Source organism: Odontesthes bonariensis, chromosome 5 (assembly GCF_027942865.1).
Source record: "Odontesthes bonariensis isolate fOdoBon6 chromosome 5, fOdoBon6.hap1, whole genome shotgun sequence".
Taxonomy (NCBI): Eukaryota; Metazoa; Chordata; class Actinopteri; order Atheriniformes; family Atherinopsidae; genus Odontesthes; species Odontesthes bonariensis.
The window spans coordinates 26,537,226-26,676,348 of NC_134510.1; the positions used below are offsets into that span (position 1 = coordinate 26,537,226).

At 41.6% G+C, this 139,123-nt stretch overlaps 12 protein-coding genes and 1 non-coding gene across 25 annotated transcripts; 9 read left to right on the forward strand and 4 right to left on the reverse strand.

The window, feature by feature from the left end:
- Positions 1–496: 496 nt before the first annotated feature.
- wnt4b (wingless-type MMTV integration site family, member 4b) lies at positions 497–2,863 on the forward strand. Its single transcript, XM_075466703.1, has 8 exons — positions 497–585; positions 939–1,092; positions 1,208–1,292; positions 1,414–1,545; positions 1,860–2,002; positions 2,095–2,235; positions 2,332–2,494; positions 2,589–2,863. Exons 1-8 carry the CDS (start codon positions 497–499, stop codon positions 2,756–2,758), a joined length of 1,077 nt encoding a protein of 358 aa, XP_075322818.1. The 3' UTR covers positions 2,759–2,863.
- A 3,606-nt stretch (positions 2,864–6,469) lies between these two features.
- On the reverse strand, positions 6,470–11,614 carry cdc42l (cell division cycle 42, like). The gene is made up of 6 exons (XM_075465806.1): positions 11,470–11,614; positions 9,293–9,397; positions 9,079–9,151; positions 8,871–8,980; positions 7,248–7,445; positions 6,470–7,130 (listed from the first exon to the last, which is right to left on the reverse strand). The coding sequence occupies exons 2-6, from the start codon at positions 9,395–9,397 to the stop codon at positions 7,041–7,043; spliced, it is 576 nt and encodes a 191-aa protein (XP_075321921.1). The 5' UTR covers positions 11,470–11,614; the 3' UTR covers positions 6,470–7,040.
- A 1,002-nt stretch (positions 11,615–12,616) lies between these two features.
- On the forward strand, positions 12,617–17,868 carry mlf2 (myeloid leukemia factor 2). Its single transcript, XM_075465807.1, has 9 exons — positions 12,617–12,918; positions 14,101–14,115; positions 14,206–14,317; positions 14,427–14,462; positions 15,613–15,666; positions 15,808–15,936; positions 16,211–16,370; positions 16,518–16,730; positions 17,374–17,868. The coding sequence occupies exons 1-8, from the start codon at positions 12,875–12,877 to the stop codon at positions 16,724–16,726; spliced, it is 759 nt and encodes a 252-aa protein (XP_075321922.1). The 5' UTR covers positions 12,617–12,874; the 3' UTR covers positions 16,727–16,730; positions 17,374–17,868.
- Positions 17,869–18,796: 928 nt separating this feature from the next.
- LOC142380191 (gamma-enolase-like) lies at positions 18,797–24,426 on the forward strand. Of its 3 annotated transcripts, none has more exons than XM_075465808.1 (13): positions 18,797–18,903; positions 19,496–19,581; positions 19,729–19,824; positions 19,936–19,994; positions 20,077–20,146; positions 20,226–20,359; positions 20,457–20,679; positions 20,772–20,969; positions 21,511–21,587; positions 22,735–22,859; positions 22,986–23,094; positions 23,752–23,810; positions 23,974–24,426. In XM_075465808.1, exons 2-13 carry the CDS (start codon positions 19,497–19,499, stop codon positions 24,041–24,043), a joined length of 1,305 nt encoding a protein of 434 aa, XP_075321923.1. In that variant the 5' UTR covers positions 18,797–18,903; position 19,496; the 3' UTR covers positions 24,044–24,426. The 3 variants fall into 3 exon arrangements, with proteins under 3 accessions (XP_075321923.1, XP_075321924.1, XP_075321926.1); XM_075465809.1 differs by lacking the exon at positions 18,797–18,903 and adding an exon at positions 18,989–19,097; XM_075465811.1 differs by lacking the exon at positions 18,797–18,903 and adding an exon at positions 18,989–19,093.
- Positions 24,427–27,020: 2,594 nt separating this feature from the next.
- Positions 27,021–39,328, forward strand: atn1 (atrophin 1). 3 transcript variants are annotated; one of them, XM_075465812.1, is made up of 10 exons: positions 27,021–27,261; positions 29,034–29,167; positions 29,578–29,679; positions 30,052–30,171; positions 30,344–33,159; positions 33,267–33,483; positions 33,621–35,145; positions 36,270–36,437; positions 36,595–36,775; positions 38,609–39,328. In XM_075465812.1, the coding sequence occupies exons 2-10, from the start codon at positions 29,141–29,143 to the stop codon at positions 38,640–38,642; spliced, it is 5,190 nt and encodes a 1,729-aa protein (XP_075321927.1). In that variant the 5' UTR covers positions 27,021–27,261; positions 29,034–29,140; the 3' UTR covers positions 38,643–39,328. The 3 variants fall into 3 exon arrangements, with proteins under 3 accessions (XP_075321927.1, XP_075321929.1, XP_075321928.1); XM_075465814.1 differs by lacking the exon at positions 27,021–27,261 and adding an exon at positions 27,278–27,396; XM_075465813.1 differs by lacking the exon at positions 27,021–27,261 and adding an exon at positions 27,440–27,732.
- An 11,954-nt stretch (positions 39,329–51,282) lies between these two features.
- LOC142380797 (uncharacterized) lies at positions 51,283–52,489 on the reverse strand. Its single transcript, XM_075466704.1, has 2 exons — positions 52,248–52,489; positions 51,283–52,142 (listed from the first exon to the last, which is right to left on the reverse strand). The coding sequence occupies exons 1-2, from the start codon at positions 52,417–52,419 to the stop codon at positions 51,454–51,456; spliced, it is 861 nt and encodes a 286-aa protein (XP_075322819.1). The 5' UTR covers positions 52,420–52,489; the 3' UTR covers positions 51,283–51,453.
- A 1,798-nt stretch (positions 52,490–54,287) lies between these two features.
- On the reverse strand, positions 54,288–58,148 carry tpi1b (triosephosphate isomerase 1b). Its single transcript, XM_075465815.1, has 7 exons — positions 57,943–58,148; positions 55,866–55,989; positions 55,706–55,790; positions 55,469–55,601; positions 55,268–55,353; positions 55,091–55,178; positions 54,288–54,996 (listed from the first exon to the last, which is right to left on the reverse strand). The coding sequence occupies exons 1-7, from the start codon at positions 58,049–58,051 to the stop codon at positions 54,878–54,880; spliced, it is 744 nt and encodes a 247-aa protein (XP_075321930.1). The 5' UTR covers positions 58,052–58,148; the 3' UTR covers positions 54,288–54,877.
- Positions 58,149–66,816: 8,668 nt separating this feature from the next.
- On the forward strand, positions 66,817–66,873 carry LOC142380939 (U7 small nuclear RNA). Its single transcript, XR_012769885.1, has one exon. It is a non-coding gene; the product is annotated as a U7 small nuclear RNA (small nuclear RNA).
- A 948-nt stretch (positions 66,874–67,821) lies between these two features.
- lpcat3 (lysophosphatidylcholine acyltransferase 3) lies at positions 67,822–86,185 on the forward strand. Of its 2 annotated transcripts, none has more exons than XM_075465816.1 (13): positions 67,822–68,149; positions 72,652–72,759; positions 76,215–76,324; positions 77,099–77,192; positions 77,394–77,431; positions 78,667–78,845; positions 78,950–79,058; positions 79,151–79,237; positions 80,141–80,304; positions 82,631–82,778; positions 83,070–83,225; positions 84,381–84,524; positions 84,610–86,185. In XM_075465816.1, the coding sequence occupies exons 1-12, from the start codon at positions 68,065–68,067 to the stop codon at positions 84,498–84,500; spliced, it is 1,398 nt and encodes a 465-aa protein (XP_075321931.1). In that variant the 5' UTR covers positions 67,822–68,064; the 3' UTR covers positions 84,501–84,524; positions 84,610–86,185. The 2 variants fall into 2 exon arrangements, with proteins under 2 accessions (XP_075321931.1, XP_075321932.1); XM_075465817.1 differs by having other exon boundaries at positions 76,218–76,324.
- A 248-nt stretch (positions 86,186–86,433) lies between these two features.
- Positions 86,434–108,853, forward strand: clstn3 (calsyntenin 3). 3 transcript variants are annotated; one of them, XM_075465818.1, is made up of 19 exons: positions 86,434–86,822; positions 87,711–87,777; positions 90,202–90,324; positions 92,796–93,006; positions 93,173–93,381; positions 94,492–94,641; positions 95,570–95,755; positions 95,848–96,135; positions 96,594–96,706; positions 98,292–98,451; positions 99,030–99,113; positions 99,229–99,377; positions 100,194–100,342; positions 102,588–102,814; positions 102,971–103,132; positions 103,445–103,590; positions 103,804–103,939; positions 106,640–106,824; positions 106,898–108,853. In XM_075465818.1, the coding sequence occupies exons 2-19, from the start codon at positions 87,711–87,713 to the stop codon at positions 107,045–107,047; spliced, it is 2,895 nt and encodes a 964-aa protein (XP_075321933.1). In that variant the 5' UTR covers positions 86,434–86,822; the 3' UTR covers positions 107,048–108,853. The 3 variants fall into 3 exon arrangements, with proteins under 3 accessions (XP_075321933.1, XP_075321935.1, XP_075321936.1); XM_075465820.1 differs by having other exon boundaries at positions 99,030–99,089; XM_075465821.1 differs by having other exon boundaries at positions 99,030–99,077.
- A 3,047-nt stretch (positions 108,854–111,900) lies between these two features.
- On the forward strand, positions 111,901–124,853 carry pex5 (peroxisomal biogenesis factor 5). 3 transcript variants are annotated; one of them, XM_075465822.1, is made up of 17 exons: positions 111,901–112,144; positions 114,203–114,360; positions 114,480–114,518; positions 114,648–114,765; positions 114,885–115,031; positions 115,243–115,327; positions 115,790–115,880; positions 116,148–116,270; positions 118,689–118,802; positions 119,195–119,278; positions 119,611–119,730; positions 119,946–120,089; positions 120,238–120,308; positions 120,591–120,812; positions 120,925–121,090; positions 121,193–121,350; positions 123,621–124,853. In XM_075465822.1, exons 2-17 carry the CDS (start codon positions 114,247–114,249, stop codon positions 123,865–123,867), a joined length of 2,043 nt encoding a protein of 680 aa, XP_075321937.1. In that variant the 5' UTR covers positions 111,901–112,144; positions 114,203–114,246; the 3' UTR covers positions 123,868–124,853. The 3 variants fall into 3 exon arrangements, with proteins under 3 accessions (XP_075321937.1, XP_075321938.1, XP_075321939.1); XM_075465823.1 differs by lacking the exon at positions 118,689–118,802; XM_075465824.1 differs by lacking the exons at positions 116,148–116,270; positions 118,689–118,802.
- Positions 124,854–125,881: 1,028 nt separating this feature from the next.
- Positions 125,882–128,967, forward strand: cdca3 (cell division cycle associated 3). Its single transcript, XM_075466706.1, has 6 exons — positions 125,882–125,949; positions 126,570–126,724; positions 126,803–126,923; positions 127,005–127,892; positions 128,004–128,071; positions 128,581–128,967. Exons 2-6 carry the CDS (start codon positions 126,593–126,595, stop codon positions 128,671–128,673), a joined length of 1,302 nt encoding a protein of 433 aa, XP_075322821.1. The 5' UTR covers positions 125,882–125,949; positions 126,570–126,592; the 3' UTR covers positions 128,674–128,967.
- A 680-nt stretch (positions 128,968–129,647) lies between these two features.
- On the reverse strand, positions 129,648–135,389 carry gnb3a (guanine nucleotide binding protein (G protein), beta polypeptide 3a). 4 transcript variants are annotated; one of them, XM_075466710.1, is made up of 9 exons: positions 135,323–135,389; positions 134,400–134,519; positions 134,037–134,185; positions 133,711–133,774; positions 131,683–131,845; positions 131,537–131,603; positions 131,238–131,439; positions 130,924–131,140; positions 129,648–130,806 (listed from the first exon to the last, which is right to left on the reverse strand). In XM_075466710.1, the coding sequence occupies exons 2-9, from the start codon at positions 134,454–134,456 to the stop codon at positions 130,700–130,702; spliced, it is 1,026 nt and encodes a 341-aa protein (XP_075322825.1). In that variant the 5' UTR covers positions 134,457–134,519; positions 135,323–135,389; the 3' UTR covers positions 129,648–130,699. The 4 variants fall into 4 exon arrangements, with proteins under 4 accessions (XP_075322825.1, XP_075322823.1, XP_075322824.1 ...); XM_075466708.1 differs by lacking the exon at positions 135,323–135,389 and adding an exon at positions 134,667–134,742; XM_075466709.1 differs by lacking the exon at positions 135,323–135,389 and adding an exon at positions 134,657–134,731.
- Positions 135,390–139,123: the final 3,734 nt, after the last annotated feature.

Below are 139,123 nucleotides of genomic sequence, written 5' to 3' on the forward strand. Positions count from 1 at the left end.
GCACTGAAGAAGAGATTGTGGAACAACTTTACTAATTAACATTTTGAGGCATTTTGGCATTTGATCCAAACCAAAACTCATATAATAGCTGGCTATCACAGACGTATGAACCGGTAGGAATCGATGTTACTGAGAAAATATTTATTCCTAGGATGCATTTAATTTCTTGTTTATCTGCGATCAAATCTGAAGGACAGTCTTGCTAAATGTTTTGCAATGTCTTTCTTTTCAGCAAAAACTGATATAAGCTTTGGTACCAAAATGTAATTGTTCCTTATTTAAAAATGTAGAATTGTAGAAAAGGCTGAATTAATTTGGAAATGTGTCATTATTTAACAGATATGTGGGGATCATCCCCTGACTTTGGACCAGAAACGTAAGGCTGCACAAAAACACACAGACAGAAGGAAAGGTCGCTTCAGCTGTGGAGACGGGCAGCGTGCTGTCCCACGACCCAACCTGACGCACAGAGACGGACAGACAGACAGACAGTCTGATGCCAACTGTCTCCCCTGTCAATCTCACGGCACCACTCCTCCTCCTGTTGCTATGGGCAACCCACTCCACCATGGCAACCAACTGGCTGTAAGTCTAGTGTGCAAGGGAGGAAGAGAAAGACAGAGTTTGTTTGTCATGCTATAACTTTTAAAAGATGGTGACATGTCTCTAAATCTCTTTCAGTTGCTCCGCTCTCTTTCTTTGTCTCACTCCTGGTGACCTTTTCTCTTTTCTTTCTCTCTGCCTTCACTGTGCCTTCTCTGTCGTCTCTGCCTGGTTGTTTCCTTGTTTCCGTCCTCTCTAAAATTCTACCCAGTAGTTACCTCCTCATCCGCTTTGTACTCTCTGTGTTCTTCTTTTTACTTAATTATGTATTTTCCCCTTTTTGCCCCACAATCCTGCTGTGAATCACCCTGAAACCCATCATTTTTGTGTGCCAGTTCCCTGGCGAGGGTGCCTCGCTCCAGGCCCGTGTCTGGTGCTGCTCCATGTGCACGGCTGAGGGGGCTGACCCCAGGGCAGGTGGGGGTGTGCAGAGCACGGGGGGAGGTCATGGAGTCGGTACGCAAGGCAGCAGAGATGGTTATAGAAGAGGTAAGGCATGAGAGGATACAGTTTAAGAGTCATACATCACTCTAAGTGTGTGGTAGAGCTAAATTTTACAGAAAAGCCGCCTTGTCTCTTTTATGTACGACACTGTCTAACTCAGTGCCAGCACCAGTTCAGAAATCGCCGCTGGAATTGTTCCACCACCCCACGTGGGATCAACGTATTTGGCAGAGTAATGAACCAAGGTACATCCTTTATTGGCATGAAGTCATAGGTTAACATTTGATGAAAAATCCATGCACAGAGCAACATCCAAAATCCTTTCAAAATAACCATTTGTGTGTCATGTCTCTTTTGTGGTTTCAGGCACTCGTGAGGCAGCCTTTGTGCATGCTCTGTCCTCAGCAGCTGTGGCAATGGCTGTGACCCGAGCCTGCACCCGTGGGGAGCTGGAGAGGTGTGGCTGTGACAGGAAGGTCAGGGGTGTCAGTCCCGAAGGTGAGCATGATCTCTGTTCCAAGAAAATGTAACAAAGGAATCCACTCTGAATCACACTGAACTGAAAATGGTTTCTCCAATGCTGACTGTTGGTAAAACTTTAAAGCTTGTGCTGTACCATTAGTGTCAGCAAGTGTTTTCCTATCAGCTGTCACAAGGAGCACACCTGGCTTTGTAGACTGTAGCACCGCTTCTTCCTCACAAAACCAAGAGTGGGTTTTTAATTCACATTCCATCATTTTGAATACTTTAAATGAGCATTTGACTGATGTAATATTACAGAAAATCTTAATCCATGCTATTTCCCATCCCAGGTTTCCAGTGGTCAGGGTGCAGTGACAACCTGTCCTATGGTGTGGCTTTCTCCCAAACATTTGTAGATGAACCAGAACGAGCCAAGGGGCTGTCAGCAGGGCGCCCGCTCATGAACCTCCATAACAACGAGGCTGGTCGAAAGGTTAGTAGCATCAACATCTGTTTTGACCTTCACATCTGCAACATGTGTGCTTCTGTTATATTTTCTTTTCTTCACAATCCTCCCATCCTCAGGCCATCCTTCACAACATGCAGGTGGAGTGCAAGTGTCACGGTGTCTCTGGCTCCTGTGAGTTGAGAACCTGCTGGAAGGTTATGCCTCCATTCAGACGTGTTGGTGCCGTGCTCAAGGAACGTTTTGACGGAGCCACAGAGGTAGCAGGGATCCCCTCTACTTGATTTATCTAGCTAAAGTTGCTCTGGAACCTTGAAACACCTTAAAACAATTTTTTCACAATACCGTCCTCCTAGGTTCGCTTGACTCGTATTGGATCGAGGACAGCTCTGCTCCCCCGTGACCCCCACGTCAAACCCCCTGCTGCCAGAGACCTTCTGTATCTTGCACCCTCCCCAGATTTCTGTCATCTCGACCCTGATAATGGCATCCCAGGGACTGCTGGTCGGAGATGTAATGGTAAGACCAGTTAAAGCGTGTCACAACAAAATAACAGTTTGGTTGTGGATAGCCATTTAGAAACTGATGTCGCCATCTTTTGAAACACTCCCAGGAACGTCTCGGCTGGCACCAGATGGATGTGAGCTGGTGTGTTGTGGGCCAGGATACAGAGCGGGCCGGGCTGAGGTGGTGCAGCGCTGCTCCTGCAAGTTTTCCTGGTGTTGCTCGGTCCGTTGCCAGCAATGCAAAAATACTGTCACCATTCACACCTGCCGAGTGTAAAAGGGCCCAAACAAGACCAGACTGAACGATCAGAACGACCGGAACAAACCACCAGACAGACGCTGCAGACCACAGAGGGGAATAAGTACAACATAAACAGGAGGAGGTTTTTAGTCACATGCCACCAAATTATATCAATTACTGTCCAAAAGTGGTATTTTTCGAAGTAATGGTCACCCTTTAGTTAAACCGTTTTTATTGTAAAAGCTGAGAAAACAGACCAAAAGTCAAAACAGAGAACAGCATCAACAATTGGTAGGGTACAAACAAACATCTTTTTTTAAACTGCTGCCCCCGCTAACAATCTTTAAAAAGGCACAGATGTGCATGTACACACATGTATGAAAACATGCAACAATAAATCAAGAATTGACCTGACAAAGCTTTTAAAGCTGAACTTAACCAAAACTAACAGAAACATTGCTTTCAGTCTTTTTAATTTCATGAAAACCATTTTCAGTTTGTCTTAGATTTGCAGGTCTTTGAACATTTAATATATTTATGTCTTCTTTTCGGTTTTGGTTTATTTATTTGTATAACAAATTTATTTGCTTTACTTCAGCCTGCAGCAGCAGAAATTACATCTACTTACGTCAGTGTCTGTCTTGTTTTTTTGCCCCCCACCCTCATGTGAAACTCTTCCGTATGCTCCTGCAGAAGTGTGCTTTTAGGTCTGTTCAACAAGTCTAATAAATATAGTAGTTTATCTAAGACACCACATGCTTTTGAGTGACTTTTTCTTCATATCCATACACTCACACCCATAGGTTAGAAGTAGTTAAAGGTACCCTGCAAGATAATTTGATTGTTATCAATTCAACAATAATTATTGTTGTTAGTCAGAGAAAAACGAACTCTTAATATGCTTTAAATATGTTAGTCCGGCTGAAATTGCTTGAAATCAAAGCTCTCAAAACCATCAGCTGAAGAATGCGGTTGGGGATCAAATCACTCCTGCATGTAAATGCTTAACTAGACTCATACAGGCCTAGGCGCTCCGCACATGTTCCAAAGTTCCATCTTTTTGCAAATTTTTGTAAAATAAATACAGCTTAAGTGTGTATTAATACAGCCGAAATCCAAATAAAGCTGCTCTCATTCACATATTTTTCTGTCTCTTTTGTCAGACGGCTTAAAGGTGGGGTATGAGATCTTGGAAAAACGGTTCCTACAAGCTATATTTTTGAAAATACACAACCTTGCCTCTCCCTTCAGCCCACCCCTCGAAACCACGCCTTCAAAACACATGAACGAGTCACGAGTCTGTGAACGTGCAGGCGTGAGGGGTGAGGGGGGCTGACGGTTGATTGGCGTGTCAGAATCCAATTGAAGTAACTCTCATCATTACTTCTATTGGTCAGACATTTCCTCTTGTTACACCCTCTACAATGGACTAAAATATATATATATTTTTCCAAACATTCTATTTTAGTGGGTGCAATGGGGTCGTGAGGAGGTTTTCAGACAATATGATAAAAAATGCTCCAGAAAACATTTCATACCCCACCTTTAAAGCGTCAGAAATTGTGACTGAAAATCAGCCCATTAACACAATGTGTTAGCTTTCGGTTGCTTAAAACATTTCCAAACTGTTCTAAAAATCAGGATTTTGTCACCGCTGCGTCATCTCACAAAAATCACCATTCCAGTAACTTAAAGACGACATCTGTGCAGTGAAATTAGCCATACTTACATTTACGATGATCTTCCACAGAGAAACTTGGAAGCAGCAGAGTGTCTCGAGCGTTTTCTTACACTTTGGACAGTTACATTTTTAGGACATATTTTTGTCTTTAAATAGATTAACCACCCATGCATGTACAATGCCAGCTGAACTCTGACTATCGCTCGACTCAACTCTTCATATGAGTGTGTGATCAGGCCTCAGTTTTAGAAGAGCAATGGACTAAACATGAAGGCAGTAACATCTTTTTTTATCCCTTGATAGTAACAACTCCCTATGCAACTCTGCTGCTCACAGTTAGAGACCCTGACACCCAAAAGTGGCTGGTGGTATGCCACTTGCCTTGTTTCTGCTGTGGCCAGCTGCTGCACTTTATGGCATTTATTGGCATGCGGTTAGTGGCTGTCATAAGATGACTTACTGCTTGTATTTAAAATGTCACAGACAACTTTCTAACGTCAGGAGCCACTTGATTGGTTGACTACCTGGTTTATCATATGGGTTATGGTCAAATTAGCACTGCTTAATGCCTAACGGCTAATTTGACCAAACCAAAACTAACAATCGGATGCAATAAAAAAATGCATAAACTGAATTAATATTACACTAAACTTTGTGTTCCTAGGGAACATGATAGCGAAGCTCCATGTTTTTCTCTGTGCAATAGGTGCTAACAGTTAGCCTTGTCACGAGCCACCTAAACATACATCAGCCATTCCACATACATTTATATACTTAGAAGGACAAAGTACTGATGTTGTTTTAGTATTATGAGTAACCCTGTTACAGAATTCAACATAAAAAGTGCAAACAGGATGTGGCAGTCTGCATCAGTGCAGAGTGTAGTCAAATTTCTGGGAAGGTGCGTGTCGGCCTATCAGATCCAGAATTTAAGGGCTTTTGTGATTACTTGCTTCTATTCAACAAATCCACACAGATTTAAAATTCCAGAGCAGCTACAGACTCAGAGTCAAAGAGCAGGTGACCACTTGGTCCATCTCTCAACTCCCGATAAAATGTTAAAACATTACCTTCAAAATATAATTTTTAATGAACTCCAAGAATCTAAACTTAGACTTTTGTTAAACTCCAGAAGTTTGCTTTGCGTGTTTTAGCTCATCGCTGCAGTACTTTTGTTTTAGGTATCAATATTAAACATACAATAGTTTGAATATTCATATGGTAACAACTATGTCTCACATAAAGATACGGTGGGGTAATGAAGTAGTGGAGTAAGAACTTACTTTCTCTCTGAAGCTTTTTCGCTCTATGATGGTCTGCCGGCTCCAATATGCACACGAGTACCTGAGTGGTATAACTTTCAGATTTTCCGACAACAAATAAAAAACAAGCTCTGGTTTTACTTTATCAAGATAAGAGAACCGTGAGATGTGTGAAGGACATCAGGATAGACATCGGTTATGGTTCTGTGTACCTTCCTGAGGTTTGAGGCCCGACTCAAAACAAGCTGATGTTGCCCTGAAATGTCGCTTCTTTGTTCAAAAATGGTGGAGTGTGATGCAGCTGCTCATTATTGCTATGAGACGTGCCAAACTTACCAATAGGTCGTGAGTATGCAAAATATGTTTGATGGTGGAGAGAATTTGGTCCTTTTCTGTGTCAACTCCACAAGTAAAACCGTTGCTAAGATACGACTCACTTTCATTTTCGGTAAAACATTTTTATTAAAAATATCCTGCGATTAAAAACACCCAGAAATTTACTAGAAAAAAAAAAAATATCATCTCAATCTCCATCAAGATTAAGATTTATCAAAAATATCACAACTTAATTTGTCACTTTATCAATCAGTGTTGGTCATCTTTCAATTAAAGAATGAAGAATCTGGATGAAATTAAAATTCAAGTTTCAAAATAATAAAATTTAAAAAAAAGATCAAATTTCCCAAAACAGCATCACATTGTTCAAACAATACACATAAAAATAAAAAAAAATCATAATTCACCTGAAGAAGTGAAACTGGTGTTTATGCACTTGGCCTCGCAAACAGTCACCGGGAGTCGGAGGAAAGTAACCATGACAGACCTCTTTATTTGTTTGGAGTGACAATAAATCTCTTGGGCTTTCGTCTTTTTCTTTCCGGGGGGGGGGGGGCAGAAAGAAGCAAATAGAGTTCCACTTAATATTTACTTGCTGGTTTAAGTGTACTACAGTTAAATGTCTCCCGGTCCGGTTTTAAAAACGAAGGATGAGGCAAAGATCACTTAATATATGAATATATTCTTTTAAAAAAAATGGAGAGCAGAATAGTGACAGGCAGGGGGGGCCCGCCCCACCAGAATATCGATACAGAAAACACTCTAATTTCTAAAAGCTTTCAGAAATAGGAGGTATGTGGCACTTACTGCATGCTGGAAGTTTTTGCACCTTCGGCCTCTTTGAAATCTTTTTCAAAAAAGCCACAATCAATAGACACAGACTAGATCTCAATGGCGTGAAGACACTTCCCGTCCCCCTTTGGTTTGTCCTTTTTGTTTTTTTGTTTTTTTTCTTTCTCTTCAAAATAGGTTTTGATCTTTTCAATAAACCATCCCTCCCATCTCCTACATCATCACGTCTCTCCCTGTTGACATTCATCTATAGAAGAACACACTTCCTTTTAGTTTTGGTCTCGGGGGGTTCCAGCGCTGCCAGTATGGCCTCGTCAAACACGTTCTTAAGTCCTCGCTGTTGCAGGTGGAAGAAATAGAATGAAGGAGAGAAGAATAAGGTATGAGAGAAGACAACGCAATGGTCCATTTTACAGAATACATTGTCGAAGTGTGGTGGAAATTTGGCCCGTACCTGCGTGAGTGCAGAGCACTCCACATATTTAACAGCCCTGAGCTCACGGGCCAGCTTCTCGCCGCTCTCAGGGAAGAGGGGGCGCTGCTTGTTCTTCGCCAGCTTCTCGATCGTATTGCTGTCTTCCCGCAGGTCTACTTGTGTGCCCACCAACAGGAACGGTGTGCTTGGGCAGTGGTGGGAAATCTCAGGGACCCACTAGAAATAACAAAAGAAAGGCATAAAGATTTGCTTTTGTGCTGCAACTAACCTAATCATCCGATTTAAGTACAATAGCCAAACTTTTACTGTTTCTCACTTTTCAAACACGAGGTGTTCTTTTAATTTTTCTTCAAAGTGAAAGTTAACTGAATGGGGTTTGGACTGTGGCCTTCTCAGCGAAAACAGAAGATAATAATTAATAATAACCAATAATTAGCTATATCCAGAGCAGATCTTAAGAATTGGTAACAGGGCAGGTCGACGTACGGGCACGTGTGCTCTCTTAAATCTGTTTCAAAGTATGTATGAGGCAACTGAAGCCTCATTCTGTAACACCACCGGATAACTGTGTTAACTGTGTATCTGTGTACTGAGACCATCACAACAAGTCAGTCATTACAGATATCAACTTAACTGAGTTCATCCAGCAGCATCTAACTAACAAATGAATAAATAAATAGATATATAAGTATATAAACATATATCTATTCAAATAAATAAAAGTGTTGTAAAATCAATTCATCAGTAAAGTGCTGTTTCATTCTATTTTAGCCTTCAAGTTTAAGCTGCTGCTTAAATACAAGTTTCTGACTGGTGATGCCCAACATTAAAGGACTCTGAATCTGATTACGAAACAATAACAATTTTGTAGACCACATTGCAACGGCACTCCCCTACAGTAGCAGCTTCCATCTGTGTCTGAGGAGTTCATCCGGCCTCCAAACTCCCCAGACACCAAAGTAATGGGATGTCGCGGCATCTGTGGGAAGGAAGCCCAAACCATAAAGACCATAACGTTCTATAGCTAAAAGGCCCGATACCAGACGCTGAGGGGAGGACTTCTTACCATTTTGACCAAATAACTCATTCATGAATGGTTCAACAAGATAAGAATGAAGTTTCTCAATGTAAAATATCCAAGAATTCGGGGATTTAATCATCTACAGCACATATTAACAATAAAGGACTCAGAGAATGTGAGGAAATCTCCGTACACAATGGAAAAGGCTACGAAGAAACATGGTCTTCAGGCCGCCGAGATGAAAAGATTGCCACATTCTCACGAATTACAACAACATTTAAAGAGTCTGGCCTGCCTCTACATGAAAACATGTGGGGCGTCGAGAAAATGCCAAAGTCTACATGAATGGAAAACAATTTACTTTTAAATCTACAGCTCCCAAACACCCACACAGCGAAAAACAAGAGGAGACTAAAAACTAGTCTCAAATTAGCAGACGTCTTTCCAAAACACAATAACATGTCTCAGTTTCAACAGTCGATACCTTATTTTTATATAATTCTAAATCCAATATAGGTTGAAATTGTTTTATAATAATTTGGACACTCGGTACACATCTGACACAGGAAGCTACGATCAATGTTCACCGGTCTGTGCAAAACAACATTTGAAAAACTGACCTTCTCTTTGACGTTTTCAAACGATGAGGGGGAGACGACAGAGAAACATACAAGGAACACGTCTGTCTGCGGGTAGCTGAGAGGACGCAGCCTGTCGTAATCCTCCTGACCTGAGAGCAGCAGCCAAAAAGACAAACAAGGAAGTCCTCTATCAGCTTTAGAGGAACCGAATTATGGCAGAAGAAGAGAGACTTTCAAAGATATTTACCTGCTGTGTCAAAGAGGCCGAGTGTGTAGGGCTCTCCTCCTATCATCACTGTCACGGCATAATTGTCAAAAACCTTTGAGCACATAAAAATGAAGGTAAGTTGAGAAAGCAGAGTCTGAGTGCTCTGTATTTTAGCCATGAAGAAATGTCAGAAGGAAAAAGTGGTTCTCAATGTGTTGACAACATGACTCAGTGTTTATTAAAATCTTCTTACAGTAGGAACATATTCTGAGGGGAACTTGTTGGTTGTGTAGGAGATCAGTAAGCAGGTCTTTCCTACTGCACCGTCTCCTACTACTACACATTTTATAGTCTGCATCTATAAAGAAAAAACAGAAAATAGGAAAAGGTGAGAACCCAAACAATGCACAAGACAGACAGCCAGACACTGAGAGAGGAAGTGGCACAGAAGCAATCTAAGGACAGCGTCTCTCTGAGCTTACGGGTGTCACGCATGGCTTCAGACACGGCCCATAAAACAAGCTGACAAATGGGCCCAAGTGATGGAGAAATATGATAACGATCGTGTCCATTTCTAAATAATCTGCAGATTATTTTGGTGACTAATCGACTTTTTTTGTCGTTTGATATTGAATACGAAACCTTCTGGGTTTGTCTCTCCTTCAGTTATAAACTTCAAAAGTGTCACAGACAGTAAAGAAAAGCAGTCATTTTTCCCTTTTAAGAAGCTTAAAACCAGCTAACGTTTGACATTTATTCTGTAAAAGTAACTAAAAACCATCCAAACATTGGAATAATTGTTCCTTTGATCGGCTTATAAATCAATACTAATCATTGCTCTAATATTATCGTTACAGGGTAACGTAGCAGAAAAATTCACTCAATCACTAACATTTTCTACCATTTTGTTCTGCATATGTCTGCTTTATCCAGAAGGGAAATGCTGTAGTTTTTAAACTACTTTATCAATTCACTACAAAGAGCTGAAACTCTATGTCGACCATACATGAAAATAGCATTTTGATTATGATAAATTAATGATATAACCTATGGATTTAACCATAGCTCGATGCATCTGATAACAGTTTAAACAGCCACGCAGTACATAAGCAATTAAAATCTAAGTACAACTCACACTTATTACACATATATGCATATGTTTTAATATAGGAGGGCACGAGCTAATACCTCAAACATCAGGAAAGTTACGCTTACAGTTTATTTAACTTGGGAGTGCTTTTAGAGTGCAAAACAATAAATAAAATAATTTAAATCTGCATTGTTAAGACCTGTAACAACACTGAATGGCTCCCGTTAAGCTATTTTTGTTAAGATGAAAACAGCACCAGGAACACCCACTTTAGGTCTTCGGGGGTGAATCCGAAAGTCTCAGCAAAGCAGAGGTATTTAAATCTATGTGTGTGACCCCACAACTTAAAGTTTGTCATAATGTAATCCTAAAGACAACCATTAACCGTTTATTAATTACTTTGTGGATTTATTAAAGAAAAATAATCAGATTCATGTGTAAGGAAAGTGAGTTATAGTCGGTTTAAAATGAGCAGATCAGCTGCAAAGGTTAAAGTCTCCATTATATTAATGGTCAAATGATACTAATACTAATAATACTAATCTAATATTGAACACTAACAGTCATAGCGGTCTTATGCCTGCATTGTGTAACTTTTAGTCTACCACTTCAACTACATGCTTTTAGATGATTTTTATATCTTTAAAACGGTTTCAGGATGAAAACCTCTCAAGAGAAAGATGTAAGAAAAAGAAAACTCCCATTGGTCTCTCTAGGCTTGTTATTACATGTGTGAACAAATTATTTCTAATGACAGTTACTTCCGCATAAGTTACATACCAAAAGATCTTTCCTTTTTTTTCTTTAAAAAGACACAATGTCATTTTGAAGCGGATACTGTGCAGCACTTCCGCTAAACGAGCAGTTCTTCGGATAAACCGTGAACTAAAAGTTAAAGCTGCCGAAAGTTAAAGCCAAAAATAACTGAAATGTAAAAGTTATAAACAACACAAAACAGAGAGTTACGACTGGGGGTGAGTCCAGCTTTGCGGAGACTTCACTTAATGATGGAGAGGGGAGACTTTAGCAGTTTTTCTCAAACACTAAATAAACGCTTTGGTTAACTTTTAAACTAATCTGAAGCTCAGATCACAGCGACTAACAGGAAAATGTGAGCACTTCCAACGATGATAACTGTCAATCATGAAGACTACATGTGAACCAACACTAAATTAAGCCTAATCGATTGAAAACTTGTGGATTATTAAACCAACAAACAAGCCAACATCTCTGTAAACACCTGATATTGTTAGTAGACTTTAATACATACGTCCCATTGAGTAATTCATTACAAATAGTTTGAAAAAGGATTTTTTTTTTTTTTTTCAAGCTCTACTTACCGTTTTTCTTCCGACAGGTTAGGCGTTGGTTACATCCGGGTTTAAGAATCGGATTACTTTGTGCGCAGCCGCACATCCATCCAGCCTCGGAACGAGAAGATCAGAAACACTGCTCCCTGCTGGACAGAAGATGTCTATCTATCTATCTATCTATCTATCTATCTATCTATCTATCTATCTATCTATCTATCTATCTATCTATCTATCTATCTATCTACTTTCATACTTTCATATATACTTTCATTATACTTTCATACTCTTCTCTTAGAATGGTTGAAATTTATGTTCCTGTATGACAGACGAGAACTGACAAGCTATAATAATAATAATAATAATAATGATGATTTAGGTCATATATTCACATTTAATTCGGATTTGGGTGAGTTAAAGAATGTTTCTGTTCTCTTTAAATGTTCAATAACAGTGTAACAGTGTGAGCCAGCATGTATGGCCATGACACTGAAGCAGAGAAATTTAAATAATTCATTATCAATTTCAGTATTTACAACAATGACTGACAAACAGAGCACCTTCTTTAATAGACTGTCAGATTTTTTTAATCAAAAAAGTAGTACTACATTCATCAGATGCAGCTGTACTGAAAACCACAGGGTTTTACATGCAATAATGTCAAATGTAAAAATACGAATGTCTAGCAAAAGGTCCAAAGCTTTATTAAAGATCATGTATCAGAGAAATGTGCAGAAGGTTTATGAGTATGTTATACTGTCATATGGAAATGAATGCAAACCTTGAAATTACTCTTTCAAGAGCAGATGACATCTATCCATTCAAAACGGAAAGCTTTGTTTTCCAGTTAACTAGGTTTGTTTACATATATATCTATATAGATATGTATGGAAACAAACCTAGTTATATGCAAAATTGCCTTTGGGGAACAATGCGAGCAGAATAGCATCAATGAGTGTTAAACAGATAATATTATAGTTCATCATGTATGTGTAATGTCTTTAGTGACACCTGTGACGAATCACTGTGAGATGACATATCAAACATTATTTATGTTGTGTTAGGAGGCAAATGGAATTGTTTATAGATTAGTATTTTATGATTAATGTGAAGGCCTCTCGGGAAATACTATTATTTTGACGAATTAAACGGAAGTAGCAGCTGTTAGCTTTGATGCTAGCTCGATAGCGATGTTGCTTCCCTTTGTCAGTGGATTGACTTCCGTTTTTATGTTAGGTCCAGAGGTTTCTGGAATTTACTGACAGTTCATATTCGTCCCTATAATTAGCACTGATAAACAATAGAAGTAGAGTCGTGTTTTCCGCGAAAGATCCTGCGTTTCAGCCTGAACTGAGTGTGGGTCCGTTACTTTGTCTCATCGACTGTTTACCTTGTTAGCTGGCTAGCATCAGCCAGCTGAGTTAAATCTCCCAGCATGTTTCGCTACTTGAATGACGGCGATGACGACCCCTACATGATGTGAGTACTGGCATTTAGCACGCTTTGTCTCACTCTCTTATCCCTTTGCCTTGTGAGGGGTTGAAAACTGCATTTTAGCGTACGCAATTTAGATATATTCTGTGTGCCTTGAAGCAAGTACCTTTCGTTATTCTAGCCAGCTGTGGTGGGGGCCTTCAGAGGTCCACCATATTGGATAGACACAAAAAGCTTAGTGTCCAACAAGATTAGATTAATGCACCTGTAGCAGCAGTAGCCGGGCACCGTTACTCGTATAACTTACTGTTGTTTCGTAAATAATTACCAAAGCTATGCGAGATTTGAATGTTTGCACATTTTTAGCCTTTCCTTGTTCAGCCTGTTCACATGATCGCATGTTTGAAGATAGAAACTGCTCTACGTCCTCCTTACATGTGCTAAATATCTGAGAGACTGAATTACAAGCCAGAAGTAGATCTGCTTTATGAGGTCTCGTCCATTTCTTAAACAGAAATTAATTGTTATCAATAATATTTCGAGTCTTTTCTGGGACCGGGTACTGGGTTTACAATGGAACATGATTTGGGGTATTTATTTAATCATTTGTTTTCCTGTACATAATTTGATTTGTGTGTACTGAAGAGGTGATGGAAGTTTTAAAACTTTTAATGTATGTGTGCATTCTTTTGAAATAGTTATTTTTTTTACTCCTGATAATCTCAAAACGAGCTAAGTAGGAGATGATTAGGAAAATAAGTCAATAATTGCAGCAGATTGACGTATTTTAGCAGCCTTAAACCTGAGGATGTTTTACATTAACAAGTAATATGAATAAACATTGAGTTCACATTTGACTCATTGACTAACTAGCACCAAACGAGCAAGTATAAAGAAAATGTTTTGGTGAAGAAGTTGATCAGAGAAGAGTTTCTTGGTGCAGTGTAGCCCCCCCACACACTCCTCTCCTGCGAGTGCCTTCTCAGTTAGAAATTTTAGCATTGTTGTCAAATAATTTTAAAAGGCTTGTGATGTCATTTTGATTATTGTATAATAGAGTTAGACAAAGTGCTTCTGTCACCTGTCAGTGTTGAATAACCAGGCTGTCGAGACCTCGAGGCTCTGAAACTGGGTTTGTAGTGTCAAGTTCAGCTTCAGAAATGAATCCTCTACTCACATCCTCTACTTGATGAATATGATAAGGTTTCTTCTCTTTGTTACTTTCAGCTTACCTTCACCTATGTGAGTATACTTTGCACAGCAGCACTCGGCACGTTCATGTGAGGGGAGAGATGAGCAAAGAAATCACACCATGTTTCTGGTTCCTTTCAGGGACCCATTTGCAGCTCACAGGCAACAGATGAGGAGTATGTTTGGACCATTCGGCATGGATCCGTTTTCTCTCGCGCCCCAGATTCAGCAACACCATACACCACGCAGACAGGTAACATGCTACTGAATTGATGGTTTATAGGTTTGATGTCCACGTTAGTTTATTTATGATATCGTTTTGTTTCTCTCTGAATTCACGGTGTTCGTGTTTTGTCCCCTAGGCTGGCGCACTCGCTCCTTTTGGCATGATGGGAATGGTGAGTTGTGTATCCTGTTACGTCTTTCATTAACTGCCCAAAAAGAATTGGTGTCTAAAAGTTTATCAGTTTAATATATTGCCAGCTAATAGATTACGGAGTGTCAGATTGCTAACTGTGTTATATGTAAAGAATTCTACAGGTGTTCTGTTTGATTATTTGATGTACCACAATTATTATAATCAGACTCCATTCTCATTATTTTGGTTGGGACTGCCTGAGTTCATATGTATGTAGACAGTAGAGCAGATGAGTTCATAGTGGACACTTGATTTATTAGAGGAATAACCATCAGCCTCTGTGGGCTAATCAACAACAGTTGTTTCCATATAAATACATGCTTTTATATTATTTACACGATTTACCTTTAAAAGTGTGTCTTTTATGAATCTTTTAGCCCTGGAAAACTGTTGAATTTATAAGCTTTAACCATGATTATGTTAGAAGTAATGAAATGTCCTAATTATTCTCTTTCTTCATTATCTCTGTCACTTATTGATCATGCTGCAGTCAAGTCAGTGGCCACACACTAGAATTGAATCAAATTAGCCGGCCCTAAATTTGGTGGAGCCGGTTAAATATTGGTTTAAAGGGCCTTATTCTGTGCCTGTAGTATCGACCATAGAACATAGCTAAGGTATGTTCAAAAAGGACTACATCGAGCAACAAAAGTTTGAAGTTTCCATCGGGGAGTCCGTGTGCACGCACAGTTAATGAGCCTATGTTTAAATGCAGTTACAGCTGGACTTGACCAGTTAATTGGACCACTCTCCTTCGTCCCAGTACACATTGACAGGAGGGAAATCAATTTCTGAAGTCTGTGCGATGCCGTTACACTAAGGACTGTGTAAGAAAATATACACGACATTCTGCAGTTTCTAACTTTCTCCGTGGGAGATCATCACGCATGTAAACACAGTTACTGAAATGGCGATGTTTGTAGAAGACGCTGCGGCTCTAAAATGGATTTTATTAGAGCAGAGCAACAGTCTGGAAATGCTTTAAGCTAGTTGACACTGAGTCTTAATGGGCTGGTTTTCAGGCACAATTTCTGACACATTTAGCTGCGGGCAAACACAGGATATATATCTCTGTTTTCATGCAATGTTTCAGCGAATGTGAATTTCAAAGATCTTCTTAATGTTAACAGGGTGGAGGGTTCATGGATATGTTTGGCATGATGGGAGAAATGATGGAAAACATGGTGAGCTGTTCTGTCAACCATTTACAAAACATACAGAAAGTACTTACCACCGTGAATGAAAAGCTTTGCATCGGAAGAACTCCATCACACCGTCTATTTACTTTCATTTATTTTGTATTATTTTGGTTTTCCCTCTTGTAGGAAAGAATGTCCGGCTCGCCAAACTGTCAGACATTTTCCTCCTCAACGGTGATCTCTTATTCTTCTTCAGACGTTGGGGTTCCAAAGGTTTACCAGCAAACCAGTGCAACAAGACATGGCCCCGGAGGGGTAGGAATAAATTAAAGTTGTTAAAAAGTTAAGAGTGCAGATAGTGCAATATAAGGGGGCCTGACTGAACACTGGGCATTAATGGTTTGTTAATCTTGGCATGACCGTGACCTTCTGGCCCCATTAACACATGAAATCACCAGTACCTATAACAACCAAATTGAAAGCATGTACAGTATAAATGTCTTAGTTGTCTACATACAAACATTTTAGTCTGAGTGCAGAGCATCCTGCTTCGTTAGTAAACTGCGTTGCCGGTCACTTTTCTCTCCAGATCCGTGAAACCCGGCAGTCGCTGAGAGACAGTGAGAGCGGCTTAGAGCGTCTTGCCATTGGCCATCACATTGGGGATCGTGCACACATATTTGAGCGTTCACGAAACCGCCGCACCGGAGACCGCGAGGATCGGCAAGACTACATTAACCTTGAGGAGAGTGAGTCGTGCCGATAGTTTCATGACGTTAGCTGATCTTTGGATGTTAAAGAAAATATCTTCGAAGACCAACTTTTAAAGGAAAAGGAGAAAAACTGTTTTAATCGAACTTATTGTTATCTAAGCACCTGACCTTTGTGTCTGCTAGGTGAAGGTCCAGCGTTTGATGAGGAGTGGAGGAGGGAGGCTGTAAGATATGTTCCCCCAAATGCCCGTGCGATTGACTATGGCCAAGATCGACGCGCAGGAGCTCAGCAGCTGGCTCTCACTGCTCCTCCCAGCTCAACACCCCCACCTCATCGACACGAGTCGCCCAGACACCGTCAGCCCCACACTCGTCCACGTTATGACTGGTGAGAAGGTAAGGCAAGCTTATTACACTTCTTATTTATATTAAGTTGTTTTTTAACTCCATTCAAGAACACCAGCTGGGTTTTTTTTTGTTTGTTTTTTTTTGCAGTACGCCTAAAATGAAGGTTTGCTTCCTGTCTATGAATATCAAAATAAAAGTGTTGCCGAAACAGTGTTTGATTTTTAGGTTTTAATGTGAAAAAGACTTGAGAGTTAATTCTGGATGGTTGGTGTTTTATTTGCTTCTTCTTTTTTTTTTTTTCCTTACTTGTGAGTCAGCGCTTCGAAACATAACCGCATCAGGAGAGACATGATGAGTTATCCTGACTGTATGATGAGGAACAATCTTTGCATATTATAAAGTGTAAGATGGGGTTTCCTGAACAGTATATATTTTGAGGCATGTCAGGTTAGATTGTGTGAAAAAAGATTGAATGGTACTACTATCATAGAAACACTATCAGCGGTTGTTGTTGGAGCTGTTGGTGTGATCTAAGGCCACCATTTTAAATTGACTCCCATGACTGATGTTGGGTTAAACGGACTCCGGACTTGTTCAATAAAATCTCCTCTGAACCCATCATCGGTATAAACGGTATCTCTGTCTTTTGTAATTTGATGTAATGAACCTCCTTGACTCTTGGGTCCTCCAGGTGTCTGTCCTACCTGGCGAGCAGATGGAAGGAGTTGAAGGAGCACCTCCCCGATGCTGTGAAACACGCTGAAGACGGAATGTTGATGATTGCCACAGCTGCCCGTCATTAATGTTTGATATGACTGGACTGTCTAAAGCATAAGCAACATACTACACACACACACACATACACATGCACAACAAAACATCACACACTTGATAGTTGCATCTACAGTTCAACCTCTTTACTGTTACACAGAGATATACAGACACCCTTGTGTAAACACGGGTGTAACTACACTCACTTTATATATATATATATGTATACTCATTCTTAAAACTTGACATGTGTTTTTGCCCGCTGCACTTAAGTGCTGCAGTATACAGTACTTCTACTGTACAGTCCATTTTATGTTTGTGAGGACACTAGTGTGTCGGTGAATTGAATTGTATACTGTTAACTAATTAATCTAACTGAATAAAAGTTCATTAAACATTGTTAGATAATTGAAAATGTGTCTGTGGTGTTTGAATGCATGTCTTGAATTATGATATGGTGCTTGGTTTGAATTGCAAATGGCGTCATTGTGGAGGTTCATGAATATTTCCACCTATATATGGATTTTCTTTTTAAATAAATCAATTGTATTGACAGTTGTTTGCAAGTTGATGGTGTATAAATCTGCTTCTGAGTTAGTGTTGTTGAACAGATGTCATACATTATTCCTACTTTATTCTCACGTACTGATGCTGCTCCCTGCCTGGCTGCCTTGTCTGCAGGTCATGTGATGTGCAAGTGCAGCAGCCAATGAAAATCTTGCTCTTTTCTGACAAATCACTACCATAATGGGGTCTCAAGCTGCCTCTGGCTGTGTGCTCTGTATCTTTAATTAACATCCATGACTATTTTTAAATGCCCCCCCCCCACCCCCGGCAGCCGATGCTCCTGGCACCTGTCTTCATGTCTTCATGTCTTCTTTCATCCCCATCATTTCATCTCCAACGTTTGCTGAGAAGGCGACTCATTTTGTGTTGTCTTTGCAGTGATCTATCCTCCAGTGGTTTCTTTATGGTGTTTTGCTGTCATCTACATCCTAAAGTATAGAGATATCTGTTTCCTTTTTTTAACCAAAAGAGCAACATGGAAAACAGAACTGTCTGGACTAGACAGCAATCCCAAAATACCTTTTTATGTGAGCATTTTGCGAGGATAGTATTTTCACATGTCACTGGGCTACGGTTGTGAGTTGGATCAATAACAGAATGAAGAAGATGATGGTAACTTACAGGGCAGTTCAGAATAGGTTATTTTCCTGCATCCTCACTGATGCAAAAATCCACACAGCTCCAGCTACTCCATCCCATCCTTCTTTTCTCTCCCTGTTTCGTTCCCTCCCCTGCTCCCTCCATCTTCCAATGACTCACATGCTCCCCCTCCCCCCTCGTGTCATACGTTTTCATCACTTCTCCCACCTCCTCTTCCCCTCTATCTCTCCCTCTTATTCGCCCACATACACTCACTCTCTCCACCAGGCTTCAGACACGGCAGGTAATGTTAAAAAAGATGGATCTACTCTTCATTCCCTCCATCCCTCTAAGCCTCCTCCTCCTCACCCTTCTCATCATCTCACTGTCTTCTGTCTCATCTCTTCATTGCTCCACATTCTCAGTCACTGACTGAGACAGCACAGAAATTGAACTGGCTTGTGGTCTGGAACAGGTTGACAGTAGATTTTTAAGTAGGTATGCAATGTCAGCTTTTGATTAATGCTTCCATCTTTTACTCTGTGTGTGTGTGTGTGTTAGAGAGCCTCTTTTCCACAGCTTTCCATCCATAAGGCTGCGTCACTACAATCACAGCGTGTGTTTAAGCGAGGAAGAGAGTGCGAAGTGATTAAAGCGAATTTGACTATATGACTGTCAACTGCAGCAAAACCCATTTTGATTACTGCTTTTAGTAGTTTTTTAGGGATCGTTTTCACATGCAGCTGCATCTTTCTGCACCACCTCTTCATTCACATCCTTCTGTAATCAGATTTGAATAAGTGCCAGAATTTATGTATGAGCCCTGAGCCACAATCTGCAGTGAAAATTGTGAAATGAGGCTAATGTTCCCTTGTTTTTTTTGTTTTTTTTAACAGGATGTCTATAGAGAATATTGTTGCCCGGGAAATCCTGGACTCCAGGGGAAATCCCACCGTGGAAGTAGATCTGCATACAGGCAAAGGTAAAAAATAAACAAATACATTCAAACATAAAGCCCCCCCCCCTTCTATTCGTCATCTCATCTGACCTTCTCTCTTCCTCGTCTACTTTTCACCCTTTACACGCACCTCCTCCTCCCTCACTGACCCATCCTCCATGTCTAATCCAGGTCTGTTCAGGGCAGCTGTGCCCAGTGGTGCGTCAACTGGCATCTATGAGGCTCTGGAGCTCCGAGATGGAGACAAGACTCGCTACAAGGGCAAAGGTGACTACCTACACAATGTATTCACTCACTCACACAAGTATGCTTCTTGCTCCACTTTTCCTGTATTTGTTCAATAAAATGCCCTTCATACTTCCTGTCCTGCTGTCTAAGGTGTGACCAAGGCTGTTGCTCATATTAATGACACCCTCGGACCTGCACTCATCCAATCTGTGAGTACGACATGGCAAAGAACAGGTGGAGGAGCATGACAAATCAGTTTACTGTATGGGTGACATTTTGCTTTCCTTCCAGGGAATTAGTGTGCTAGAGCAGGAGAAACTGGACAACGTGATGATTGAAATGGACGGCACTGAAAACAAATGTAAGCCAACATTTCATACACTTGCATACTGACGTGCTTCTATATGTTTAGTCACTGCTTCTGTGATTAATCCTCCCAGCCAAGTTTGGGGCCAATTCTATTCTTGGAGTGTCACTGGCCATATGCAAAGCTGGCGCAGCAGAGAAAGGTGTCCCCTTGTACCGTCACATTGCTGATCTGGCAGGAAACGGAGAGCTGGTCCTCCCAGTTCCTGTGAGTTTTTGTTTCTAAATGTATGAAAATGCAACTTCCAAACAGAAGCACTCAAAAATAAATGTATCTCTTATCTGCCCCCCTTTTTTTTAAATAGGCTTTTAATGTGATCAACGGGGGCTCTCATGCTGGTAACAGACTGGCTATGCAGGAATTCATGGTTCTTCCTGTGGGTGCCGAGTCTTTCCGCGATGCCCTGCGTATGGGTGCGGAGCTGTACCAGACCCTGAGAAGCGTCATCAAGGAGAAGTATGGTCAGGATGCTACAAATGTGGGGGATGAAGGAGGGTTTGCTCCTAATATACAGGAGAACAGTGAGGGTAAGTGCCACAATCCTTTGAAAATTCCCCCTTTCTCCTTCTTTCTGATAACCTACCATCTTAGCCTACATCCTCCTGTTGTTTCCTGTCAGCTCTGGAGCTGATCAAGACGGCCATAGAGAAAGCGGGCTTCACAGATAAAGTGGTGATAGGGATGGATGTTGCCGCCTCAGAGTTTTTCAGTGAGGGAAAATATGACCTGGACTTCAAGTCTCCACCCAATGCTGCCCGCAATATTAGTGCTGACGAGCTGGCCAGCATCTACCAGGGCTTCATAAACAACTATCCAGGTGTGTATTGTGATGCATGTGAGGATATGTTCGTGCATGGAATTGCTTCCTGATCACATGTCAGAAATATGTTTTTATGAAGCGTTTAAAGTGGGAGATCTTATTGATTTCTCCAGAAGCATTAAGCCACCATCCCTGGAAACAAACCGTCAGTGTTACTGCGTCACTGTTCTCAGAGAACAGATGAACCAGTCTAATTTTATTTCTACCACTGGCACATTTTGTTCTCAGCTTACAGATATAGAGAGCTGATGGAGAGGAAAACAGAGCTGGGGAGAGCTTGGTCTTTCCACCTGACAGTTAGGTTTCTAAAAAAACTGTTTTGCTGATGTGCGACTGCATAATTTACAAGCAGGGAGGCTTGTTGCTCTGTCAGTTGTGTGTTTACTCCTTTTGGGACAAGTGTTCATGTATTTATAATGTGAGTGGAGACTTTGGGATCTTTTCTAGTATTGTTAGTGTGTCATGTTTCTCTAAGCAAGGTATAATATTTGATTTTTGCTGCAAAATGACCTTCCCTCCTCTTATTCCTTTCCTTCAGTGGTGTCTATCGAAGATCCTTTCGATCAGGACGACTGGCCCGCTTGGTCACAGTTCACAGCCTCAGTGGGCATCCAGGTTAGAGATGACTGTATATCGTTTTCTGGAATTGAATTTTCTCAGTTAGCAATTGGATACTAATCCAGGATTGCTCTTCAATCCACAGAGAATGGTAAATAATACCCTGGCCTTATGCAGCTCTAAAAAGCTGGTTTCAGAAATCTCCAAAATGTAGCTTAGTGGTGACTTTAACCAAAATCCAGCAATCAAATTTAACTTAAGGTTGATCTTCCTTTCATAACCCCGTTTATATCTGTGTTATGGAGCATACACAGTAGTACAGCTGGCGGAAAAATGTATCAAAGCCCACTGCATGATACGTTTATTACCAGAATATTGCAGAGAGAAACGTTAAGTGGGGTTTTGTCCCTCGACAGAGCAGTATCTAAAACTTCCATGATTTTTCCACATACTGGGAATGATTTTCCTTGTGCAGCTTGGTCTGTAGTGGTCTACATCTAGGAATTCTGGCTTGTTACCCTTCAGTGCACCTTACTGCGCCAGCCTAAACCTCAGAGCCTGCAGCCACCAGGTCATTCTGTGAGTCTTTTGCAGTCATTCACAGGTTTTTATCTACCTGTGTTCATCTGACTCCCCTGCCACACCCAGGTAGTGTAGCAGCTGTACCTTTAACCATGAACATACAAACTGTGCTTCCAGCTGTATACCTAGTAGAAGAAGTGCATTTGGTATCTTTTTGTATCATTGTCCTTGTTTGTGCAAGGCATTGATCTCTTGACTTTGTGGATCTTTCTCTTGTCTTAGCCACATTGTTGTTTATGCAGCATTTTATGCAGCACTATGCAAATGACCAGACCTAACCGGACTGAGCCTGCTCAAATAGATATGGGTGAACTTGAGAAAGTGCAGCATCACAGAGAACTAGAAGCAAGTAAAAATAGATGAGTGATTTGACTTTAACTCAAAATAGCTGTTGATGTGGCAAAATAAATTATACAACAGAAGACTGTTCTAGAGACTGGGGGCAGTCGACTTAAGCGACCTAGTAGTAGAGAGGGTTTGACATAATGTACTGTACCGTGGAGCTAAACCATAGTATGTCTATTGTTAGAAACAATGAACACAGCAGAAACACAGTATTGCTGCCCATGACTAACAAGATGCCCCTTGGGTTTTCTGTGACATTTCTGTATGTGTTGCTTAGGTGGTTGGAGATGATCTGACTGTCACAAACCCACGCAGGATACAACGAGCTGTGGAGGACAAGGCCTGCAACTGTCTGCTCCTCAAAGTCAACCAGATTGGATCTGTCACAGAGGCCATCAAAGCGTATGTTGATTTTTTTTTTTTTTTTCAAATTTCAAAAAAGAAACTTGGACAGATATGCACAAATGGGCCTGCAGTTTGAGAAAGAACATGGTGTTTCTGCTTTTTCGCTCCGTTTGTGCCTCTCAGGTGTAAACTGGCCCAGGAGAATGGCTGGGGTGTGATGGTGAGCCACCGCTCAGGGGAAACAGAGGACACTTTTATAGCTGACCTGGTGGTTGGTCTTTGCACTGGACAGGTAACACACACACACAACCGCACCACAAGTGTTGTTCATTCTCTTTTTCAATATATTTCATTATATAATTAGTTGCACTATATTACTCGTTTAGCACGGCAAGTTACACACCGTAGGTTGTCGCACATAGTGCATAAATGGGACAACGTTAGATTCATAAATGCGCCAACATCTCAGTGCAGTAGTCCAGTCTGGGAGCATAAGAATGGAAAACACTAATACTTTGTGAAGAGATGCAGTTGTTGAACATGTGTATGGTAATATGATAACTTACATAATGTAGATTTGAAGCCTTAAAATAATAAGTCAGTATATCTGTCCATAACAACAAAAACTAAGTAACAAAAGTTATCTTATAAAGATAAACAAACCTGATACTTACAAATAACACCCTCATACTCATGGTTGTTGATGATTATATACAAAACATGAAGCTTGCCTGACTGTGTAATTTGAATCATTTTGGTGTGGTAGCTTTTAATTAAAATAAAAATAAAACTCACAGGAAGGTGTCATTTTCAACATTTTTCAAACAATTTACAAAAAGGGAAAACATAACAAATAAAATATATGTTGTTGTTTTAACGCTGTGCGTCAGCAATAAAACTGACAACAGCTGACATAAAAAATCCTTTTAATCTGTTTGTATCCCATCAGATCAAGACTGGAGCTCCCTGCCGATCTGAACGTCTGGCTAAATACAACCAGCTCATGAGGTGGGTTTTTATTGCATATACAGCATATTTGTATCTATTTATCATTATTCCCATTATATTTATTCCTTTTTTTGTAATTCCCTTCTTTTCTACTCCTTCCATTTTTCATCTTTCTACACTGCATTGCTTTTCTATTTTCATCCTCCCCTCCTCGTCCTCTCAGGATTGAGGAAGAATTAGGTGACCAGGCCCGCTTTGCTGGGCATAACTTCCGCAATCCCAGCGCCCTTTGAGTGCCCACACCATTGGCAGTGGTGCACAAGAAAGCACCCATAAATATGATGTATAAGATTTCCCTGAACAGATAGATGGTTTTATTGTTCATACCTTTCCCGGTGAAGCTCAAAACACACAGATATACACTTAGATAAGTCTGAAAATAAATAATACGCACAAAGTATTCATTGTAGCTGTAATCAGTCTAACACTTCAGCAAGCGAAGGCATGCATCTCCTGATTGGTTTGTATGACTCTCACTTTCCTGTCTCCTATTCACTTAGTGTGAAAAAGCTTTTATCTTTTGTGCCCTGTCGTTTTGTCTCCCTCGTGTTGCTACAAAAGTGTGTCTGTTATTTTGTTGAAGGTTAAGCTAAATAAAGAGATGAATACATGTTAACTCTCTGTTCTCGTTGTACTTTTTAAAAGAAGTATAGGGCACTGCAGGTATGAAACATTTAGGAATTCAGGAATTATTCTAATTCTATTCTATTCATTCTAAACTGCTGGAGCTTAAAGGATAAGACCGGTTTTTTGACATTGGGCCCTTGATTTCACATTATAACATGATGTTCTACTCACCCCTGCTTGTTGTTGGTCATTTGGAGCCGTTCCGAAGACATTCGCGAGGCGTCTGGCTGCTCTCTTGAGATATTCGGCCATGAAACGGTTTCCTATGGGCAAGCTTATACAGGCACAAACTATGCTGTTTATAATTTATTAATTACTGTACACTAGCACTGATAACGTGGAGGTGCGTCGCTTACTTAAAAAAATCCGGGTTACTAATTTTGAATTTTAGCCGAATGAATAAATAGGCAGCAGGTCTGTGGGCTGTCTGTGGCAGTAGCACCACGAGGACGTCAGTAACACCCACTTTACGACAAAAAAAATCAAAATTACAGTAACCCGGTTTTTTTTAAGTAAGCGACGCACCTCCACGTTATCAGTGCTAGTGTACAGTAATTAATAAATTATAAACAGCATAGTTTGTGCCTGTATAAGCTTGCCCATAGGAAACCGTTTCATGGCCGAATATCTCAAGAGAGCAGCCAGACGCCTCTCGAATATCTTCGGAACAGCTCCAAATGTTCAACAACAAGCAGGGGTGAGTAGAACATCATGTTATAATGTGAAATCAAGGGCCCAATGTCAAAAAACCGGCCTTATCCTTTAAGGGGATTTTTTTCTTCTTTTTGGGGGGTCAAAAACAGTATTTTTGTACCAATGAGGTTATTTCCAAAGAGCTATTAGCTGAAAACTTTCTCAAATTTCAGCATGGTGTGCAGTGCGTCCTTAAAACATTTGAGGAAACTAGACAAGTGGACGACAAAATAAGAAGTGTCAGGCCTAAAGAACTATCTACAGCAGATGAACAGGATCTGAAAGTGATGTACTTAAGAAACAGGAAAAAAATCCAGACACAGGTCCTGAGAGATGCATCTGGGCCTTCAGTTGATCCGTCCACTGTTCACTGAAGCCTCATTAGAAATAGTCTCCATGGAAGGGTGGCTGTCAAGAAGCCATTCTTCAGGAAGGGAAACAGGAAGAAAAGGCTGAGCTGTGCCAAATGACACAAGAAGTGGACTGAAAATCAGTGGCAACAGGTCTGATGGAGGTATGAATCCTCCCCAGAGCCCGGACCTCAACATTATTGAAGCATTGTGGGGTCATCTTGAGAGAGAACAGAACAAAAGGCAGCTAACATCCAGAGAAGAGCTTTTTAAATGTACTGCAAGAGGCCTGGAGAACTATTCCTGAAGACGACTTAAAGAGATTACAAGAAATCTTGTCTAAGACTGTCCAAGCTGTGTTGACGAATAAAGGTGGTGCTCCTACCAAATATTGACTTTCAAGCTCAATAAATCGCTGCACAAATTTCTCGTCCTCGAACAAAAAAAACATAAAGAAAAGAGGGGCGACGGAGACTTCCCCGGTGTGTTGTATATTTCTATAAGTAGCGTGTAAACACTCCATTTGTGAAATTTCTCGGTCTCATCGCACATTTCCTTGGGCTCACACCTGCCCCTGGCAACAGCACGTCAGCAGCGGCTGTAGCGATGCACGAGCTGTCCTCACGCGGAACCGAGCAGCAGAGGGCGCGCGAGCAGTGCTCGGTTCCTGTCGTGCCAGGGCTGCTGGTGACGGTGATGAAGGAAGGCTGGGGCCACGCAGGCGCACCGCGCACAGTCTCCGGTCAGGTTGCCATGGTTACCACACAATAGGAGACGGGACAGGGGGGCTGCGCGAAGGGGAGAGGAGTGAACGACAGGAGCAGGGAGGAGGAGGAGATCTGCAGAGCCGCTTGACTGGACACACCGCTGCAAGCTTTTCTCAGACATAGGCTACAGACAGAGAGCTGCCGGACAGACACAAAACAAGATTATTTAATTGTTTTTATTGTTTAATTATTCCTAACGAGTTGGGGCCTTCTTTGTTAAGTCCCTGACAATGACGCTCATTAAAATTCTCTTTAAAAATCGTGTTTTCTCTTGAATCCACCTCTCACGCTGTTCGACAAATTCAGCCGGGCCCTTAAGAACAGAGATTTACTGGTTATTTCGTCCTCTTCAGGGCTCACAGCGAGGCAAGCGGGTTGTTATTCAGTCCGAGCAGAGCCTCTTCATACAGTAAAGGTGACTCTAAAGGGACTAGGCAAGAGAGAGACCCTCCCTCTTGGTCCCCTCCCTCTTCAGAGTTTTGGCCCTCACTCTGCGCCTCTTCCTCTTTCTCCCTGCCATACTACTCCCTCCTTCTCAAACCTCCCCCTCTCTCCTTATGCAAATCACGCCCTCACCACTCTCCCTTTCCCTCACCCAACGTGCATCCCTCTCTCTGGCTCACCCCTCCGCTAAATATTGTGACTGTAAGACCGGAGAGGGGTATAAAAAAAAGTGCAACTCGTCTTGGAGGAAAAAGGGGGAGTAGGTAGAGTGGGAGAGGGGGGGCAAAATAGAAGAAGGGGGCGAAAGGGGGTGGGGAAGAGGCGAGGGTACGCATCAATTTGTACAGTCTTCAGTTGGCACCCCTGTTTTCCCCTGCAACGAATAGCAAGAGATTTCTTCTGCGTTATTGTTATTATCGGAGCCCGTTGCAATATGAGCCAGCGCGAGCCTCTGTTGACAGACGGCTTGGCTCTGAGGTGTGCGTGTCTGCGTGCAACATAAAACGACAAAACAGGGAGAGAAAGGAAAGGCAGAGTGAGAGTGGGAGAACGCATCGCTGGATATTATAGGTAAGGAGAAGGAAAATGGATGCTTACACTCTTGTGTTTGGAGCTATTCCTGATGGCCACGTTTGTGCTCTCCCTCCCATTTTTTTTCCTTTGTGCGCTAATCATCATCCTGCATTACGGCTAAATTATGTCCCGGTGAGTTAATGTTAATAGAGTGCACGACGCGCACCCACATTCCAGCGAGGAGAGGGGCAGAGGGAGCCGGTGCGAAATGCCACGATTCGCCATTCGGATACCTCTTTCTTTTTTTTAAACATGTGCAGCGTTTGGAAACAGCCCTGCACAGGCATCCATTCTGATTGTGAACATGTATGTGCTGCTGAACACGTCGTCGCGGATGGACTATGCTCTGTCGCCGCAGTCTGTGGCAGGGCTTCAGAGCAGCTTTGGCCGGTCTCCTCTGCGTGTGTATCAATATCATTCGCAGGAAGAAAGAAGAAAGAGTCGTTGCGGTGCCCGCTCGCTGGTGATGTAAGCAGAGCAACTGCATGCTGCTGCTTTGCATCACATGCAGGGGCCAGTTTGTTGATGATGATGCATGCGCCGTGTGCTTGCATGGGTGTGCAGAGGAACTAGTGGCGTTAATGTTGCTGGGGTTTGTGTCCTAGTTGTCTACTGACCAAAGCCAAGGATCTGCAGGTGGACTACAGACAGGCCAATAGCAGCCACCTGTAACTGAGATGCATTGTGTAGCTCATACAGAGACCTTCTAGCAGGCGCAGAATGCTTATATTCCTGTCATGAACAAAGTCATGTGCAGGTAAATTAGGGGCCTGTATACTCACAGTACACATGCTCTTTATCACTGAGTGTGTACAGTGATTGTGACTTTAAAGACTATTCTTGAAGCCTTAATCTCTCACTGCAGCATGCACTAATTAATGCATAGCCATGTGTGGTGGAGCTGCAGCAGAATTTAGCTTAGTTTCTTTGAATATACACATATTTACTGGTAGATTGTTCATGCACATAACCAATAAGGCTTCCTCCATTTTTCATCCAATGTTGTGCACTATTTTTAACCTCATTCAATATACATGAGCCATTTTTTTTTCTTCATAGTGGCACATGTGTGAATGGATTAAACGAGCACTAGCAAAGTGCTACTGTACATTGTCAACCACAACCAGATGGGTAAAGAATCTAGACATTGTACATTACTCTAATGGCTGTCTGAATAAATAAGAATGTGATTCTACTGGCCATAGCCAGGTCATGTGGGTTAACCACAAGTGGCTGTGGGTTGTTGTAGAGAAGGTGGAAGCAGGGGAGTGTATGTGTGTGTGTGTGTGTGTGTGTGTGGGGTGGCTCTATATTCCCTAGATGTTTGCTTGAGTTCTGTCTTCTGCAGACTGCGATCCAAGATGCACTTCTACTATTTATATTCCCTGCTCCGCATCTATTATCTGCATTTCAGTGTTGTAGCTCATCTCAAAATTGGTGCATTCTGTCAGAGAGTGCAGGTTAACCTCTTGTGCCTGTGGGTTTGGGCTGTTGTGGTGAAAGCAGAGGGCAGAGAGGAGACAGGTTTGAGCACAGTGAAGAGCAGTTGTGCCGATACAGTGTGAAGCATGCAGGGAATTTAAATGCTGTCACTGTGCTCTCGCTGTTGCACACTCAGATGGTTTCAAAATGTTCCTTAACTCCTCTCACAGCGAGGACAGCGAATGACATCGATTATCACCGCATCCTTTTGTGATGTTTTTTTTAAACTCATAGTAGGGTTTCCATACAGACTGAATCATGTCTACTTTACTTGTGCTTCTTCACAGATTTTGGTAGCTTTCATGGTGTAACACAGCCCGTCAGTAAACAACTGAAACCACTTCGGTTCCTGCGCTGGCTCGTCTTGTAAAATGGATGTTATAAAGAAGAAATAATGAAAACAAGGACACACAAAGAATCGGTATGCACAAGCCTACGTCTGCTTTTTATTGCAGTGTCAGAGATTGTGTACCTGTCTCATTTTTCTACATTTACAAGTGTGACTACACAATAATCTGTAACATCTATGAACATAGCTACATTGTCTTAACAGTATTGTCTGAAAGAAAGAAAAATTCCTTTTTCTTGTTTTATTTTTGTATCTTTCCCTCTGATTTCTGACTTGACTCTGTTATGTCCCACTCTTCACCCCCCCCCTTCCTATTCTTCACTTATTGTTGCCCATGCTACATTCCACTGTGAATTGAATGACTCTCGTTTGGCTTGAGTTAACTCTTCTTTCGCTGAAACCAACACATTTGCTTGTTTATTTCCTGTATTCCCACATTTTGCACCACCTGCCATCTTTTCCTCCTTCGCCGGACTTTGCAGATGCCCATGCGGAGTGGGCGAAGGAGGGGGGCAAGTGAAGAGAGAAGGGGTCGACGCCCGCACCCCAGCCCCACTCGACCTGAACGCAACGACAGACAGACGGTTAGAGCGTCTCTTTTGGCTTGTTTGTACCTCTCGCTGTTTTTTTGGTCTTAATTTTATAGGTGTGCATGCAAATACAAAAGTCAAGAAGAATAAAAAGCTGTGTTTTGAATTTTGTGATTTGGGGAGCGTGTGCTGTCACTGTATGACTCATCAGTATGATTGCCACAGACATATCTTTGCAGTGTAAGGGTTGTTCGGCTCTGTGTTGTGCACCTTGGCACTTTGAAATCTTTGATGTTTTGTGTTTCATTGATGTTGTGTGTGAGTGTGTGAATGTGTGCATGCAAGTGTGACTGTTTTAAAAACAGATATAAGCTTATAAGGATTCAGAAGCATCACAACAGAATTAAAAGTCTTGTGTTGTTTTAGCAAAGAGGTGCTGGTGAGGAATTGGCTGGGAATCGCTTCAGTCGCAGATCACAAGGGCATGATTCATCAGAGAGTGAGGGGGAGGAACTTGTGTCTCCTCCAAAGAGGCAGAAAGTTCAGGTTTGTGTTACATTTCATCAGCTTGGTATTTAAAGAGCAATTATAAAGCTGTGATACAAATAAATCATCCAAAGGTTGCTGTCTCAGCTGGAATTATATTTTTTTCCTTCTACAAATATAACCACAGTGTTATCAGTTTTCACCTCATCCACAAACGATCTTTTCTTGTCAGGATTCGGCCTCTACCCCAAACCCTCCAACATCAACACACTCCACTGACAGCTCAACTCCTTCCATTGTCCCACCCCCAACCTCAGTTGCCAGCCAATCCCGTGAGAGTGACAATGAAGATGGCCAATCCCAGGGCAGTAGGAGTTCAGTTGTAGGGAGCCTGGCTAATAGCAGTAGTAGTCTAAGCAGTGGGCGGGATATAGACCAGGACAATCGGTCCTCATCTCCAAGTCTTTCCGCCTCCCCTCTAGGGAGCCTAGACTCTGATTCTGATGGCCCAGATTCCCCAAAGCAAGGAGAACGGGAGAAAGGTAAAGAGGGAGGGACAGGGAAGGTCACAGGTGAGGATAGGAGAGGACCAAGAGAGGGAAGAGGGGATGAATCCTGTGGAGATGGAGAAAAGCAAGAAGTGGAGGCAGTTGAGGACTGCCCATCTCTGAAGGCCCCCTCCACTCCCTGCTCCTCTTCTAGTCTGACTCCTTCTCTCCGTGGAGCAGGAGATTCATCAAATGACAGCAATAGTGGGAGAAAGTCATATTTCTCCTTGGACTCCAAACTGATGTGTAAAGTTGAGTATGGTGCACCAACAGGTGTTGACGGTCCCCTAAGTGGCAACAGAATTACTTCCAAAGCTAGCACACAGTGTGTGACCAAGACAACGCTGTCTGCAGGAGATTTTTCCCACAACAGCCCCAACATTTCCCATGGCTTACCCCCTCCGCTTCCTCCTCCACCTGCCCTGAAGCCCTTGGAGCTCGGGGGACAGAACTTGCCTGTTGAGGTTAAGACAGAAAGAGACAAAATAGAAAAGGCTGACAAACTCCTGGACAAGACTCAGTCTACGCCTCCGTCTCTGCTGCCACAGACTGGCCCCCAGCCACAGTCCCAGTCCCAGGCTCAGACCCAGCCCTCCAACCACCCTCACCACTACAGCTCCACCAGCTGGCAGGGTGGCACAGCAACTGGTTGCCAAGGGAGCTGGGGCTACACCCGTTACCCTGGCAACCACCACCCACACCAACCACAGCACCAGCCCCCAGTACAGCAACAGCAACTTCCCTCCGTTTACAACCCTCCATCCTCTCGCCACTCCTCCTCCCACCCCTCTTACCTCCCCCATCCTCACCCCCACCCCCACAGGGAGTACCTTCCCAGGTACACCGGAGGGGGAGGGGACAGAGAGAGGGGCGGTGCAGGAGAGAGGGAGCGGGGAGTGAGGGGGGAGTGTGGGGGGAGGGAGATGAACCGGGAGTTCTCTGCTCCCATTGGCAACAGCAGCAACAATAGCAGTGGAGGAAATAGTAACAGTGCTTGTGGTGCAATGGGTGGACCCAACAGCATCCAAGGTAGAGAGTTTGGGGGTCTGGCAGTAGGGCAGAACCGGGAGTACCAAGGTTCTGGGAGAGATGGACCTAACATGGGTCCGGAAAGAAGAGACTTTGGTCCAGCTTTCAGAGACCGGGAGCGTGAAAGGGAACGTGAAGGAGTAAGAGAGTTTAATCTGCCAAACCAAAACCAGGGAAGAGACTTTGGCCCCAGTGGAGCCACAGGGGGGCATCCCAGAGACAAAGATGGGAGCAGATGGGGTGAGTTTGGGGGCCAGACAAGAGAGGTTGGGAGCAACAGTAACCCGAACAACTCCATCCCACAGGGAAACACCCCGAATTCAAATAGTGGGCTACCAGTCACCCCTATGCTGAACCGTGACCCACCTGCATCACCTCAAAACAACCCCAGTCACCCTTCCCATTCGTCCCTGTCCCAACACCCCCACTCACATCCCCCAAGCTCATCGAACCGGGACTTCCCTCCTCCCATGGACCAGACACAAACGCCGTCCTCTGGAGCAGACCACTTTCACAGAGAATATCCTCCTACCGGAGGAAAAGACTTTCCTCCAGGAGCACCTCATTCTGCTGGCACAAATCGGGAGTATTTAAGCTCCCCCGGGGTAACTCCAAGCCTGGGACGAGAGTATACCGGGCCTGGAGGGACCCAGCACCCCCACCCACCTCATCCCCACTATCAGTCTGGACCCAAAGACAGAGAGAGGGACACCAACATCAGAGAGTCTGCTCTGTACCAAAGCCGTGGAGGCCCAAATCAGCCTCCTGCACTCTCTCCCTCCTCCTCTTCCAGCCATCATGGACCATACCCCCATCCAGCATCTCAGCCTCCTCTGCCCCCTCCTCAAGGCTCTCATACCCAACCACCCCCCTCAAGTATGGCACCAAGTGTACGTCCCCCACACTATCAGTCCTCTGCTCAGACTCCTCCAACACCCCTTTCTCCCTTACCCAGCCCATCTACCAATCAGATGGGAGCCTTCTCATCTTTTCCCCCGGGCTCCTCCTCTGCACCCAACATACAGCTTCCTGCACCAGGTGTGTCAACCAGCTGCTCACCTGGATGCCGCCCTTCCCCTTTCCATGGCACTTTGAACAACCACCCTCAATTCAGTGGAACGTATCACTCCAATGGGAACAATGGCAGTAATCTGGTGAACAGCAGTAGCAACAGTAGCGCACCCAGTAGCAACAGTAACAACTCACAGTCACTCTCGCCTCAAAACGTCTCAAAGGGACCTCCACCTCTTAACAACTTGACCAACAACAACAGCATCTCCACACCTGCCTCAAGCTCTTCACTCCCCAGTGTAGATGGACATTCAGATTCAGGCCCGCCTCCCACGCCTGTCATCAAGGAAGAACCAATAGAGGACAGGGAGGAGAGTGAAAGTCCACCACCTGTGTTAAGAAGTCCATCACCTGAACCAAAACCAGTGGACATTCCCATCCACGCCAGCCAATCAGCTCGGTAAAGTCAAATTAGCCTCATTATTCTAAGATTGTCAGTGTGTCACTGCCTTCTGTTCCCTCTAAACAGTAAGGTAATAGTTGTAAAATGCTTTCTCGTGATTCCAGGTTTCACAAGGTTCTTGATCGTGGCAGCGGGAACTCCTGCGCTCGCAGTGATGTCCTCTTTGTCCCATTAGATGGCTCAAAACTATGGAAAAAGAGGAATGAGATCATTGAACGGGCCCGTAGGGAGGTCGAGCAGAGGGCCAGAGACCTGAGAGAGAAAGAAAGGGAACGAGAGAGGGAGCGTGAGCGTGAGAGGGAACTGGATCGACATCTACAGGTGAGCAGGTTTCAGGGTGATAAAGTACGCTGTCAGATTTGATGGATTTGATGTAGATTAAATTGATCAGTTTAATGGGAAGAGAGCAAAATAGGTCAGAGCACATGTGATTTACTGTCCTCTTGTTTTCTCTTCAGCAGCAGAAGGATGTCAACGCTGCTGGAGGGGGTCGCCAGGGCTCCTCACTCTTCTTCCCCCCCTCATCCTCTATCATTCTCGACCCTTCGTCTTCTTGCGCTTCTTCCTCCAGCAACCCTGTGCACCATCATGCCTCTCACCCCCAGCATCACCATTCACATCCACACGCTCACCTTCCTCCAGCACACCATCTCCACCACAGTCTTTCCCACTCTATCCCTCATTCCCTTCTCTTACCTTCTATGGGTGGGGCTTCAGCAGTTGTTGGAGGCCATCAGGGGGCTTTGGGAATAGGTATAGGAGGGCCATATTTGGGCCCTGATACACCAGCGCTGAGAACTCTTAGCGAATATGCGCGCCCCCATGCTATGTCTCCACTTGGAGCAGCAAGTCGTGCCCAGGCACACCACCCTCAGATTCACCATGGTCACCCCCATGTCCACCCCTCATTCTTCCTTCCTCAGTTTCAGAATCATGCTTTAGGCCACCCACACCACCTGCCCACCGATGCAGCCACAGCAGCAGCCATCCTGGGCTTTTTGTATGGTGGCAGCCTTGAAGGTGGCCCAGGCGTTGGTGGACACCCTGGGGTGGCAGGAGGCCCAGTACCAGGAGGGATTGGGGGTGCAGGATTAGGAGGTGTTGGCTTCCCTCACACGGTTGCAGCTCATCGAGATCGGATGAAGCCTGGATTTGAATTTAAGAGTGACGAGCGGGTTTACCCGCCAGGATCCTTACCTGATCCTGCAGCTATTGCTCTTGCTCACTCACATTCACACGCCCAAATCAATGCCCATGCTCATGCTCACTCCCTGCTCCTTGGAGGAGGTGTAGCAGGAGCTAATGAGGTATCACTTTATGGCACCCCCCCTCCTCCAGCTCCACCTGGACCTCAGCACCTCCAGAACCCAACCTTGGCACCGGTAACTCGACCTCCTAACCCTCCCGCCCCACAGTCCCTGTCAAATCCACCCCCTTCATCTCTCCTCCCACCTTCTCTCCCTTCTCACCCTTCATCTGCTCCACCGGCTGCCCCCTCAGCCCCAGCAGCCCCTGCTGCTCCTCCGCCGGCTCCTCCTCAGCCTGCTCCACCAACCTCCAATGCCGCCTCCCTTCATCACCCAGTCCCCCATTCTTCTTTTCCCAGCTCCCTGTCCTCTCATTTGCCACCAGCCCCTGCTTCAGCTGCTCCTCCCGAGACCTACCCCACACCCACCCGTTCCCCTGCCTCCTATGAGCGTGACAGGAGTGGAGAAAGGGAGCGGGACAGGGAGCGGGACAGAGCGGCTTTGCCGGCCTTTGGGGACAGAGAGCGAGAAAGGGGAGGAAGTGGTGGAGGAGGAGGAGGAGGAGCAGGAGGAGGAGGAGGAGCGGGAGGAGGAGGAGGAGGAGGGAGTGGAGGTGGAACAGGTGGAGGAGGTGGAGGAGAGAATCTGGGGCGTCTTCAGATGTTGAACGTGACGCCTCATCATCACCAGCATTCACACATCCACTCACATCTTCACCTGCACCAGCAAGACACAGGTACCCACTGCTACTAACAATGCTGTCATTGACACTGTTAACGCACACAGATGTGGCGCTATAAACAGATGTAGTCCAACAGCTATTTTTAAAGATTTGTAAACAAAAATAGGCACATCCTAAAGGATAAGGCTGGTGATGTTATGCAGATAGGATACAGCTTTAAATGGTAATGTAAGAGTCAGATTGTTACCTCTGTGTCAATAAAGAAAAATTTTTGGTTCTGGTAGCTTTCCTACTCGAGACCAAAAGAAGCAGAAAACATCTGCTCAAATATGAATCCAAAACCATCAGCTCTTTCCTCACAATAATTTAACTTTTTATTAGCTGTTTTAAAATCTTATCTGCATACAAGTAATAATCATAGTGCACAGCAAGAAGCCATGTATATGGATAACACATTGACTGAAAGACGTAGTTATGAGACTTCTGTATTTTATTTCGCACACACACCATGCTGCTGGATACGTTGGGCCGACTTGCCCAAAAATGTCCATCCATGTCTAAAAAACACTGATCAATTTATAAAGGTCTTTATTAGTTAATAAATTACAGTACTCATATGGGCTTTGAATGGACTCAAACAGGGCGTAACAATTAAATAAAACACCAGTGTCAACGAAAGCAAAAATAAAAAGGTGCCAGCTTTATCCTTTCACTTTAGCATGATAAATCTTTGTATTAGTGTTGTATTGAACACTGCTTTTCCGTCACTGCATGTGATGTGGCTCATAGTTTCACCAGAAAGACCTTACCAATGATGTTTAAAAACATTTGTTTTACCCAGAAATCTCAATGAGATGATAGTTCACTCAGACTTCTGTTTGAGAGCAACAATAAATAGATAATGACAAGCAAGACAGATCCCTGATAAAGTTTCATGTGCTCATTAATATTGCATTTTTGTAACTTTTTTATCGATAGACGTCTCATAGTGAGATAACTGAACATATAAGCAAGAGTATTCATGTATCTGTATCCACCATACCAATCTCTGTGACATAATCTGAAATTTCTCAGTGTCTGAATGTTACCAAAAAAAATGTATTTTCAGTGTCTTGTGCGTCATGCTTTGACCCCTATTAAATATCTCCTTTTTTTCCAATTACATCACTGGCATCCAGCGGCGGGCGGGGTTCACCCCCTGATGGACCCGTTGGCGTCGGGGTCTCCTTTGGCACGCCTCCCTTACCCAGGAGCCACACTGGGCACCCCCATCCTGGCTCACCCCCTCACTGACAGCGAGGTGCTCCGCCAACAGCTGTTCGGTGAGGAGAAGGCTCCTCGTCCATGTACTCGTTCAGTTTTCTTCTCTAAAAACACAGTGCTAAAAGTTTATGAAGACTCATTTTGACTCGTGACAGTGATAACTGATCCTGTTCCTCCTCCTGTCTTTCTGTTATCTATTCTTTTATCCTCCCCTGCTCCTCCTCTCTGCTTTGGTGGCAGGTGCTCCTTTCCGTGACTTGCCCCAACCGTCCTCCCTCACTGGTCCCATGTCAGCAGCCCATCAACTCCAGGCCATGCAGCAGGCCCAGAGCGCAGAGCTGCAGATTCAGAGACTGGCCCTGGAGCAACAGTGGATCCACCACCATCACCACCACTCCCTCACCCAGGACGAGTATTACAGGTACGGATTCTGTGTGCTTCCTTAGTCCATGCGGTAGAGACTGAATGTGAATGGCTTCAACTAGTCTGACTCAAATGGTGTAGACAGTTTGTGTAAGCCTGCCTTTCGCCAAGCACAGAGGCTGGCCCCGAAACATAAAAATAAAGATCGTTAATTTTTCCACCAAGCTCTTGTTCTGATGATGGGGGATTTGGAAGGCTGTGTAAAGTCTTCTCCAGCACATCCCAAAGATCCTCATGCTCCCTGAACCACTCTTTCATAATCTGAGCCCGATAAATCCTGGCACTGTCATATTGGAACATGTCCGTGCCATTAGGGAAGAAAAAACATCTATTAATGGAAAAAACAGGTCATTCAATATACTCAGGTAGTCAGCTGACTGCCTTTTTTGGGGATAAAAGGTTGTTGAACCTCAACCTGACGAACTGAAGCAGCCGCCATGTGATTCGCTTAGATAAATCCAGTAAATCCACGTGGTGACTTTGTTTTATCTTTAATTTATTTTTATTTTTAACAGGCATTCTCTTTTCCTTTCACTAAGTGCGTGTTTTACCATCGTCAAAATATATTTAGTCATCACAACCTCTGAGATGTAAGCCACACTTTGACAATGGCAGCTTGCCATGAAAATCTGGACAATGTAAAAGTTTTTTTTTTCTTTTGGAGGAGGGTTGTAAAGGTTCACATGAAACGTGTTTTCATCAGTTGCTGTCTCATTGCTGCTCACCTTCAAAGCCTTAAATGGCCTCGCCCCAAAACACATCTCAGACTTATTGACCTGGTTTGTTCCCTCCCGACCATTGAGAGTTTATGACAATGGGACATCAGGCATTTTCCGTTAGAGCTCCATCTTATGGAAGTCTTTGCCCACTGAAATCAGGCACACCAAGTCTGTAGCTACCTTCAGATCCCTTGTTCAAACTTTCCTCATTGAGAGAGCCTTTGGCAGCATCCCATACACGTATTGCACATTTTATTATTGTGTTTTTGTGAACATCCATCTGACTCGCACCTTTTTGGGTTTGTACCTTTTTATAAAGCACTTTCTAACATTGTTAAGAAACGTGCTACACAAACAATACTTTATTGTAGTTATCATGGTTATTCATAGGGTTTATGTACTCGCAAGTTTTAGTTTGACATTATTTTGTAGTGGCATCCTGGGCATAGCGCCACCCTTGACAGTAAAGATTTACTTACAGAAATACAAACAATCTAGAGCACACCGCCTAATCGGTCATCTATTTGCCTTTCATGGCCCGTAGTCTTTTCTTTATATAGCTTTTTATGTTTTCTCTTGACATGATTATTTTAGAATGATTAGTTTTCTATTGTTAAGTTAATGATTCAGCTCCTGTTGTAGATTCTGTTAGTTGAGTTTATGTGTGTTTTTATGATCCATGTGGTCTTGATGACATATCTGAACCAACCTGCCATATCTCAAACTCAAGCCTGACCTAGGACCCCAAATGCTAGATTTTCAATTTAGCTACATGTGGTCTCTAATTGTCTCTCCAGCTTAATCCTATTCACTGTCTATATTTTTGAATGTGCTCCATCATGCATAGAGGCAGAAGTTAGAGAAAAACCCAGCAAACAACAGAATAGGCGGAACTTGACTCATGACATGATTCTTTGCATGGATTTGTCAGCTTGCAGAAATCTGCTTGAATTACATTTTGATCTGCTGTTAAACTTTAATTGTTGGCTTACTTTCCTGATGAACTAAGAGTGAAAACATCAACGCAGACTCGTGACGCTAACCTGCATTTAACTGAGATGAAATCAAACTTTTGTTTACGCTGCAATCTGATTTCTCTGTTGACCTTTCAGTCACCTGAAGAAAGAGAGTGACAAGACCCTGTGAGGGAGGGGCACGACAGAGAGCAGCACGGAGAACACCGAGGGAGAATCTGTGCAAGAACAGAAAGAATAAAGCAAAAGTAAGGCACCGAAAACAATGAGGGGAAACAAAGACTTATGAACAAAAGCTGGACTAATGGACAGAGATTTCACTGAGGGAAACAAGAAGATTTTGAAGGATTAACAAAAGAGGGAGGAGGGTGTGAAAATGTTGCACACACTCCCTGCTAACTGCACCAGACTCTGGCGCTTTCCTGCATTATGTTCTCCGATCCTGTTTTGTATTGTGCTCTGTACAGTATATTAGATGGGAGGCGACAATAGTGAAGTACAGTATGTGTAAAATACTTGATGCCAGAAGGAATGTGTACATGAGTCTTTTATGTCGTTGCATGTAGCTAGGCGCTTATTCTGAACTGGTGGAACTTTTGGTTCTTTTTTTAGTAATCACCCCCTTTTGTATTTGAGGGGCGTTCTATATGCATGAGACCAGCAATTTAGTGTTCTGTTTATGATTAATAGTATTGTTATTATGATTATTGTTGTCTGTTTGTTGATAATGATATTATTATATATACAGCACATATTATTTGTATTATTTTTTTACATTTTCATGGTATGGCAGTCAGTTTTTATTTTTTATTTTCAATTTACCTTGTGAAACAAGATGCAAATGAAGGCAAAACAAATCTGGAAATAAATTATAATCTCTTTTTTGCAAGTTTCTTGAGTAGTGTGCACTATGTCCCCCACCACTCTCACGTGCATTCAGACTATTTGCCCCGTCTTTGTTTTATACAAGTCACTCATGCACAAAGCATATCAAATTCCTCTCTCTCCTCCCCCTCCCCCTCTCTCGTCTTTCTCTCCCTCCTTCTCCATGGTGAGTGTAGCTAATAGGAGACACATGGGATGAGTGTGAGACATGGGAGTTGAGTCGCTCCAGTGAACACCAGCCACCCTGTAGTGCGAGCATTCCTTACTGCTCTGTAAAAATGAGGAGAAAAGAGAAAAATGTAGAGAGAAATGAGAAGGAGAAAGAAGGGAGGAGCTGTGAGAGTGTGATTTACGGACGCTGCTGAAGGCTCAGGGCTGTGTGTGTGTTCTCACCATGTCCGGCCAGAGGAGTCTCCTTCAAACAGACGTGGATCAGCGACCATGGCCTTCATGTAGCAAGACAGACTGGCTGCTGGCTCGCAGATTTGGCTGAACAAACTTCCCATTATTGAAGCTTCCAACATGTATTGAAATCTCCAACAAGCCTAAAATCTGCACCCCTTCTCTCCTTTACGCAAAAATGAGTCTTCATACTGTCACATAAGGCAGGCTTTATGAGTTGCAGGTTTTGTGTCATTAAAAGTCACCTTGAATAAGTGTGTCATCACAATGTAAAGAATCCTTTTGCAGTACCGATCTAATTTTTTCCCCTCTGGTGACATCATATCTGGGGTTTATTCTTAGCACATCATCAGTCGTTTTTTCCAGGGTGGATGAGGAGGTAGAGAGAGGTGTGGATGAAAGACGCAAATTTGTTTGAACACAGGCTGAACAAGTCTCATTATATTCACATATTTGGTACGTGGTAATGTAAAATAAAGAAAATTTATAGCAGTTGTTGTCATACCCAGAGCTTAGTCCTTCAGATTAATTTACTTTTAGACCCAAACCTGAATGTTTTACTTTGTCATGTTATGACAATGTCCACAAACATTGAACAGTTTTGAAGTATGGCCCCCTCTCCAGAGTATAGTACAAATAAAAATAGATTACAAAGATTTCCTTTATTCTCCATTTTCAATTGAAACTAGTAGACGGAAAACATCAAATGCAGACGCAGAGAAGTTTTGTTGTTTTCTACAAATATATGCTCACCCCTTTGTTGCATCACCTCCACTTTTCAGTCAAATTCAGTTTATTTATGTTGCACCAATCCACAAGGCGATTTAAAGAAACAGTTCAGTTGAATCCAATCATAAAAAGTTGCCTTGCTAAAACTAAGAGTCGCAGATAATCCTCACTTTGAGTCAATCCTCAGTCCTTAGAAGCAGCTTTTAACACAATCTCAAGCTTTTGGACTTGGACTTGAGAATCTCTTGGACTTTACATGACCAGTAGTCGTACTGTAGTTTCAAAGCTGAAATGTTTTCCCATTCTTACTTAATGCGGGATTTCAGCATTTCAGCAGTTCAAGGCCTCCTTTGTCATATTTTGTGTTTCATCCTGCTCCAAATTTTTTCATCAGGTTATAGGTCTGAACTGCAAGCAGACCAGTTAATCACCTGGAGACGTTCATTACAGAAACATTTTGACATTTTGATATTGCTTTGCTGAAATAAGCAAGATCTTCTCACAGCATATTTCGATCACAAACATGTTCAACATCAATTATATCTTCACAGCTGTGCAAGTTATCCATAGCATTTGCACTAATCACAGATGCTGCCTTTGAGGTGTTCCCTGTCTACAGGTCTGTCTCCTCTTTAGCCTGGGCGCAACATCTATGACTTACAAAACAAATGTCAACTGTCATCAAACCGTAAACCTACACCGTCACCTACATCCACCTTAAAGTGATGGTTCGGAGTAGATTCACCCTAGGGTCATTTGAACCGTGACATCCAGCCAAGTAGCCCACCCAAAGTTTTTTCGATATTGGCTGAACATCAGCTGAGTTACTGAGTTATCCCGAATAGCTTAGTACAAGCGCTAATGGAACCTGGCAGTTTCTCCTAAATTACCACACTATAATCACATGCCATGACACCAAACTTCTACAGTAGTACAAATATGGTCTGTACTCACAAAACGATGCATTTTGAAGTTTGTACATAGTCCAGGAGTTTATTATTATCAACACAAGCCTAATAGCTTCTCTGCTGCTAAAGCTGTGTCGACGTCACTTCCTTGATCTGGGAGCTTCAATGTAAGATGAGGGTTGATCTACTACTGTAGACAACAAAGCAAGGCTGCTCAATTTCTCCATTGATAAAATAAATTCACAACTCTACAACATAAAAATTCATAAAAAATCATGTAGAATAGAGCATATACTTTGTTGTCTACAGTAGTAGATCAACCCTCATCTTACATTGAAGCTCCCAGATCAAGGAAGTGACGTCGACGCAGCTTTAGCAGCAGAGAAGCTATTAGGCTTGTGTTGATAATAATAAACTCCTGGACTATGTACAAACTTCCAAATGCATCGTTTTGTGAGTACAGACCATATTTGTACTACTGTAGAAGTTTGGTGTCATGGCATGTGATTTTAGTGTGGTAATTTTCGAGATACTGCCAGGGTCCGTTAGCGCTTGTACTAAGCTAACTCAGTAACTCAGCTGATGTTCAGCCAAGATCGAAAAAACTTTGGGTGGGCTACTTGGCTGGATGTCACGGTTCAAATGACCCTAGGGTGAATCTACTCCGAACTATCACTTTAAGTGAGTTTAGTCACGAAGAAGGTGGTAGAGTTTTTGGATCTTGTTTTTATACTCAGTTTTCTTTGCATGGAAAAGTTTTGGGCTGCATGTTGTTGTGGGGCCTTGTCTCTGTGTGGCCCTGTGTCCCCTGCCTCTCACCTGATCATAGCTGGGATAGGCTCCAGCTCCCTGCGACCTTAAATTGGATTAAGTGGATATGGAAAAATGAATGAATGAAGGAGTTTAAGCTTGCACTTGTTATTGCAGCGACGGACTTGATTGAATTTGATCTTGATTTAATCAGATTATAATTGACTTGAATTGGACTCTACAGTCCCTTGAGGTGATGTTTTGTTGTGATTTGGCGCTATAAATAAAACTGAACTGAATTGAATGGGTTCACTGATACTGGTTTTCAGAGGTGTTCCTGAGCCCCCGCAGTGGTTTCTACTACAAGATCATGTCTGTTTTTAATGCAGCGCTACCTGGTGACCTGAAGATCATAACCCATCAATTTAACATGCAAATTATCATGTTCTGGTTTTTATTAACACTTAAGCAGCCTCCCAACTTTTTTGGGAAAACTTGTTTGTTTTATAGCTAACTCATCACATTGCTATAAAAAAGAAGCCTCAAAGGCTGCATCAGTTTGAGAATACAGCCACAAAGAATAATTTGGCAGTAAGTCTGGTCCAAAATGTGACATTAAGTTGTGTAAATAAAACAGACAAGTCCAGAAATCAACACATATTTCATCATATGATAATTAAACACACACTTTCTCAACTCACTGGGCTAAAACTAACTCCGGTATCATGAAGTGGTGTCGATACCAAAGCCTAAAGATAAAAATAATGATAATAATAAGTTCCCCAAAATGAATGTTTTTTCTTTGTTCATCACCTAAAGAAGTATATTGAAGAAGCTGATATTGTAAGTCTCGCTGTTATTCCCCTGGCAGCTGCTGGTAATAAATGGGTAAAATGATGAGCTTAAATTAGGGCATTATTATTCATATATAATATGTCCTCAGGCAAGTTATTCCACATTAATTTAAAGTGGAATAACGACCAATAACGACCAATAACGACAAAACATGCATGAGCTTATTTTAAGTAAACATACGGCTGTGAGTTTTCAACATCTGCATCCTCTCCAGCTTCTCTCTGCACCACCAGTCATGAAATGCATTTATGAAGACACACAAAATGTCAAAGGGTCTGACCTCGAAATGTTACCACAAACTGTATCAAGCTGTGCTGTCAAATGTTTGGTTTGAATGCGCAGTGATTCATGTGCTTTTTTTTAGCTTTGGCTGTCCCAGAACTCTCTGCAGAACAAATAACTTCTGTTCTGCAGCTTTGTCTTTCTGATTTTCAGGAGAGAATTTGAACTCACTTTGCTGCTTCCTCGAACATATCTGCACAACAACTTTTTTCCACCTCCACTCGTAGTTTCATTACGTTTATTCCTTGACCACAACTAAGATTTCACTACACCTGCTCACGGTCACTCTGCCTGACACTGACTTTCTCCCATATAATTGCTGCAATCTTATTTGGACTTAATTCTGTCAGATCCACTTTTTTTTATTTGTTTCCACCTTTGTTTCATTCAGCCAGAGGCTGTATATGTTTCGTAAACCACTCAGATCCCAGAAGTAACACAATGTCTTAAAATCTAAAAGTGGACGTATGTTCACCTTGGTCAGCGAAGCTTCTGCTTGAGCAACCCCATCCCCCTCATTATCTCATTCATCTCCAGCAGTGTCATCCCAGCCTGCAGCAACAGCAAACAAAGTGCAATGGGTAAAAACCACTGGCTGAGAACAGTGTATGTTGCCTTTTTCACCTTTTTTTCACCCTGACGATCAATCTCCTCTGACCTCTTGTTCACTCCAGCCTGGAGACGATGATCCCACTGGATCATCTTGAGGCACCACCGAGCATCTTTAACGGGTTGTAGGACAACAGGTGGGTGACCAGACAGAGAACTGGACCACAGCCATCTGTTTCCCTTCACCACACAGCAGTTTTCCAGCCTGCAGCTGCCGGTAGCAGCACGATTAAAATTTTAAAACACACATCTGAAACGGTTCATAGTTAATTCAATAAATGGTAAAGCAGGTTTCTGTGGGGTTGAGAACAAGGTTGAAAATATTTATGGCCAAAGGCCACATGTTTAACTTCATGGATGACACTGAATACACTTGACCCATGTGAAACATTTATGAAAGAAATTAATTTCTCTTTCATACATATTACATGCAACATACATATTGAATGCCTTCTTTTATTTCATATTTTTGTTGGGTGTTGTGATATCCCAGGCTGCACAGTGGGTTGGTAGAACTATCAGCTCACAGGAATAGGGTTTTACCCGTCCAGGATGTACCCTGCCTCTCGCCCAGTGGCTGCTGAGATGGGCTCCTGCCTCTGGAATCCTGCACTGGATTAAGCTGGAATAGATCTGGTATATATCTTCACATGAAACCTATATTTCTTTCCCTTCCTTAAATAATTACATTAAATGAAGGTGAACACTCATCAAAACTAAAAGTGATGAATGTACATGAAAAAATACATCGACATCAACTAACTATATCTGATAAACCTATTTCACAAATTAAAGGTGCCCCTAACACATTCCCAGTAATCTAAAGGCCAGCTGTGTACATACACATATACATAGTTTCTGCAGCGTAATAGAAGGAGCTACTGTAAACAATTTGCTTTAATTGCGTCCAACATTAACATCTAACTGTCAAGCACGGTGGTGGATGGCTGATGATTTGGGCTTGTTTTGTAGCTACAGGACCTGGACACCTTGCAGTCATTGAGTCCATCATGAACTCCTCTGTATACCAAAGTATTCTAGAGTCAAATGTGAGGCCATGTGTCTGACAGCCGAAGCTTGGCTGAGACTGGGTCATACAACAGGACAATGATCCCAAACACAGCAGCAAATCCACAAAAGAATGGCTGAAAAAGAAAAGGATCAAGGTGTTGCAATGGTGCAAAGTCCAGATCTCAATCTGACTGAAATGCTGTGGTGGGATCTTAAAAAAGCTGTGCATGAACAAATGCTGCAAACCTCAATGAACCAAAGCAACATTATAAAAAAAGAATGGGATCAAATTCTGTGAGAAAGAGATGACGTCATATAAAAAAACAATTACTGTAAGCTATTCATGTTGAGGGTGGTTCTTGACTTGGAGACAGGAGTTAAGTTAAGTTTTTGTCAAATAACGATGATACGATGTTAAGACTTTTAGTGAGGAACTGATTTTTCTTTCTAAAGATTTATCTTTCACAAGACTGTGTGTTGTTAGGTTTAGTATATCCTGTTTTGCTCACCTATACTCCTTCAAACGATGATCTGGTATGTTACGAAAATATGCAAGTAATGTTAAGAACAAAGTCCCCTCCAGATAGAGCACAAAGTTCAAAATAAAAAGAGATGCTTTACAGTTGTTGGAGTTAAATTACAGTCATTTCAACATTAGGTGGAGTTCAGTTTAAGTTTGAAATGAATGGTTTCCAGTGTGTTTTGGAGGACCCCAAGCATGATGAGTTTTTAAAAAAAGGGAAAACCTATTCGGTGACATCACACAGACTGATAGTTTTTATTGTTAAGCTGTTTACACTTACTTTACTATGTGTGAAGCCTGACTGGCTGAGGCCAGATTTATATTAAATGTTTTTCCTTATCTTGCAAAAAATATGATAAATAAAAAAGAAGAGAGAAACTGGAAGCAATAAAACCCAAACATGATGCAAACAGGTGCAGAGAAAAGGACCGACAGCTCACACTTTACATGTTGCAGCTGGGCAGATGAGCTGAATCGAACTCTGCTCGACAGGCTTCAGCAGTCCAACCCAGCGAGACATATGACATTTATATACACCTTTATTCTTTAAAAATCAGTGGCCAAAACAAACATGTCGAATTCATTGTTTCACACCAACATATGCTTGTGTAAATCAACTGGATTCTTTCAAGGTTTATAGCATCTGTGAAGCCCTTTTACGCACAGTTGATAAAGCCAAAGATAAAAACACTCAAACTCATGATAACAACGTTTACTTGAGAGATAAAACTAATGTTTTTTAAATTCCTACACTAAAATAAATGCAAAATCATCGTTGTGATAAAGCTTTGAAAGCTTTAATGATTTATCTTTAACATTTTTTCAGTATCTAAACTGTGTCTTATCAACAAGAGAAAGTAAACCTGCCTAAACTATCTCTCCCACTCTGTTTAGCTATGTAATGCCAAAGTAAAATCCTAGATTATGCCAAAACGTTTTAAAATCTTGATCATTTTACCATGAAGCACAACCCAACTATTTGTGCAAAGAACAGATGTTATAACAGATACATATATATATATACATAAATAAATAATTAAAAAAAAAATATATATATATATATATATACATAACATATATATAGATATACTCAACAAACTCAGCATTGGGCCTCAACATAGCGTGAGGAAGTTGTCGTGTGATTTGCAAAATTTATTAAACTGAAAACACATTTTAATAGCTTTAAACCTTTCATGTAAGATACAGTATAGACACTGAACAAATGCGCTCCACCAAATGGCAGAGGAGGACATTAAAGGGTTAATGATAGGAAATGGTGCTGAAGAGGATGGAAACCTTATAAATCAATACAAAAAAAGCTTTTGATGATGATAAATGATTTCAAACAAAGTCAGTGAAGAGATGAAATTAGTGTTGCGTCACATGTTCTGAAATGTTCGTCCAAGCAACAGAGAAGATATAGACTGGGCTGTAAAATGAGACAAGGTCATGTGCATTGCAGAATCACACCCATTGAATGTTGTCTTGTAACAGCTAGTGCTTGTGTATGTACTTATGATATGTAGCTGAGTCCCGACACACGATTTATCTTCATAATAATCTAGAGTTTCAATTTCAAAGTGATATTCTGTCATTATTTTAGCTGCCTACTTTGCACACTGAGTGGTTTTCTGCTTGAACCTCTGCATGAGAGCTCTCAGCAGATCTCTCTTCAGTAAGTGAGTTTAACCTGAAATAATATTCCAGTTCATTTTCAACATTATGAGACTTGAATAAAGTGTAGCATCTGCACTCTCACAGGATCCCAAGCTCAAGTACATTTAAACCAATCTATGGCTAACACATCAACTTAAAAACACTGCATTTGATTCAATGTTGACTTATTAAACCTGGCTATATGTTGAACTCTTCATTAATCAAAGACGGTTACTTACTCATGACTGCAGATCTAAACTAAACAATAATTCTTCCACCAAGGATTGGCTAAAAAGTAAATCTACTATTTGTAACACAAAATACAACCTCGATGAACAACAGCACATGACATAATGCGACACGTCAGTGTTCATGTCACAAAAATGATACCAAAATGAAAAATAAATACAACCTTACTGCCTTGCAACGCTCAGAGAAACTGCAAGAAACCAAAGAGCTACATGTCAGACTCTACAGGCCTCAGTTTACATGTGGGGTTGCAGGAGAAAGCTTCCTCTCTCTTAAGTGAACATAGCAGTGCAGCTCAGGTTTACAAACATACAACAGAACAAACCACTAGACTTTTGGGTAAATGTCCTTTGTACAGACGAGACTAAAGATATTTGGTCATAATGCACAGCAGCACATTTGGAGAAAACCAAACATAGCATATCAGCACAAACTTCTCACTAACTGTCAGACACAGGGGTGGAGGGCTGATGACTTGGGCTTGTTTTGCAGCCACAGGACCTGGACACCTTGCAGTCATTGAATCCACCACGAACTCCTCTGTATACCAAAGAATTGTAGAGTCAAATGTGAGGCCATCTGTCCGACAGCCAAAGCTTGGCCTAAATCAAGTAAGTAAGTAAGATGCATTTATACAGCTATTTTCTATATAAGGATCACAAAGTGCTTCACAGCAACAATCAACTAATATAAAAAAGCAAATGTAACAATACTACCCACTTTACTATCTAAAAGCAAGCCTATACAAATAAGCCTTGAGCTCAATCTAGAACGAAGAACCATCAACAGGTTTTAGTCAGAGGACCTCAGTGATCTGCACGTCATATATAGATGCAAGAGTTCGCTAATGTGAACAGGCATTTGGCCATGCAGAGCTCTGAAAGTGACAACCAAGATCTTTAACTGAAGTCTGAACTTTATGGATAGCCAGTGCAAAGACGACAAAATGGGTGTCACATGAGACCACTTAGAGGACCGAGTAAGTAGCTTCGCAGCTGCATTTTGGATCATTTGTAAGCGATCCAAAGGTGAATTATTGAGGCCAATGTACAGTGAATTACAGTAGTCCCATTGTGAGAAAACCAAGGCACGAATAAGGATTTCTAATTGCGATTTGGACACCATTCAACTGAGGCGGGTAATATTTCGTAAATTAAAGAAGCAGGAGCGCAAAATATTGTTAACACGATTATCAAAACTAAGAGCCTGGTCAAATGTAACACCTAAATGTCTTAAACCTGACTGACCGGATGGCGATAAAGAGGAAAGATTGTTCATCACAGTGGGAGCAAAGCTGTCAGGAGCACAAACAAGAACTTGTGTTTTCCCAGTTGAGAGCAAATTAGCTGCCATCCAGATCTTGATGGCATCAATGCAATCTTAAAGGATAGATATTTTTGCAAGATTTTGTGGAGAAAAGGAAATGTACAATTGAATATCTTCAGTGTAACAATGATATTAGACCTCTTTAAAGGTGCCCAAAATGTGTCCAAGTGGTTGTAAATACAAAGCAAACAAAACAGGCCCTAAAACAGAACCTAAGCACATATGTAACATACGTAATGTGATAATCAGAGATTGTATTTACTTACATTTAAGAGAATCAGATGAGTATTTTTCATCATGTCTCGATGTGTGGTCCCATTCATTAGGCTGTATAAACTTGAAAGGGTCTTTGTCTACCACTATTTTTGAAACTATGCCATAAAAGTCAATTCCACAGCTGACATTTTGAATTGCAATGGAAATAAACTGACATAACAGCATTTCACACAGTCTGTTTTCCAACTGAGCATGAAGCTTAAATGTGAATGCTTTTGCTGTCAAATTGTTCTTTTGAAAAAAATCTTTTGTGACTACGAGAAAAAAAGCAATTCTGACAAATCTGACGGGGAGTTTGGATGTTGCTACATGCCAGGACCAACAATGTGCTGCCAGACCACGTCCTACTCAGGTTTAAATAAATTCATTTCTGATAGCCCTCATTTAACCCTCTCACCAAGAAGTCCATTATGTACCATCGTCTCTGTAGAGGTCCGTCCATTCAAATCACCGTCATGACTTACTGGTGTGATTAGTAGCACATGCAGCGTAGAGAAGAGGCATTTTGCTGCTATCGTTGGATTTCTTAAAATGTCACTTCTTGGTCTCAAAAGATGCTGATTGTCAAGCTGAATGTTGAGGAAAAGCAGTTTATTTCAAGTGATACACAAGCATCTACAGCAGATAATTCACTTTAATGAAACACATAATGGAGTGTTTTTGGACCGATCTGAAGATTTCACAACATGTCTCCAGTGTAAGCTCACGACAAGTAGATGCAGAAACTTCACTAAGGCCAAAATTACTCATATCCCTGTCAAAGTTTAACTTTGATCAGGGATTTTTGTTTGACCACGCGGTTTCTTCTGACTGAATGTTTAAAACAAGTTACAACACACATGTTAGTAATCAATTCTTTCAAATGAATTCTGCAATTCTATTTAATTCTGCAAACAGACAACCTGTCAAATTATTTACACATTTTTCTAGTAATTAATGGCAAATATTCTTTAATTTGATATCAGATTAATAATATGGTTATTATAGTTGCTTTTTGCATGTCTCCGCTGGGATTTTGGATCAGTCCTCCCCTTTCAAGGTATTTGAGGTTGGAAGCTTTCCTTTTCTGTTTCAGATGTCTTGTTGGATGTTTCAGTGCTGCTAAAAGCTTTGTTTTGGAGACTGGCTGATGTTTTTCTTGAGGGATCATAATGCAATCCACCTTGCCTTGGATTCAGATTAATCAGAAACCGGATCGATCCCGATTAATCTGATCAATTCTGTAACAACATCTTATCCTGAACGAATTCTGCAGGAATACATCAGGCAGTCTGACCTTAGGCAGCACTGAAGCTTCCAACTAGCCCATTATCAGAAACATATTACTAAAACATATGAGAAATGGTCAAAAGAAAACTAGATCAACATTTTGGTGTGAACCAGCGAGAGTCTGGACCTGAATCCCATCTAGAATCTGTGGAAGAGACCAAAGAAGAGAGATGGAGAGGAAGCCTTACCAACCATGAACACCTGAACGCTGTTGTAAAACCGGACTGGTCCAGAATCCCAGTGGAGCTTGTAATCGAAGAATTATTCAGGTGTTTTTATGGTGGAAGGGTTTGCCATTGAAAATGTTTTCTTTTATTCATTTTTTTAGAAATAGTTTGAAATCTCTAACGCAAAGTAATTTCTACTGTGATGCATCCACATATCTATGTGCAAAACACACATAAAACAACCTGAGTGCAACCAGAAAGACATAATAGAACAATGAAAAAAAGAAAAGTAAGCCAGAAGAAATGCCATTACATCAATGAAACCCCCAATTAAATGTGTAAAATGTAAATAAAAACAGAAAACAATTATTTGCATGCTCACAATCTGAGGTAATCTGAACTCTTTCTCAACAGAAACTGAGCACATTGAGCACTCAGCCATGTACTTGACGTGAATACATTTTGCTTTATTGGATGCAATTTCATTCTTTTGTTTCATGAGAATTTGTTTTTAGTTAAACAAAGCATCCCAGTACATCTCCGATCACTGCTTCTTATACATTTCAGATAAAGATGATATATGTGGATATATGCGGATGGACCAGCCTCAAAAAGCTGTTGGCTGAGAGCACTGCCAGTTCACAAAAGAAAAAGAAAGAGTGCACACTCTTGGACAGAGTATTTTAACACCGCCATCTGCTGTAGATTGATGTGAAATTATGAATGAAAAGCTGCTGCTGCCACCTGCTGGAGTATAGTGGTATTTCCCCCCCCCCCCCCCCCCCCCATCCCGCAGCATAAATTGAGAAATATGAAGAAAGACTGTTCAGAGCATTCATGTTTTATTCCAAAATATCAAATGTATGAATAAATGTGCCATAATTTATCGAAGAAATGTTTCGTTAGCACACCCTGTTTATGAACACAAAGTTTAATGAGGACCATGCACATCTACCAACATACATCATAACTACATACAGTATATCACACTTTACAACGCTTGCTAATACTCGCACCGTTTGTAATAACATCAAACATGGGACATAACCACAGGGAAACCAAGACACTGGAGAATTGTTGTGGATTTCAGCACCCCCCTGCAGGCATGTCCTCGCTCTTGTGCACACGTCTCAAGTGTCTGCCAAGAGACTCCATCCACTTAAATGATTTTCCACATAAATTGCATATAAAGCGTTTCCCCTCGGTGTGGATAGTCTGGTGTCTGTTCAGAGCGCTCGTTGTTACAAAGGTCTTGCTGCATATTTCGCACCTGAATGGCCTCTCACCTGTGTGAGTCCTGATGTGAGCTGCGAGGTGGGAGCAGTTACTGAAGCGCTTCTCACAAACAGAGCAGCTGTAGGGTTTGTCTTTGCTCTCATCGCCGCTGTTGTTGCAGAGGTAAGGGTGGAAATGCAGGGTCTGACCATGCAGACTAGTTTTCAGACCGGTGGGTGATGAGATAAAGTCTTTAATGTCTGATTCTAGAGCATCAAAGTGGTCTTCTTGATCCGTCCAGAAGTGTCTCTGGGTCGTCTGCTGCTCCATCTTGACCTGCGAGGGCTCTGGATGCTCCTGATCCATGCTGCTATCCCCATCCTCCTCCTCCTCCTCCTCCTCCTCACAGTGCTGGAGCTCAGGAGCTGTCACTGCAGGGGATGACTGATGATGATGATGATGCTGCTGAGCAGGAGGTGGAGGTGGAGAAGGAGAGGGAGGATGGTGTCGGTGGCTGTGCTGAAGCAGCTGGGCTTCGAGACATTTATCCGTGTCGGGCTCTGGATAAAAGAATAACATCGCAGTCATGCAATTTATATACAAATAAATAAATAACACACGGCTGCTTGATGTTTGGTCACAAGGACAATTTCACTCGAACTAACCTGACTTGAGAAGCTTCAGTTGCATCCGGAGACGACTGATTTCTAAATCTTTTGAACGGAAAATCTCATTGTTGTACTCGACTATCGTCCTTTCAACGGCTTCAAAAATCTCCTCCGCCGCTGCAGTCAGCCTCTCGTTCAGAAAATCTCTCAGGGACTGCATTTTGGACATCTATTCAGAAAACTAACAGCTTAACGTATTTTGCGGGTCCATGGACGTCACGCTTCGCTTGTAAACACGGAGGTGACACTGAGACACGTCGAAGTGGTCGATCTGTGACATTACCGCCCCCTGGAGGACCGGAGGGCAACAGCAAAATTCCTCTTAAACAAGGAGGTGGACAAAATTGGAGTATCTTATAATTTAAAGAAAAATACGGAATCCAATGTGCTACAGACGTTTCACTGTCATAAAAGGGCTGGATATGTAACAACAAAAATATTCTAGATGGAAAAAGCAAACACAATGTCTGCAAAGTTAGCTCTGCAAATCTAAATATCAGAGAAGTAAAACTAATTACCAAGCAGACAGGAATTCTCTGGGGTCTTAAAGTCCCAAAGTTTCCTGAGGGGGCAATTACATGATGGGGATTTTATTTTTTGTATCACAAACTATGACAAACACAATTAAATACATTGACGCCGCCAGCTTTTTATATCTAGTATGTTCTTTTTTATTTCTAAAGCTCTAGATTTGTGTTACGTTCCAATTAAAATTAGATCTTGAACATAATTGAGATTCTTAACCCTCACTGTCCATCTTGTTTATATCTTATACTCTCTCCAGCCCTGAAGGTATCCCCATGTAACAAATTAACAGACTTAATTTTGGACAACAGAGCTTTTTATAAATGGGCAAATTGTCCTTGATTAATGTTTCATTGAGAACTGGGACGGTTATATATGATCCTAACAACTGAAAATTACATTTACAAAATAAAACTACATTTTTAGATATCTGGGCTTCTAACTGTCCTCGCTGCTACAAACATATCAATAATAAAAATCAAATCAGCGAATAGTAACTGGAGAATCAATGTATTTGGTTTGTTCGTCTCCACCAACCAGTGAAGATTAACTTTACATCGACCTTTATTTCTATTCCTGAGTTATGGTGCTTAAATAATGGTCGAAAAAGTGTCTCTATGTGGCCCTGTGATGGACTGGCAACCTGTCCAGGGTGTGCTCTGCCTCTTGCCCAATGACCCCAACTGTGAAGTTTGATTTGATTTATTCATTTTTGTGCTCTTTTGAAAGTCAAATTACAAGCTCCAAGAAGAGAATTTAGGTTTTTCTATTTGCATCCAGGGACAGAATGGGTCAAATCTGACAATGTAGTATTAATAAGAAAATATTAAACCTACATTATATTGTTTTTTTTAAGTATTACTGCTCCTTGTACATACAAGCATTTATTTTCAGTCCAGTGACAATGTAAAATACCCCAAAAAGGAAAAAAAAAAAAAAGCAAAAACCAGATCAAAATTGAAAACGTATAGAATACGGAAAAGGAAATCCTCAAAGAAAGTTTAATCAGAAAAGTCTCCTTCAGCATAACAGAGCCAAATTCTGTGTTCAGGAAGGCTTCAGGTTTTTCAAGTGTTGTGACCTTTGCAATGGAAATGTTGAGTCTTTAAGAGCCAGAATAACAAGAGCTGTATTCATAAACAGTTCAAAAAGCCTGAGAGCAAGCTAGAGTGGGATTGTATGTAAACTTGTAATTAGCAAAGTTATAGTTCTCCTGATTCCTTCACTGCTGCGTGTCTTGGGTCACATGGATAAAAATAGCAGGCAAGTGCTCCTCTGCATGGTATTGTGAGTTCTGTAATAAGACACCCTCTCTACCATCTTGATAATGCCTCCAGGATTACTGCAGCCTGAACACAAACCCTCTGCTGTTTGAAGAGCAGCTCATGAAATGCAGTATATTAACAAGATGCACTTTATTTAATATAAATAAAAATAAACCATTTGAGAGAATCTTAATGGAAAGTGGTGGTATACAAGCCATCGAGACAGAAGAGCAACAGCACACTAGAGTAGTCTCCAAACCGTTTATTATGTTTCTTTATAGCCTTCCGTCCCTTTTGCTCGTCAGCCATGACACAATACAGTTTTACATTAAATGGACATGTTCCTCTCAGCAAAACAACCAATGACAAACTGGATCACGCACATCTAAAAAGGGAGGTAAAAGCCACAGATAATCATAATTACACAAAGAGACGCCAGTAAAAAGACAAATGTGATTGACAAGAGCCGCGACACAGTTTACACAAAAAAAAAAGTTCGTAAACTTTTCAAGTAAAGGCGTGGACGCCGTCCACCTGAAGGTGTCAGCTTTTACAGCTTGAGCACTTAGTGTGGAAGTTAGTATGCACACAGGCTGCTCTTAGTAGACTTATCAGTGCAGTGCATGTGCCAACCTGTCCCTTTTCTGTGTGCCAAAATATACCAACAAACATGGGAAAAAGGAGGAATGACAGCATCACACAAATATACTTTGAACAGAAATGGGGAAAAGGGCTAAGTGCTGAGACTAAAAGGGGGGATGGAACCGGATCTTCTGAATGGTGTTGGCCTCTAATCTGGTCACGCTGCAGCCACCTGTGGTGTTGTTTTTTTTTTCCTTATACCTTGGCATTGATGATTTCAATAAATTCTGGCTTGAGGGAGGCTCCACCCACGAGGAAACCATCAACGTCCTTCTGGGAGGCGAGTTCCTTACAAGTACCACCGGTCACAGAACCTGAGAAGCAGGATAGTATGTATGAAAGGAGAACGATAACACAATGGGGAATTTTTTTTTTTTTCTCTACTCCACTAAATAACCACCAGCTCACCTCCGTAGATGATCCTCACAGAGTTGGCCACAGCCTCAGACACGTTGGTCTTCATCCACGCTCTCAGTTTCTCATGGACTTCCTGAGCCTGAGATATCACACACACAGGAACCATGTTTGAGATTGCAACTTCCGTGATGGCATAAAGTGAAACATTCAGCGATTTCTAATATTTACCTGCTGGGGTGAGGCAGTCTTGCCGGTGCCAATGGCCCAAACAGGCTCATAAGCAAGCACAACCTTGCTCCAGTCCTTTACATTATCTGTGAAAGAGACCGGTGATAAGATTTTTTTTGCTTTTGCAGGTTTTTTTAAGATTCCCACGAATCTGGGTTTGCACAAATATGTGTTGCAATAGTCAGACTGTGGGCTGCGTACCTGCGATGAACTTGGTCTGAGCAAACACCACTTTCTCTGTGATGCCTCCCTCCCTCTCATCCAGCTTCTCGCCAATGCAGGCGATCACACCAAGACCGTTCTCCAGAGCATGAGCCGTCTTCTGACCAATCAGCTAACAGAAAAGACATTGCTGAGCATTTCATCCATCTCTCTCATGTTAGGGGGGGGTCTTACACCAGTGCAAATTTAATAAACAGGAAAATCATTCACAGTTACCTCATCACTTTCTCCAAAGACATGGCGTCTCTCAGAGTGTCCGAGGATCACCCACGTCACACCACAGTCCTTGATCATCGCAGGGCTTGAGGGAGAGGTCAGAATGAATACAAATGAAACTGGTGTGTTCACGACCCATGTAAAAACTCATAAAACAAACCTGGTCTCCCCAGTGAAGGCACCCTTGGGAACTTTGTAGCAGTTCTGAGCTGCCACACCGAACTTGGCATCCAGTTTGGACCTGGCGAAGTCCAGGTAGATGGTTGGAGCCCCGCACACCACATCTATTAGCAAGGTAGAAACAGGGCTTAGGTTAAGCAGACCAAATATAACTCCTAACAGTTACAACCAACTGCGTTTATGTCAATGAAGTGACAGGAGTCTGAAATGCACTTTTAGTTTATTTAAAAAGAAAAACAGCTATTAGTAACAGGGATGTGAACATTAAACCAAAAGCTTTTTAATTTACCCTCAACAGGATTTTAGCTTTGATGTATATTTAAGGCCCAACTCCTTCCTTTGGCCTTACTCGCAAGTTACACCCCCCCACCCCAAATAAGGTGAGTGCACCTTTTAAATGTCATAGTGGTCATCTAGCCATCCAAATGTGATCCAAGATGATCACTACTACTTGATCCAAAAAGAAAAGGGCATCCAACTTTTGCAAAATAGAGCTGTAGGGCCAAGGGTTGGAATTATGGGAACAGATATTGTGGTGATTTTCACAGAGGTCCCTATACGGTGGCACTGCATCCTTAATGCCGTCTGCTCAATGCATTTTCTTTGCCAAATTTCCATGAATTCCTTTGAGTGCATGATATGCAACAGAATATGGGTCCGCAACAGGACAGCCTACCAAAAGAAATGGCCACAGAAGCCTTTCCCCCCAACAACACTGCAACTCTGTGGGGATTAAAAGGATGCATTGACCCAAATACTTGTGGACTGGATGTTTAAAATGGTTACTCAACGATGAAGATAAGAGTCAGACATGACTGGGAGCTGCCATTGTTCCCAAACCGAGAACATAGGGCTCAACAAAAGGGTCAGAATTATCAAAAAGGGAACAGTTTTAGTGTTTTTCAAATGCAAAAGCAACAAACTAACACTAAATTATCATAGTCACAGTACAATTGTGATTTAAAAAAAAAAAAAAGTTTCCACCCATGTCAACTGCAGTACAGTCTCCACAGGTCAAGCAGGGTACAGTAAAGTCAAGACACTGACATTCACAATGTAACTATATCTTTGGGGTTATGGGAGACTATATTAGACCCTGCATGTTATTATTGGTTTGGTAAAGGTCATTTCTCCCGGACCAGAGTCGACTGCGTTAAAGGTCTGAGTTCAGCCTCCAAAGGTCGCAGACGTGGCTGCATTCTGCAGAGGTCAAAGACAAGTCATGAGCCAGAGTTCAAAAGGTCAAACAGGTAAAATATCCCACAGGAGGAAAATTATTTGGGAAAGAAAAGACTGAACTTTGACTTTAAAAGACGACAGTGGAAAAAGCCCTCCAGGGTTTCAGTAAGGCGCTGCAAGGGGGCGTTTTCACTGAGGGAGCAAGGTCCAAGTTTAGGCCCGACAGTGACAGTTTGCACCAAGCAGATGAGGCCTGGACTGTCAAACACAACATTAGAGTTGCATAACACAGACTTGCAGGAAGCATCGACTATTCAACCTCTCCTGAAAATTAAAAAAAGAGAAGTGCCTGGGTGAAACAGCAGCTGCTGCCTCAGTCTAATAGGTCTTGCCTGCAGGAAGCAGACAGCAACAAGGCAGATGCCTAGTGATGTTTAGCTGTTCATTAGCTTCACACTTTCGACTACAAACGACTGGAGACGCTATGAACCACCAGCAGCGTGTCGACGCGCAGCAGCAGTCGGGTCTACGTGCTGCTGTAAACCCACCCCCGACATTACCGAAAACGCTCCCCTCACGTCCTTCATCTGTGCTCCCTCACACTGTCTGCCTTGATCAGTCAAAAAGTCGGGAAACACTGAATGCAACTTCTCAAACGGTGCAAAATTACGGAGGTTTGTGATGCTAAAGGTGTCACTGATTTATTGAACGATCGAGCCATTTTGATGGCCTAAATTTGACAAAATAAAATAAATAAATAAAAATGACAAAGGCAGGGGGTTTGTCTGATTTAAAAGGGAAAAAAAACATAAACATTAATAAGGAGATGTTAAACGTTTAAGGGGAAATTGTGCAGACGGCTGTTAAAATCCACATACCGACATTGGGGTCCACCTTGGCTCCGTTCATGGTCTGGATGAGCTCCCCGAGGCTTTTCTTGTCGCCGTTCATTTTCCAGTTTCCGCCAACGAAGAATTTCCTGCTCATGTTTGCAGCTTTTTTTATGAGGCCTTGCTTAAAATGAAAACGGTACTACAGCCCACCTGGGTCCTTCTGGTCTGGGGAAAGAGAGCGAGCGTCAGACAGTAGCTCGGGGTATTTATGAAGGCGGAAATTCAAACTCCTCCTCTTCACTATTTGAAGCCTCAGTGCTATTGGTTTCTGACAACACGCCCGGAAACGCGTCCTCACAGCCTCACAAAACTACCCCTCTCATTGATTAACCTGTTAATACATTAAAGGGGGACCCTTTGAACACATTTAGCCATTTTAACGGGACCAATTGGTTAAATGTGTAGAATATATAGCAGCCCTGCAAATTATTTTCCAACATATCCTCTTTGGTGACATAATATTTGACAGGTTAAAAAGTTACTTGCTCAGGTCCGCTGCATAGCAAATCTTGATTTGAATACAGGTTATATAGGCTAGTATACGGAAGAGTATTAGGGCCAGGCATAAGAAAAAAATATTTATATTTTGCCTGTCGAGATTAAAGTTGACATGTCGAAAATAAAGTAATTAGATGATGGACCAGAGGAGTTGACTTTTTTCTCAACATGTCGACTTTATTCTCGACAGGCAAAATATTATTATTTTTTCTTATGCCTGGCCCTAATACTCTTCCGTACTAGTATCATGAAATCAAGAGAACAAAATGACCCAAAAGTAACGACTTGTTTTACTTTTTATTCATATCAAGAGCTAACACATGGTACAAAGACAAATTCTTTGCTGTAGCTATCGTATCTATGAGCTTATATATCCTGTTTGCCTAAGAAAAACCTTGAGATGTGTTTAAAATGTGTTCTGCCTCTTGTGCACATTTCTGTCTGCGAAGAGACTCCATCCATTAGGATTTCCCACAAAAATGTGTGAATAGTCTGGTGTCTGTTCAGAGTGTTGATTGTGATGAAGATCTGCATGCAATTGGCGCTGTATAGTTCAGCTGGGTAAGCTGGCACCCCATGTATAGAGGCTGTAGTTCCTTAATGCAGCTGGCCCAGGTTCAAGTACTGGACTGGGGCCATTTACTGCACGTCTTCCTCCTCTTTCTGACCCCTTTCCTGTCTGCCTACCTTCAGTTAAAGGCCAATAAAAAAAAGTGTTGCTGCATGTTTCACACCTGTATGGCTTCTCTCCTGTGTGAATCCTGATCTGAGCTGCAAGGTTGGAGCTGTTACTCAAGCACTATTGCTGCGAAAAGGGTGCAAATGTATGGTTTGGAAATACAGACTGGTTGGAGATGAGATGAAGTCTTAAATGTATGACCCCAGAGACCTTAGATGATGATCCATCCAGGGGATGCAGGCTTTGACTGAGGGGAAGTAAGTAAGTAATTTTTATTTGTACAGCGCCTTTCACAGACCAGGGTCACAAAGCGCTTTACAGGTACAATAGAAAAAAACACAGTTAAGAAGTACATAAAAGTATAAGTTTAAAAAGGCCAAAGCAACTCAGTGACAATAATAGCAGCCCTAAAGGCTGATTCATACTCGGCGCAAACGCGCAACTGTTCTGGCTCGAGAACCATTAATGACGTCATCGAAAGCGCCAGCCCCTTCACAGTTCCTTCAGCTCATAAGCGCAGTTTGCGCCGAGTATGCGTCACATTTGCAGTTCTCTCCAGACCAACGAGCGTCACTGTTGAGGAAACAAGCTGAAAAGCATACGAAGAAAGCATACACAATGCCACCTGTGGTGTCACGTCAGCAGAGGCTGGCACATCTGATGAGGAATGAATATACTCTGGGTGTAGAACTGTGTATCTCAGAGCTAAGCGGCTGCGGCAAAAACAGAAGAGAAGGTGGAATGTTCGTCCTTTGCAACAAGACGAACTTTGTCAAACGTTGTCCCAGTGTAACTTCATAGACGTGTCGTACAGATGTTTGTAGAGGCGCATCCTCTCGGTCACCGCGGTCTCTGCAGTGTTCATTTTTTCTTTTTCTTGGTCAGCTGTTTCCGGTTGAGCGCGCGCGAAGTCAGAAAAAAAGTTGTGTGGGCGCCCTTGCGCCGCGCGAGGATTTTCTAGCTTGCGAAGGGGGGCGTGGCGGAATTTTGGGACACGTGACCGTTTGCGCCATTTGCGACCAGCTAGTATGAGCGAGGTTGCGCCGAGTATGAATCAGCCTTAAGACAATTATAAAAAATTAAGAAAATTAAGAAAATTAAGAAAATTAAGAAAATTAAGAAAATTAAGAAAAAACCTGAACAAATAAAAAGGTCTTAAAGGATAAGATCGGTTTTTTGACATTGGGCCCTTGATTTCACATTATAACATGATGTTCTACTCACCCCTGCTTGTTGTTTGTCATTTGGAGCTGTTCCGAAGATATTCGCGAGGCGTCTGGCTGCTCTCTTGAGATATTCGGCCATGAAACGGTTTCCTATGGGCAAGCTTATACAGGCACAAACTATGCTGTTTATAATTTATTAATTACTGTACACTAGCACTGATAACGTGGAGGTGCGTCGCTTACTTAAAAAAATCCGGGTTACTAATTTTGAATTTTAGCCGAATGAATAAATAGGCAGCAGGTCTGTGGGCTGTCTGTGGCAGTAGCACGACGAGGACGTCAGTAACACCCACTTTACGACAAAAAAATCAAAATTACAGTAACCCGGATTTTTTTAAGTAAGCGACGCACCTCCACGTTATCAGTGCTAATGTACAGTAATTAATAAATTATAAACAGCATAGTTTGTGCCTGTATAAGCTTGCCCATAGGAAACCGTTTCATGGCCGAATATCTCAAGAGAGCAGCCAGACGCCTCTCGAATATCTTCGGAACAGCTCCAAATGTTCAACAACAAGCAGGGGTGAGTAGAACATCATGTTATAATGTGAAATCAAGGGCCCAATGTCAAAAAACCGGTCTTATCCTTTAAGTTGCCTTTTGAAGGCGTCAACAGACTCCATCGAGCGCAGAGAGAGAGCGGAAGATCGTTCCAAAGCCTGGGAGCAACAGCCTGGAAGGATCGGTCTCTTGGTCCGGAAACGCGTGTGTGGCGCCATCAGAAGATTCTGATCCACAGACCTCAGATCCCGAGCTGGGGTGTAAGACTGGATCAGATCTCTGATGTAGGGTGGAGCCTGACCATGCAATGCTCGGAAAGTTAAAACCAAAATTTTAAAATTTATCCTAGAGGAAACTGGTAGCCAATGAAGAGCTTTAAGAACAGGAGTTAAGTGAGTCCTCCTATTTGAGCGGGTCAGAATTCTCGCAGCAGAGTTTTGCACAAACTGCAGGCGAGACAACTCCTTCTTGTTCAGACATGAAAACAGACTATTACAATAGTCCAAACGCGAAGACACAAATGCACGGAAAATCAGCTCCAAATCATTTTGTGACACCATTTTCCTGAGTTTGGAGATTTTCCTCAGTTGAAAAAAGCAGTTTTTGGTCAGCTGTTTGCAGTGTTGCACTGATGACATGTCTTTGTCAAACACAACACCCAGGTTTCTGAGGCCCGTTTTAACAGACTGGCCCAAGTCACCCAAGTACTGGTTAATCCCTGGAATGGAGTCACCAGGGGCAATAACCAGTGTTTCTGTTTTGTCCACATTTAGCTGCAAGGTGTTGTTATTTAGCCATTGTTTTATCTCCACCAAACAATGAGCTAAGGAATTTAGCCTCTGGGGTTCAGCTGGCTTGAAAGAGCAGTAAAGCTGGATATCATCAGCAAATATGTGGTACGAAACATCAGAAAATCTCTGGATGATTTTTCCCAAAGGGATCAAATACAGCAAAAATAATACAGGACCCAAGACAGAACCTTGAGGGACTCCACACCGCAGATCTGCTGACTCAGACCTTATTTGGTTAGCTGTGACACTAAAACTACGCCCAGAAAGGTATGACGAGAACCAGTGTAGAACTGAACCTGACAGACCTACTTCATCCCTCAGTCTTCTCAGCAGGATGTGGTGGTCAATGGTGTCAAAGGCTGAGGACAGATCTAAAAGAACTAGAACAGTGCATTTTCCCGAATCAGCAGACATCAGAATGTCACTGGACACTTTCAGCAAGGCCATCTCCGTAGAGTGAAATTTGCGGAAACCAGACTGAAACGTCTCATGGATGTTACTTTGATCCAGGAATAATGACAGTTGTTCAGAGACCACCTTCTCTAGGATCTTGGACAAGAGTGGTAGCTTTGAAATAGGCCTGAAATTACTGAGGATAGTCGGGTCTAAGCCTGTCTTTTTAAGTAAGGGCATCCACTATGGCATGCTTAAATGTATTGGGAAACACACCTGTTGAAAGAGAGAGGTTAACCATTTTGGTAACCCAGGGGCCAATTACATCAAACACTTTCACAAAGAGCCTACAAGGAAGGACGTCCGATGAGCAAGAGGAGGGTTTCATCTTGCTCAAGGAGAAGGAGGACGATGTTGTTGGGTGTGCCACAGCAGCTGGAATTCAAGACATCTACCCAGCTCAAGCTCGTCGTTAACAAACTTCAAGACGACTTTGACACTGTCATGAGAACGACCTGCAGTCCCAAAATAGCTGCTTAAGTGTCATGGAGGAATCTGAAAACGGTGAATCTGTAGATTTGTAGTTGTTGTTGGATAGAAGCCTCTGCACTGAAGACAGCCATCATCATTAATATCATGTTTGGTTAGAAGAAACTGACTGTATTTTAGTGATGAAAGGTCAAAGTATACGCAAAAAGTAAAGCCTTACTTTCACATGATATTTTCACACTTTTCTGACCATCATTCAACACCGAAACTGATGCAAAATGCAACTTCACTGTTTGGTGGAAGCAAACGAACCTGAGGAAGCCAAAGTCTTTGTTAATCATTTTTATTATCACTTAAATGTTGATTTTCATAACTGTTTTGTATGATAGAGGTTCCAATCCAATCCAATTTTATTTATAAAGCACTTTACAACAACCTCAGTTGACCAAAGTGCTGTACAGAAAAAATTAAAAGAATAAAATACAAGAATAAATTAAAATACATACAAAAGGTACAGCAGTGAGGTCATTGACTGGTCGTTGAATTAGTTACAAATTATAATAAAATATACCTCGGAGTTTTAAAATGTAGTTGCCATTTTCTAGATGTAATTTTTCTTTGATGATAAAACCTTTAAAATGCCTTTACTTTCATTAAATTATAAAGTGTTAGAGTTATTTTGAGGAGTTTAGACAATATAAATAAAACTTTGACGTGCCACATATAATGTCTTGTGACTTTCTCAGGGGTGTGATCCGTTGACATGGTTTACACAGTGAAAATGTGTTACACTAAAGTTGATCAAAGAATGACATTCAGCTCGCTGGAAAGAAAATTGGCATAAAGAACCCCCCCCCCCTCCTCAATCTACAGCAGGAACCCTGAGACAGAAACATCTTCCACAGTGAAACAAAGCAGCAAATTCCCTCACTGTATGGGGACAAGGCTTCAACTTTTTTTCTTTAAATGCCAACTTTTTCTCTTTAATATGCCACCTATGTAGCAACACTTGCAGTGTGTGTGTGTGTTGGGAGTTTAACAGCAAGATTAATGAAAGCTTTAGTCACAGCAAACTGACAGCCTGTCAGCAATTTGTAGAGGTACTGAACCCTTACCTGTAGCAATAATGAAATGCTCAGTATAATTCAGCATTTACACTCAAATATTCGCTTTTTAATGTAAACTTTTAACTGAAAAAGATGCAGTTGTCCTGATTCATTATCAACTGTTCAATACCGGGATAAAAATAGCAGGGAAGTCCTTCTCTGCATGCCATTGTCAGTCCTGTAATAAGACGCCTTCTCCCTTCCATCTTGAGAATACCACCGTGATTACCACGGCACACAAAACACTGTGTTTGTTGCTAAATTGACAGACAAACATGAAACACATGCTACTGAATATAAGGTATCTCAACACACAAAAAGGTTTCAATCAAAAGTAAAGGTATACAAGTCATTGATGCAAAAGTAAAACAGCACACTGCAGTAGTCTCTAAACTGTATCATGTAAAGTTACCTTATAGCCTTCATGACACCTTGCAGTTCACATTACATGCACCCTTTCCTCTGAGCTAAACAACCAATGAGAAACTGAATCATGCATGCTCACTTCAAAGTTATCATTTCTATCCTGTCTCTAACCATGCTTGGTTTTTCTTGGCAACATCGTGGTGTGAGCTGGAGGACACGTCATACAGAGAAGACTTCTGCTGCCACATCGTGAAAAGATTTCTTCCTTGTTTGAATTCCACAAGTTATGTTTGGCTCATTTGGCTTCTACCTTGATCAACACCTCGCTCCATGTTATATCACTATTGGTTGAAGACATCATCGGTTGTAGCAGCAGGATGACCATCCAAGATTTCCGACACTGTCAGAGAATCTGTCCCCGTCTGTCTTTGATCACAAGACCCTGTTTTTTTAACCTCTCTTACTGTCACTTGTAAGAGTGCCATTTTTAGCCATGATGAAAGATTTCAGTTCCCAGTAGATTTATCAGCGCATGTGCCAACATGTCCCTTTTCTTTGTGACAAAATCTACCCAACATGTAAAAAAAAAGAGGGAACGGTGGCATTACACAAATACTTGGAAAACATGAAGAAGTGCTGAGTGTAAGGGGTGATGGAACCAGAGTCTTGTCTGAACAGAGCTGGCCTCTGATCTGGTCACTATGCAGTCATCTAAATTAGATTCTAGCTACAGAGAGGCTTTGCCTACAATGAAACCATCAGCGTCTTTTAAAGAGGCAATTTCTTTACATGTACCACCGGTTACAGAACCCAAAAAGAAGCACTTGTGTGTTAGAGGACTAACATGATAGCATGATTACTCTTTTTTTACCTATTGAACAACCGACTCACCTCCGTGGATGATCTCCACAGAGTTGGCTACAGTCTGAGACACACTGGTCTTCAGCAACACCCTCACGTTCTCTTGAACTTTCTGAACCTGAAACATCACACAGGAAACAGTATGCTTGTGGCTGCGACTGGAGTAAACCTCAACAACAAGAATATTTTGTGATTTCTAATATTTACCTGCTGTGGAGATGTAGTCTTTCCATTGCCAATGGCCCAACAAGCTTCATTACACAGGCTCGCTCCAGCCCTTTACATGGTCTCTTAAAGACATGTGTCATAAGACTTTGTATTTTACAAGCTTCCTGACTTTTTCCAGGCTGATTTGCACAAACCTCTGCTCAAATATGCTAAAACTCCAGGGTAGAGTAAGCTGCATATCTGCAATGACTTTGGTCTGAGCAAACACTGCTTTCTCTGTGATGCCTCCCTCCCTCTCATCCAGATTCTCACCAGTGCAGGCGATAACAGCAAGGCCGCTCTCCAGAGCACGAGCCGTCTTCTCAGCAGTCAGCCAGCAGAAAAGTGATTTGAGTGTTACATCCATTTTTCTTGTGCGAGGGGATTTCATTCTCACACCTCACTGGTGAAAATGTAATTAAAAAGATAAATCACTCAGAGTTACCTTATCGCTCTCTATCAACAAGATAGAAAACAGTGCTTTGCCTAAGATTTTGTAGGTCACATTTAAGGACTTAAAACATGCATAACCAACTGCCTTCATATTTGTTAAGTGGGTGGAGATTTAAATGAGCTGTTAGTGCACGAGGGAAACTGTAGTGATTAGATATATGGCTGTGACCTTTAAACCCAAAGACATTTTTTAAGTAACTCTCCACAGAAAAATACTTTTTTGTGAACATTTCCACACAGTGTTGAGATCCTTAATACTGCCTGGTCAGTACATTTACTTACAGTTTGGTTCGGCTAATTTTCATGAATTTCAGTAAGTTTATGATATGCTGAACAATATGTGCTTGTTAGCCTGCATCTTGTTTAAAAAGAAAAAAAAATGAAATGCTGCCAAACACATTAAAAGACTGCAGTGACCCGAACGTTGGAAAACATGATGTTTAGACTGGTGACTCAACCCTGAACACTAGGGTCTCACTAGGGATTTTATGTAGCTGTAAAGCACTTTGAATTGTCTTGTGTACGAATTGTGCTCTACAAATAAAATTGCTATTGCCTTTCCTTGCCTAGGGTCAGACATAAATGGGAGCTTTCATTTACAGCACATTACACTGCAGGTCCACTGCAGGGCTTCAAGATCTGAGCATAAAATTTCTTCGTATTATAAATATATGATTGCTGCTTCTGACATTCAAATTCTACATTTTTATTTATCTATAAATTTATCTGAACAAGAAAAAATATATTTATAAATAAAAAAAACATGTGCTTATTCGTCTTTTACTAATCCTTTGCGGGGGAAAAGGATACAATATGTTGGCCTCTTTCCAACCAGTATTCAAGCGTTAATATCCAGGCATAGATTTTTCTGACTGCCAATAAAATCCGTAAAACGTGGTGTTTTACTGTTTATTTTACTGTTAAGATGAATCGAGTATGAGTGATAGGAAGTGAGTCAAAAGCCATGACAATACGCCCGTTTGATTGGAGGCTACAACACAAGTCCAGCCTCTTTCATGACGGCCTCGTACACAAAACGTTCCGATTGGACAATATTCAGTCAATTCGATTTCGTTTTGAATACCCAGCATGCTTTGCGGTTAAACATATTTATTTTACTCGTAAAATCGATTTAATAACGAATTCAAATTGATGTATTGTCACAAACACGTACATAAGTTACGTTTTTGTCGTTAATTCTATTTTCGATATTAGTGTACTGAGAACCACACCGTAATAAAAGAGTATGTATGGGTTTTACTAGACTCAACCAATCACGCTATTTCATTAGGAATCTTTGCTCTTAAGATATTTGTCTAGCAGGTTTCCCATAATGGGAAGCCCCCTTCTTTATGTCAAAAATAAAACATTCATTCATGTATATTTATGGTAGAAGGGATGCGTGATATCAAATATGATATGTCGTCGTACATAAATTGTGTCGGTACGTTAGTATAGTTGATGGCCACAGAAGGGATTTCTTTCGATTTCAAAAATGTGTCCCGAGCAGAGTGAAAACATTACTGTCAAATGCTCCGTGTTAATTGAAGGAGCTGCTTCAGCTTGGAATTCTACTTTGACATAACTTATTGAAGGAATATGTGTTTAACATACATGTACATACATGTTCACAGTTGATTTGAGTTTATTCTACGACACATCTCTAAGCTACATGCAAACAGCCACCAGTCATCTCACGCATCTGTAAGATTAATACAATTCATAAAGCTAAAGGGCTCATGTCTGTCGATAATTATCTGATGAAAATACTAATTATTAAGGTTATACGGGTTGTTTTCACATTTTTCTTTTTGTTTTGTACGCCTGTGTTTGGCATGAATATCTTTGTTATTGGTATATAAACAAACTAAGACACATACATGTATCATACAACACAAATGTGTCATTGTTGAAGTCCTCCATGTTTCCATGTTTGTTGTAAACTACAAATATGGACGTATTGACTACACATCACGTCCTCTAAGCTGTAGCTCCGCCCATATTTCCTCATGCTGTCCCAGTAACCAATCACCATCCAGCTGGTGGTACTTATAGCCTTATTCGTGAGTTCTGTTTATTACTTTTTATTCTGAATAAATAAAACTTTATTCTCTTTTTTGTTGTTAACTTAATACGGTCAGGACATCTGAGACATGCTATATAAAAGTTATATGTTTTAGAATTGATAAGGCCACTATTTGTAATCATGTTATTACTGCTAGTGTCCACACGGGGGCACGCGTGCCCCACTATTTATTTCATATGGTCTTTTGTAAAGAGTTTTTCTGAGCATACCGGCACTCTCATTCAGCACTAAGAGCACTGTGCTTCCCCTCAGAGACTTCCAGTTATGTAATAATGATGGTAAAACAGTAGCAGTGGCGACAGGGGTGAGAAAGGCGGTCTTTAAGGAGGAGGATCTCCCTGTTGAGGGCTGAGGCGCGTCGTTCAGGGACCGTGTCTGTGTATAGATGTCTGCTGTGAGTCAGTAGAGTTCACCGAGCCGTCGCGAAGACACGTTTCCGCCCACAAGAAAGATGGCGGCTCCCTTGCTGGAGAAATTGTCGGAGTCCTTAGGTTCCCCGGAGCCAGCGGTTCGACTCATTTTATCAATTTTAATCGGTGAGTTCCGCCTCTTGGCATCATATCCGTGTTATTGTGGTAGCTGGGAGTGATGACACCCCTCCAGGTGGCAGGTCCGCCTGCCCCCTCTCACTCTGTGTAACTGTTTGTGTCAGCTAACTCAGCGCTCCGTCAGCCAATATGCAGGTTCATACAGCAAACCAGCCTCTGTCTGTGTGTAGCTAAGTCATTATCTCTATAATTCAAGCCCTGGTTTCCACTAAACGGTAAGCTCACGTGTAGGAAGCGCGTACCCTTCATGTCAAGTGGTGTCCTGCAAGCGGCACCAGCAGCGGTTAATGTGTGTCTGTAAACTGAGCTGCTGTATCCATCATTTCATTGTTGCACAATTCGACAGATAGGATTTGGGAGTGCTGAGGAATACACTTTGATTAAACAGTTTGTGGGATGCAGAGTTAGGATACTTGAAAATATGTTATTCATTTACTGTATAACTGAGAGGACGGTAGACACTGACGGGGGGTTAAGTTCCGGGACAAGGGCAAAAGTTTGCTTCCCCTTATAGCTGCACAGAGCCCTGCTTTAGGACTATGAGTGGGAATACCAGGTGTGTGTGTGTGTTCTTGGGTAGCTCTTTTTGTGAGCACCACTCTGAGTTGTACTCCTCTGGAAAGCAGGGAAGTGTTACTCTGACACACCTAATGGTTTCAGGGCTGGTTTCAGGTTTGGTCTAGAAAAAAACAACAAAAAAAAACTGTAGAGGTTGGGGAATGCAGTGCAGCATGTTGGTGAGTGTGCGCTCCAAGATGAGCAGCAAGTGTGTGTGTGTGTGTGTGTGTGAGAGCGCTCCCTCCACTCTGTCAGCTCTGAACTTTGCTCGGACACATGGACACGTCTGGTTTCCTCTGGACTCACATCACCAACACTTCGGATCAGACTTTGGGTGTTGCATTAACTTCTTGAGCCAGCCTCTTGCGTGCTCCCTGTCATTGCGTTTCTTAACGTGTGTTGCGTAATATTTTGGCAATATTGTATCTGCCTTTCACACCACTACACTTGTACACTTGTTTCCTCTGCTATATGGTTAGATTTGAATTTGTTGACACATTCTCTTTGCTCAGGACCAGGTATGAAATCAAACTCTTCCTGGGTTTTGACTACCTCCATATGTTCAAAACTAAAACCACTGACAAACAGATTTCCTGTAACGGTCCTTGTGGTTTCTTCTTTCACAGCAAAGTTGGCCGAGTGACTTAGACAGTTGTCCGACAGCAGCTTTAAACCTGATTTATTGGATTGCAGAATATTTGAAAGGACAAAGCTGGGGCTATTGTGTACTCCTGTAATCCAAATCAAAAAGAGCAACCACATGCTAATCTGTTTTTCACGCCATCCTGACATTTTTCTGGCACTTTACTCCAGGCCCTTTTCTTAGGACAGTAGACTTTGGATTAACACATCAGAAATATGCAGCTTTCTTTTAAAAACGTCCAAAGCAAACTCTTGAAGCCGTCGACTGGACCGACGTACTGATCTTCAGCTACGGTCGAAGATGCTCGTGTCGTTGGCCAGAAGCAAAGGTGCATCGTCGCCGGATCGTTGGGTGTGTGGTGAGCTAAAGTAAAACTCAAACTTCCCTAACCCTTTAACTCATGGAAAATAAAGCACACCCCTTTCAATGCTCAGCTTTTATGTTTAGTGATGTAATATTGGAAAAAATAAAATCTTCCGGTGCCTTACGAGGTCTTTAAAATGAGGCAGACTTCAGATGTCGTCACCACATCACGCCATTGTTTATTTAACAAAAGCTAAGTCCACTTTGACTGCTTTCATATGAATTTAAAGGCTAAACGGCAGCCAGATTCTTCTAATCAATCAAACTCGATTCATTGATCATCCGAAAGTGTGAATATTTCCAGGTGTGTGTTAATAACAGGGAGGAAAGACCTCAGCAATGATCTTAGAGAGGCAGTTGTTGCTGTCCATCATTGTGGGGAGGGTTATAAAGCCATTTTCAAAAGATTTGGAGTCCATCACTCTACAGAGAATGATTAGGTTATTCACAAGTGGAAAACATTCAACACAGCTGTCAATCTTCCCAGGAATGGATGTCCCAGCAAGTTCACCCCAAGGTCAGACTGTGCAATGCTCAGACACCCAGGAGCTCCATCTCAGACTCGACAGGCCTCAGCGAGCATGTGAAATGTTTAAATTCATGATGGTATAATTTGAAAAAAGGCTGAACAAGCACGATTTGTTTGGAAGGAGAGACAGTCGTGACAGGACAGCTTAAGTTTGTAAAGTTACATCCAAACAAACCACAAGACCAAAGAGGAGATGTTTGGTCGTAACACTCAGCAGCAAACACAGCTTATCAGCACAAACACCTCGTACTAACTGTCAAGCACAGCCGTGACACAACACGAACTACTTCCGTATACCAAAGTATTGTAGAATCAAATCTCAGTCCATCTGTCTGACAGCTAAAGCTTGGCTGAGACCGGATGATCCCGAACCCAGCAGCAAATCTACAGCGGAACGGCTGAAAAAGAAACGAATGGAGGTGTTGCAACGGTCGAGTCAAAGTCCAGACCTCAACCTGACAGAAATGCTGTGGTGGGACCTTAAGAGAGCTGCGCATAAAGAAGACGTACAAACCTCAATTAGCACGAGCCACGTTGTAAAGAAGCGCGGGCCAGAATTCCTCCATGACGTCAGAGACTGATAACATCGTGCAGAAAATGATTAGTCAACGTTATTGCTGTTAATGGTGGTTTTACAAGCTGTTGCATCATGGGATGTGCAATTTATTTCTATTCTTTTTTTTTTTTTTTTTTTTTTTTTTTTTTTTTTTTTTTTTTGAACACACTGCTTCTTTACTCTGACCGAATCTTGTTAAATACAGTAAGAAGCAGTTTAAATGTGGCATGTACTGTTGCTCATCTGAGGTTGTGTTTACCAAATCTTTGGGCCCGATGAAGGTTTGACCAGATTTTATTTTTGTCTTTCTTTAAATCAACAAACTGCAAATGACAAAAGAAACATTTAAAACCAGTTTTTGCCCTTATTTCAACAGTAAAATAGGGGGGCGGTATTGTCATGAGGCTTAAAGTGCAACCAAACACGACCCTGGAAGATGTTCCTGGTTCTTTTATTCTTAATTCAAACAATGCACCATAATATTTCCCCATTTTGATAATATACCTTGAAAAATTGTGACACAATGCACCTTCAGAGTCACCTTCTCAGGGGTACGAGAAAGATGTTTCTTGTACACAAATGTGGTGGAAGTCGACGAGGAAACTCAGAAAAAAATCTAATTTTAAACCACAAATGGGTCGATTGGAATCAATTTCTCGTCCACGGTAGTCTTTATACGTAAAACCTCAGAACCGAAAGAAGGCGTCCTTTGTTTTTCACATGGCCGCACGTCACCCGGTGTAACAGTGTGACTCACCAGTGTGTTAGGTGTGACTTTGGCCGCTTCACTAGAACGGCTTTCGTAGGTCATTTTGCTCTATTAGTGGCGCTGAATTTTATTGTGCCTTTACTGTCGAGCTGCACCACATCATTGGATAAGATTCACATCTGTGTGACTTTGCATGTGGATGTTCAGACTCCGCTCTGATACTCACAGAGGTACTGATACTCACTCTGTATCTGTGTAGTCTCATCGTAATTTGCACAAATGCATTGATTTGTGTAGCACTTTGAGATATGAACGTCGTGCAGACATCAGGCCGCGACGGAGATGGGCTAGCCTTCAAAATGGCTCCCGTTTTAGCGAGTGTTTGTACAGGGTGGCCGTCTTTTTCCCCTGAAAAGCCGCAATCTAAACCACACGTCATCACCAGTGGTCGCCGTGTGCCCCTTTGTGTGCATGCCATGTGTTTTCATCACAAGGTCAGAGCTGCTGATACCAGGAGGTGTGAACTGTGGCTCACTTGGCTGATATTGTGGGAGAGAAATGTCATGACATGGCCTAATTACATCATGCGCCTTGTTGTCCGGTTCATATGAATATTGTTTAAGGTTAGAATGAGCTTGTTTACGATAATGGCGAAAGCCAGGCACCTGAGAGAGATTGGGCGTGAGCCATGTACGCATTGTATGATACGGAACGGTATAAAGGCACAAACTGAGGTCAAAGGGAATATCCGGACATTCTGAATGCACATGTCTCTGTGACGGTTTGTTCAATAAAATTCCCCATGAGAGGCTGACCACGGCGGATCCGACTCCTTCTTCTCCACAACATGATGGTGACATCAGCCTGCACAAGTGGAGTTGCTTCTAAGTCAGGTCTCAGTTTAATGTATCTCACAGCTTCTGTTACACACTCGTGTGGTTCTCCTTCAACCTCAAGGGGAATGACCTCTGCAGGATCCGATGTAGTACACCTCTGTATTCTCACATCTGGATGTGTCAAAAGATGCATAACCTGCAAACACCCTGTCTGAGTCACAACAATATGAAGGCATGTCCTGCATCTCCATTAACATATTTTGTCCTCTCTACCTCTGTCTCTCTGCTTCCTGCAGGGTATCCCTTTGCATTGGTGTACCGGCGCTTCTTGTTCTACAAGCCTGCCACAGTTATCCACTTGTTCCACGCGCTCTCTGGATTGGCTCTAGCTGCATTCAACTTTGGTGAGATGAAAAAGGAGATGTGTTGTGGTTGGAGAGACACCGTTCAGCAGGGAGCATAATTCTGTATAGTAAACTGTGTTCTTGAGCTATATTTTAGTTTTCTAATCATGTTCTGGTAAGTTCTTATATCTTGAGTCTGTGTGTCAGGCCCTGACAGTTTTTCTTTTCTCACAAAAATTCCAATTTATTTCTAATTACACAAATACTCAAACTCTATTTTTTAATATGTGAATTATGGACATTGGCCTGACATTCGTTGTTGTCCTTTCCGCTACTCGCGCGCTACTCGTGTGTTACCGTGTTTTTCACGTGGAGTCGAGATGAAAGAAATCTTTAAGCCATGTCAGGGATTTTACGAGTCAATGGTTAGCTATGCTAATAATTTCAAAGGCAACACGCCTCGAAACGTGGCTATAAAGTTCAAAGTCAAGTACCTGTTTTTTGATCTGCTGGTTGTTTTATTAATTAGAGTTATTCACTGTTGGGCCGTCGGATGAAAATCTCAAGGGGCCAAGGATGAAACCTCCTGTTCTGAGACGCTTTCCACAAAGTACGATGACGAGAAGCAGCAGATTATTGACTTCAACCTAAACATGAGCTGAAAATAGTTGCTTTTCAATAAAATAATCCTTGGACATTTAGTTCCGAGTCCTAAACTTTGTGTTTGGAATGGCAAACGGGTCGCTGTGCACCCTGAAAGTTTAGTCTCTTTTAGAAATGGGGACAGCTTATATCCTACAGCTCCGTAAAGGTGATTGGCCGACGTGAAGGTCTCTTAGTTTCTCCTACAGATCTGCAGTGAGAAGTAATGCTTTCTCATAAAAACAGATCATAAAGAAAAAACCTACTCTGAAAATATAAAAACATAGAAGTGGCTTCTGCCGCTAAATGTAGAAAGATATCTGGCATAACTTATCGATCTAATAGGGCTCTATTGATACTTAAAATCAATAGAACTTAAATGGAAAGTAAATGAAAACTGGTGGAAATTATTTTTGAATATATAAGGCAGTTATTAGTTTCAGGCTTCAGAGGATTCCCATCTCAGTGTGGGGACGTGTCGCGTCTTCACTTTGTTGGCTAAGTTTTTTTTGTGGAAAGTTGAGAATAGTTCAGCCAATCAAATCGCCTGACTAATCACGAGTCTGATCTCATGGCTGTCGCTGCGGTTCCAAACGTCCGGCACGCCCACCTTTGTGTTAAAGTCCGAGCGAATCCTGCCTAGCTGGTTAGTTGCAAATCATCTCTCAGGCTTTGTGGATGCTCAGTACGCATCATAAGCCCGTCCAGTGAAAAATGAACGAATGGTGAGGATTAGAAAGAATCACAAACATAATGAGCTCTGAGAGACGAACCTCGACACGTCTTAGATGCAAAAGTATGCGTGGTGGAAGTTTAGGATTTTGCAAGGTCTGATAAAATGAATGCACGTTATTACGCAGATATTTTTAAGAAAAACATTTCCTAAGCTGGGAGGGTTTGGGGAGCAATGGGCTGATATCAAGCTACTTCAGTTAGATACTCATCAGATTTCCAGCGTCACAAATCATAATCGTAAATCAAGACCTGCTACTTCCAGTGTTATAGTTAACACGTGTTCATAGATGTTTACCGGCGTTAAACTGCAACATGAGTACAGTACAAGCTGCTCCTGAGTCGCCCCATTTATTCTGAATAGAAACACTTTAATAAAATAAAGTAACCAGCAGGAAAAACACTGGCCTGAAACCCAGTCAGAGCAAAGGAGTCGGTGAACAGAAAAAGACGGCCGATTACTTGTTTAGTCAAAAAACGTCAAACTTTTTTTCACACCAGCACCTTAAAGGGATAATCCGGAGTAAAATGCACTTTAGATCAATTTACGGGATGTTGGGAGTACATATGTTAAGTTGACATCAAAATCATGTCATTCGGATGTATTTTGAGAATTTCGATTTGACTGTTTTTAGCCAAAAGTCGTTAGCCTGGAAGTGAGAGGGGCATATCATTTCGCCGCTACAAAACGCTATTTTTATACCTCTTCTACAGCTCCAAACAACATAACACTTACGTGGTAGTGAGTAGAGGGTCCCTAAAGCCAAACCGAAGTGTCCCGAGGTCTTCATGTGGTTGGATAGAGAGTCCAGAATGAATTTAATCAAGCCAGTACCTGCTCTTCTCTGCTGCTCAATCAGAGCCTCTTCCGTCAACAGGACGCTACCTCACGCGAGACATCACGTCACGTGAGTCCGTAGGAGTTGATTGCCGAGCGTGGAGTAACACGTTTCGTTGCCGTTTTTTTTTTTTTACAAACATAGTCCAGTATTTCTTTCGAAAGTGAAATGAAGTTGTATGCAACAGCAAAGCCTAGCTTACTAACAGGTTGGAATTTTGAAATGTCACGTGACGTGATGTCTCGCGTGAGGTAGCCTCCTGTTGACGGAAGAGGCTCTGATTGAGCAGCAGAGAAGAGCAGGTACTGGCTTGATTAAATTCATTCTGGACTCTCTATCCGACCACATGAAGACCTCGGGACACTTCGGTTTGGCTTTGGGGACCCTCTACTCACTACCACGTAAGTGTTATGTTGTTTGGAGCTGTAGAAGAGGTATTAAAATAGCGTTTTGTAGCGGCGATACGATTTGCCCCTCTCACTTCCAGGCTAACGACTTTTGGCTAAAAACAGTCAAATCGAAATTCTCAAAACACATCCGAATGACATGATTTTGATGTCAACTCAACGTATGTACTCCCAATCATCCCGCAAATTGATCTAAAGTGCATTTTACTCCGGATTATCCCTTTAAATGTCCATTCATGGACCAACTCTAATGTTGGTTGAAAAAAAACAAGCAATCTGAATGGATTTCAGTTGTTCTGGGACATTTTCTGACATATTTTTGACATGAACTCTTTAAGATATTCAGATAAGCTTGTCATTTGTTGTCTAGAGTTATTTCAAAATAAATGTTCTGTGCCTAATTCTAATTTGCTGTCATAGGTGATTTTAAAAAAACAGAAAATATTTGTATTTTAGAAGCTGCAGACACTGTTTTCCACTGTATTGCTTTTTGTAGATGGTTTCTGATACATTTGACCAGTCAGCTAACAAATGAAATGATTTCAAAGTGTTTCAGTTTCACAATAATAACAAATATGTTTTATATAAATAACATATGTGCCTCCTGCAGAGTGAAAGAGCTGCTTGCTATACTGAATGCAAACTGCCAATACTGATGTCTTTCTCTTGTCTTTATTCTTTTGTGGCTGCACTTGGATTTTACAGCAGGTCTGTTGCTTTATCTTTTTTTTACTTGAAAGCTCATTTTAATTTGATTTGTGTTTTGTTTCTTCTTACATTTGCCTCTTTTGTGTCTGCTGATATTGAACTGTGCAGGAGAAATGCCGTTGACATGTTCAGTCTTACAGGTCACACTCGACTGCTCCTCATCCTCCTTTTGTCCACTTCTTTTTCCCAGGATCTCAGCTCTATCACTCCGCATTATGCATCTTTGTCCAGTTCTTGATGTTGAGACTCATGGGAAGGACGGTAACATCTGTCCTGAGCAGCTTTACCTTTCAAATGGTGAGCTTTATCTCTCCTCTCTTGTCTTGTAGCAGATTTATGTGGGTTTTTTTGCTCACTTTTGTCGATATTCAGTCGTACTGGATACCAGTTCAACTACACAGTCTTATCGGATTTATTAGAGCCCATTTCTCTTCTATTTTCTTTCTGCTGTAACAGCGGTTCTTTATGTCAGAATGAGCTTGTAAATCGTACTACAATAAAAGCACCACATTCACCAGCAACCTCCAGCTTTCCCGTTACCAGGGTGACAGTTTCTGCACATATGATCGGTTGCCTGAAAAGTAGGAACCAGCTGTTTTCTGAAAAGTTTTAGACATTGTCATGAACAATAAGCTAAATAATGATAATCTCAAAATAATTGGAACCACTCAAAATAATGATTAACTATCTAAAGAATAGAAGTCGGTTTGTTTTTCAGTATTTTAAAGTAGCAAATCGTTACTTTGAAATAGAATGTTGAGATGGTTTATCACGACTTTGAAGTGGTTTATGATTTCTATACCTTTGTAGGATCTCTTTTCTCAGCAGGAATGAGCTTCCAGTCTCCATTAGGTGGCATTTATATGATAGATGCAATTACTTCCGGTAAAAATGTTGGAGTCTTTTTCTTTTGCATGCTTTAGCAGTGAAACACATTGATAGATTTTGAAACGCCACATTTCCTGTAAATTCTTGATGTCGCCTTCTCATAAAGTCTTCTGCTTCTCTTAGCCGTGAAACTGCTGCTCATATTTGCTCCCCGGATCGTGCTTTTCTTTTCTCCTCCCGCAGCTGTACCTGCTGGCAGGGTACTACTACACAGCGACAGAAGAGTATGACATCAAGTGGACTATGCCTCATTGTGTCCTCTCACTTAAACTCATTGGTGAGTTCACCGCAGCGAGCTTGAGAAATTCAACAGTTTTGGGATAAAAGTTTTTTTTTTTCTTACTTGATAACTTGTTGTTGGTGCCCCCCCCTCTGTTTTCTGAATGATTAACTCTGCACGCTTCAGGGTGTGTAGTCAAGTGATCGTGACGTTCGTCTCCTCGGCAGTCGCTGACACTGCTGCATTTTCTGATTGCAGGTTTGGCATTTGATTACTATGATGGCGGGAAGGAACCAGTGAGTTGGCTGATTTCTCTTGTTTTTTGCATGCTTGTTCCCTGGTCACGATGCTGTCTGTCTCACAGGTTTACTTGGTGTTTGTCAGCTCAAAATCATTCGTTTGCTGTGAGCGTAATTGGAGAAAATGGCCTGTGTTGTGGGGAAACCTAAAGCCTCCACAACAACATAACAGTTCTTTTCCATTAGATGGCACGGTATGGTACGGATGACACTTTTTTCGGTACTACTTTATCCAAGCAAGCCGAGTCGATGTTGCACAGAGATGTGGAAACACCGCAGAGCGCTGGTTGGTCAGACAGAATCATCACCCGTGGGCATTGACATCTCTACAGCAGCACACATTCACCGGCACACTTCCTTGTTTCGTGAAGTCTTTCGAAAGCCCGACACAACATACAGCAGATAGCTCATTTATGCGCATGGATTGCATACTGTGTGCGTGACTAATGAATACAAGAGCATGTTTATTAACTGCGAGTATGGATCTACAGATTGATCTTTGTTTCTCCGCTGACTGCGGCCGAGCTCCGTAGCACTCAGCTGTTAGATTTACTTTCCAAAGATATTCAAACCCTTCTGAACCAAAAAAGTCATCACAAGCTCCCTCACAGAAATAACTACCCTGTGCTCCTCTATGGTCCTCACTTGTAAGTGGCTTTGGATGAAAGCACCTGCTAAATCGATGTAAGAAACGCACACAGAAACAAAGTTGTGCGTCTCGTCGACATTGCTGCAGTTTCACGCTCGCGGAGCTGATAAACGGCTGATTCCAGCCGCGGTGAGAGGATTCTGTCTGCAGCGGGAAACGAATCGTGGAAGAGCCGTGAAGTCAGACCATACCTTACCGTGTCGCTTAATGGAAAAACGCCACAGCTGGTAAACAATAAAACCGTTTTCTCAGTTTTTCTCCAGCCCTGCCTGCCGCTCATTGTTGTGCCCTCGACTCAATGTTTTTCCTCTCTTTCAATGTATTTAATAAGTTTTTAGCCTTTCTTGATGATCACTTAGTTCACTTGCTTTTTCATTCAGTGGTTTTTTGGTTATCTGTGAAAATGCTCTGAGGTCTATGCTCCTCATTGTTGTTATCACTCAGATGAATACCAAGGGTCACAGTTTAGTACACTAAACAGCCTTATTTACAGCCTTCAGTCAACTGTCGGTGACTATTTCGTGCAGACATGTTTGTCGAGCTGTAAATGTCTTTCGTTTCTTTCAATATTCTTAAATTGCAGCCGCAGCTGAGTTCAGAGCAGAAGAAAAGTGCTCTGCCATCTGTGCCCTCGCTGCTGGAAGTGTACGGCTTTTCCTACTTCTACGGAGGCTTCCTGGTGGGTCCCCAGTTTACACTACGCAGCTACCAGAAGCTGGTGGCAGGGGAGCTCACTGACTTTCCCGGAAAGCCTCCCAACAGGTAAAAAAAAAGTGAGAAGATCCTGAGATAAATAAGCTGAAAGGCAGTCTTAATTAGATCTCTATTTAAAAAGACATGGCATTCTCTTGTTATTTCTCTTCCAGCATCATTCCGGCTCTGAAGAGGTTTTCTCTGGGTTTTCTTTGCTTGGCGATTTATGCAATATTTAGTCATTCTTACTCGGACACCTACTACTTAACAGACGAGTATGAGGTGAGAACAACGACACGATCTGCAAATGATAAGCAAATAAAGTATATATATTTTTTTTTATTTAAAAAATGAAAACTGTTTCCTCTCCACAGGCTCAGCCGTTCTGGTATCGCTGTGTGTTTGTTCTGCTCTGGGGCAAAGTTATTTTGTATAAATATGTCAGCTGTTGGGTTATAGCGGTAAGTGGCCTCTTTATCTGCTTTATTGCAAACATCTACAGAATTTTTGGCTCCCCTGACTCGTGAGCACTGAGTTACGAATATGATTAGAAACAAATACTGGTAAAATGTTTTTGTATAAACAAAACGTTGATAAAGTGGGGAAAAAACAAGAACCAAACAGTTCATTAGTGTGTTGATTGGCAATGAAATTAGGCCCATAATAAGAAATAAAAAACCCAACATGTAAAAACGCAGGTTTTTTTACAGGTGAAAATACTTAGATTTGAATGTGTTTTCAGGGCTTAAAATTTGGATGCACTGCTTGAAACTGTTATTTCATTGCTTTGGGAATAAATGTCTGTCTCACTGAACAGTTTGCTATTTAGATGAAAGACAGAATAAAGCCTGACTGTTTTGCCTCAAACAGCAGTTGTATCTGCATCAGCAGCCGTGCCCCTCTGCCATTTCTGAGTTCAGTTGGAAAGATTAACAGGAAATACCAGCAGACAGGTGCATAAACTGGATGGCTGCTGTGAACAGAGGCTGTCATTGTCCACAAAGCTTCTGCCGCACAGTCATAGCTAAAGGGCGGCATTTGTTTTGTCTAGGGGACAATCTTTGTTTAACCACTTATTCCTGTATGTCGATCATACAGAGTTGTTTCTTTTCTGAAGATATTAGAAATCCTTTGTGTGTAATACTCCCCATCACTTTAAAAGCTTAGAATTTGTCCCTAAAGTTATCCTTATTTATGATGAATCTGCATTAACACACAGCCCTGGCTGTAAAACACCCCCTTTTGCATACATTGAAAGATGAATTATAAACTCTAATCAGGTCAAATAGATGGTTTAGTCCCACTTTCTCAGGGTCTTGTGCCCCATTGTGTCATCTCATATGAATGTGTGCTTTATGTTACAGGAGGGCGTATGTATATTAACTGGACTAGGGTACAATGGAGTAGTGGATGGTAAGCACCAATGGGATGCCTGTGCCAATATGAAGGTGTGGGTCTTTGAGACTACCCCACTTTTTTCAGGAACCATTTCTTCGTTCAACATCAACACAAATGCCTGGGCTGCCAGGTCAGTGTCGAGTCTGAAATCTGAGATGTTCTCTTGCTCCTATTCACAGCTGGGTTGTAAAAGTTAGAATTTTACTGAGATTGCAGTCAAGTGAAAGGGACAGCGGTTTAATCATGAATCCATGTATGTGGCAAACCTCGGCAACAAAGAAGTAATTTAAGATGCAAGGCCTCTCTTCAGTGCGTTTTAACAGTAGAAGAGTCACCAGAAAGTGGAAGTGGACATCCTGGGAGGGTTTAAAAGTTTGCAATCATTGACAGCCTTCCAGCAGAGGCTTCATGCATGAAATTCTTTTAACGTGTGACACAATTTGATGACAACCACATCGAGCAAAGCAATTTATTTATTGAGCATACAGTTTATTACATGGTCCAGTTCAGTTGAATGCATTAACGACTTGTGTCGACTTTCATTTTCCCATCTCCAAACTGCTGCAGATGCAGAAAATGTTGATGGTTCTGCATAAAGCAGGGGTGGAAGTTGGCTCTGAAGTGGAAATGCATGTTGTAAGGATGTTTAAAAAAAAATAACTGATTAAGTCAGTAAGCGATAAAGTAATGAGTGACATCATAGCGTGTCACTGGTCGATCAAGAGCTTTCAGGCTGTTGGTCGATGCAATATAAACTTGACATAGATGATGTAATTGTGTAACCCACAAAGGAAGTTCATTTATAGTTGCACGTGCACCACTTGTGAGTTGTCTCAGCACACATTTAGGCACTTTGATAGGAACTGGATTTAGTTGTGCTGGATTGGGTGCAAATAGATTGCTGTTGTTTCTTAAATCTTGCTCATCAGGAGGAAAAGTGACGGATTTATCACGTTTCAAACTAAGGTGTCTCCACGTAACGTTGCATGCACAAAAAAATGAAGTCGTATTCGTCACTGCCACACTCACAGGCAGAAAGTCTTTCATCTGTAGTTAGAATTTCAACTAAATATGCATGTAATTGGACTCCACAGAAATTAATGCTAAATAACGATTAAGTTATTTCCATCCGTCGCTGGTGCATGAATATGATAAACAGGTGTTGGCTCTAATTTCCTTGATGAAATTAAGCAACAAGATGACAGATTTAATGAAAAACAGTTGACCCTCAAATCCAGGAAAATCCAGGTGACATTGCACTTTCATTTCCCTCTTTTATACGTTTTTAAGGGAGAGAAACCTGGCTCCTTGTTTACAGTGATCAGCCATAACATTAAAACCACTGACGGGTAAAGTTGGGAACACAGCTCATTTTGTTAAAACATATTCCCAGCTGAGAAAACCTAAGTCCTGGCATTGGTATGGATGTTACTTTGACACTTGCCACCTCCCGAAACATTTTTGCAGACCAGTCGAACCCCCCCATGTGGCGACAGTACCGCCCCGCAGTCGCAGCCCGGCCCCAGGAGCTCAGCAAAAACTTTTTAAGAAAGGACTCAAAGAACACGACAAAGAGCCCGAGGTATTCACCCGGCCTCCATAATCCCCAGATACCAAATCTGATGAGATATGTGGGAAATAGTCCCAACCCACAAAGATCCCATCTCAGAACCCACAGGGCCCAAAGGATCGTTTGCTAACATCAGAATGCCCTCAGATGTTTCTTTATCTGCGCCCTGACTGGTCAGAGCTGTTTTTGGCAAAATGTGGAAGACCTTCACAATATTAGGCAGGTGGTTATATTGTTACGGCTGATCAGTGTATGTATTTCATGTAATATTTCTATTCATCCTTTCATTGCATATGAGGTAACTTACGTCCTTTAGGGGAGGAGGACCCATCCTAAATGTGAAGGTGTGCAGAAAACCAAAGGAAATCGGAGCGTCAGAAAACGCTGGTGTATGAAATGTTGTTAATTTGTTCATTTCCCGATGTAACAGCATTCAAATGTGTTGCTCAGGTCGTGCTTGTCTCACATTTGGTTCTGAAAACTACAAAATAGATCTGAAACAATCTTCCAAATCTGATGACACTGAACTTTCTGACGAGCTCTTTAAAGCACACTGAGCCATGAGCGAGTCTTTAAAACAGCGGCTCTTCATGTACTTTGTTGTCAGGCACTCATTCCTACAGCTAATAGTCATGCTTGTCACCAGTATCCTGTATAGGCGGGGGGGGTCTAAGACGTTGCAACACAGCCGTCTGGGCAGCCATCAGGCTGAATACTCTGGTACAAGCTGAGAGTTTTTGAAATGTTTTAAAATCTCAGTTGCTATGCAACAACAACCTGCAGGTACATGAGTGTGTGCCACTGTGACATCTGATGCACTCACTGTTTCTGACTGATTTGCCATGTAAAAGGGATGATCCACAACTTTGGCTTTTCTTCCTTAAAGACACGTGTTCAAGCGGCTGAAGTTCCTTGGCAATAAGACCTTGTCTCATGTGACCACGCTGATGTTTTTGACCATTTGGCACGGCCTTCACTCCGGATACTTCTTGTGCTTCTCCATGGAGTTCTTGATCATCATTGTGGAGCGACAGGTATGCTTAAGCAACGGGGCTACAAGTACTTGAATTGTTTTCCTCTGTTTGTTTGATCGATCCTTTTGTCCTTAAGTTTTGTCTGCATCGTAAAAACTGTTGTTGAATTAATAATAAGAAATTGCTTTTTGTTTTTTAAATGGCACAATACTATTAATTAAATGCACCTTGCTGTGGAATGGGTTTGTAATTGGAAATATTGGCTACATTCATAAGTGTGCCATCATTTTGTGATGTAACCATGCTGTATTATAACAACTGTTATGAATTATGTGTGTGTTTGTGTGACAGGCCCTGGCACTAGTGCGGGATAGTCCCCTGCTGACAAACTTAGCCAAAAGCCCCCTCTACCCCCTCATCTATGTAGTTCAGCAGTTTTTCCACTGGCTCTTCATGGGGTATCCTCTGGTGGCATTCTGCCTCTTCACCTACGACAAATGGCTAAAGGTAACGCACAATTCTCAAAGCTGTGCCATTTAAAAGTCAAATAATTTTTTTTACGTTTCCTCACTTGTACCCTCCACCCAGCTTTGGGACCAGTTTAGATGTCAAATACAGGACAGAAGGTTAAACTCAGACTACAAAGGGCACCGTGTAAAGAGAGCACAAAGGGCTCAGCTTGTAAGGAGTGTGCTGTTCAGACCGCAGTGTTTTGTTGAAATATAACCCAGGGTCCTATTTCACCAATTCTTTAACAGCATGAAAACTGCAACAGGACTTTCTTCTCGTTTTCCCCCCAATTTTTCAATTTGGTGTCACATTATTTGTCCAGGCTTGATCTAAAAGTAATGTAAATGACTCAAATAAGTTTGTTTTTTTCCATAAATGTCTTGATAACTACATTGCAGTTACAAAGCACTTTCAACACACCTTAAAGACTGACCTGCATCTAGTCACATGAACTTATCAGCAAACACAAGCTCAAGACGCACTGGTTTTAGGGTAGTGTGGGCGACATTCTGACAGCGATGCTTCAAAAGCATGAAAGCCAAAATAAACGCTTCCTTTCCCGGTGTCTTTTTTTAAGCTTGTGTAACCAATAAATCTGAGAAACGACAAAAGTTGCAGGGCATTAGGTAATGTTTTTCAAGTTTGTAAATGTTGCCGAAACACTACTCCATGGCTTCCTGTGCCACAAGAGGCTTTCGCATTAAAGTATTCGTAGAAATCTGCTGGATTTGTCTGCTTGCAACCGTTTGATTAGCCAACACCGAGGCATCTTCTGGGTGCAATTATTTTTTTTTTACCAGAAAACCTTGCATGTCTTTTGTGTCTGTGGAAAAGAATGGTGGCACAGCACAAAAAGCTGCTGCCTGTCTCTTTTGTACGGCCTTAAAAGAGGTTTACATAGACAATCGGCAACAAGGAGGAAGTATTAAACATAGAAAGCTGACAAAAGCAGTTTTTTTTTTTTTGTTTTTTTTTAGTTTTTTTTTTTTTAGGAACAGACCGACAGTAACTGGGTTGCACAGAAGATTTTCTCACTTAGAGAAGGAAAGTGGCTGGTCTTTGGTGCAGCCTTTTTAGTGGGACAGTGGACTGAGACACATGTATTTGGGGGGAGAATTTTGACTTTTTTTTTTGTGCACTTTTGTTTTTCAGGTGTATTATTCCATCTATTTCTGCGGTCATGTGTTCTTCCTTGGGGCCTATTTAATCCTGCCACACCTCCGTAAGGCGCTGGTGCCTAAAAAAGAACGGAGCGAGAAAAAACAGGACTAAAAGCTGGCTGAGAGACCTGGCAAAGTAAGAAGGCACGTTTTGTTATTTTGTTGATCAGTCTTGAGGCAAATTACAGTTTTTAATTAATGTATTTTTCATCCCCCCCCAGGTCCATCTAAGGCTGAAAACTTCTGAAGGGAACTGTGACTTTCAAGGAGCAGAATGGAAAATATTTGAAAGCCTTTAGTTATATATTTGCATATATATATATATATATGTGTGTGTGTGTATATATATGTGGATATATGTCTATGTAAAATAAATTTCTATATATTTTTGTGTTTTTAAGTGGGAGGGGTGTTTTTATAAACATTTCAAGAAATGTTTACAGGAAATTACCATTGTGCCACATGGGGTAATTGTGAGCCAGTCTGGGGCAATTTCCTGTTTGTTTATCTTCCTCCATCTCTCTCTCTCTCTTTCTTTTTGTTCGATTTAAAAGACCTGTGGGACTTGCGGTACTTGCAGGCTGTCTACATAGGATTGCACTCATGTGTCACGGGTTCGGAGTCTGTTTTTGACTCTGATGCGTTTTGTTGTTTCATTGTTCTTGTCCCATGTCTGGCACTCTTGTTTAGCAGCAGCACTAAGCCTGATGAGGAGGTATAAGCACAGCGCCAGCGTATACGACACTTCCTAATGTCACGATACAACATGCATACGGCTCTATGTAGAATGAGCTGGATGGTGGTAGTTTTAAGGGGCCTGTTGTTTTGTCTGTAAACGGCTGCTAGTGGTTATACAAGCACTGTAAATCACACACTGTACACTAACACCAAGTCAAAATGGCCTTGTATTAATGAATGTTTTTACAGTTCATTTGTTCTGGATTTGATTTCATTTGTGATGGGTGGGGTGGGGTGGGGTGGGGTGGGGTGGGAGGGTTGATTTTTCTAGACTTTTAACAGCTTTTATGAATAAGAACATTTTGTAGTTTGAATAAGAATTCAAGAAATTACTTGCATTGTTCAGCCTTTCCTCCAGATGTTATTTTTTCTTCCCACATCCTCTTCTCTTTTTCCTCTTTTTCCTCTTCATCTCTTCATCTTCCGTCTGTGCCACTCCTCTGTCTCTCAGCCTTGGTTAAAGCTCAGCCCTCACTCTGAAATACACAGACATGAAACTGAAACATAGTCATTTTGGTTCCCCTTATGTGCACTCTGGTCTCCAAATCTGATCCGATCTGATCTCTCTTTTCTTCTTTTGTTTTTCGAACTCAAGGAATTGTTTGATTTTGAACATGAGGACAAAATAAGGACTGGTTTGGGCTTCACCTGCGCCCTGCTCTTGTTACCAACAGCAGGTGGTACTTAAACAGACTGAGGTGCAAGCATCCTATCCCACTCTGGGAATGCCTCTTTATATATTTTACCCAGTAAGTGGGGGGAGGCGGTGGAATAAATGACCCCTGCCTGCTGGAGGAAGGCCTCGGCTCTACTGCTGCTGCCACGTCCTTTCACACAGATGGGGAGGACAGACCTCACTGTAGCAACGGCCCAGATTTCAGTAATATTTATACATGGCATGTTGATTATTAATTGATGAATTTCTATTTCAAGGGACTACTCTTTTTTTGCCTTACCCTTAGTAAATGTACAAAGAAAACTTGGCGTTTGGGAGGCAGGGGATGATTTTCAAATACAGTTTTGTAATGCTCATTAAAAATGCTGCATTTCAGGCAAAGACTCCGCAGTTGTTGTGTTTGTGTGTCCCAGTACCTTCATGTGTTTTTAACAGGGGCAAAACGGGGTGATATGACGTCATTTTGCAGTGTGGTTATGTGAGCCTTTCGCTGTGTGAAATGTGTAGAAATGAATCATAAACGCAAAAAGGCGAGGGGTGGGCAAGTGAGCCAGTCATCAAGCCGGCCAAGAGCTGACAAATAACGTGATGAGATGAATTGCTGTGTTGGGTCTGAGTCACTCAATGTGCAGCAGAAAACAGCCAGAGCAGCAGTCTGGTACAGGGCTGGTGGGGGCCTGAGAGAGGAAAGAAGGACGCAGTGTGGGCGGGTTAAGAGGTGCCGAGAGGGAGGGGACGCCAGCGTAACATTCCCACCGTTTTTTCTCCCGTTCCTCTCCTGAAAAAACAAGGACGTCCGTCGGTCCGTTCTTCCTCCTCCTCACTTGTCATCCCTGATTCTAATACTCGGCTGCGTGTCCTCATTTGAGACTATCCGCCTGTGTCCTTCTCCACCTGGAGTTTTTTTGGTGTGCTGTCAGCCTGCGGGGGATCGCCGAGTCGAGCGGCAGGGGCGTGAGAGGCGGATGCTGCGAGCGTAGAAGCAGGGTACCAACCAGGAGCATCACCACACTCGCCACGGTAATGTCAAATCTGCTTCGGGAACCCTTCGCTTCTGCGAAATTTCCTCCTCGGACTTCACTGTAACGTTTAAATAAGACTAGATTCAGTCCTGTAGCCCGAGCTGGTAATGTGGTCAATACTAGCCAGTGATGAAAATCAGCTGATAATTGTCGCATAGCATGTTTTTGCTCCTGAATGAGTGTGTGTGTGTGTGCGTGTGTGTGTGTATAGCCTGAACAACCTGTGTACATTTGGAGTCTCATGTTGTGTATTTTCGTTTTTCACTTAATAGTCAGTATATCTTGCTATGTGGCCTATCACTGTAGCAATAAATAGAGAGGTTTGTTCTGTCAGTATGAGATGAAAACCCTCCAAGGACTCATTTTTCTGTTGTGGCTGCTGCCTTAAGACATCAGCTGGTTTTATTACCTAACAGACCACAAGGAAACGATGCTAAAACACCCACAATGCCACATGCAAAACCTTTTACTTCCACACACTAATGACCCGGTGTGTGCAGACTCCACAGACTATTTTAGGCAGCCAGACTGTAAGCATGTCACTCTGATACTGAGGAAAAGCAGAACGTGGTGGCGTTATGGTGACATGCTTCTGGATTCTCGCTTAGGTCCTGCAGCTCTAGATTCAGTGTAGCTGGTCTCCAAAGGTTTACACACATGACGCTTTACTGTAGACTCTCTAGCACAAATGCAGCAATGTACAACGCTGTGTGCACCATCTGATATGCCTGATTTGCCTCCGTCTCTTCTGTTACTGTACCTGTCTCCTCCACTGCTGATCAGTTGTTGATGCATGTACTGTAACCCCCCCCCCCCCCCCCCAACCATTTCTATCCTCACCCCACCCTGTTGCCCCCTCCTCCTTTTCTTTCCTTTCTTCCTTCAGATGGACAGAATGAATTTTCTCTCCTTCCTCCTACTTTGCTTGACTTCGGTTGCCAATGGCAACAAAGGTCAGTTCCTTATCCTTTTTGACTGGTAATTGTGAAGTGTTTAGATGATGGTTTACATTGCCATAGGAACACGCACACCTGTCTAGGTTTTCAGACGGGGCCATGGCTGCGTTTCCCTTAAGTAATCCTGATGACTTTATTGTTATTCCTGCATCACACATCTTCGATTCCTCATACATAAACATGGTGTGTTTCCTGCTCATGACCCAGTGTGCATGCGCCTGTTGTGCCAGTGGTGTGACTGAGAAGATGTTAGATCTGTTTCCCTGTCTATAGCAGATTTATCACTGTGGATAACCATGACTGATTCAACATCATTGTTTCAATGATTATCATGCTGAGGGAAGGCGAGTGAAAGAGATGGACTTTCAGGGAGAGAGTCTGAGAAGCAGGTAGAAGAGATTGACGCAGAGGAAGATGAAGAAATTGAAGGAGATGGGGAAGAGAGATGCTGGGAGAGGGGGGGGGAGAAGCTGGCCGATAAGGTGGGGGAAGGAGGAGGGGGGAGAAGTTGATGGAGAGAGGTGGTACGCGAGATCAGGTGACACGAGCGAGAAAAAAGAAGGAAAAGTGTGAGATACTGGGCCTTCTGTGTGCATATGTGTGTTGGTGTGAGGAGCCCAGATGATGAGGGATGGATGGGTGAGTGTTACGGAGCGATAGAGTGACCGAAAAAGGAGGAGTGCCAGGGGGGACAGACAGAGAGATGGAACGAGATGCCTCTCAATCTGTAATCCTTAATGTAATCCACAGGCCTGATGCTCAGATTAATGCTACATAGCAGGGAGGAGGGAATAAGGGAGGTGGGGGGGGTCAGCGGAGGGGACAGAGGGCACGGGATAAATGACCAAAAAAGAGACACACAAGAGGACTGTGGAAAGAGGAGGTGGAGATGTTGTTAGGAAAAGACGATAAATATCTGCAATTACTGTTGAATCCCAACCATTTTTGGTACAGCCTAAAATTTGTCTAAACGGGAGAGCATTAAAAACTGTCTGGCATGGATACCGTTGCTGGATTTGTGCTCTCTACTCACTCATTTGTCAGATATGCACAAATTGAAATCAGAATTTTGAAATTGTTAGGTTTTGTCATGCAGAGAAAGCTCTTGTGTGGCTGTTTGTGTTCAGACATTTATGACAATTTGACTTCAACCCAGAATTTTATCTTCTGCTGCTTAAAGATGAGAATCTTTTTGTAGCAGGGGAAGTATGGAGATCTTTTGATCATTTAATTATCAATGAATATACCAAATAGTTTCTTGACGTATTCATTGACTAGAGTCAGAAATTGGTGATTAATACATGTCACGCCCTGTTAATTTGGGTCTTCTTTTCAAACTCCAAAACCAAAACATATTGGTTATATTATCACTAAAGACAAATTGGTAAATTTCTGGAAACTAATATTGGAAATCAAATTCACTTATCAAAATACAGCAGATTGTTTTCCAAACTGATTCATTGTTTAAAAGTAGAGGGATAAAGTTGTATAAAATGCAAATGAATAGTACTATATTTCAGCACTGTTATCAAAGCATTTGAATAAATGTGGTTAGGAACATTGAGAAGAAAAAGACTCAGATTCAGCGACAGTGCATCTGAAAGGCTGTGGTGCTCTAAGTAATAAGAAAGAAAGTGAAAAGAAAAAATTCAAATGATACCCGGCTTCTCGTTTAGAGGGAGCGCAGTTTGATCAAATTCAGAACCAGCAGCGCTTCCCTGTGGTGTCTCTCCTCTCGCTGGTGTGACTGCGAAATTAGTTCCAGTCAGATTTTCAAGAAAATTCGCTGTGGCGACAACAAAGCAATCGCCAAACAAAAAAGTCTCATGCCTCTGTCTGATTTCAAACTCTATCGCTTCTGCGTTAAGAGATTGGGGACAACAGAGGAAGGGCACTCCGCCTTTTGTTTTCGCTCATTGCTGGAGTGTAAAATCGTCATCATTCTGGCTCATTAACTTGGCCTTTGATCACTCAGCACAGAACATTCAGCACGAGGATGAATTATTAATTTGCAATTAAAGGTTAAATTCTCAATAGACCTTAGGCATTTGATTCTGACTTTGCCGGTTTTGGTATGTCATTGAGAAGCACCTGTGGCAGACCAGTTTAGCTGACTGATTTGGGCAATATTTTTCTGTGTGAGTGTGTGACAGAGTGAAATCAGATGGGCTTTAATTATACTGTTAACCAGGAGGGTGTTTGTAGTGGTGCTTGATGTGAACAAGGGAAGATGGCCCATACAGGGAAGACGATTAATATGATCAGACTGACTCTTTGTGGTCCCACATTATGCATTTTTCCCACTCATACACTCTCACCATGTCCTCCCCCATAATTGAGTGTTAAAAATAGATGCATTGGTTCCTTCTAATTGCTCCATTTAACCCAAAGCCTCTTCGGTCTCTTCTCTGTGCCGTTCAGCCAATAAGCACAAGCCATGGATCGAGACAGAGTACCAGGGGATTGTCATGGAGAACGACAACACTGTGCTGCTCAATCCCCCCCTTTTTGCCCTGGACAAAGATGCTCCACTTCACTATGCTGGTAACACCAACTGCAATGAGCCGCATGGAGGACTATAACGATGCTCAAGAATACTTGCATTTCCATCTTTTTCAATTGGCAGGAAAAAAAAGAAAATTGTCAAATCTTCTGCTTGTGTTGCCAAACTGAAAACAATTTAAAACAGATCAGACTGACTGATTATCCAGCTTTGATGATGCAGCCATGTGACCAGTTTGAGGATATGGTTTATTTCTGTTTGGTTCCTTTAACTTTTTATTGTAAATACAACATACATTTTTTCAGTTTGGAGCCACGAGACTGCTGCCAGTGCCAGCAATATTCCTCAGCAGGCCCTCTATATATTATAAGTAATGTATTCAGTCACCGAGTCCACTATTTTTAGACCATCATAGTGTAATTCAAGCCTTCATTGCATGAGCAGTCAGCAGCATTCTGCCTCTGCAGCCTGATGAAATAAGGTGATCGTATTTGCTCTCGGAGTCCTGGAAATAACCATGTTCAGTCAAATTATGAAAGATCAACTTGAATTACTCAGGGGCTTCCTGAAATATATTGAGTTCGTGTCAAGGAGGAAGAGGAAAATTAGCTGTTTGAGCATGAACCTTTGACTTATGTCAGCCAATAAAGATCGGCTGCTATTCTAAGAATTTTTATTTGGAGTCGCGGCCGCGCTTTGTTTTATTCTATTCTGATAACAACTACCTGCGGGAGATAAAGTATATCTTAAATCAATCTCTAGATATCTATGTGCTCAGTATTACAATATTTTCTCTTTCAGTTCAGTAATGGATACATAACATCAAATCTCTTTAAAGCTTTAGTGGAGAGCGTTTTCCCTCTTATAGTACCTCGCGTCTGGTTTGTATATCGTAATCTGTACAGTATGACCACTTTGGATTGAATAGCTGCATTTGCTGGATTGAATCTCAAGTTATATTTCAATGGTAGTTGTCCAACCCCGGATCCAAAACAGTTTGGTTGATGTGAAACAGAAATTAAAAGGATGCTCTGGTTTACAAATTATTTAAATGCTTATGTTGAATTAAAATTTGTACAGAGACATTTCAAATGCTAAAAGTGAGACATGTTTTTTAAACATATGCTAATTGATTCAAAGAAGTTGGGACAGAGGCAACAAAAAACTGTAATAGTTGAACTTGGCAACGGATTAGTAACATGTTTGGGTATAAAACCAGCATCCCAGACAGGATGAGTCTCTCAGAAATAATGAGGGAGGAGGAGAATGCAGAGAAAAGTCTTTACGCTATGAGCAAGACTGTAAACTAGTACTGAATGTTTGTGATGTGCATACCTTCAGGCAACACTGCATGAAAAACGGATATAATTATGTTGTAAAAACATCACTGCAGGGGCTCAGGAACACTTCTGAAAACCACTATCAGTGAACACAGTTTGGTGCCGGTCCCACACATGCAAGTTCAAACTGTACCATGGAGAAACAAATTAGAGATAAATCCAGAGTGGGTACAAGCTCATTTGAAATAATGATAATAGTGACTGAGAAAAAAGGAAAACTGTCCCTTTGTCTGATGAGTCACAATTTAAGATTATTTTTAGGAAATAATCTAAAGAGGAATAAAGAGGTACGTTGGTGTACATGGTATAGATAGTAGACCCATCTGTAACAGCTCCATCAGTATTTAACAGTTTAAAAAGCTCTTGGAGCACCAAATGCTGCCGCCCAGACAGCAAGACAACGCTAAACAGCAGCATGGCTCTGTGGTAAGAGATTGTTGCTGAACTGGCCTGTCTGCAGTCCAGACCTGCTACCGACTGAAAGCATTTTGTACAAAATCAAACAAAAAACTGCAACAAAGCAGATGACAATCTGCTGAAAGGCTGAAAAAGTCCTATAACAAGCAAGAATGAGTCTCAGTTCACTTAAATGTTCATTAAAAGAGGAATAATGCAACAAAGTGGAAAACGTGTTGCTGACATGAAAGTTAAAGTGAGCAGACAATTTTCAAGAATTTTATCTACATCTAACACAGTATTCCAGCTTTTTATTTTATTTTTTGGAATATGTGTTTGTGGATATTATTGTATTATATCTTTTTTTTACTTATTTTATGTTACTTGGTAGACTGGCAGTTTGATAATTTTTGATGACAAAAGCAGGAACAGTTTGAGAATATGCTGATGCTGATACCAGAAATGAGGTCTCTTTTAGTTTTGTATCTAAAGTTGCCGTGGGGAGTTCAAGGAGAGATACTTGAACAAATGATTTACAAAATTAATCATGGAGCTAACTTGTAAAATGCTTTTAAAGCACGGAAGAATCAGGAGACAACTTCAAAGCACCTCACAGTGATACTTAAGGCTGTGGCAGATCAAAGCTGGCGTTTAAATAATCAGAATCAGAAAGACACTCCTATTCTTGATATGTCATGTTACACGTTGAATTCAGTTAGTTGCTTCAATGTTCTCTTATTATGGCTCCTCTCACACCCTCTCCCTCCCCCGCTCAGGTGAAATCTGTGGCTTCCGGGTTCATAATGGCCCCTTGGGTTCAGGTTCAGTCCAATTTGAAGCGGTGGTTCTGGACCGCTCCACCGGTGAGGGTCTGGTGCGGTCCAAGGAGCCGCTGGACTGCGAGAGCCAGCGGGAGCACAGCTTCACCATCCAGGCCTACGACTGCGGAGAGGGACCTGACGGAGTCAACAGCAAAAAATCCCACAAGTTAGTCCCCTTCCTCTCAGTTTGAGAAGAAAATCCTTTTAGTTTTGTCAATGATCACAGTCACACTGTGCGACTGTAAAGACTTCTCAGACATTTTAGCTTCTTCTTGTTGAATTAATCTGCTTCCCTCTGCTCGTGTTTGGCTTCCCACTCCTGCTTCCCTCAGGGCCACTGTGCATGTTCGTGTGAACGACGTCAACGAGTTCTCCCCCGTGTTTGTTGAACGTCGCTATGAGGCTTCGGTCCCAGAGGGGCGTCTGTTTGACCGAATCGTGCGTGTGGAGGCTCTGGATGCCGACTGCTCCCCGCAGTACAGCCAGATTTGCTTCTATGACATCATCACTCCCAACGTGCCCTTTGCTATTGACAACGATGGTGAGATGATTTTTATCTTGCAGCTGAAAATTAGACACTGTTGTTCACATAGACACATTCTTGTGGCTATCATTTGCAGCAGATACACAAAACTCCCACTCCTCTCTGTATCATCCCTCCTTTGATGTTCGTGCACGGTCCTCTATGTAAGTAGAATTGGAAAATTCAGTTTGGTATTCAGATGCTAAACTCTGGAATGTCCTTAAGACATGAAAAACCCACGGCACACACTGCTGAGACATTGATGTCTGCTTAGCGAAAAAAATGTAAAAGAATTGCAGGGACTCAACACCCCTCTCAGGTACGAACCAAAAGATGTTAAAATAGACTTTGTGTGGGTGAACTATTGTTCTGCCGCAGCAGAATCTCTACAACAGCTGTTTGGTTTATTATAGCATCCTTTTGTTCCTGGCTCAAGTCATGCAATTCTTTTTTGGAAAATGATGAATGTTGCACACTGTTATTGTGTCCACTGACTTATTTTGGTGGAAGATCAGTTGTGGCCCTTTTGTGATGCGACAGCAGCTGAGGAGGGCCCTGTTTTAGCATGACTGTGCAGAATTTTCCAGAACTTGAAGGGCTCTGCTGAGGACGAGCTGCTTCTTTCTGTTTTTGGACAGACTGGTACAGCAGCACAAATGTCTATTGTTCCAACCTCACTTGGATGCTGTCTGCTTTTTATTTCTCTGTTGTTGTTTTTTTCTTGTCTGTTTTGTCTCTGTTTCTACCACTCCCTCTGATTCTCCTCTCAACATGTCAAAGCATCTTCTTTCCTGCCTACTGTTTGTCAGCCGACATGCTGAGCCCTGTCAGCCTTTCACAGATACTCACTGTCTGTTCACCTTTATCTCTTTAAAACAAGAAAACCCTTCAGTTTTCACCTCGTTCTGTGCAATTTATCTTGCTCAGTTTTTGCCGTTTTCTTTTGCACTCTAAACAGGGTAGAGTCTCTGTTACCGCAAATGTGAAGCAGGAGAAGCTTTATCAGTGAGCTTTCAGTTTAGCGGGGCTTTCAATCACAGAAGCTTGTTGTTGGTGACCAATCCGGTATTTCTATTTCCATTTGTTTCATTTTGTCATGTCCTTGCTTTGTCGCTCTCTGTCTCCTAGGTAACATTAAGAACACAGAGCCTTTGGATTCGAAGCGGCAGCGTGTTCACACCTTCTGGGTGACCGCCTTTGACTGTGGAAAGAATCGTGCTCAGGCTGATGCCCAAGTTGTTGTCACGGTCAAGCCGTCCTGCAAGCCCGGCTGGATCGGTAATCAATGTCCCAGATAGCTCTTTTTCTGTCCTGATTTTATCTTGAAATAGATCTCTGGAGGCCTCAGACACGTGCTTTAGGTGTTTCATCAGTTGATTCTTGGATGTAACTTTCATTATGAGTTGGAATATGAGTGGGCAGCTCTTCACATTAGTCATGTTGGTATGTTTAGATCAAGAGCTGTCCTTTAAAGAGGTGGTGTTGGAAGTAATATCAAAGAAGGTGATTATCTGAACTTTGAAAATGTATTTTTAGATTATACATACCACAATCAGCAGCAGATTTCATAGCAGTATGAGCGTAGTTTCTCAACAGCCTTGCTTATCTTTCATTTCTGCTGTTTTTGTCAAAATTCCAACATGATTTGATCTATTACCATCACAGTTTCCACCTTCTTTGACAGTAATTCAATTAGCTCATTAAGCCTGTGTAATAGGATTTTGGAAGGGAAAAAAAGTCATGCAAGAAACAAAATGAAGTGATTTGAAAATACAAGATGTTTTGATTTGATTTACCAAGTCAAGTCATCATAGTAAATGTAGTTACACAACAGTCATGTTCACTTCAAAGTTGTGTCAAAGCCAGCTCAAAATTTTCAAGCTTATCATTTTTCTTTAAAGGAATTTCTAAGTAAGTCAGCTAACAAACAAACAAACAAACCACCACTATCAGGGGGTGACGCAACACAGACTTAAACATGCTCCTGTCCTAATATATTTTTTACATCTGTTTCTGGCATCAAATTCAAAATGAATATATATTTTTCATCATTCCTGTTGCCTTTGAACTATTCTTCCCTCGGGTTGATATAAATTCATTGCATTCTCTTTCTTAGAAACAGGATGGTGTGTTATTTGCTCCATCTCATAACCCTCTCAACTATTTTGAAGTGATGAATGGTAAAGTTGTGATGCTTTATTTTCAGGATGGACCAAGCGTGTAGAGTACACACCTGGGTCAGGTAGCATCCCGCTGTTCCCCAGCCTTCATTTGGAGACCTGTGAAGAGACTGTGTGGAACATCCAGGCCACTGTAGAGCTCCAGACCGGCCACATCGGGAAGGGCTGCGACAGAGACAGCTACTCTGACAGATCTGTGCGGCGACTATGTGGTGAGTTCTGTTTTACAATTAAAAACAGAAGATGTCTATGAAGCTAAAATCTATTTCATTGACGTCCATTTTCTTTCGATTTTTTCCGTCAGGTGCTGTCAGGGGCGAAGTGGACCTCCTCCCACCTCCATCTCCTTCTGCCAACTGGACCTCAGCTCTGCCTACCCTCCCCTCTTCTGATTCATCCTTAGTCTTCTCCTTCAACGGCTCCAGTCACGTCGCCGTGGTGCCTGATTCGGTTGTATCTGCACTGTCAGGTGACCACTTCACCCTCCAGTTGTGGATGCGCAGGGGCGGTGCCAACATCCAGCCCGCAACCACTCAAACCAGAGGAAATCGCAAGGATGAGGAGACAATTGTTTGCAGCACCGTCAAGAATGGTGCGTTTCATGTCCCAGACATTGATGTCATTGTGGTTCGAAGACTCTCGTTACACTACAGTGGGGCATTTGAGTAAAGAAAGTTAAACTGTTACGCCACTTTTCTCCACTTTTTGAAGTAGGTACTATCGTTTATCATGGCCTGCAGGGAAAACAGATAAAAAGCTAAACTGTTTTTAGCTTCAACAAATACTATCAAGGTGCTCTTGAGAGAGGCAGTTAACCTCCAGCTGTTCCACTTGTGCAGCCAAGTGGACAGCAGAACTGTAAAACGCTGTAATTGCGGCAGGAAATAAATCGTAGAAATCATGTTAACATTTACAACAGTGTGACTTTATAGGGGAATCTATGATAAACGCAGGGCACAGTTTTATTTCTGTCATTATTCTCTGTACAAATGCTGGGTAATATTAAGATACACCAGTTATCTTCTGTCCGTCTGCTCTCCTGCTTTACAGATGACTCCTACTCCCATTACTCTCTCTCCGTCCACGGCTGCCGCCTCTCACTCTTCTACTGGCCCGATGTCTCAGCCGCACGGCCCGTCAAGTTCTTGTGGAAATTGGAACAGGTACAGGGGGAACTGAAACTCTTATTTCTTCTGTGCTGCTACCTTGAAATTAGGCTGATTCAAAGAAAATTCAGTAGTTACTTCTGGTTCTGTGCCATACATAACGTATGACCCATTCCTCATAGGTGATGCAGCTACTCTGCTGAAAAAGAGCACAAAGGGATTCTTTATTAAACATGCCATAGTGGCATGACAGAACCCATCATGCACAACCACGCTTTGTGCATCATATTTACACGCTGATTTTTTTTTTTTTGTCTTTCTAAAGTATTATTCAGTTAGTTATCTGTAAAAAGATAAAATAGAGCAATCAGAGAGCTTTTTTAACATTTTTTGTTCCACTTTCAGCATTAATTCTTTCTTTCATATGAAGACGTTTACGTCTATATTTACATTTCTCATACAGGAACATGAACAAATTAGCTGAAAGCAATATAAAGCCAACCAGAGAAAGGTATGGAGTAGCCACTATATTACCAGCTCCATCCACACATGGGCACCGTTATGAAATCTGGAGATTGCACAGTAAAGTCCACAGCGAGGCTGATATCTGATTTGTGTTCTCACATACAGCCTCTCTGTAAAGTATCTAAAAAGCGGGGCTCTTTGCAGATATGAAGACAGCTAAAAACATACTATTATTTTTATTATCATAAACATGTATTTGAGGTGCACATTAAAATGAGAAGCGAGCTCTTTAGAATATTCATCATGTGGCACACTTACAAACATACGCGAGTGTGTGCAGTTTGGTGTGTGTGTGTGTGTGCGTGCGTGTGTGTGGTGGCGGAAACAGGTTTGTTTTGACTGAAGCCACTGGTCTCAGACAGACTGAAGTCACTCGGATTAAAAGAAGCTGAGCTGATACAGAGGAGATTTGTTAAATCCCTCTGTCTGAACCACAATATCTTGTTACTCTCATCTTTCCACTCTGGCCCCCTGTCTTTATAATTCCCTTGTCACTCTTATGTTGCATTCCTTCCGCTGTGACGTTATCTATATAGAAAACTAAAACCAAGCTTGAGCTGGAATTTACACAGATGAAATATTCATCAGATGTGGGGAAGTATATCTACTCAAGTATTTACGTTTTTTTCAGCTTGTGAGTGCTTACGATAAAGAAATGTCTTGTTTTAGACTTATTTGTCACATGTAGAATTTGTTAGCGTTTCCCCTCAAAATCCCTCTCTATGGATGAAGCAGTATCCAACAGTTGGCAAAAAAACATAAAAGCCCACAAAAGGAGATTTGTAATAGGATTTTGTCTCTGTGTTTTGTACCCATTAATCATCTCGCAACTGATCAGATTTACCTTGTGACCCCCTGGAGGGAGCTGACCTTTATTGTTGGACTTAACTGAACATAAAAAAAGTGATAATTTCCTCAACCAGCCACAACAACAATGAAAATAATGTCTTCTGTAATAATTTATCAGTCCCAGGAGACACTGTTCTGCGAGTGAAAAGATCAGAGTACTTCATCCACTGCCGATTTCCACAAGCCAGTAAATGTCTCTAGAGCATCCCACAGATAATTCAGCTGTTTCTTTTGTTCATGTTGACTCCATGTTATCTCTGTCTAACAGGTGTGTGACAGCGAGTGGCATCATCTCTCACTCAGCGTCCAGTTCCCATCTGTGACTCTGTACGTGGATGGAGTGACCTTCGACCCCGCCCTCATCCACGACAACGGAGCCATCCCCAACCCTGCACCCCGCCAGAGGATGTTCATCGGTGCCTGCTGGGGTGAGACACAGAATTTTTTTGCTTGGTGGTAAATTGTATTTATGTCAAACATGACAAAGGATAGTAGGCTGCAGTTTTCTGGCAAGTTACAAACCCTCATCACACGACAAACCGCTGAAAAACTTTGCATCACGCCTCTCCCCCCTCATTTTACTTAGTTTGGTAGTTGGGTTTTGTCTTAAAGAGCTAATAATATAACTGATCAATTATTCAGAGCAGCAGAACAACACAGGGGGCAGACAGCTATCAGCCACTTAAATCTGTATCGCTGGTTAAAATGGGAAACACTGGCTGCCAATTACCAATGAAAACACACACACACACACATTCACAGTCTTTCTTCTGCCTGCGTAGCAGCAGCTGCTGCTAGATAATGAGGAGATGCTGCAGTTTTGAAGATCGTCTACAGTTTTCTCACTTGTGCGTGTTTTATTTATTTATATATATATATCTTTCTGTCGAACTTTGAACTTTGCACCTCCAGATTTCCTCTCCCTGTCTTTTCATCCCTCATAACACGAAAGTGTCTGTCTCAATGTTTTCTGTTTTCTGTTCCCTTTCTCTGGTGTTCCCTGCAGAGCCTGAGGAGAAGCAGAAGGAGATACTAAACAACACAATCCCAGAGGGTAAAGACTCAGGTGACCTCCGTGTTTCACACAGATGTCAGTGTGAGGGTGTGAAGTCTGCTGTTTTGCTGTGTCTTTGTTGGTGTATTATTAATGTGCAAATTAAAAATCTGAAAGGGATTTTTTTTATTTTTTTGCGTTCTCTCTGTAGTGAGGTATGTAGGCGGTTACCATGGTCTGTTATCGGGGGTGACGGTGCGTCCTGGCAGCGTGGAGCCTCACAGCGTGGTGGAGTGTCTGTACGCTTGCAGGGAGGGGCTGGACTTCGGAGACCTTGAGACTCTGGGCTCTGGAATGAAGGTAACACCTGATAGGGCTATAGGTCGTCACGTCAGAGTCTATTTTACACCTGTGATTAAAAAGTAGTTTCTAACACATATCACACAGATACTCCAGTCTGTTTTATGTGTATGTGTTAGTTTTCAAAAATACTTTTTACAAAATTAAACATTGGAATTACTTGATGGGTAGAAAAAAACATTTTAAAAATGGAAAAATTACATTTCAATACAAAACAAGGTCTGGATTTACATCTCCTTCTTTTAGTTCCGTTTGTAGCAATCGTTCCTTTTTTTTTGCTTTTAAGCTTCAAGTGATGCTCCAGTTTCTTTGAAACACAGTTGTATGAGATACTTATTCATAGTCTGTGTTTTACATAAAGCGATCTGTGGTCGACACATCTTTAGTTACGAGAAGCAGGCAGGAGTATTCACTCAGAAGCAAAACAATGTATGCAGCATTGCAAACCTGTCAGGACCAAAACTGATTCAGGCCATCCAAAAACAGGCCCACCTGAAAATATCAGAGTCAGATTAAATTATGCAATATTAGTAAAATAGCTGTACAGAAAAAATTCAGAGACAATCTGGCAGGAAACAAAAGGGACAGATGAGTCTGTATGTACAGAAAAGTTTAATCAACTGACAGAGAACAGATGTGTAGTAACTAATATTACCCGAATACAGATGTGGAGCAAAACAAGGCAAGACGCCAAATAAACACTGGTGCACAAAAACAGAATAAATCGATTAGTAATTTTTAGGTACAACGTATATTGACCATTTGACATGGGGGAGCTTTTTTAAAAACTGTGAAGTGTAACATCTTGTCTTCCAGGTACACGTGAACCCGAGCCAGTCTGTGCTCGTGCTGGAGGGAGATGACATTGAGAGCTTTAACCGTGCAGTGCAGCAGGTCACCTACAGAAACTCCCTACGCTTCGCCACCCCTGGAGTCCGACCACTCAAGCTTACAACCTCACTCAGGTACAAACACACACAGACTTTCACAGATTGGAACGTCAATAAAGCAGCTAAAGCATCTCGTACAGAGCCACTGAGTTCACCGCCAACAGGCCAGAATGCAGCGAAAACCCTTCTGCTTGACCAAATTTGCTCGCTAACCATGCTTACATGTCGTCTGACTGAAAAGGAAACATTTGTTCAAAGAGTGTTGTTCATTGTGAAAAGTTAGAATAACTTAAGCAGTGAGATGACAATACAGAAAGAAAGTGATACATCAAATGTAGATTATCATATTGTATAGCCCCTAACATCACATACAATATTGTTGCTAACGGTTTAGCATGTGTCTGGAGATTGGATTTTCCTGGTGCAGTCAGATAAAGTGTCACTCCATGTTGTGCTGCTGCTTACTCCTCTGACTAAGCTCATCGTACGTGGACTTTGGCTCGGCCGTGATAACGACTTGTATGGGATGAAAGAGATGATTATATGGAGAATATGTCAAAGCAAAAGATAACATGGGACATCTTATCTCTTTCTTCATTCATCAAGTAGCTTTTTTCTTTGACAGAGTAAACTGCAGCTGCAGAATTAGTTTTTGTAGTAAACTGAAGTTGTTGCGGGATTCAGTTTTAAATAAATGATTTGCTGGTTTTTAACGCGGGCCAGTTATTCACTGCTTTCTAACTATCAAACCAACTGGAAATGTGTCTTTAAATAATTTACCATTATATTCTAATATTATAGGAATCAAAGACAAACTGTATCTTTAGTTTTTACCTTCGGTATTATGGTCAGTATGCCCAACACAGCACTGTTCAACTGCTGCACAATCCCTGCATTGATCCAGTTTTCACTGCGCTGAATCGCCTGGCTGTGAAATAAAAAGCACACAAACTCTGTTTCTGGGTCAGTGCTCAACCATGCTTAACAACTGTGAGCTGGCTCTCTGGCTTTAGCAGTCACTTTTAACTGATTAAATATTAATTCATCCTGAGAAGTATAGTCCTGCCGTGTACTTTGTGGTATATTGTGTAATTACGCTCATACTAACAGCCTGCGCAGATATTCTTATTACTGTCTTTGGGGACTGTTGTTTTGGTCGCATGTTTATAAGATTAAGATGATCACCAAGCCATCAGTCTCACTGGAAGGCTTTGTTTCTCCACCGACTGTTAAGATCCCCGGGATTCAAGGTCATGGGCAGATTTTCTTTCAGTTTGATTTCTGCTCAAGTGCAGAGCTCCCTTGCTTTTTTCCCCTTTACTTCAGCATGTTTTATTGCTTGTGTGAAGATTAGACTGATTTGAGCCAGGAGTTACCCAGATGGCTGAACAGCAGGCCCTTCTGGAGAGGCCGATAGAAGCAGCTGCTCACTCTGATAGTAAAAATATAGCACACACACACAGATTAATCAGCTTTATCCCCCTTCGGTGAACTCTAGTGCATATGAATATACATATATGTTAGCAGTTTGCTATCTATCTGTTACGCTCTCCATTTCTGGCTGGAGAATGACTTTTAACAGTAGAGCTGCTGCACTTTGACATTTGGCATTTCCAGTTTCACGACAGACCGATGCTGTCACGGTCATGGTGAAATCAGACTGAAGTGAGAAAAACACAGCGTTGGAGTAAAATGTTATTGTGCACACTGCAGCATGAACACCACTCAGTCACAATGCTGCTAATTTGAGAACACGAGTTTCGAGTTACTTAAATTGTGCTACGATGCTGCTTTGAGTTAAATCGTAACATCAGGAGGATGAGGTTTTAGCTTGTATAATCTTTAACAATAATGTTTACCAGTACAGAATTTACACTTCAAAGATAGTCAGAAGACGTTTGAGAGTACTAATGCATGTGTGAGGAGGAGTAAGCTGTGCAAAACCTGATAAATCAGTCATCCTCAGTTCCATCTCAACCCCTTGAGGCCCTTTCCTTTTTCGGAATAATGAAAAAAAATCCTTAAATTTTGCCTGTTGCAGTGCCACGATTGCAAAGCAAAAATAACCTGCCAGGATTTTTTGTGGAGGAGCAACGCTTGGTAGAATTTTGAAATGAGTTTGGAGTACTTGCCAAAGTTTGCATTTGAGACAGCAACGTGTGAATCAAATTTCATGGCAGTCCTTTCAAGACTCATGGTGGGGTTTCACTAAAAGAGATCTGAAAAAAATAAATAAAAGCAACCACTCCAAAGTGATGGAAGCTGCTTTGGCATGATCAAGAGAAATGATTTCTCTTTACTTTCTTTGACTGCCGGTCAGATGTTTCAATGAGGAGAGCTGCCTGTCCCTCAAGCAGCTGGAAGGATATCTGGTGGTCCTCCAGCCAGACGCCCCACAGATCTCTCTGTCTGGGGTAGGTCCTCATCTGGCACGTCCAGCTCCTGAGTTTGAAGGTTCTCGTGGCGTTCCCCTCTTCCCGGAGCTCCGCATCGTCTGTTCCCTGTCACATGCTGTCAACACAGCCGCACAGGGGATGGAGGGTGGAGGTGAGTCATCCCTCAAAGGGGCTAATTTTCAGGAGATTTAGCCAATTCTTCATGGTTATTCTCCACATTTTTTTCAACTTTTCTTTGGATTTCAGCATCTGTAGTCTTCACTCGTGTTGTGTGAACATCAGTAATGTTTTTGCATTTTTCTTTTAGCTCTGATGTCTGATGCCGTGGCTCACACTTTGGATGGCTGTGAGGTGCAGCCGCTGGGAGAAGAGCTAAACCCAGAGAGGGAGGAGCTTCTGGTAGACATGGATGTTGTGCGAGAAAGAGGACTAGAAATCATCAACACTACTGCTTACATCGCCATTACAGGTAGAGCTGTAGACAGCACTATTTAGAGACTGAATTAAACACAAACTTATTCAGAAAATTAGAATTCAGTGCTACCTTATTGTCTTATATTTGACAGTCAGACTATCAAATTGTGCATAACTCTGGTGGACAGAAATATGTGACATCACCTTTAAGTGAATTATTTTTCCATTTAAAAAAAATCTATATCTTAGATTCCCCATGCAAATCTAGTAAATGTCAACCATCCATGATAAACAGTCACAGACTCATTGTATCTACATTTATTGTCTTCTATTTTGCTCAATCGATTTTGTTTTACGTCACCTCCAGGTGCTGAATCCATCTCTGTGTACGAGGACGTCCTTCGCTCAGTTCGCTACCGTCTGGCTAAAGGCTCCGCTCGCTTCGAGAGGCGGTTCCGCCTGTCCTGCTCTGAGATGAACGGCAGATACACCAGCAATGAGCTGACTCTGGAGGTCAAGAGAAGCATCTCACGCAAAACACCTTACAAAAATCCTTCACATGTTAGCCTCGACCTTGGGAACATGTTTACAGAAAAGATAGAAAGTTGAGCCTTTATAATTTAGTTTCACTGTGTAAAGTAACTGTATAAATGTTACAAGAGACGTGGGATTTGCAAGAGGAGGTAAAATTTCTTCTGATTTCTTTTTTTTTTTTTTTTCCTGTAGGTGAACTTCCTCCACTCTTTGGACAGTCTGTATCACCCGTCTCACCTGCTGGCCTCCCAGCAGCAGTTCCTCCACCCATCCCACCATGCTGGAGAGTTGAGCGGACATACTCTGCCCAATCCACACCGCAACTCAGGTGACCTTTCCCTATCACTGTTTTTTTTCATGATTCTTTCTAATCTTGCAAAGTTTAGCACCTTTTTAAGGCTTTACATAAAATAACAAAAAAAACATCTAATAAGAGTAATAGATATAAGCAAGTAAGATACCAAAATAGATTAGTCCCAGGTATTTAATTGAAACAAGTCCACAGTCTACTCTTGTTTTTCCATGACAAGGATGTTTTAGCTGTTCCCCTGCTTCAAGACACGGATTCAGATTAAATTAATCACTTCAAAAGATTGTTAAATTCTGCACAAACCAGCTAATGAGGCATCATTCTGAATCAGGTGAGTTGAAGCAGGGAAACATCTAAAAGCTGCAGGACAGCGATCCTCGAGGACTGGAGTTTGACAACATCAAAATCACAGCATCCTTAAGTTATAATTCTGGTGCTTGAAACAGTCAACGAACCTGGATCTATTTGTGCTTGAGGCTGATGTTGTTCTTGTTATGGTAAATCCGAAAGTGAGTCCCAGAAAACAGACAAGCCAGAAAGATGTTTCACAAGTTTTTTCAGCAGTTGTGAATTTCGAGTGGACCTCCACGAAGCAGTCTAAATGTGATGGTGAGGGGATCAGAGAGGCCGGCCGTGGCCAATCAGGTTGTCTGAGCAGGGTACCAGACGATGAAACCTGAACTGACGTGTAGTTAAGTCTTGAAGTTTGAGTTCGTCGGAGAGTGTGAGCTAAGCAGGTAAGCAGGCAGGTTGGCAGGCAGGCACGCATCTTGCTATTGAGTGGCTGAGCCTCACTGAACGAGACTGACAGCTGGTTCAGCACACCAACACTGCAGACCTGACAAATACACAAACGAAAAGAAAAAAAAACAGAGGAATCGCTGAAAGTCAGGAAAAATAGCGAACAGGACTAGCTGTGGCATAGCACCTGCAAGGTGAACTGACAGTCTGCTGAGGAGCAGAGAGCAGAGCCAGATACTGCAGAAGTTAATGAGTGATTTGTCTGAGACGTACAGATAGAGAAGAGAAGACCCATAGAGCCGCACCAGAGAACACAAAAGCAGCATACAACATACACGCTCACCACACTCATGCACTCACAGAATGGACAGCAAGTCATGAGGGGGGTGGTGCAAATAAGTAAAAGATGCAAAAGGGTACAAAACAAGAAGATCGTAAAACAAAGTCTTAGCACGACAGTTCTCTCCTGAAGGCCTTTGCACACAATTCCAATCTTCGCTTAAAGCTCCTCCAACAGGCCCCCCCGTCTCCTAGTTCCTCTCTTTCTGGGTGCATTTTAGGAACTGAGACATCCCCCCGAGAATTTGCCTCTAACAATTACACAGTCGCAGAGAGGAGGATGTAGGCTGAAAATTAGACAAATAGGATGAGCCTAATTAGTGTAAACAACACAAGGATCCTGGAAACTTATGGTCTTTTTTATATGTGGTTTTTTACAAGGCTTGTAAAGTAATCAGAGGTTGTTTTAGTTTTAATCTGAATTCAGTGGGAAGTTAGAGAATGATAACAAAACTACTACACTGCTCCTCTTCATTTCTGAAAATACAGTAGCCTCCTAGTAAATATAGTTATTGGGTTCTGTCAATAATTAAAAAGAATCAGAAAATGTTAAAACTGGAGAAGGTTAATTAGTTCTAAAAAAATTACATCAATCACATCAAACATGCACACATCCAATCAGTCTTGAAAGGCGAAGCCAAAAAGATGTTGCAATTAACCTGACAAATAAACCGGTTGTGGAAAAGAAACCACACTTCCAAAGTACAAAACTAAGTGACACTGGAAATCCAACACTTTATTTGAGCTCAGAGGAGGTGTTCTGACACTGCCATAGCTCGACAGATGGAGGCGCTACTAAAACGATAAACAAAATTATTAATGCAGTCTGTGACACAATCCCAACGTTACCAAGGTTACAGGCAGCACAGGAATGAAAACAAGAGGATGTTAGTTGAGTCAAGAAGCCAATTGAAAACAACAAGATACACATAAATAAATCTGAGGAGAGCAAGTCACCCTGACCTTCCCTGTTCCACAGAATATAACCCACTTATTACTAACATGTCCCTAAGTGCACATTTTACATGAAACCATCATGTTTGAATACAAACAGAACATGATGTTCATGGTCTACATATAATTAAACTTAATTTAAAGTAAAAAAGACCTCCATGATTTTTTTCCTTATCTGAATATAAAGTCAATTCTGAAGGAGAATTTCATAAACATACAGTCTTCCTTTATGGACATCACTGATGTTTCTCAGCCTCAAATCAGTTGGTTCCTGCTGAAGATAAAAGTCATTATAAAATACGTTCTGTGGTTTAAACATGGTTCTGCGGGTTTTAGCAATGTTACTCAGGGAGTTAGTGGGTTTCTAAAGGAACTCATTTCAGTCTCATAATAATGTGTGTGAGGGAGTATTTACAACAGCAGAACTCTGTTTTTAGGATTGACTTCAAATAAACTCACATTTTACTCGTTGAATTAGCACGGCTCACTGACATTTTTGTTTTCCATCACTTTTGAGCAACAATGGAGCCGCATCGAGTTTTTCAGCACAACAGGGAACAATTTGCTATTGCTGGTTTGGTCTTTTCATGACTTTTGGAGGAAATAAAAAGTGTAGAATCAGCGCATTAAACCTTTACATCTGGATTTCGTGTGACACATAATCACTGCCGTGTTTTACTACAGTGGTTCCAGGTGCAGCCACCGTCATCATTATGGTGTGCGTGGGTTTCCTGGTTGTCATGGTGATCCTGGGCGTTTTCCGAATTCGCTCCATCCATCGCCGAGGGGAAGGTTCCAGGGGCGGGGCTAAGGAAGGTAGCGGTCAATGGGACGACTCTGCGCTAACCATCATCGTCAACCCAATGGAGGTAATAGGAGTGAAATTGATCGATGTGATCAGAATAAGTACGTTTTCATTCACATGTCATTGTGCTCTCACAGTCCTATGAGTCTCGTATGGGCATCTCTGCCGACACGGAGGGAATGGGTGAGGAAGATGAGGAGGCAGCAGAGTCACCTGACGACGCAAGCGATGACCAGCGAATCATCATCAAGAAGGAGGGCAGAGATGGCAACGCCCGTCGCTACTGAGCCACATCTTTATCTACACCAGTTCTCATGGAAACCACAAATCAACTCACCAGTCACACACTCCAACACTTTTAATATCAACGACTGCTGACACTAGTATAAGGAATGTATGCTTACAAACACGACGCACAACACAGTCACTGTAATACTCTTGACACTCAACACCATATGTGACCTAAAGCCGACAACGGGCTGTTGTTCTCCACCTAAATGTTCAATGGCACAATGTATACAGTTAATGTAATTTAACCACCTGACTAAACCTCGCCAAAATTGTATGTGGTGCACCAGTTCTAAACACAAAGCGTTCATGTATCTGTATAGTGTAATGCTGTTTGGAAAGGGACTATTTTCTTTTAAAAATGTAGGATTGTATTCTATCTTTTGTTATCGATAACAAAGTGAAATCTTTACAAGATTGTTAACTGGAACAATTTGCAACATGAAGGCCTTGAATAGACCTATAGGCAAAGACACAACCCTTGATCCCCTACACATCTCAGAACTTCCTTATTAGACTGACTCGAGAAGTCTGTGCACAAGCTCTTGTCTCCCTCTTTGCATCCTTTCCTGACCTGTTCCTGAATCACCACAGAGTAAAGGCAGTGAGGTCAGACTCTATATATCCTTGCAGATGTTTTCCTTTTGCTATTGTCAGGCCGTTTTGCCATTTAGGATCCTGGCTATATTCTGTTTGAAGCTCCAGATCATTCTCGAGCACTTACCAACTACAAGACAAAGTCTGTTTACATGTTGAGTCCATGTACAATATGCCACTGAGGTTTCAGCTTCAAACTGGAGGGCAAAGTTCCAGTTTGGGCCACAAACTGGTAAAACAGTACCACCTACACTACAGTTGGTGTAACCTAACCTCTGGCCCTCACTGCACTTTTTCACTCACCGCACACTGCTCAATAGGATGTTTTATGCACACACAAAAACACACAGACACACTCCATAACGCTACCCGTGCTGTTTCCAGAATGTCCGCTCAGCTTGGGCAGTTTTGATTGTATCGATTGTAATGAATTTTATGTACATACAATGATGACTATTATGATATTATTATTACTATTATTATAGCGTCCAATCTTTCTCTTTTTCTGCACATTTTCGAGAGGGCGCAACTTATGATTTCCTTTTTTTCCATTTGAGGAATCACCTTTCCAGCATCAGAAAATAGTATAATAATAATAATGATAATAGTAGTTGTGATAAGGATGATAATCCCCGGCTTGATGAGTGTCTCTTAATTTGTGTGTAATATTGTTGTAATTTAAGAACTTGTCAATATCTGAATCACAGAAAAAGGAGGGCACATTGTTGTGATACTTCGATACATCTCACTCATGTCATCTTCCACACTTCAGGGTAATTTTTCACATAGAATCTTATTTCTCGCATTATTATTATTTTTCTATTTCCTTTACACTCCATCTGGCATCTTTGGTTCAATGAATGTACAACTGTGTGCTTCTCCTCACCTTCTCCTCCCTCCTCCGCCCTCCTGCCTTTACCCCGTCACCTCTTCCTCACTCTCCCTCTGTGTCTCTTGCTGTCTGTCTGTGTAGCCTATCAACGTGCAGTGCTAAGGCTGTCAGTAAATAAAGCCTCTTGTTTTTAAGTGTGATGTTAAGAAGGAATAAACATTGCATTGATTGATAACTTATATTATTACTATGTTACTATTCAAACATTACCTGTAATTATTGATACAATGCCAACATGGATTATGCTGACTTATTGTTATTGAAAAGTGTCAGAAAACATTACAAAATTCATAATAAAAACACTATGACGTCTTCATGAGAGGGTTTACTTGTTGGTGTGGGGGTGGGGGGGGTGGAGTTACACTGAGAGAGGTCTGCATGAGAAGGAAAAATTCCTCTCATTCATACAAATTTTTACTTTTTTTCTCTTTAAATTAGACCTTTGCAGCAAACAGTATATATAGTAAACACTTAATTTTCTTTAGGTACTTATATTTTAGTATTTCCATTTCCAGTACAATTATTTTGTACTTTCAAAATACATTTCCCCCACATTTATAAGTGTTATTTTTCAGTCTAAGAATTTGCATATAAACATCTCAGTATTATTATTGTCAGTTCAATGATACATTAATAATCACCAAAGGGGAAATTATATTGCAGTATGAATGATTAATAGATGACAATGGGCAAAATGAATAGTTTTTATAAAGAATTATTGTGCAAGGCTGTTGTAACCATGACTTCTTCTATCACTCCTTATTGCAGTGGACATGAAGAAGCCTCTGCCTGAAAACATTTGTCAAACTGTACTTTAATAATTCCTAAAAGGAAATCATATTGTTGCAGTATCTATAGAGCAATTAGGCATTAATCATTGCATAAGGCATTAAGGGACATTAATGACCTCCTGTTATTGTTCTTTGTTGCAGCAGAGCTGCAGAAGCCTCTGACTGAACACACTCTTGTTCAATAATTATGTAATGAAATCGGTGTGCAGTGTTGTCATTATGTTGAGAAACATTTGCAGCATTCTTTTTACATTCAGCTCCATTGGCTCCAGAGCAGTGCAGCTCAGAGCCAGCTTTCTTTATCAGTCTGTTCAGTTTCTTTGGATCTCTTGCTCTGATGCTGCTACCAAAACAGATGGCTGCAAAGAACACTATCCACCACAGACTAGAAGATCATGCAACATCTTGGTGCAGCCATCAAAAACAATAAGCTTCCACATGTAAACAGCTCTGGTTCTCCACCACCTCCACCTCCACCTCCACCTTCTCCAACTGAAACAGGGTTTGACTCATTCCATACTCATTCAGCCTCCCGTCCATCACTGAAACACCCAACAGCTGCAGAGTCATCAGAGTATTTCTGGAGATGACAGGACTCTGCTCCTCTGCTGCTGACCACCTTCTCTGACACACAATCCTTCAGTCTTTAAACTGTCTTCTGTTTGTGAGGTCATCATTTATCCAGGTGGTTTACCTGTATTTTCTTGAGTTTCTCACATTACAGTCCAGACTGAACTGTATTTAAAGCACTGAAGAAAATCAAAGAACTTGCTCTTCACTGAGCTGCCTGCTTTGTCCAGATGAGAGTGGGCTTGCTGAAGCAGGTAGATGCTGCCATTTTTCATTTCAGACTAAGCATGTTAAGCAAACTGCAGCTGGTCCTTAAAGGTCTTCACTTTCTTACTTATGTGGACCAACTACTGGGCAGTTGTCTGTAGTCTCTGAGGTGATTGAGGTTAGATGTGGTCTACAAAACTGGAACGTTCCTCTGACTTAGGATAAGGTTGAACAGATGCTGTAGAATCCCACAGAAGCTTAGCTGCTCCACACAGTCTTTTATGACCCTTGGAAAGATACAGTTTGGACCTGCAGCACATTGTTCTGGTTCAGTCTCTCCAACTACCTCTTTATCTGAACTGAAATCTGGACAGGTTGAATGAGGACACTGAGGGGGTCTCAGCGTAGCCAGTGGGAGAATAAGTATTCAGAACCTTTACTTAAAAAAATTCAGAGCTTTTTATTGAATACTGCTCAAGATGCTTAATAACATCTAGCAGAATTGTTGGAGGTTAAAGTATATTTATCTTAATGACTGATGCAATGTTACAATTGTGTGACAACCAATCCCTGTGAATTCTGCATAAACTTAAATTTTCATCCAGTGAGTGAAAATGTATTGTAAATTCGACCAATTACTTCAGTTTCTCTGAAACTAAATAAAAGCATTCGATTAATGAATCATTTACTGTGGTTTAAAACACTTTGACCTTCCTTTATTTGTACTAAAAAGAACATGATTTATCATTGTTATTGATATCATGAGTGTTCTGACAGTTCCATCATGGAATACTAGGTGCACTTCTTTATCTACAAATAAGTAACGTTTATCTAGACATTAGATTGATTAAAAACACTCCAAGTTTGGTAATTTATTTCAACCACAATTCCATTGCAAAGAAAGGGGGAAAAACACGAGTAAAACCTTGTAACATGTGTTGCTGTTTTTTCAGAAAAGATGTTACACAATCCAACTTTTTTGGCTGCAACAATCTGGTAAATTCCTGGAGGGACTGATAAATATTCTTATCTATTATTATCTTAGGTTTGTAGCATTGCAATAAAGATTTATCTTGTTTTAATGTCCTAGCTGGTCAAGCATTTGATCTTATTTAATAACATTTTTTATCCTAAATGTTTAATCTGTAAATGTACACTTTTTATAAATGTTACCTCCTCACTGCTATTTACAAAAGGCAGAGTAAAATTTTGCATGAATGATAATTTAATATGCTCCATATTGATTTGGAGAAAAAGTTCTAATCTTATTGTATTATCATTTTGATGCGTTGTTTCGCCCCATTCTGTGGAACAAGACACTCTGATCGTACATGTAACTCTGATTGAAGACAATTGATTTATCTGCCTCAAATTTGATCAGCTTTTTCTAACAAACATTATTAGTTCAAACTTTTTTTTTTAATTGGACTGCATTAGTGAAATGTTGTTTTATTCACACTAAACAAAATAAATATTCGCCTCTCATATAGCCTTCATCTGCACTCTCTTCCTACCACTTTTTCATCGCGTTCAGTTCAAAATACTTTGTAGAAATAAAAAATAAAAAAAACTCCTGTACACTGACACGTGGTCACAACTATCATTGTGCAAATACATAAAGTAGTACACATTTTACTCTCAATTTTCTTTTTTCAGTCATGTTGTTTTGTAACTAGCTCTCCCTTTGCTGAACTTTGGTCTCCTCCTCGTAGATTTTAACCTTAAACGTACGTTCTGCTATTTTTCAATGGGCTCTGCCATCCTCGTGCGTAAGCCCGTTGAGGAATACGTAACCGCCGCAACGTTACGCGACTCTTCGAGCTGACGGTGAAGGGTTTTGTGGGTCATGGAGGAGGAAGGTAAATAAAAGAGGAGCGCTAAGAGCACACATCGGTTGGTGTCCAGACGTGTTGCTGGAAGACTTGTTCGGAAAAGCAGCAGAAGCAGAAACAGGAGCAAAGGCAGGAGCCGGAGAGGACAGACAGAGCGACCGGAGAGGAGGGACCGTCGTTCGGCTACAGCAGCAGCAGCTGTCGGCGGTGAGATGAACATCCTGCTACCCGTCTATTCACACTCCTTCTCCGGGTGCTCACCACAGGAATGATCTGTGCACTGGCCCTGTGTAGCTAGCTGGTTAGCTGTGTACCAGCTACACTTAGTTTTAAAAGCCAGGTGACCAGTCACTGTTGGGATTTCTTTAGTTTGATTCGTTGTTTAATTAGCAGTGTATTGAACACATAAACAGAGATCACCGTTTCACAAAGCTAATGTTGGGGTTTGAGGCTACAATTAGCATCGGGCTGCACTTATGTACCAGTGCTCCCAGTTAAGGCACCTGAGCTCGGACAGCTTTTCACTCTCAGGTGTACACTGACAATTTTTTTATGAAAATTTTCGCTGTAAAGTGATATAAATGGTCCAAAAGAGGCAGCCTTTCTATTGACTTACCGTACCTAGGGGATTTGTTTTGTATAAACAGGTGTCAGTGGCCTATCTGTGATAATGTGTGTATTAATATCTTTTTATAATCCTCTTACTTTGACCCTAATCATAATGCAGCAGCTGTGGGAATCAGTAGGAACACATTATCCTTAAATCTACATGGTCCACAAAGGGAGCAATAAACGGAGCACCTGTACAATGTGGGGTGATTTTTAGGTGAAAATGAATAGATGCACCAGCATAGAGACAAGTGAAGTGTGCAGAGTATTAAATTTCTGTTTCGCACACTTCATTATGGAAATTGTAGCAGTTGTGTGTCCCTGTGGGGAGGTTAGAGATGCTGCGTAGGCCAGCAATACATCAGCTATTCATCCCTAAAGTTAGATGTACTTCAGCGAGGAGAGAAGCAGGGTTTCTTTTGTGATTATTTCCAGGGTTTACATATCTGATCCGATTCTTTGTCATAACAGCTTTATCTTCTTCTTATTTAACTTCTTATTCTGCTTTTGGAGGATCAGGTGAGTGATTATCTGATAAACGATGACCAAATATGACCTAATATCTGTATGATGCTAGTTCTGGGTTGGATTTTGTGTATATATGGAATTATAGGTTGTGGTTTTTGTTAAATCGATAATAACATAACAACTTATTTTCTTCTTTGGAAAGGCAGAAAAACGATTAAACATTGAAATTGTCATAACTTGCTTGTCTAGCCAAGCAAAATAGGTGTTTTGTGCCTGCTGGGCCATCGTGTACTCATTTTTCATGGTTCACTAAAAGCCAGAAAATGACATGAAAAGCACCAGATGGATACTGCATTTGTTGCTGTGTCGTGAGGCTATTTGTGCAGTGTAGAAGCCTCCAGATTTAACATTGCCTGACCTGTAAGCTGTTAAAAACATTAGTTTTTCTGACCCTTTTAGGAGTGCAGGAGATATAAAACAATACTAAAGATTAACGGTGAATAAAAAGCGCAATTACCATTTATGGTGCTGCACATCTCTCTCAAAGCACAATATTACGAGAAAGGGAATTTTATGGTTATATTTGTCTTAAAAGATATAAAACTTTTCAGGGTAACGGGTCGTTTTCTGCAGATGAGCATAGGGAGATAGTGTTACTTTGTTTTTGTACAGTATGTATCTAAAAGTCTCCCATCCTCATTTGATAGTTAAACTTCATGCTTTGAAGTTAAGCATTTTATCCCTTTAATTGATCTTAGCCATCCAAAGTCTTCTGCATTACCTTTCTCATTTACCTAAGTCCACCGATTGTTTCAGGGTATCAGCTAGTGATCATTCACTAATCGGTTAAACAAATTGTAGACGCAGGCATATCTGCAGTCCTATATACAGTATGTATGGATTAGTTGAGGGCCCTGCAGATAGAGTGCAGGACAGGAAACAGTGACAGTGCAGCTGGGATGGTGTTATCTGTTCTCACGTTTGGCAGTTAAGTGTTTCATTGTTGTTATTATTGTACATTATTAGGTGCAAGAAGAAAATGCAGCACAGTGGCAGGATATCACCGTTATATGTCTATTAGCCGGCCTGCTGTCTAAATTATCGTCACTACCTCTTAAAAAAAACCTGTAACATTTCAGCATTTGTCCGAAATAAACAGAGTGGGGCATCTTTTTGTTGTCTTCCTAGTTTTTAGGTGGTCTGGTTTGGGTTTGCCTCGTCCTTGTGTTGCCATGGCGATGCGGGAGTTGGTGGAGGCAGAATGTGGGGGAGCCAATCCCCTCATGAAGTTGACCAGTCATGTGACCAAGGAAGAGGGTGCATGGCGGCACCGCTCGACACCTACTGTGAGCAATCTTTTGCTGGAAATAAAATCAGTTTTGTTCATCTGTATCATGCTGCTTGATATCAGGCAGGAGACTTGCAGGCGCTGTTATTTTCCTACCTTTTTATTTCTCTCCCTCAGATTCCCCCCACTCCCATTGATATTGCAACAGAGGAAGAGGTCAGTGCTGGTTTTCCCCCTCTGATTTCGTAATATTTCTTTTCAACAGCAACACTTTTTGGTGTATAATATATGCAGTTTCTGAACATAGTTTCTAAAATGACCCCTCTTGTGTTTTGGCTCCTCCAGCTGGTTAATGAGTTCCTTCAGGCACCACCACGTCCTCCACACACGTTTGACATGGGTCAGCTGTTGGAGGAAATGCAACAGATTGACCAGCAGAGCTACAGACAAGCTCCACAGAGAGGTTCACAGTTATTACTTTTTCCCACTCTGTTTTACATACCAGTCTATTTTCCGTAGGCGTGGTATGAATGCTGCACAATGCTGCACTTTTAAAACGCGTTGCATATTTCCTTGTCGTAGCTCCAGATGTGGCAGCGCTGGCCCTCTCCGGTGACTGGACGGCCGAGTTCATCTCAGGTTCGGACTCTGCTGCCGCGCCGGGGCTCACTGCTCTCGGTGATGCAGCAGATGCAGATTGGACGAGAGAATTTATCGCTGAGGCTGCAGGTAACTTGAGTATTTGTCAGTCTGTGTTTGGCTTTGGTCACATGTGCTTTGCTTAATGTGCAGTTCGGCCTCCTGGAGTCATCATTAGTCTGTCTTATGTCATCAGTTTTTATTGAGATCAGAGCGCGTATGTCCAAGACAAATCCATCTGTTTTGAAACTATATGACATTTTTACAATGTGTTCTTTACTGCCGTTTTTCCCCCCTTCAGATCCTGGACGCTGGGCGGAGGAGTACCTGGAGCAGTCTGAGGAGAAGTTGTGGCTGGGGGACCTTGGAGAAAAGGAGAGTGAATGGTGAGAGCAGGGGATGCGTTGAAACTCTGCAGATGATAAATGGCTTATGTAAATGACTGCTGTTTAAGAGCAGAGGAGCACAGGTAAACAAATAATAGAACATCTGAACACCTCGAAAATGTTCTTGATGTCTTGTTGAGTGAATGTTCCCAATGAATTTCCCTTTTTTGCATTTTTATTTTTCTAACTTTACCCATATCGACCTTTGTCTGACAATGTTGAGCCAATGTTGAGAACTTATTTTTGCAAAAGTCAGTGAGCCGTTTGTGCTGGCAGTGAGAGCTGATGTATAAAATATTGGCCTTGGCCTGCTCTGGCGTCTGGCTACACAATGCAAAGCACAGCCTTCAGCCTGCATGAATGTTTCCAGCCCACATAAGCACAAGAAATCGGAGCTGTTTTTCCGGCTTAAACCTCTGCGCAGTATAGTTTTGATATTATTTAGGTTTTTATATCTGACAGGACGAAGGAGTATCAGGCTGGAGATGAGCTGAGACAGACCGCCAATGAGCTCGTCTCAAAGGTTGACGACCCCAAGTTACAAAACACAGAGGTGAGCACTGTGTCTCTGTCTCTCATGGATCATTTCTTACCATGTGCCATTCCTTTTTACACATCTGTCACCATATCCTTTCTCTTCTTCTTTAGCATTTTGTAGAGTAAACCCTTAGAACCGTGCTGCACGGATGAACTCAAGTTTTATTGTCCCTTTTATCTCCCAAGGCTTTTGTCTCAAGACATTAGGTGTTTAATAGCAAAACCTGACTGGTTAGCAATGGTAAATGCCTTCTTTGTTCTCATTTTCTTCGTTGTTGTGTAGTTCCTGCGATTCATTAAGCAGATTGGCGAGGGCAGTGTGACAGTGGAGAGCAGAACAGACAAACAGCTCAGAGATAAAGCTCAGGCCGCGGAGGCTAAGAGCTGGGCCTCCAACCTCAATCAGGTATGAGTCACTGCCCACCGAGGACGGGATGGTTACTATTGGGAACACAGTTTAATGGGGAAGTAAACTAGTTCACGTTTGCACAGTGAAAGCTCTGCCATGTGACTCATCTCCCCAGTATCTGACGCAGAGTAACTTTTTCCACAAATGTTACCAAAGGCAGCCACCACTCTCCCTGTAATATGAATCTCAAGGCTGCACAGCATTGCAGCTGGAATTTGTTCTGCAAAGAGAGGAATCTTGTGACTGTCAGAACATAGTTTTCTATGTGTGAACCAGGACGATATAACACAAAAAAGAGCTTTGATCTCTGTGACATGTGGTAACTCCATGTTAAAAACAGATTGTACGGCTATTGTTTACTCAATGCTCCCTGGAGTTGCTGCTGAAGTTCACAGACTTTTGGATGGAACTAAATCATGATGATGTGGAAGACCATTTCCATCTGGAAAAGAAAAAAATCAAACTTATCAAAAGTTGGAAATAAGAAATGGAATATGGAATAAAAGTCGGCACCGAGAGAGAAATCAGAATTTGGACATTGCGTTTCACCCTTTATCACTTTTTCATTGTGTTATTGTCGGATATGTATGTGGTAGCTGATAGTTTAATGAGAAAAACGACTTATTTGACTTCATTTTGACCTTTTATAGTTGATCATTTCTTATTGGGAAATGCAAAATACGGCCCGTGGGCATGTAAATATTTGGTCACTAGTGTCAGCTCCAAGGTAATTTGATTGATATGTCAAGATTTTATCTCCGAGTCGAAGGCGTACAACATCAGGAGATTTGTTTCTATCAAGCTTCTTTGTCATGGATTAAAATAGAAGAAAAAGACCTGAAATTTGTGTTCCAGCTTAATTTCCAGTTAGTAGTCGGGTAGAATGCAGAGTTGGCTGCACGCTGTTATATGAGCTTTTGAAAAAGAACAAGGCTTTCTCTTGATGGTGAATTTTTAAATTCCAGTGTGTGACTCTTTGATCACTTTAAGTCAGCGCAGCCCACTTCTTATTCCCGTTTTATTCAAACTTTCAGGTGCAGCTTTTTCTGTAAATCCGGAAAAGAAATTTGTTCAGCACCTTATTTTTGTATCTGAGCACATTTTTTTGAGAGAAACTTCTTCTACCAGCAAAGCGGAGGCTGTTGATACATTCCACAGCTGCAGGTACAGCACAGTCGCTCATTAATTCATTCCTTCAAAATCCAGCCTCCAAAACACATTCTCTTGACAAAAGCTGTCCGGGAGCAATCCTCTGGATTCTCAAAGAAAATCAATAAATATGCTGAAAGCTTTTCATGGCAAAGTCTAGTCCTACAAGCAACAACAGAAGGTCAGACCTGAATGCAACAGTAAAATAATCTCACACATTGTTGCACCTCACTGCAGGTGGAGTCGTCCAGGCGTCTCTATTGCAAACTGCTCAGCGTAAGCTGCCTTCAGCAAGAGGAAGGGAAGATCTCTGCATCAGCCGTGCGTTTCGCTAGCAAGTGATATTTAAGACTCGGTGCACTCCCGCGATAACACAGTGCACGTTGACGGTACCGTCGAGAGACCCGTTTTCTTTTTCATCCTGAAGATTGGGCTTCATCTCTTCTTCTTTCTCGCACCACAGGCACCTATTTAATCAGCATTGGTCACTAACTTGTTATTGATGCGTTCGTTTCCACAGCCCTAGTGGAGACAAAAATAATAGAAAATAAGCAGAGGGGCTCAGCAGTGGGTCGCAGTCTCCTACTGGCCTCAGAACGCCACTTGGCGTTAGTTTGGAGCCGTTAGCAGCTCTTAGAGAGGTTTCCTATTTATTGTGCATCTTTTGAAAATCCTCAAAATGATTTTAATTTAAAAAAAAAAATGTTTAAAGGTGAAAGAGGAGCAGCCAGCTCATCCTCACTTGGTGACTTAATAGTTTCAAGTGGTTGTTTTTGCTTCCATAATCACATTGCGTTTAAAGTGAATATTTGAAATATCTTTATCTATCGCACCTTTGCGTGGTTTAGTCGCATCGTTCTGTATTTGTAAAGAAATTAAGATTGGATCAACATGTTAATCTCAGTGTTCGCTCAGTTTGTATCTATTATTTTCCTGGTGAAAATGGGCTTCCCCATCATGCTGTACATGTGTAGCTCTCAGTCCTGTTAATGATATTTATGACTGTTTCATACGTTTCCATGGCCCGCTAACTTTGATTTATACTTTTTCACATTTTTTTTTTTTTACCTCCCCCTGAACTCTTGGCTTGCCATTCCCTCAATTAACAACCGCCTTTCATCCGTTACCTCTCGTACTACCTAAAATTACACCTACTCTGCCCAACCCTCAAAAACCACCCCCAAAAAACTCCTCACCTGCCGCTTCTTCCCCCTGAAAACATTGCTTCATTTGCCACCGCCAAACCCTCCTCGCCTCCCACCATAGTTCCTGACGGAGACGGGGGGAGGGAGTCTTCCCTTGGAACCCCCAGAGACGAATAAGAAGATTGAGAAAGTTAAAGCTAAACAAGCAGAGCAGTGGGCCAAAGTCGTCAGGCAGGTAGGACCTTTGCGGTCGTGGCAGCGACAGATGTTTGTTATTTTTATATTAAAGCTTTGCTACCATTATCTTACATGGATTTTAGTCCTACTCCTAGACTGAATATACATTCAGCCTTCAGTTATTTTGTTGCTGTTAGTGTTTTTTTCTTTATAAACTAAAAAAAGATGATGATTAGAAAGAAATATAAGAAAGGAATGTGAGAAATTAAGCATTTTCTGTGCTCTTTCCAGCTTCATCTTTGCTTCTCTTACGTTCTCTTCCCTCTACATTTTTCGCCATCCTCCATTCACATAGCAGTTTTTTTTTTTTTTAATTTTTTATATATATATATATATCCAGCACACACATACTCCGGTCAGCATCTGTCATTGTTCTTCGTTGCTCTTCAGGTGTCAGTGGACTCAGCTGAAGCCTGGGTAGACGAGTTTGCCGCAGCAGGGCCGGATTTTCAACAAGCCAAAGCTGCAGTGGAGGTGAGACAACAGTTACTTGTAAGTCAGAAAGCCACATTATTAACTGATACTGAAGGGGTTAAAGCACGTTGTGTCCTGGGAGGTCGGGAAACTTGATAGTTGAGGAAACTTTCCTGAACGATGAGCACGAAGGTGCCCCTGATGAAGTAACTTAATCCTGTTTGAGGGGAGAGAAAAACCGAGCCTGTCTTTCTCTCTTGTCTCAGTCGCACAGCGGAACTCCATCAATAAACTGGTCTTTAGGAAAGGTCAATCATGTCTGCACCACAGACTGATATATGATGTTAGCGGGCAGAGAAGTAATGATGTGTGTCCGTCATTTTTTTTTTTAGAGTGATGTTGATTTCTGGGATAGGCTGCAGCAGGAGTGGGAGGAGATGGCCAAGCGAGATGCAGAGAGCCATCCATGGCTGTCTGACTTCGATCAGCTACTCAGCTCCTCTTATGACAAGGTAGCTGCCAGCCTCCTCAAAGCTGAGGAATACTGTTTCTGCCTTTGAAGACTTCAGCATTTTTGCTCTCAGTCATGTCTAACAGCACATAATATCCAGTGTATTGCTGTTTGCTAGATGCCTGATAAGGTCCTGCCTCTGCATGATTCTCCGTAATAATTACACACATAGAAATGCTGTCATCAGTTTCCTTGTTTTCCTGGTGTTTCTCTCAGGGGTATCAGTTTGAAGAGGACAACCCCTACTTATCCCACCCTGACCCTTTATCAGAGGGAGTGAAGAGGATGGAGGCAGGGGACATCCCCGGAGCCGTACGTTTCTTTGAAAGCGCCGTACAAAAGGAACCAGACAACCAGCTGGTGAGACTCTTGCACGTCTCTGATCAGCCATTAATTAATAAAATAAACTTTAACATCAGAAGGCAGGTGAAAAATGTTTCTGTTTTAATCAGAAAAAAAAACCAAGGTTACATTAAAAAAAAATGTGTGTGCGTGTGTCAAATTGCAGGCTTGGCAATATCTGGGAACCTGTCAGGCAGAGAATGAACAAGAATTTGCTGCCATCGGCGCCCTCCGCAGGTCAAATATGAGAATTGCAAAATTACAGACTTCACATTCAGAACGAATAAATCACAGTTGTATATTTTATAATGATAGGACATAAAATATTTTAGCATTTAATAACACACAATTTTAGAGTCCCTAGAGGACTTTTATACTGTACACAAGCTTCCCTCTAGTGTCTCTTTAGTTATATTTTGTATCACCACAATTTTCCAGTTGAATCTCTTCCCATGTAATATAATTAATTTGATATTTGTGTTGCTTTCTCCTCTCTACATCTCACTCTTCCTCCTTTAGGTGTATAGAACTGAAGAAAGACAACTTGACTGCGCTGATGGCGTTGGCTGTCAGTTTCACGAATGAGTCGTTGCACAGGCAGGCCTGTGAGACTCTACGTGATTGGCTGAAGCACAATCCAAAATACCACTCTGTGTGGGAGCAGCATGAGCGTGAGTGCCAACAGGATGGTGCCAGAGACAGGGAGAAGGAGAAGGAGAGGTTTGGGTCCCTACTGCCAGAGTGAGTATGACGCACGTGGGAGATTTTAGCTTTAAAACTAAGTATTCAGATCCTGAACTTTGTGATACCAAAGTGACTCTTTTCCGCTTTCTTTTTGTTTTTTCCTGCACAGATCTTTGTTTACTGATGTCCAGTCCCTGTTCCTACGAGCAGCCAACTCTGACCCTGCTCACGTGGACCCTCAGCTGCAGTGTGGGCTGGGAGTCCTCTTCAACCTCAGTGGAGAGTATGACAAGGCGGTGGACTGTTTCAGTGCTGCACTCTCAGTCACTCCACAGGTTAGCGAAGAGGTTTGCGCTAAAATCCCAACGCATGCATTGTGTACTCTGATTATTCACGAGCTCTCTGTTTTCTCCCCTTTTTCTTTGTTGCCAAAAAAGGACTACCTGTTGTGGAACAAGTTGGGGGCGACACTGGCTAACGGAAGCCGGTCAGAGGAGGCAGTGGCCGCCTACAGGAGAGCCCTGGAACTGCAGCCAGGTTTCATCCGCAGTCGCTATAACTTGGGAATCAGCTGTGTTAACCTAGGCGCACACAGGTGAGGGAGCAGTTTTTTGTTTGTTTTTTTAATAAGAAAAATGTCACCAGTTGCTTCAACTAGGACAGCAACTGGGACAACGATCTAAAGTTCACCATTTTTCAAAAGTGAATTGAATGCCACTTATGTTATATTCAAAGTGACTGTGGCTGCCTTTTAAAAAGGAGTGTTTAGACTAAGCCGTTCACTTTGAAGGACATAAATAAACCAATTGAATCTGCTTTTAAATCGACAAATTCTGCGCCTCACAGCCTTACAGATGATGATAGATTCGTAGAAGTGAACACATTCCTGCAATAACTTCATAAATACATTTGCGTCTAGCAAATAAGATTATTAAATACTGATATAATTGTGTTCCAATTAATTTAAGTTAAAGTTCATGTAAAATATGAATCATTAGGCATATGCTAGGCTTAAGAGTTCTAATGTTTTATTTTTTTTATCATTTACAGGATGTACTATATGATTTAATCCTTTCGTAGCTAAACCCGAATCAAATTTGTCTTTGTCTTGTGTACTTCAGGAATTAAGAAATTGTAGGTTTTTCTTATTTTGTGATTGTGGCCTCAATTTGATATGTTTGTCTGAGTAATCCAGTCAGGAGTGGAAACCATTAAGAGCCGGTGTGAGTCTTCTGAGGATGCATTGACATCGACTGAAGATTATTTCTCGCTAATCAAGTTTACATTAAAAATATTATTCTGTGTATAACTGATTTCAAACACTCAGGATTTGTCATTCACAGAAAAATCCCCCATTTTTGTTCATTTCTGTGGCTCTGTGAACGCAGTGCCAAAACTTTGGGTATATACTGTACATTTGGGAGGCTGTCCCTTATGTTCCTTATGTCCTTCCTTTAGAGGCAAATCACACTTATTTTTGGTATTTTTAGAGTAACAAAAGAACTCAATATGGAGAGTTGGAGGGAGGTGAGAATAAGTGTCACATCGTATTATAGAGTGCACAGAGTCCCTTTATGTATAACAGGTGGTAAATTTACTGTTTATAGTGAGCAGTCATTTTCAGTGCACAGAGAGACTGCAGCAAACTGCAAGTTTAATAACTTTAATTTGTGTCTGCAGGGGTACTCTGATGCAGTTATTTCCAACATTGCAAATCGATCATTTCACGTTTTTTCCTCTTTAACCTCTCTGTGATATTGCATTTGTGGCACAGCTGCCTGGAAAGTCTGTCGGATGGATCTGAAACTTTCAATTTTTGAATTTATTATACCGTTTAGGTCACTGATTTATTTATTTATTTATTTATTTTAAATCAGTGGTTTTGTAATCTGTCCTGTTTATTTCTCAAAGCTTGCAGCACATGTATTTCCTTATAGAACTAAGAAATGAGAGCCAGTTACAGGTGGTGAAGGCACGTTTTAATGTCAGGTGTGAACTGATTAAGTTGTTGCTGTGTAAACAGGACCATTATTAATGCACCTGTTTGACATGTTATTAGGTTAATCTACTGTGTGTTAAAGGTAATTCGGAGTACTAAAGAGGCTGCTCAATAATATTTCCGTCATTAATGCCACAGTATTCAATAGGTTGTGGTGCTGTTGAAATATTGTATATTGCATGCATGACACTATAAAACATGCAAATTATGTTGTTATTTTGGCCAAAACTGGACTTTTGAAATGCACAAAAACATGTCAATCCAACCAAAATCGAGCTTCTCAAAATCAAGTTAATACACCCGGATAATGCGGTTGTTCATCCAATAGCTCTGCATGCATACACTCGAAAAGAGAGAATTATATGGTTCAGGGGCTCCAAACATGCTTCAAAGTTCCATCTTAGTGCTTCTTTACAGCTGATTTCCCGGTAAAGCTGCTCTTAGACAACAGTATGCGTCAGCTCTCTGATAAAATCCTGATTCTATAATCCCCAGCATCATCTGACAAAATCACCAGTCAGGTAACTTAAAATAGCTTCTTATTAGCATTCTTACATGTACAATGATCTCCCACAGATAAAGTTGGAGGTAACAGAACGGTTTATAGTTTTGCGGCGTTGAACTCACTCCTATTAATATCTTGATTGCGATCCACTGCATGTACTGGGAACCGGGATTGGCAGTCTAATAAAGTCTAAAGTCGGGCTGTAACCGTAGCTCGACTCAGCTGCACATGTAAACGTACCGAATAATGTCAAATTTAGATATGATCTCTTTACAATAACCTTTGAGAGTTATTGTCTGTTCAGGTTAATGTCAAAGTCTTGAAGGTGTAAATATGAACATGTGTATTATTTTGTCTGTAGAGAGGCGGTGGAGCACTTCCTCGAGGCTCTGTCTCTCCAGCGGCAGGCAGCAGGGGACGGAGCGAGAGCCGCGAGGGGACCTGGAGTTGCAGCCGCAACAGTGATGTCTGACAATATCTGGTCCACCCTGCGAATGGCTCTCAGCATGATGGGAGAGAGCTCTCTGTACGCTGCCGCTGACCGGCGAGACTTGGACACGTTGCTGGCTTATTTCAGCCAGAGAGAGGTGGATGGTGGGACTGAATGAGGATCAGCCAGGGGAGGGTTTATTGAGTGTGAATGTGGTCTGCTGGGAGGAAAATGTTTTGGTGAATGATGTATAGGAATTACCGGAACATGGCACAGATGTTCGAGAGAAATGGCAGAGAAAATACACTGTGATATCAGCCGTGCTCGAAGACATTTTCACCATGTGAATTCATTATGTGTGTTTGAATGACTCTCGCTAAGTATTGCAGTATTTGTCTCTGCCTGGAGATAAGCAGTCAGTAGTAATCCAGTCATGCTACTGTATCTCACATGTTTGACGGTCCTCACATTTCCCTCTTTGCTGATCTGTTGGAACGAACGTCACTTTCATTTACTTGAAGTTTGTTCTCAGAGAAGAAAGTAAGAAAGACAAAGCATGAGTTGATCCTTTCTGTATTCAGTAGCCAGCAGTGTTATGTCAGTTTGTGTGAAGACACTCAGTACTCTCCCTGGTTTTATTACCTGTCAGTAATCTGCGGTTATGTAGATTAAAGGTACAATATTGCTGTGACATTAGAAAGAGTGCTGCTTTTCACTCAGAAGTGCTCCCAAGAGCGGAAAGTCGTGCAGGTTCAGAGGAGAAACACAAGTCAAAGGTTCTGCAGTTCTGTTTTTTTTTATATATTTAATTTAATTTTTTATTGATCATTACTCTGCCGAGACGATGAACAGACAACCAGCAGGACTGTTACTGTTATGATGAGTTGTGAGTACGTGTCGGGATTACTTGGGGGACATTAATCGGAAATTGGATGATAAAATCACATAATGCTCGTCATTGAGAAGGATTTTCTGGGCTCCCCTCTTTCATTCTTCTTTTCCTTTTTTCTCTTGTAAAACAATATTTGCTTCATTGTAAAATAATGCTATATGCCATACTGTGTATTGTAACATAATTGATGCACTACAATTGTTTTCAGGCTACGTGTATCCTGACTGCAATGTTTAATATGATATTCAGCAATAAAGCTTTGATTACAAACATCTGTGAGTGAGATCTCTTATATTTGAACAGTGCACCATAATTGTTTATGAATGTAGGCAATATGGTCATATTGGAAGGCTACCATATATACTATATGCATGTTAATAGAATAGAATAGAATAGAAAAATACTTTATTTATCACCCAATGGGGGAAATTCAAATTCGTCAAGTAGCTCAACATTTTTTTTAAATATTTACAATGATGAATTAACAACAATAAAACTACAATAATAATTCTACTACTAACTAAATAATAATAAATGACTAAATGGCAAAAATAAACGAATAAATAAAAATATAATACATCCATGATGTAAACAGTAGAAAAAGCTAAAGCATGTGCTGAAGAAGCAAAAGTCTCCATTTCTCTCTAATAGTAAACTTTTAAAAAACACAAGAAAGTTGTATTGGTTTGTTTTGGTGATTGGTGCGAAGATTAGTAAAGAAAAATAAACAAGACACTCGAAATTAAAAAGACGAATACATTTAAAAATAAGCTAAAGGTAAGAATAAGTAAAGTACATTAAGTACAGTAAAAAGGAGCTTATTTTTATTCATTTGAAAAAATAAATGTATGATTCAATCCAAATTTTACCAAATAACTTTACCCAGGTTTTATTCAGTAGTGGAATTAACAGAAAATGTGACATTATTTTTGCAACGCTCCAGTAATCGCAAACTTTTAAAGTGATCCGGTTTTGTCCTCTACTGTAACGTGTGTGGGGGAAAAAATGACAAAAGTAGACAAACAGCAGTAATAACTACATCAAATGAGGTGAGGCGTGTTTCCCCTTAATTCCCAGCTCAATATTTCGTTTTTATTTGAATGAGAAAAACAACTCGTGCATTTGTTTCAACGTTCAAACGTATCATCATCAGGAGGCCACGCCCAGTTGTAGAACTCCACGATCTAAGCCAATCAGCGACGAGAAGGCAGAACGGAAGTGCGCGTTTATTGGCTCGTTTGAAAATAACACGCACGCAGTTCCCCCATTTAAATGTTTTAAAAGTCTTGAGCTCCTGTTTATACCGTGTGGCGTGGGATAAGTGAAAGGGATCTTCAGGTGCTGGTCTGTTCGACTGTCTCGTTTAAGGTAAGGAAAGAAAGAAATGTACGGTCAGCTTGATTTATGTGAGCCGTGTCTTTTCTAACCGTAAAACTCAAAGCGTAAACGCTACCATCAGTTCCCCAGTTTAATAAAGTATGAATGAAGTAAACTCACATGACCTTGGCTAAGCTGCCTTGTGGTTAGCTGCCAATTAGTTCGTTGCTAATATGGAAACTTAAAATGTAAATGTACTCTTTTAAAGTAGTGATTTAAATTAAATAAGAAGCTGGTTTAGGTTGAAATATGTATCATATAAATGTTTATGAGGCTAGAATTGTATAACTTAAGTTTTTTTTTTTTTTTAATCGGTTACTATAGTAATTTGATATGCATTTAAACCCAACAAATAAGCCACAAACATGACGATTTCACCGTGTTCTGTTTAGGCTTATTTAGGTGTTACTGTATGTAGCTTTGTGATCACATGACTGTGAAGACATCTTGACTGGAGATCACCTACTATGACTTGGACATTTCATTTGGTGTAATTAATAGGCAAATCTAATGAACTGTGCTATTCACTGTAATTTATTTATATAGCTTAATAGTTTATGCTCTTGTTGCATGTTCTTATGTTGATTTTTCTTATTTATTCATTGTTCAAGCTATATTCTAATAAATAAGCATCATGGGAACAAGTGAGAGCAAAATGGCTGCACCTGCAGTGATGAAACCAGAACCAGCCTTCAAGAAAACTCATATCAGTCACCTGATAGATCCACGTTCTCCCTCGGCCGGCGTAGATCGAACACCCATTCAGGTAGATTATCTGTTTGTCACCAGATATTGTGTAAACTCTGGGGAAACATTTGGTTATAGGAGTATTTGTCCCTCTTAGGTTGGTGGACTTGAGTCCAAAATGTCTGCTGAGGTGAAAAGCGAGTGTCTCCAGGCTTTCAGTGATCCCCGCTCGCCTACCATAGGCATCACCCGCACCCCTGTCAGAGACGTCATGAGAGGTAAATATTTTGTCTGTGCTAACTTTGAGTTTGTCTTTTCTCACTCTTAAAACTCTGTTCTTCTGCTGTTTGTGCCCTCAGCGACTGTCGGGTCTTTAGCTCGCCGTCTTGGCATGCTGTTCCACAACGAGGCCGACGGCAAAGCCACAGAAGGACCCCAGAAAGGCTTCAGTGATGCTGTGGAGGAGGACCTCCGGGCTGAAGAGCTGGCTTCCACTGTGCCCCTTCTTGCTTCTCAGCTGCCCCACAACTTTGGGTCACTAGCTGCACATGCCAGCCTCCTGGCCACCCCTGTTTTGCTCCCTGTGCATAACATAGGCAACTTGAGCCCCTTTGTGCTTCTCGAGGAGCCTCAGGTGGACGTGGAGATAGAGACTGAGGAAGATATTGGCCTGGAGGAGGCCGAAGAAGCGAGAGAGTCACCTGTTAACAAGAGACTCAGCATGAGCCTGATAACATGCCATGAAGGAGTAACCTCATCTCAAATCTATGCTGAGGTGCACCATGAAAGTGCCTCTTTCCCAGAAGCTAGTGTAGAATCACTTGGGGATGGTGTCGATCACACCTATGCCCTTCCTTCTATCTCAGTTGAACCAAAGTCCTCTGAGCCTTCTCATACTACTGATGTGGAGAAGTCCCCTGTTGAAGAATCCCCTGTAAAGCCAGAGGAATCTCCAAAGCTGCCACCTTCTGAAGAATCTTCCCCATCAGAGCCACCAGCTGTCCCCAGCCCACAGCAGCCACAGGTCTGCACTGGCATCCGCTGCCCCACCTTTGACATAAAGAGCCCCAGTCAGGTGGAGTTCAAGCCTCAGTGGTTGGGAAAAGGCTTTGGTGCCACTGGGCTAAGAGCCAGAGGAGTGCAGGGACACATTGGGAAAGGGGGCTCGTCTCCTCTCGCTGTCCGTGTGGCAGTTAAAAACGTGATCAATGAAAACAAGGGACAGTCTGGAAAACTTAAGCTGAAAGGTGTGTAGAATGTTTGTGAGCTTTGGTTAAACAAGATTTTGTGTTTTCGGTTTCACATTTTTTTTTTTTTTTTTTTTTTTTTTTTTTTAAATGTAATTCTTCTTTCTCAAGGTACTGAAGGCCGCTCCCCGCTGCAGATGCTTAAGGAGACCAACTCACCCCGAGATAAACGTTCTCCGGTACAAACATGCACTCGCTGATGGTTTTTGCAATTGTAATTCAGATTAACTGCAAAAAATTAACTAATATTGGGACTATTGACCTTTTTCCGAATAAGACAACAATGCAATTGTGGTGCTAACGTCAGCTGCATATATGGTATTCGATTCATATTCCAACATGCATGTTTACGCAGCATTGTTTGATTGATGAACCACACTCACATTACATCCCCCGAGGCCACTGTGCCCATCCAAACCCTTCATTACATCCATAGCTATCAAATCAGTTAAACTCTACTTGTGTGGATAATGTGACTGCTCCACATGGCTTAATTTGATTATTACTTTCTCTGAACGATTCAGTTCAAGATGATCTGAAATCAGTTTATTCAGAGTAAAGTCTAAACGAGTTGATATTTGAATATTGCTGTGCATGTAAACTGATGAAGCTGCGCACATACTATTCCAACACTTGAAGTAAATCAGTCATTGGAATGATGTTTTTTTTTTTTTTCTTCATTTCACAGATGAAGTTGAAGGTGTCCACCCAAGAGAAACAGAGGCTCGGGCCAATGGACCGCCGAGCGCTGGTGATCTCTGTGGACAAGGAGAACAGATGATGCTCTGCAGTGACGTGTACAGACTCTGTTCCATTCGACGTTTCTTAAAAATGTCCTTTTACGTGTATAGTTTTCATAAACTGATTTTTGTCCTCTGTGTATATATGTCTCTTAACTGCAACTAACTGCATTTCCCTTCTGTTTGGCTGTTCTATAAACGTAAAACTTTTGCAACTTTTAATGGTAAACTATGTTTTTCTTGTGCTTTTTTTTTTTTTTTTTTTTGTCTTTTATTTTTGAGAACTTTTAACCTTGATCTGTAAATTGTAAACATTATTCGTTCTTAATATTTGCACTGACAGAATAAAAGCTTGACATCGACCCTGTCCTCTAAATCTCATGCCGCTGGCACTGCTACTAAAGAACAACAGATATTTCAAGTTTATCCATAAAGAAATGTAGAGTTTGTGTGTTTTAACCAAATAAGAAAACTAAAACAAAACTCATTAATAGGAGTAGTGAAGAATGGTGTGTGTGAGGAGTTTCTCTTAAACTGAGAGGGAAAAGATTGCTGTTAAGGGGTGATGCCATTAGAACCACCATATTGTATCATTAATCATTTTCAGGTTAAATGTTGGGCAGAGGTGTAAACAAATAACCAGCAGCTATTTGCTGGTTATTGCAGAGCCTGGAATTAAGTATATTGAGCAGTCAGTAATTAGTTATCTATGTGTTTCTACATTGTTAACATCCAGACAAACCTGCTGTATGATGGAAGTGGGTGTATGTGCCGCTTGCTCAACTGGATCTGAGTGCAGCATCCAGTGTATAAACCAGCTGATATACCATCTAAAAAATGATGTGCAGGCCCCGCCTACTCTTCCTGCCAGTGTGTAAATGGTGGCGACTGATAGTGAAAAGGAGTTGGAAACCATTACACACCTAAAAAGCAAAGCTTGAGCAGAAGTGATGACATTTGATAATGGACACATTGAGCTCAACATGTCAGAAATGAACACTAAAGGCTTGTCATGCAGAATCCCATGTTTATTAGATATTATTGCTTCACTTTGCACAGTGTTTGTCAAGTTTCAGAGAAGAGGCAGTCCACATTTTTCCAAGTTTTTTTTTTTTTTTTAAATCTATATGTACACAAACTGTCCATCAAGGTCACCTGTTACCATGCAGAGGAAAAAGTAAGCAGTTATATACACGTTCAAATGTATATGCACACAGGAGCCATTACCATCCATATGACACTCATACAGAGTCTTGTCCTGAGAAAAACCGGTCATCTTTTTTTTGTTTCTTTTTTGTAAGTGCTCAGTGAACCATGAGATACCATCTTATCATCCAAGCTGTCAATTCAGCAGTTTACCAAAAGCACTTTGCAGGTCTAACTATCAAGGGGTTAGGCCAAATAACAAGACCCAAATTCCTGTTAAATGTCGTCCATCAGTTACATACAAAACAAACACGAATGTATCTGCAAACTATGACTCAATTTTCATTTAAAGAAAATAATTGTAAGTATCTAGGGAATCTACCAAAACTAAGAACAAATAACAATCAGAAACATTAATGCAAAAATGCTCATATTATTCATATGACATAACCTACAGTTCGATATAAAACACAGCATATAAGTAGAGCTTGTGTGACCCTACACAGACTGTAAGTCAACACGTATTCAATTCTGTCTAATGTGCTACCATTTCCATTTGGCAACTGTTTTCAATGGGAGATCTTTGAAGTGCTGCAATAAGTGCATCTTTCAGCCACCTAAATCATAGTTTAATTACCTATTGATAGGAATGATATTTTCTCAGCCTCTTTACCCTTTTGTCCCACCCCAAATTCCCGCATAATGTGAGAAGAAAAGTGAGAGCGCAATGTGACAGGGAGAGGAGAAAATCTTCACAATATAACCCCTCTCCAATGTTAGATAGGACTTGGCACAATTAAAACACCCTCTTCTCACCCTATGTGGGTCCTCGACTCTCATCCCTCCTACAAACTCTTAATCTTCACTCTCTGCCGGGCAGATATTGACTGCTCTCTTTCTGCTCGCTGGAGAGGAACAGCCTCAGTTCCATATCTTGAGGAAGCTGTCCCAGGATCCTGTGCAGCACGCCATGCCGTCTGAAGATACGCCGATGCAGCTCACCCTGTTGTCATGACCAGCCAGCACGCCTGAACGTCAGCAAACATGAACAAACATGATGTCAGCTGAGCAAAGTGCCACTGAAAGAAGACAGCTATTGACAGCTGGTTCAGCTTCAACTCTCTCTGGTTTCCACTTGCACTCACCCACTCTCTCAGATTTAAGTGTGTCCCAGATGTTGACGTTGAAGTCATCGTAGCCAGCCAGTAACAGCCGTCCAGAATTCGAGGGGGCCAAGGAGGTCACCCCACACATGATGCCGGAGTCCTGGTAGGTGATGAGGTCCTGGTCGGCTCGCAGGTCATACAGCTTACAGGTGGCGTCATCGGATCCTGTTATCACTGCATTGCCGTTGGGGAAAAACTGGAAGAAAGGCAGGTGGGTAAAAAATCACGCTCTTTGGAAGAGAAAGAGATACAGCTCTGCCTAAGACTGAGATGGAAGTCTTCCTCGTCCTCACCCCAATGGCGTTGATGTCACTCTCATGGCCTCCAAAGGTCTGTCTGCATGCGCCCTCCCTGATGTCCCACAGCTTGGCTGTGAAGTCACACGCCCCTGAGATGAAAAACTTAAAGTCTGGGGACACTGCCAGAGACATACAGTCTCCCTGGTGTCCGGCAAAAATTGTCTTTTGGGTCCCCGTCTCAATGTCCCATAGTACACTAAAAGGAGACAAAACAAGGACAATTATCAGGCTAGTTTAAATACGGAGAGGGACATAGCATCATTTTAGATCAGTAATTCATACTGCAATCTTACCAGGTGCAGTCTCCTGAGCTGGTGATGATCTCACTGTCACTGATGAAACGACAGCATGACAGGTAACCTGGGTGACCACAGACAAACATCATGAGGCGCTCCAAGATATCAGTGGATTAAATTAGCAGAAGATCGTCTTGTCTTACCTGTGTGTGCAGCAAGCTCACGCATCACCTTGACGTTCCCATCCTTGCCCTTTAGGTTATAGATGGAGCACATGTTGTCCAGACCGCCACATGCCACGAGGTTTCCTGAGGGTGCATAGGCACACGTCATTACCCACGACGACTTCAGGGGGATGGCGCTCACCTGGGTACACACAGAAGGGAGGTGTCTTTGTCATGAAACCGCAGAAACTAAATGGATTTAAAGCAATGAACGCACAATAAACCAGTTTTTAACATTTTTTTAGTAAGAACTTTGAGTGTGCTGTGATAGAGTTATATATGAACACAATAATGTTAGAGAGTTAGATACTCGTACCATACAGTCTATATTAAACAAATCCTCTCAACATTTTTATTTGATTTAGAAACACATGGATTTATCTTCCCAATGGAAGCATGAAAAAAATAGGATTTTGAAGTCTCAAATATTACAATAACAATACTCAGACACTTAACTTCATACAGCCACTGAATCTTTTGGGACAAACTAATCATCAGCACGCACACACAAAGTGTTATGAGCAGCAGCACAGCACCTCCTCCCTGCTTCTTGTCTTCACGCAGGTAGACTGACAGCCACGAACCTTCTGGCTGATCCAATTTCTGAGGCCACCTCAGTATCAAACTAAGTGTACTACAAGATAACTACTTTCAAATGTGCATTTGGAAGTGTTTTGGGTAAGGTTCAGTTACAATACTTTAAGTCCTCAGACATCTTCCCAGAACACATAAATAAAAGGTTTTAAATGTGTGCAAAAATCTGACTGAAATACATGAATATTTAAAGTCCAGAAATACTTAATGAAACAATTTATCATCAGTGTTAATAAATGCTACATACAAATTTAAAGAGGTTATTTGTATGGAAGTTTTTCTGTGCCATCAGAGTTTGAATACGAATTTCTAATATCGAATTTTTACAGCATCAAAATCAGACTTTGAATTTGAAAAACCAACAGTGGAAAAAAAAAATTCAGTGGAAAAAAATTCAACTTCCAAAAATTCAGTGGAAAAAAATTCAACTTCAAAAAATTCAGTGGAAAAAGAACCAGACTCAACGTCCCGGTAAACAGGGAGAACCAATCGATCCCTGTTTCAATTCATCCAACGGCAGCCAATCAGGTTACGCTCCATTGGACAGATCAGCCATGTCCATCAACGCTGGTGATGGTGCTTTGGTGAGTGAGTTTACTTTATTTGCCATTTGTGTTAGTAAAATTGAGTAATAGATATTACTGAATATCCATTGAGCTGATCTGATGAATTGAGACAGGGATCGATTGCTTCTCCCTGTTTACCCGGACGTTAAGTCTGGTTCTTTTTCCATTGAATATTTTTCCACTGAATTTTTTTTTTACACCGTTGGTTTTTCAAATTCAGAGTCTGATTTTGATGCTGTAAAAATTCGATATTAGAAATTCGTATTCAAACTCTGATGGCACAGAAAAACTTCCATATATTTCCCCCCAACAAAAGTAAATCATGCTTGTATGTGTGTTGACCTGCAGGGGAAATATTAAATGGGGATAAAGCTGATCTACAAGAAAAAATTAATATTTCCGTGCGGTCAACGTCTGAGAGCTTTGCTGTGCAATGTGGAGATATATTCTGAATTATCACTCGGCGCCTGAACATCATGTTTTCCATTAGAGACAGGCAATTCAATCTTCACCTAAAGAAGGCACAAACTGTTCAAATTTCATTAGAATGAAGAGAATTAAGTGTTTGATGATCAAAATGTTATCCCGTGTTTACAGCCATGTTTTTAAACTCTGCTTATTGAGCCAATAATGTTTGAAGCTATGGAGAAATATATTCTCATGAGCTTCATAAAGTGAGTTTTCATTTGTTTTATTGTGTGTTTGAGGATGAAAGCACATCGGAAGGTTTTGACCACATTTGGATCAGTTTCAATTTATGGCTAAAAACACTAATTCACAGCTTCACATCATGAAAATCTGCCGGCTTCCACCACTGACTGCTTCAATGGGATTTTACTCCTCCTACCTTGTTGGTTGTGATGCTGTCCCATACTATGAGTTTTCCATCTTGTGAGGCACTGACACACAGCCTGGTGGAGTGAAATAACACGAAAACATATGAGTGATGGAGAGAAAGAAAAGAAAGATGATTCATTGATAATTATCGGGCACAAACAGAATTGAAGAAATCTATATTCTGAAATCTAATGTATCCTCACAATTCCATCTTGCCTATATCGACTCTCCATTTTTCTAATATCCTTCACTTGATTTAATATCTTGTAATATCTTGGCTATGATACAAAACACATGGTGTCCTTTCAATTTGTGTTCAAGGCTTTATGTATTTACTTAGAGTCACCAGCGGACCAGTGCATAGCATAGATCTTGGCAAGGTGACCCCTTAGCGTTTTCCTGGTCTTTAGCTGGACACGCCCCACCACAGTGATCCCAGCTGCTGCCTCCTGCAGTGTGGTGTCCTGCACCGCCTTACGAGCAGCCTGTTGAGCACGCAAACACAAACAGAGCTGGTCAGATCAATAACAGTAATCACCTACAGATGAGTGATGAATAACATTGCAGTAGTTACAGTGTCAGACTGCTTTGAGAGTGCATCATGAACCTCAGTGAGAAGCCAAGTCACATATACTGATATAATAGATGGTCATATTGCTCTCTCGATTTACCACAGATGGAATAAAACGGCCCACTTACAGTGATCTGGTCTTTGAGACTGTCTGCCTCCTTTCGCAGTTCTTCCATTTCACCCATGGCGATGGTTGTTAGGCACTGTCACCAACGGAGACGAGGAGAGATGTCAGCAAAGCTGGTAATCTAGAGATGAAGAAGAGGAGAAATGGGGAAACAAAATAATGGAATTCAGTTAGATTTCTTTAAAAAAAGTTGTGATTCATACCTTTATTTTCCTGTTGCAGCACTGCCTGTGCTATGATTTCATGCCGCAATTTTACCTGCACCCACCTCAACTTGTTATCCTCCCTAGTGCCGGACTCTAAGTAAGTGCTGTTTTGCAAGTCAAACGAGCCCTCGTCTACTTTGCAAACTTTCGTAAATACGCAGAAACTCACAGAGAAACCCACAGGACACACCCACATATGAATTTACGCGTGTGCACACACACACACACAGATGATGACTGTATGCATATCTAAACATGACTTTGACAGAGAAAGTTTGTTCTTCAGATGTGACACTCAAGAACACACATCCTCACCCTGAATGTACACACAAACCAGTATGTCCTGTAATAATGTTATAAGTGTATCAGCTCTTTGGCTCACAACAAATTCAAAACACTGATAGGGGAGTTTGTGCCATTTAACACTCCGCTGAGCTCTCACCTAATGTTGATGGCTATTGAATTTAGTAATGTCATGATTAAATGGACTATTACTAGCAGTAAACCAATCACCTAATGGTCGAACTCATACAGTGTGACAAATGCTAAGTCTAAAAAACAGAGTACAGAGTTGTTCAAATGGGAAAGGAAGACAGCTGTACAGCCAACCTTCTCAACAATACCCTCCTCTTCCTGTTGTATGTGTGCAAATATAACAAACCTCACCTACTCTATATTGAAGCAATTAGTAGTCAGAATACTATTATCTTTATCTTACCTTAGGAATTGATAGGAGGGAATGCTTGCGTTGATTTTATCGTTTGGTCCCTGCAGCAATCTCTCACTCTCTCTTTCACTAGTTGAATGAGAGTCCCTGTCATAACACATGACCAAGAGGATTTGCCTTTAATTTGTTTAAAGTGAAAAGGAGGGGAAGGGAGTGAAGGAGAGAATGATGCGAAGAGAAAGAGACCTGATTTAATTGCTTGCCATTGGACTTTATCTGTAATGCTAAAGTGAATGGATGATGGCCTGAAACAAGCTGAAATAAAATGAGAGAGTTGACTTCCAGCAGCGTAGCGCAACGAAACACTCCAGCAGAGCAGGTTCCCTAAACTCCTGATGGCTACATTGTCCATAAAGCTGAAAACAGGGGACTTTATGCTTTTGTTCCAGTTGCGGAACTTACACCACTAATGAACACTTGATTATTTTCGTCGTGATATTGCCCTTTTGCCAATGTGTTCCTGGGATCCTTGCTATTTACCCATGTGTTTAAATGACTGGGGGTTGCTGGATAGTGCATTAGCACTACCAGAGAGAAGAGGAGGCCTGTGGAGGGGAGGCAGGGATCTAACGGGGCGGAGGGTAAGAGGCAAGGCAGGAGAGTGAGTTTTAAATCCTACTGGCTGAGATTTTAAGGGAAGCCTTTTGAATCAAATCTGCTCTCATCCGATTATTGACTGCTCTTTATATCTGGATAAGAGATGGAGAAAGGGATGGGGGGGGGGGTAGATAGTGTGATGAGAATGAGGGAGGAGGCAGAGATGGAGGCTTTATGGTGGGACTGGGCCCGTGGACTTGAGTCTAAGCAGTGAATTGGGTGCTTTGCTGACAGTTCCTGACCAGTTAAAAATCAAAGTCCTGCATTCTTGCAACAACTTGTAAAAAAATATCTAAAAAAGCTCTGAATATGGCTGTTGTTGAGTTGTTTAAAAAGACAGACTGAACAATGATTCCTTTAATACTTCTGTACCTATCAGGCAATTGTAGGCAAAAATATAAATTAATGACCTGCACCGATTCATGGTAATTACATTTTTTAAGTGCATCAATGTGAAAATGTTTTTGTCAGATTTCAAGTTATCAGCATCAATTTGTGTAAAAAAAGAAGAAAAAATCACAATGCATTTTTTTATGCTATGTCTGACGGTATTAAGAATTACAAAACAAAGGGAATTTGCTTTTAACTCAGATTATCGGTGCATGAGATAATACCAGCTTTGTTTACTGCTGACATGTAAATCCCTCTGTTGTATGTGCCATAAAAAGATAAAACACAAATAAGTGTATTAAACATGTGTCACTATAAATTCGACATCCTCATAAACTAACAATGTTTGAACAACTCTGTCATGATGAGTGTGATGCAGTATACATATCAACCGCTATTCAACTTAAGAATGAATCAGCGTAAGAGTGAAAACATTTATGACACATTTGACTATTTAGACAAATTATAAAAGCTGTTGTTCATAAATATTCATTCAGCCCGGTTTAATTTGACGTTTGAATCTGATTCTGAACAGCATGGCACAACTGCACAGGCTCAAGACAACAAAGTCAGTTAACAGCAACACATGACTATTTACTCACCAGTCGAAGACTCCTCTCAAGGTGTTTGGATAGACTTTAATCACTCTTCGTCCACGGATCTTCCTCAGGTCGTTAAGTCATAAGTTCAGCCCGTGTGTTACAACAGTTTCCTCTGCTCATTCACTTTTGGTGTCGCACACAGTGCGATATTTCTCTGTCACTCACACAGTCCACTGCCCCTATGAGGAACAGATGAGGATTGGAGGGATGAAGGGAGATCAGTGATGAGGGGATAAAACCTGGGATGGACAGAAAGGAGGGGTGGGGAGGTGGAGTGGGGGAAGTAGTGGTGGTAAAAGAGGTAGAAAGAGAGAGGAGACAGAGGAGGAAACCAAACAAGGTGCATGGCTGTGGGGGGTCACAAGACCTGAGCAGGGGTGAATCTGAGTCAGTGAATCTGAGTTGAAAACTAAGTGATGGAAACCATGGAGGGGAGGGAGAGGCAGGATAAATAGAGAACCTGGGAGCATGGCTTTTTATGGTGCTAAGGTACTCTTTGTAGGATCTATGGAGGCAGGAGGATTTGTTTTGTAAACCTGAGATTAAGTTAATATTAGAAAGTTGATGGACTGAGAGGGACATTGGCAAAGCAGAGACTCGACTGGGTGGAATAATCATACAAGAAATAACTGCAGCATTCAGAGAAAGTTTTCTAGTTCATAACTACAGTGCAAACAACACAACCGAGCATGTGCATATACAGTGATGATGTACTTTATATATGTGTTACTATAGCTGTGTACAGGATCATAACCTCTGTCCTGTCAGACTACAAAAGTACCACCTTCTTGCTTTTTTTTTTTCTAAATTCACAAGCCCACCCATGTGGCTCCCAAAAGCCCCTACATGATCCCTCTGGTTTTGCTTTGCTCAAGTTCTGCTCTGGTTAGATGTTAAAACAAAACAAACCCCTGAAATCAGAGTTCTGCTTATAACTGTCTGCCTTATCAGTTAGAGAGTGCACTCCACAGCTGTCACACATTATCTAACAAAGTAAATCACCTGTATTAGTTATGAAACAGCACGGCTTGCAGCCCCTGTGCGTGTAGTGACCACAATTCACCCAAAACATTAAAAAAAAAAAAAAAAAGATCAAATCCTTGAATCAGCTGCTGAAGTGGCTTCCAGTAAGTTTCTGAAAACATTTTTCACCGACATGTTTTCATGGAATCCCTTCACATAATCACAGCTGCTGTTTTTTTGCTGATTGCAACAGTTTGTGAGGACTAGATGATTCCGATTTGTGTTTATTGTTAAGCTTGAACTGAATGATTCTGAACTAAAATCTCTCACCTTGAAAAGTGTTTCTAATGACCCCATGTTGCCTGTTAAACTGAATTATTTTTTTGTTTAAAGGCACATTCCAAAAAAAAACTTGGGATGGGGCCAATTTAGGGCTAATAATGTGGCAAAAAAAATCTAAATTAATAAAAAATTGGTATTTCAAACAATTGATATCAACAGATGATTCACTATCATGATATGGGATGAAAGCTGCATCAATGAAAGGCCGAGTCTGAGGAGTAAAGATAGGCCAAGTTTTTGAACAAATGTGCATGAAAATCATTGAAATGTTTGAAAACAATGTTTTACAAAAGAAGGTTAGAAGAAATATGCATTTTTTTCTCTCTACAGCACATAGTGTTATCAAACCATTCAAGTCACGCAGGAACTTCAGTGTGTAAAGGGTAAGTTGGACACCCTCATTTTTCTATCCCTCAGACGGCTGACAGATGTCATTCATCAAAAGTTGGTATAACCACATTATCGTGACAAAGGATTACTGTGGGAAACCTTTGTCAAGTACTAAAAAACAGAGTTACATTCATAAATCCAACTTGAAACCGTGCAGTGTCAACTTCTTAGGGCTCAGAGGCATTTGGGATGGACCATCACACAGTGGAAACATGTATTGTTGTGAGGCAACTTAATATTCTAGATGTTCCTTGAAAGAAATGGTTCCTGTGTGCTCTGGACCAAAAACATCCAGACTATTATTAGCAAAAAATCCAACAGTCAGGCACTGTGATGCTATGGGGTTGTATCAGTGCTGTAATGGCAGCATTAATGCAGAAAGATTTGTTGAGAAGTTAGAGAAACATATGCTGCCCTTCTTTTTTCCAAGAAGACAACACAAAAACAATGTTTTGTGTCAAAGTGTCCCCGTGCAAGACACTGAACACGTTGCCTCCGACTCGTCCAT

Coding starts and splice junctions, on each gene's coding strand:
- wnt4b (XM_075466703.1), top strand. CDS start 497: ATGCCAACTGTCTCCCCTGTCAATCTCACGGCACCACTCCTCCTCCTG. Junction 2,003..2,094: donor ACAACGAGGCTGGTCGAAAG/GTTAGTAGCATC, acceptor TCCCATCCTCAG/GCCATCCTTCACAACATGCA. Junction 2,495..2,588: donor TGCTGGTCGGAGATGTAATG/GTAAGACCAGTT, acceptor AAACACTCCCAG/GAACGTCTCGGCTGGCACCA.
- cdc42l (XM_075465806.1), bottom strand. CDS start 9,397: ATGCAGACTATAAAATGTGTAGTAGTAGGAGACGGTGCAGTAGGAAAG. Junction 9,152..9,292: donor CCTCAGAATATGTTCCTACT/GTAAGAAGATTT, acceptor ATGTGCTCAAAG/GTTTTTGACAATTATGCCGT. Junction 7,446..8,870: donor TTGAAAACGTCAAAGAGAAG/GTCAGTTTTTCA, acceptor TGTTATTTCTAG/TGGGTCCCTGAGATTTCCCA.
- mlf2 (XM_075465807.1), top strand. CDS start 12,875: ATGTTTCGCTACTTGAATGACGGCGATGACGACCCCTACATGAT. Junction 14,318..14,426: donor ACCATACACCACGCAGACAG/GTAACATGCTAC, acceptor TTTGTCCCCTAG/GCTGGCGCACTCGCTCCTTT. Junction 15,937..16,210: donor CAAGACATGGCCCCGGAGGG/GTAGGAATAAAT, acceptor TTTTCTCTCCAG/ATCCGTGAAACCCGGCAGTC.
- LOC142380191 (XM_075465808.1), top strand. CDS start 19,497: ATGTCTATAGAGAATATTGTTGCCCGGGAAATCCTGGACTCCAGGGGA. Junction 19,995..20,076: donor GACCTGCACTCATCCAATCT/GTGAGTACGACA, acceptor CTTTCCTTCCAG/GGAATTAGTGTGCTAGAGCA. Junction 20,970..21,510: donor CTTCATAAACAACTATCCAG/GTGTGTATTGTG, acceptor CCTTTCCTTCAG/TGGTGTCTATCGAAGATCCT.
- atn1 (XM_075465812.1), top strand. CDS start 29,141: ATGAAAACAAGGACACACAAAGAATCG. Junction 29,680..30,051: donor AACGCAACGACAGACAGACG/GTTAGAGCGTCT, acceptor GTGTTGTTTTAG/CAAAGAGGTGCTGGTGAGGA. Junction 36,438..36,594: donor GGAGAAGGCTCCTCGTCCAT/GTACTCGTTCAG, acceptor CTTTGGTGGCAG/GTGCTCCTTTCCGTGACTTG.
- LOC142380797 (XM_075466704.1), bottom strand. CDS start 52,419: ATGTCCAAAATGCAGTCCCTGAGAGATTTTCTGAACGAGAGGCTGACT. Junction 52,143..52,247: donor ACTGAAGCTTCTCAAGTCAG/GTTAGTTCGAGT, acceptor TCTTTTATCCAG/AGCCCGACACGGATAAATGT.
- tpi1b (XM_075465815.1), bottom strand. CDS start 58,051: ATGAGCAGGAAATTCTTCGTTGGCGGAAACTGGAAAATGAACGGCGAC. Junction 55,990..57,942: donor CAAGGTGGACCCCAATGTCG/GTATGTGGATTT, acceptor CCTTGCTAATAG/ATGTGGTGTGCGGGGCTCCA. Junction 55,791..55,865: donor GCCTTCACTGGGGAGACCAG/GTTTGTTTTATG, acceptor CTCTCCCTCAAG/CCCTGCGATGATCAAGGACT.
- lpcat3 (XM_075465816.1), top strand. CDS start 68,065: ATGGCGGCTCCCTTGCTGGAGAAATTGTCGGAGTCCTTAGGTTCCCCG. Junction 72,760..76,214: donor TCTAGCTGCATTCAACTTTG/GTGAGATGAAAA, acceptor ACTTCTTTTTCC/CAGGATCTCAGCTCTATCAC. Junction 79,238..80,140: donor TCAGCTGTTGGGTTATAGCG/GTAAGTGGCCTC, acceptor TTTATGTTACAG/GAGGGCGTATGTATATTAAC.
- clstn3 (XM_075465818.1), top strand. CDS start 87,711: ATGGACAGAATGAATTTTCTCTCCTTCCTCCTACTTTGCTTGACTTCG. Junction 87,778..90,201: donor GGTTGCCAATGGCAACAAAG/GTCAGTTCCTTA, acceptor TGTGCCGTTCAG/CCAATAAGCACAAGCCATGG. Junction 93,382..94,491: donor CTTTGCTATTGACAACGATG/GTGAGATGATTT, acceptor TCTGTCTCCTAG/GTAACATTAAGAACACAGAG.
- pex5 (XM_075465822.1), top strand. CDS start 114,247: ATGGCGATGCGGGAGTTGGTGGAGGCAGAATGTGGGGGAGCCAATCCC. Junction 114,361..114,479: donor GGCACCGCTCGACACCTACT/GTGAGCAATCTT, acceptor TCTCTCCCTCAG/ATTCCCCCCACTCCCATTGA. Junction 121,091..121,192: donor CACTCTCAGTCACTCCACAG/GTTAGCGAAGAG, acceptor TTGCCAAAAAAG/GACTACCTGTTGTGGAACAA.
- cdca3 (XM_075466706.1), top strand. CDS start 126,593: ATGGGAACAAGTGAGAGCAAAATGGCTGCACCTGCAGTGATGAAACCA. Junction 126,725..126,802: donor TAGATCGAACACCCATTCAG/GTAGATTATCTG, acceptor TGTCCCTCTTAG/GTTGGTGGACTTGAGTCCAA. Junction 126,924..127,004: donor TGTCAGAGACGTCATGAGAG/GTAAATATTTTG, acceptor TTGTGCCCTCAG/CGACTGTCGGGTCTTTAGCT.
- gnb3a (XM_075466710.1), bottom strand. CDS start 134,456: ATGGGTGAAATGGAAGAACTGCGAAAGGAGGCAGACAGTCTCAAAGAC. Junction 131,604..131,682: donor TGAGCTTGCTGCACACACAG/GTAAGACAAGAC, acceptor GTGGTCACCCAG/GTTACCTGTCATGCTGTCGT. Junction 131,440..131,536: donor AGCTCAGGAGACTGCACCTG/GTAAGATTGCAG, acceptor GTCTCCTTTTAG/TGTACTATGGGACATTGAGA.